General features: G+C 43.3%; 1 protein-coding gene and 1 long non-coding RNA gene across 6 annotated transcripts; one reads left to right on the top strand and one right to left on the bottom strand.

Annotated features, from left to right (window-relative positions):
* Positions 1 to 33,634: 33,634 nt before the first annotated feature.
* LOC128840009 (uncharacterized) lies at positions 33,635 to 97,210 on the bottom strand. 4 transcript variants are annotated; one of them, XR_008445587.1, is made up of 8 exons: positions 97,094 to 97,210; positions 89,071 to 89,214; positions 79,241 to 79,293; positions 74,452 to 74,695; positions 58,802 to 59,752; positions 56,760 to 57,803; positions 39,500 to 39,695; positions 33,635 to 34,124 (listed from the first exon to the last, which is right to left on the bottom strand). It is a non-coding gene; the product is annotated as an uncharacterized LOC128840009 (long non-coding RNA). The 4 variants fall into 4 exon arrangements; XR_008445586.1 differs by lacking the exon at positions 39,500 to 39,695; XR_008445585.1 differs by lacking the exons at positions 33,635 to 34,124; positions 39,500 to 39,695 and adding an exon at positions 52,069 to 53,501.
* A 7,746-nt stretch (positions 97,211 to 104,956) lies between these two features.
* On the top strand, positions 104,957 to 131,261 carry LOC128840003 (opsin-VA-like). 2 transcript variants are annotated; one of them, XM_054033424.1, is made up of 6 exons: positions 104,957 to 105,670; positions 116,030 to 116,240; positions 116,913 to 117,030; positions 128,549 to 128,788; positions 129,140 to 129,242; positions 129,637 to 131,261. In XM_054033424.1, the coding sequence occupies exons 1-6, from the start codon at positions 105,307 to 105,309 to the stop codon at positions 129,663 to 129,665; spliced, it is 1,065 nt and encodes a 354-aa protein (XP_053889399.1). In that variant the 5' UTR covers positions 104,957 to 105,306; the 3' UTR covers positions 129,666 to 131,261. The 2 variants fall into 2 exon arrangements, with proteins under 2 accessions (XP_053889399.1, XP_053889398.1); XM_054033423.1 differs by having other exon boundaries at positions 129,140 to 131,261.
* Positions 131,262 to 132,165: the final 904 nt, after the last annotated feature.

The raw sequence follows: 132,165 nt of genomic DNA, 5'->3' as shown, positions 1-132,165 counted from the left end.
GATTTTGAGATCAAATTAGTAATGCGTTAGTTTAACCCTGATTCCTAGTAAACCAACTAACAACAACAGCAAATTACAACTTCGTTAGTTTTATTTTTCTGTTGTTTTTTTTCTCTATTCAAAATATGTAGTTAAGTCATGGGAACCTAAATAGAAGTGCTAATAAAAAGTATCACACCATGGATCTGAGCATTAGAGTTGCCTTTTCCCCTTGATGCTCAGACTCCAGGCTGTTTACATTTGTCACACAGACTGTTAATTCTAACTGTTCGATACAGTCTAGGCTGTAGAAGGATCGCTCACAAATGTGCAGCGGATTGTGCCCAGCGTTCTCTTTGATATCAAATGTAGATATTATTATTATTATCTCTACAGCACCAGTGCCCCGTAGCCTAGAACGCGCTTCTTAGTTGTCAATCGTATCTGTACAAAGGTTTTAAAGAAGACCCAGACTTTTGACTAACCGAGCAAGGCTGGCATTCTGTTTGGGAGTGAAATACGCTCTTGTGGTTCTTTTGTCGTTTACAGTTTGGGCCGATTGTAACTCACGGGCAGCTATGCCGGTTCAATGTGGGCTTTTGAATGCTGTTTACCTGATGATTAGTTTTCAATGCACCACTCTCTATTTAACTGATAATTAGTTCTCTATACTCTCTAAACTGCTCAGTATATATTAGATTTGAATTCTGACAGTATTTTTAAAAGTATTATGGTTTAGGATTAAGTTTGATAGCACGTCCTGCCATCGGGGTTTAAATAGAATTCTCCACTGAAATCAGTGGGGACGTCTGCTTAAAAACTGGTGGCTGCATGTGGTCTGCTGTTCAAACTGAAAGAATGTCTCTTAAATAATAAACGTGCTTTATACGTGAACTCGCAATATTTTAAAGTGCATTTGCAGAAATATAAACCTTGTCAAAGATTGTTTCCTAATCGAAAACATTCTTAGTTGTTACGAACATGAAAGAATGAGTAGGTGCCAATGCCATATTGTTGGAAAATACATCTGGAGGGATTTTTTAAAGGGATGCTTTCTTAGTTTATTTTTGAAGGACTTTTCATGTAAGTTGTGGATACATTATTAGCAAAGGAAAATAGTGTGAACTATAGCTAACAGGAAAGTGAAACGTTCTAAAGTTTTTTAAAAGATACCTATGAATTTCCAAATGAAGCAAGTGATCATTAATATTAAATAATGAAATTTAAACATATAAATTTAAATATACATAATATTAAATGTATACTTTAATTTATTAAACGTATTAAATACAGTAATTAAATGTATGATCAGGTATATAACAGTTGAAGAGTAGTTGTTTGTCTTGAAATTGCTACCTTGATTATATTAAAATACATTTCTGGAATTAAAAACTTCGACTAGACCAATTATCTTTATTTTAGCCACTCTGACGTTGTGTTCTCACTATCTGTCCATCCTGTTATGCACACCATTGTACATAATATTTGCAAGGAGCTGAAAAAAGCAATGACATTGTTTGTTGAGGCCTCTTTAGAGTGTCATCAGCTTTGTATCCCAGGTCATATGTTTTATAAATACTATAATTAGAATTTGTATTTAAAAAGAGACGGTGAATGTCATCTTCTTTCATCTCTTTGAATTGGGTACAACTACATTTTAGGTTCAGGCTTTGCTGTTCGGTGCTTAAAGGATAGTACAGAGGAAATTTATATTCATACAGCATCATGCACTGCAAATTCATATCTAAGCTGTAAAGATTCCTAAATCCGCTTTACAATGTCCCGGGTTTGATTCCCATTGAGAATGAGTTGATCATTTTTTCCTTCCGCTGTTTGGGTATGCTAAAGAGGTTCCAGGTGAGCTAAGCCGGTTTATTATTCTTTTTGACTTTTCCGAAAAGTGACTGGTTAAGTGTTTGTCTTCTTAAAGGAGAGAATCATTTACAGTTTTCTTTTTCCCTTTACCTGTCCGGTGGGTTTCGCTCTCTCTCTCTGATATTTCTATTTGCACGTTAGATTGTTTCCCTTGTAGTGATGTGTGATTTTATCTTGTCTTCCTGTCCCTCCCTTCGCCCCCACCGCACACTAGTATTTAAATAATCATACATGTGAGAGAACAATCTGGCTTCAGTTTGCTACTCAACCATAGTGACTGCTGGATACTTTGATACTGGCAGAATTTAGCATCCCCAGGGTTTAGGTGATTTGTGGAGATGAAAGTCACTTGAGCCATTGCAGAAATATATTTCCAGTATTTAGCCGTGCAGGGGGACCTGAAATGATAGGCGAGTGGTGCTATTCGCCTGGAGTGAACCGATATTTCCCCCTCTATGAATATCGATTTTTCATTCATTGACCATTTCAGTTCCAGCAAAATATAGAAAAGCCGCCCCACGGGTGATGGGAATCGTGCTTTAATTAAAATAATAGATACAGGCAAAAAACTATAATTCCCTAGGGAGCAGAGATCACCGCCAGGTCTCCCGGGTTTATTTTAATTACACAGGACAGATTAACAAAGGAAACATCTCACTTGCTTTTCTAGTTGTTGGGGGAAAAACTGACACCTAAGTGCGCTCCAATTCCGAGTCCCTTCGCACTTTGCAGGGATCTCATCGCTTAAAGGGAAACAAGCGCTGGTGACCATCCATTCTCCCCCACCGATCTGACCCTGCCCTTTAGAACATCACCCAGGAGCTCAGCCCAGCGCAGGGGGTGTTAAGAATGTGCGCTCATGACTGGTCTTCGTGCTGAGACTCACCTGGCCTTGGCCAGTTGGCCTTCTGTTCCAGGCGCTTGGAGCAGAGCGAAGCATTTTCTTGTTAAAGTGGAAGGAAGGGGGAGAGCCCTGTTCCCATTTCCCTTTGCAATTTGCTTGCTCAACTGAAGATTCGCACTTGCTTTGTACCGTAGTTTGGATCATTCTGTTTAAAGATCACCCCCACGTCCTCGTTTATCCCAGATGATCGAAGCCCAGGGGCGTTTTGATAGGGTCCCCATATGCACTACAGAGCAGTAAATAGGGACAGAATTTTATCCCCCCCCACCGCCGGGTAGATTATAGAAAGAATTGCCGCGTTCACATTAATCCCCGCATGTTCTTTTGTATTTCTCCTCTTTACAAAGTTCCCTGGAGCATGTTTAATTCAGAGGAAGGTACAATAAAAGTGACGGGACATAGCGGGACCATTGTAGGAGGAGATGGTTGTATGGGATGCTAAGGTTATCACCGAGACCCAGCAACAGAACAGACACTAGTTTTCCGTTGTCTCTGGAGTCCTCCAGTGTTTCAGGTTGCGATTGTTGTTAAGTGTGTGAAACACTGAACTGCTCCGTGTGCCGTGTAGTCATCATTTTATTCAGAGCCTTGGCGGGCCCCACACATACATAAGTTCCCTTAAAAAAGGAAATAGTTTGCCTTCCACTAAGGGTGGGCTAGCTGCAGACTCTGTTCCCATTTTGCAACAGGCCGGGACAAACCCGCCAGCAAACAGTAATGAAGGAAAACAAAGCGCTTAATAGAGAGGGGACAGATGCTCTGACGTCTTCTGCTCTCTGTAACCCGGCCACAATTGGCCTTGTGTTGGGAAGAGCTCCCTTTAGGAGACACAGGGACATCTAGTGTCATAAAGAGCCCACATCCAGGCAGAGAGCAGGGCACCACCTCACACTCAACAAACCCAGGGACCTTTTCAGCCAGTTCTTTGTGAAGAAAGAATGGACTGACTCAGCCGGACCGTCACTTCATAGTTCCAGGCTGGGAGGTTCAGGCTTTTCACTTTATTACCCCCAGCCTACTTCCATTGCTACTGAACGCTCCCATCCTGCACACGCAGCTGCTAATGTACACAGACTAATATCGGTGACCGTGTGAAGTGTAATGACATCTAACGCACTTTACCTTTCACCACTGCTTCTAACCTTCTTCTCCCCTTTCCCCCACCCATAAATACAGAGACTCAACTGCTTTGGCAGCCTTAGATTGAAATGAAAATGTAAAGTCAGCATTTAAGCCAAAATAAACTTTGTAAATGTCCCAGGTGTAGGTTTGAATTCTGAGGTGAAATTGAGAGATCATGTATGCCTTGAAATTTCCCAGTACTGTACCACCCTTTTTGTTCTGCCCCACGGTGGTTGTGAAAAGTTTCTTCCAGCGTCTGATCACAATTGCTCCTTCTTAAACTGTCAACAAGGAAATACGTTTATTTCCAGCGATCACCAGCCTATGCACGTTTTATGGGGATGAAATTATAGTTTTTGCTAATTTTCTCTTCTCTCGCTCTCTCTTTCCTGCTCCTGTCATTTGGGTTCTTTTAAAATTCTGCCATAAATAAAACACACTCCAATATTGAGATGAGAAATCCTCCTTACAGCCCCTCGTCTTCACGCTAAAACATTGCTCTGAGCTTTGAGAATAATTTATATCCGTCATCAATGACACTTGTTACTCATTAATTGTACATTTGTCCTGTTTATTGACTTTCGTGCGATCTAATACCCCGAAGTTTTCTAGAAGGAAATATATGGCTCTTATCTCTGCAGACCCCACGGCGTGATAAAACTGCTTTTACAGTGTTTTATATCTTTTCTTTTGGCGCTTCCATGAGACAGGACACATTAAAAAGCGGCATCAGTTCAAAGTCCACAGCCTGGCAGCGCGACACCCCGGGAATAGATTGAGCTGCGCTCGGTGGACAAGCGGAAGGCTTGGTGAAGAAGTGAAGCCTTGACACTTTGCAGCCGGAGTTCAAGAGGAGCCAAAGGAGGCCCCCAAATGTCCCATGACCTTAAGCCCCCCCACCACCACCTGTGGTTGATTTCCGCTCTTACAGCTTCTATTTCATTCCCTGCAGCCGGTCACTGTGCAGTCTCAGGACACCCCAACTCCTTTCGGTGGTTTAATGCTGGAGAGAACTTCTGAGACTCATCTTTTAGGAAATTAACCTTTTCCCCTCCTCCTATGTTAAATCTTGCCTTGTCCAGCAGGCCAGAGGCAGGTAAAACTCTCATTGACTGTGAGTAAAACCAAGCAGGGACCCCACTCAGCAGCGTCCTGGGTGGCCCTGTCAATTGCGGCAGAGTTTAAACTTTCGGTTACCCCCCCCCCATTTACTCCACAAAAATGTTGGTGTCAGAGGACTCAGTTACAGTCGGATTATTCCCCCACTAATTAAACCATGGGTTCATTTTGTAGTGGACTGGGGCCCATCCGTGTCCTAATTCCATCGCTGTCTGTGCTACAGTTTTGGAGTGCGGAAGGACTGTCTCACAGTTCAGAGACAGGGGTAATCCCCTCTAAATCACCAGCTGGAACTGCCCCCCTCCCCCATGTTGTTACTATGCAGCCAGGTCCTACATTTCTAGTTTTTTTTTTTTTTTTGGCAAAGGAAAAACCTCCTGTGCCTGCAGACAGGCTGAAGCAATAACTCCAGGAGAGTTGGGAGCTAGCCCCAGGCATTTAAATTATATGTTAACCTCGATTTTTAATGGTAGCATCGTAAATATCAACATTGTCAGCTGTTTTACAGCTGATGACTGTGGTAAAACATCCACTTTATGTTCATATCCGCACCCGCTATTCCAGGCATAGACATTGGGCAAAGTTAGTATAACATATAGCCCATGCCTCTGCCAGCAGAGGGATTTCCCCTAGCTGTGTATTTCAGGGCCCGCAGCACTTTGGCCAATCGAGTTTTAAATAACTCCTGTAATGTGAATAACTCCTGTCATGTGAATTTCCCTACTCTGAGATCTCTTTATTTGTTTGCCTGATTTTTGTTTTGTTCCAGCCTATTTTTTTCTATTCTTAATTTCATCTCTGTACTCCTAGTTATACTCCTGGGTTTAACAGAGCGACTGGAGGAGAGAAGAGGGGAGTAGCAGCCCCAGATTGAGGAAGGGGATAGAAAAGAAGCCACTAGAGGATGGGGAGGGGGGTGGGAGAAGACGTGATGAAAGTTCTGCCACTTTTCCCCATTTGGAGCCTTAAACTGTAGTAAATTACTAATCAAAGAACCACATCAGGCAATCTTAGCAAACGAGGCACGTAGATTAGGTGGGCTAGAGGGGCAGTTGCAGTGGGGGGTCTGCAGTGTAGGCTTCTGCCTGTGAAGACCCCCTAGGGATGCAGGTAACAACCATCAATGTCCGGAACCCGCAGCCTTGGCGGAACAGCTGAAGTCAATCGGAATGGTGGGGGCACAAGACATTCCGACTCGGGCCCAGCGTGCGGACGGTAGGACAGCGGCTGTGTTTTGTTCTCGAGGTAGCTAGACAAGGGTTTATCGCCTAGCAAAATGACCACCAGGAGAGAACAAAGGGTGCCGGAGAACGTGACCCAGGCGAGCAACTTCGGGGCAACCCTCTCAGCCCTTTCGCTTCATGTGCCGCGGGCAAGGGGCTGCACAGAGCCGGGCTCGGTGAGAGGCGAGTACCAGCTGTCGAAGGGCTTGATCGCCCCTTGATTTTGTGACAGCGGAGTCCCATATGTGTGATGTCAACTGCCCGGTCTGGCAATCAGGATGGAGCCGGAGCGAGCCCTTAATAGAGACTCCCCGGTTGTTTGGCTTACAGGTGTCAACTGGGCGAGGAGAAAAGGCAGGTCTGGATCAGCCTCTGGCCCAGGACTAGGCGATCCGAGCCCTAAGGGAGGACCCCCTTTCCCTGGTATCGCACAGCCACAGCGCACTGTGCCCCGGAAAACTACTTTTTGTAACGCAAGTGGGTGATCTACTGTCTGTGTGCAGCCTAGAGGCCACACGCCCTGTCCCACCCAGGAGAGCCAAACAAGAGTTAACGGGACCGATCCCTCATCCCCCACCCCCGCAACTATTAAAGGAAATCTGATTTGGATTAATCCCAATGACAGGGGATACCCGCATAGGTGCTGGAAGTAGGTCATAGCCATTGACTCCAACTGTAAACCCTGCATCTCACTATACAAATGGGTCCAACGCCCCCGACACCCTGAACTCCCATTGTAGCAAATGCCTGGGTAAGGCTGTGACCCTCTCCTCTTATTGTTTGGGAGAAAAATTGATGCTGGTTAAAAATAATATGCTCAGAGACAGAAAAGCGAGATTTTCCAACATGGTGAAAGTCTCACTGATGAAAGTATGTGGGTGACTTTGTCTAAAAACCCCCCTAAAAATAAAAATTAAACTTCTTGGTGCATTATTTCGGTGTGTTTATTTCTGACAATAGGTTTAAGGTTAATTTCGGTTAAGCAAAATAAACTTCTATATTCAATCAACGGATTAATATTAATTAAAATAATAAACTGATCACAACACACTTTCTCCTTGAAGTTCAGTATGGAGTCCTTTTTGTGCAGCGCTACACGTGAGACTAAAAACTGTATAAGTGCCTCTGCTCTACCGCAGTGAATTAGAAAGAAACATTGTAAACATTTTCATTACAACGAATTGTTTTAGCAAATTAACGAAGTCGCTTGCTTTAGGCCTCAGTTAAAGAAGGAGACTCGAAATGTCACAAAATTGCACCATTTGATTTTGTTCTGAGCATGATTTTTTTTGCAATTAGTTAGGGACACAAATGTAAGAGGACCCGATGGTGGTATAAAGCATATTTGCCTGTCAACCCAGAGATCTGATATCTGGCGTGCGATTTTCAATTAAGTGGTGGGTTTTTTGGTCAAAATTAAATCTGTGGATCAACTTACCCTACGGAGCTTTCCTCACAGCTGTCCTTAGTATCCCAGGAGTATATCAACATCAAACCCAGGCTACGTGAGACGCGCTAGTAAAGACAATTGCTGGCATACATGATTAGTGCTCCTAAAATTATTTACCGTTCACACTAATTATAACTGAATAAAAGCCATCAGAGGAAAAACTTTGACCAAACTCTTATGAGATTTACGCTGTCGGTGTTTGCCAGCACATGATTTACAAAACAATCGTAACTAGGCTCCCAGTGCAGCGTCTGATGTGAAAGTGTAAAGAACAGCGTTAGAGCACCTAGCAGCTCGTGAGAGAAGCTAATGTGCATGGGACCCACCATTATTTTAGGGTGCCCAATAGTCGCCCTGTCTGTAGTCGCTGCGGTGATAGGCGATGGCTTAGCCTCACACTGGATGCCATATGACTGTCTTCAGCAAGTGGCCGCTGAGGGGAGGCTTATGGGAGGGGGGGGGAGAGGGAGTAATGAAGGGTCCCTCTTGAGACCATGCCCCATGAAGCCTCTTCCTTCTGTGTCCTCCCTTGGCAGAGCTCCTCGATCTATCTGCTGCTGTTCTACCACCCTGCCAAGCAGAACAAAGTTGGGGAAAAGGTCACTAAAGATCTGTAGATACGTTTTTTGGGGGCTGGAACTAGGTATCTTTTCCTTCCCGGCACTGATCATTGCCATACGTTGAGAGAACAATAGAGCTTTCTTCCAACTCCAACCAATGGGTTGGCTTTTGCAACTTGATTTTATTTTTTTTAATATCCGAATTCCCAGCCTGCAGTGACCTTTGAACAACATCAGGAAATATAGGTGCTGCAACTAGGGGTGCTGGGGGTGGTGCTGCACCCCCTGGCTTGAAGTGGTTGTCATTATATCCAGGGTTTACAGTTTGGTTCAATGACTCTCAGCACCCCTCTTGTACAAATTGTTCCAGCATCCCTGTCAGGAAAAGCTCCTCACCCCTCTGCACTGGTTCGCAAAGCAGTGGGACGAGCATAAAAGTGTTCGCGTCGCCACCTAGTGATGATCTGCGGAAATGCCCTGAAAAATAAAGTCTTATAAATAACAAATATAAGGCAGCGTTGCAAAATCATGATGAGAATTTATCAGCAGAGGCACAACATTTATTCACCCACTTTTACTAAGACGATACAAAAGTAATGATATTTTACATTCCTGTCGTTTCTCCTCCCCCTCCAAGCAAATAGAATTATGCAAAGCTCAATAATACATTTCCCACCAGCACGTATGCAACGATGTATCTTTATAAGGTTATTCATAATTGATTAGTATACTATTATCTCATAATATTTTCTGCCGCTGAGCCAATCATAATGGACACCTTCAACCTGGCTGGTGTATAGTTCAGGTGGAAAAAATGGTCCTTTCGCCTACTTTGTTTTCATTTTCATGAATAAAATTGTTTTAATGTATCATTTTTTTTCTAGGATCCTCCAAGAGTCTCGACTACCGAACAGAGCCCCACAAGAGCCTTATAGTTCACACAGACTCTGAGCTGGTGACATGCTTTATTTTTAGGGCTCTAAAAAAAATCTCATCCTTCAGATTATTCCAGTAATTGTAATAAATCAAAGCACATTAGGCGGATTATACTGTTTCCTTGCATCACATTTTACCAGGTTGTGGTGATATTTTTTGTTTTTGTTTATATTTTAATCCCTGTCATCTAAAGGTAAATATGATTGCTGGAAAGCGTTTGGACCATGTTTGGACACTGATATTAAATCGAAACAGGTGTTTTTAAATAAAAGGCTTTAGAGCCTGAGAATAATAAGCAAGATAGAAGTGGATTCAGACTAGCAAAGGGATGCAAAGAAATGTCAGTGGTAACCTGCCAAAGTGTCCCATGGTGTGTAACCCTTGATTTACATGGAGTCATTTGGGAACAAAATATTATTTCATGTCCACTTTTTCCCCTTCTCGTTCTGTTAAGCAAAAATGACACTTTTTGTTGGGCTGTTCACTGATAATAAACACAGCACTTCATTACATTTAACTGTCTTTCTAGTGGAGAGATTGCTCTAACTCTGCAACTATTGAAATTAATGGGAGTATTCCCATGGGAATAGAAACAAGCCACTGGTGACATTTTGAAGTTTGCAAATAAATAACTACCTTTTCTGGACATACGTGTTACCAATCTCAGTTTTGTTTCAAAATTAATAGGGAATAAATACCTCTGCTGTTAACACATTTATCCATGTTCGTAATGTAGTGTTGTATTAAGCTTAGCCAATGTGGTTTATAGTTACCTTAGGAAAACAACAATTTTCTGTTTAATGAAGATTTTAGTGTAATGTTTCTTATGGGTCAAACTCTAATTCCTCTACATGAGCTTTTTTATTAGAAAGAAAGAAAGAAACCTGATTAACCATATGCATTTAAATGGGCAGCAAGCCAAACGCCCACTGAGGTCAGGCTTTGTATTCATTGGAGTTTGGCCTGAGAAAGGCCAGCAAGATTTGGCCCATTAAATGTTGTTTGTTTATTATGATATTTCAGTTGTATAAAAGGCTCAAGCCTGGCTGCCTTGTGCTGCAAAAGTTCCACTGACAATGCTCGTGTTTGGATTTAATTCAGTGGGCACATTTAACGTACAAAGACATCAGGCTTATGGCCAAACTACTTTTGCAGAATATGTGCCACCTTTTGTGCAAAAATGTTTGGCAAGTGTTTAGAAGATCTGCTGGACTTTTCTCTTACACAGGTGTTGAGACGACAAACTAAAACCACAGCTGCTTAGATCACATGCTTAGTCTTTCTGTGTCTGTGTTGGTTATTATATATGTATATATCTACAATACATATAGTATACAAACACATACAAAAGAAATGAAATGACTTGTGTAACAAGTGTTCTGTAGCTAAGTGATATGTCAGCAGTGATTTTTATAGTTTCTGATATGCAGTTTTATGTTAAACTAGAGTCTGTATTTTAAGGTTTCAGAGTAGCAGCCGTGTTAATCTGTATCCGCAAAAAGAACAGGATGCATATATCCGAAGAAGTGGGCTGTAGTCCACGAAAGCTTATGCTCTAATAAATTTGTTAGTCTCTAAGGTGCCACAAGTACTCCTGTTCTTTTTTCTGTATTTTAAATCACTTTAGCATATGAAGTGACTCAGATGCATAAATGTTTTCAGGATTGGGACTGTATTTGAGCAACGTATAGCAGAATGTGGTACTGGTCCTGATTTGGGCCTCTGAGTACAACATTATAAACAGTCTTATTAATAATAATACTAATATCCAAGTCTTTGGTCTGATGTTTCTTTTGTTGAATTACACATAGAAATATGAGAAGTGGAATGTGATTAGCCAAGCAACCTGGGCATGGAGAGTAAGCACTTGACACTCTTACAATAGCACAGAGAGTTTATAATTCAGACATATCAGAGGTTGCAGAGCAACATTAATGTGTTTTGATGGAGTAAAAAATATAATTCCTCTTGGTATCTAATTTAATATGTTGTGGCAAAGCACTTAGTTTTTGTCTGCGTTCAGACTGAATGCTATGTGTAACCATGGAGTATTGCATGATTTGGAATCATGCCATAAATGCATGCCCAGATCCTGTTGAGAATGGGATGTTACTTAAAGGGGTTACATAAAGGGGTGCTGAGTTTTGGATTTGGGAATCTGAAGCCAGGTGACATTTGTGCAGTTTCAGGCTTTGCATTAGCAGGCCTGCAAAGGCTGTATAAATCTTCCCTTGCCTTTTTCGGATATATATGGTCTATGATTTTGTTGTTGTTTATTGGTTCTTTAATCTAATGTCAATCATACAATAAACATAGGGAATCACTCATGCCAGGCAATTTTGCTTCCTTAACTGAACCCATATGCTTCTGCAAAAAGAACAGGAGTACTTGTGGCACCTTAGAGACTAACAAATTTGTTATTTGTTAGTCTCTAAGGTGCCACAAGTACTCCTGTTCTTTTTGCGGATACAAACTAACACGGTTGCTACTCTGAAACCTGTCCATATGCTTCTGTATCCAGCAGTTCCTCAGGAGAAAAGAAAAATAAAGTAAATATTTAGAACATCATTGAATTAACTCTGAATTTCAAGTATCTCAAAAAATCTATTCAGATTAAAGTTAATAAAGAAAATATCACTGCTGTAATGTGGATGTAATGTAAAGTAGAAACTGTAAACGATTTATGGAAAAGCGGTCTCTTTAGGACAGATTGCCACCCCTTTGCAGAAACCTACAGAAAAGAGACCATAGAGCTGGGAAAACTCCACAATGTTCCCTATAATATGCCTGTAAGAGATAGCGAGATGGTGAGCTGTGGTGTTTACAGCAAGTGAGGCCTCCCAATCCCATGAATCTTTAGGACCCATAGGGAAGGGATGCCACAGATCTGTACAGATGTCAGGGGACCAGTGAGAGGCCCTCTCCACACAGGGGACTTGTGCTTCCAGTGTAGCTCTGTGTCCCTCACAGCACATTTCCTGCTTCTTTGCAGCACAGCTCCAATGGATCCATGTTGTCATTGCTTCCACAGCCAGCAGCCACCTCTGGGTCCTATTAAATGGCAAGGGATTTCTGCCCCCAAAGGGATCCATACAAAGTGAATACATCCTAGTATTTTCTTTGTGGGGCATCTGCACAGCGTGACATATGTCCCTGCTGGCCACACTCCTACCTTCTCTGTTCCTCCCTGGCCACCCACCTCCTGTTCCTTTCCCACATGTGACACTCCTCATCCAGGGAGAGCCTTCTATGGGGGCCAGGGAGTCGGCAGGAACATAGCAATGTCGGGAACTGTCCTCTTTTGTCTACATGGGAGGGTATATCCCACGTGCGAGGATTTCAGGGTACAACAGTTCCCAGTATTAGGCTGAAAAACTGCTCTCACAGACTCCCCTACATTTGTGATTTTTGTTTCACCCTCATTTTAGAGCTTGATCCCACAGCATCCCCCTAGTTGAGGACTCATGTATAGCACACAAGACCAAGACATTAATTCCATGTGCTGCCTTAGGCTTTATTAGGTCACCGTATGGTAAGAACAAGTGTTGTAAGGAAAAGAGAGAGCAACAAATTTCCCTGCGAAGTCTTACATGTCAGGAAGAAAATGACAGAATTCCAGGCCTAGAAGGAGATGATTTAAAGAACAGTGCCCGAGGCACACCCAACTAACAGACATAAGGGCACCACCTTAAAGTTTTATAACCCTATACATTCAGTGTTAAAGGGAGATTAAAACAATTAATAAGCTAATTAATGTACTGGCAAAGTTTCTCTTAGAGACTACTGCTATCTTAACAGCTGTAGGGAGTGATTAACTGAAGGTCAGCACTAGGGTGCATAATAATAATAATAAAAAAATCCACTTGTGGTCAAAGGGTACTTGAATGCCAGAGTAAAAAGGAGAGAGGAGGAGATAGGTCAGTCAAACAGGAAGCTTATGGAGGTTGTGCTAGGGCGGCTTTAAAAGCGCAGACTAAGTTTGCTAAGGCAAAAAGAAAGTTTGTTGGTTTTGTCAGTGCTGTGTCATGCTGTTTATTTCTTAAACATTCCTTGTATGTGCCAAGTAATTGTTTCCCTGGTAGAATCTAACAATGCATTCCAAAGAGATTTTAGAACATGGGCATTCTCATTCAAGAGTTTGTGCTAAACTATTTGGTTTCTGCTGGCAATCTTTTGTAATGAAAAACTGGTTGATGGTTCTCATTCAAACCAAGTATCTCTTGTAGCTAAAAGTAGTTAAAGGGCCAGCCAGCCTAGGACAATATACCTATTAAGGGGACTCAGGGTCAGCCTGGCCTGTGAGGAACCACCTGCCCTCCCCCCTCAGCTGATCCTGATTGGCTGGGGATCAGATGGCTTGGGCCAATAATTATCAGACCAAGCTGGGAAGGAATCAGGTGATTTCCATAAGGGCTGAGAGAACTCCACTAGGGAGGGGTGAGTGATGTAGGGGAGAGGTTATCTCCTGTGACTGGCCCCAAAAGGACAGGAGGGTCCTGTGCTAGGGCCTGTAGAGGGCCAAATCTACACAGCTGTCTGGAGGTTGATGGGAATGTGGATGAGAACCAAACTGGGGAGGACTTTAGGGAGAAAGCCTTGAGGGTCAGTGGCTTGGTTATGAGCTGGGACTCCAGGGAGAAAATGTGGAGGGTCGGCACTCTGAGAGAGCGAAGTGGAAGGGTAGCCTAGGAGGGGCAGAAGACCCTTCCATGTTATGTTTCCTTTGGGATTACATACGTTTATCAGCGCCCTGCATGGGCGTGCTGAGCAAGAGATGGTAGGACACAAGTGGGTGCTGTGGACGCTGACCCTGACACATATATCTACAATATTGAGTTACAAATTTATTAAAATAAAGACAAATACGTATTTACATGTAGATTTGAGAAATGCTTGAACCAGTCCTTGGACTCCTCATTTTGTTTTCAAGGTAGAAGGAAGAATAGTCCTAAATCATTGAAAACATTTCCCTCTCGAGTAGGCCAAGAGTTACTAAAATGTAATTAATCAACTTTATTTTGCCATGTGCAGTCTTATGAATTAATAGATTGTTCCTTTGTTTAACGAGAACTCTCATAGTTTGCTCATTGCCATGATCAATGGATGGTGAGCTTGGACTCCTCTCCTGAAAAGTCTCTAGTCTTGCAGCCTGTCTCCATGATATTTGGGAATTGTCATATTCAGGGGTGCACTCCAGACCAGTGAGGGGTTGTGTTACTGCCTGCCCTGTAACCTGAGTGCCTCAAAATGCTCTGCTGCTGGGGTTCACTTGTTTGGGCACTTCTAACCAGCATACAAGCAGGCACTGAGTGTCTGTATGGTAAGCAGCTCTGATTCAACTGTTCTGATTCCAGCAGCCTGCCTACCACACAACAGCCACACGCTAGTCTCTACTACCCAACTACCAGGATTTAAATTCACAGAGATTATTTCCTGGAGTCCTCCACATCCTGACCCCCCCATCCCCGCAGGCTTCAGTTGCATGGCAGAGAGCATCGGGGCTTTAGCCCTGTGGGGGGAGGGGGAGGGGGAGGGCACCAGGGCTTGGGGCTCAGGTTATAGATTGCATTCTATGAAAAAGATTGTGAGAACAAAGAATTAAAGCCCCATAAATAGTTTGATCAAGTCAGATTAAAAACAAAACATACCCATACCCTTAAAGAGGTCACAACTCTAAACAGTTTTTCCAAATGATGGATTATGTAGACGAGGTAAACAATGCGCTCCAGAAGAGAAACTTGTGGAAGGGCTGGGACACTCAGTGAGTTTCAATTTGAAATGTTTCTTATGAATCATTCTGTCTGGGGTGGAGTTGGCCCCCACCATGGATTAAGCAGGGTGGTCCAGCCCTCCTAGAATCTGTGGGGAAATCTGTACAGAGGAAGGGCATTTACGGAGTGGACCCATGTTGCTGCCCTATGCTCCAGCCCCACCCTCAGCCTATGTCAAGATGGCTTCTTCAGGAGTTTTGGTTTCACTGGTTCCCTGCCAGGGCTATACTTCTGCCCTAAATGCACCACAGAGGGGTTGATAGTATGGAGCAGGAATCCTCAGCGTGGACATTACCTGGAACTTCTTGTAACTTTCCACTGGAAGGGAGGGGTGTGTGTGTTCAAGTTTGGAAAACAAAGGATTCCCGCCTTATGTAAATCCTATTTAAGGGTGGGGAGGAAGGCAAACAGGACTCCTCCTCTCCATGGCCTGTCTGCCCAAGAAGAAAGACTGCAAAAGCCACCTGAAGGGAAGGCAAGCGGGGGGGCGGAGTCTAGACTGAGACAGGGGTCCAGTCTGAAAAGGAATAGAACTGGAACACTGAACCACAGAAACTTTGCTACCCACCTAAAATAACATTTAGGATGAGATTTTACATTTTGTAACCTGTTGAGCTTAGCTTGCGTAGTTTGCTTGATTTGGTCAGTAATCTGCTTTGTTCTATCTGTTATCTCTTATATTCACTTAAAATTCACCTCTTGTAGTTAATAAATTTATTGCCTGTTTATAATATAACCCAGTTTATGTAATTTCTAACTCGGGGGGGACAAGAAGTTGTGCATATCTCCCTCCACTTTGAGTGAGGGGGCGAATTTCATGAAACCTTTGGGTCTGTACCCCTTAAAGGGAGTGGGCACCAGAGTGTTGGAAGAAGCCCCTAGAGCAGATCTCTGTCTCTCTGTGCAGCTGGGTGTGGCTCTGCCTGTGTGCTTGTCTGGAAGAGGCTTATGAGCCTAACCCAGCAAGGCCAGGTAAAGGGGACCCAGGCTGGCAGAATTGGCTAATTGAACAGGGGAAGCTCAGTTAAACCCCAGCACGTTAGCTGCCACCCCAAAGGGCCCAAACCCATCACAGGGCTATCCTGTGCCCTGCTGCCCTCCCTTCTTGAGCAGCCTGCCCCAAACCAGAGAGCCCTAAATGTGCAGAATTACCCATTGCTATGGTGACTTCATGCGGTATTGGTTCAAGACCCCTACCTCTGACTAAATTTGGGACATTTCAGCAGGCGTTCTGCTCTTTTTCTATTGCAAAAAATAGTTGTGAAAGATTTGTGGTTGATTAGTGATAATGATTAATGCCTTCATCAACCACGAACACTTCATAACTGTCCTTTGTTGCAATACTTTCCTTAAAGAACAAGGACAACAGAAGTTTCATATCTATAGTGTAACCCAGATCGAGGCGTTGACATTTCTGACTCAGACTGGAGTCAAGAACTGTGTTAAATATATGGTTTCAATGTGCAGTAAATATACCCAATTGCAGTACTTCATAATACACACTTTACAATATCATTTTTATGAATACAATTTGAAAAAAAAAATCTACTATTTTCATGAACTAAATACTTGATACCAAGTGTCACTATTTTTCTGCTTATGGGATTGTCTTCTGAGGTTGAGCTTTTAGCCTCAGACTGAAGAACTATTTGAAAAAAATGTATAGGTAAGTCTATTGAGCTTGACTGGTTTCTGTGTCTGTTTGATAGGTATCAGTGTAAATTTGATTATTATGTTATATTGAAGTTTTTAATTTCTTGGCCCTTTTTGGTGTAAAGACTCATTCTTCAGCTACAGATTTCAAACTCCAAGGATTTCAAAGCCCTTGGAAAATATTAATTAAGCTCACAATAGCTCTAGAAGATAGGCAACGAATCACTTCACCCACCACTTGAAATGTAGACAATTCCACTCCAAGAATATATTTTATAATATTTTATAATAACAAATGACGAATAGTCTCTGTTCCCCATGAAACTGCAGAGAGAGTTTAAGTAGGGAATATGTTATTACCAGAATAAGACTTTTGTCAAGCTAATGGCGTTAACCATCCTTCTCTTACAAAAAGTATTTTTGATGACTACATGTGATCAGGGTCTTCTTGGCTTTATGGTTCTTCCCAAACAAACAGCACATTTGGCAATACAGCTGCCCCCAAACATGCTGGGAATTGGATCAGTATTGACTCAGTGTGTCAACTGCTGAATTACCCGGGCTGCTTCCTGCAGCTCTTTGGTGCTCGTTTTGAAGTCTCCAGTCCATGGTTAGTACTTCAGCTGGAAACCCATTCCAACCTGTCTATTGCTTCACTTCTGCTAATGACCTGCATTATTGTTAGTGTTTTATAAACAGTATTTCCTTATGTCAGGCCTGGCTTGCCAGTTTCTCCCCTCACTCGACTTGATATTTTTTCTAGTTGTGTCCATTTTAATAGTTTATCCTTTTAATGAGAGGCAACTACAAGTTATTCTTTAAGTGCGATAAGCCCTTGTGTGCTCTATCTTATCTAACCAAGATGGAGAAATCGTTTGCCCTTATTTGTATTAAACAGATGTATAAACTTTGCTGCAAGTCATTAGTGCTATAAAGCGATTGCTTTCCTATTGATAGCCCAGATAGGGAATTTGGGAGTAAATTGCCAATAAATAAAGAGAATGCTTGTAAGCTCTATTGATTCCCACTGAGCCACAGAAAAGTGTTTTGTTAGTAAAACTCTTCCTGAATGTACAAGCAAGGTAAAAACATAATTAGTGAGGCTCTGACTGAAAAAGCAACTTTAGGTGACAAATTCATTTTTGCCTTGGAAAGGTCTGCTCTTCCCCAGTTCTATAGACAACGGCTAGCAATGTGACTACAGTTCTTACTTCTGCTGTCGGGGCATCCCATTGGCACAACTGAGGGAACAGCATAGTATTTTCTCTCACAGACATCACCAGTACCACAAGAGAGTCCACAAGTCACAGTGAAGGCAAATAGAATCATGAAAGTGTATGACTGGAATGGACCTTGATAGAGCATCTAGTCCAGTCCCCTGCACCGAGAGGGGTATTATATAGACCATCCCTGACAGGTGTTTGTCTAACCTGTTCTTATAAATCTCCAGTGATGCAGATTCTATAACCTCTCTAGGTAATTTATTGTAGTGCTTAACTACCTTTAAAGTTAGGAAGTTTTTCTTAATGTCTAGCCTAAAACTCCCTTGCTGAAATTTAAGCCTATTACTTCTTGTCCTGTGCTCAGTGGTTAAGGAGAACGTTTTATCACCTTCCTCTTTATAACAACCTTTTACATACTTGAAGATGTTATGATTATGTTATGTTAAGGTTATGATGTCCTTGCTCAGTTTCTCCCGACTAAAAAAAAATCATTTTTTTTCAATTTTTCCTTGTAGGTCATGTTTTCTAGACCTTTAAGCATTTTTGTTGCTTTCCTTTGGACTTGCTCCAATTTGTTCACAGCGTTCCTGAAGTGTAGTGCCCAGTACTGACCACAATACTGCAGTTGGGGGGGGGGGCCTTATCAATGCTCAATAGAGTGGAAAAATTTCTTGTTGTGGCTTGCGTACAACACCCTTGCTAATGCATCCCAGACTGGTGTTATTTTTTTTGCAAGAGCATTACACTGGTGACTCATTTTTAGTTTGTGAGTCACTATATCCCCCAAAATCCTTTTCTGCTGTACGCCTTCCTAGGCAGTCATTTCCCATTTTGTGATTGTGTATTCCTTCCAAAGTGTATAGTTTGCATTTGTCCTTATTGACTTTCATCCATTTATTTCAGACCATGTCTTCGTTTTGAATTCCAACCCTGTCTCCCAAAGTGCTTGCAACCCCTCACAGCTTGGTATCATCTGCAAACTTTCTGTGTACTCTCTATGCTATCATCCAAATCATTTATGAAGATATAGAATAGAACCAGACCCAGGACAGATCCCTGTGGTACCTCACTAGCTATGCCCTTCCAGTTTGATTGTGAACCCTTGATAACTATTCTGTAAGGTTTTCCAACCAGTTGCATGTCCATCTTCTAGTAGGTCCATACAGGCTATATGTCCCTAGTTTGTTTATGAGAAGAGACAGTATCAAAAGCTTTACTAAAGTCGAGATATATCTCATCAACTGCTTCTCCCCATTCCACAAGGTTTGTTACCCTGTCAAAGAAGGATATTAGGTTGGTTTGACATGGTTTGTTCTTGACAAATCCACATTGACTGTTATCACCTTACTATCTTCTAGGTCAGAGGTGGGCAAACTATGGCCCGTAGGCCACATCCGGCCCATGGGACCGTCCTGCCAGCCCCTGAGCTCCCGGATGGGGAGGCTAGCCCCTGGTCCCTCCCCTACTGTCCCGCCTCCCCCACAGCCTCAGATCGCCGCGCTGCCAGTGCTCTGGCCTGCTGCTCCTGCTGGGCAGAGCGGCGGCGTGGCTGCGAGCTCCTGCTGCTCTAAGCGGCATGGTAAGGGGGTGAGGAGCGGGGGGAGGAGGGGTTGGATAAGAGGCTGGGGATCCTTGGGGGCAGTCAGGGGTCAGGGAGCAGGACATTGGATGGGGCGGAGGTTCTGGGGGGCTGGTCAGGGGATGCAGAACAAGGGGGTTGGATAGGCATGGGAGTCCCAGGAGGCCTGTCAGGGGGGTAGAGGTGTGGATAGGGGTTGGGGCAGTCAGGAGACAGGAAGCGGGGGAGGGTGGGGGTTGGATAGAGCGTGGGGTCCTGGGGAGGGCGGTTAGAGATGGGGGGTCCCGAGAGGGGGTGGTCAGGGGACATGGAGCGGGAGGAGTGGGGGGTTGGATGGGTCGAGGGTCCTAGAGGGAAGTGGGAAGGGGTGGATGGGGGCGGGGGTCAGGCTGTTTGGGGATGCACAGCCTTCCCTACCCGGCCCTCCATGCAGTTTTGCAACCCCGATGTGGCCCTCGGGCCACAAAGTTTGCCCACCCCTGTTCTAGGTGTTTACAAATTAATTGTTTATTTTCTCCGTTATTTTTCTGGGTATTGAAGTTAAGCTGATTGGTCTATAATTCCCTGGGTTGTCCTTTATTCCCCTTTTTATAGATAGCTACTATCTTTGCCTTTTTTCAGTCCTCTGGGATCTCTCCTATCCTTCATGAGTTCTCAAAGATAATCGCTAATGGCTCAGATCTCTCTTCACCCAGTTCCTTAAGTATTCTAGGCTGCATTTCATTAGACCCTGCTGACTTGAAGACACCTAACTTGTCTCTTAACTTGTTCTTTTCCTATTTTAGCATCACAGCCCATCCCATTTACACTGATGTTCGTTAAGGTAGTAGTCCAGTCACTGCTAACCTTTTGTGTGAAAAGTGAATCAAAAAAGGCACAATACTTTGGCCCTTGCTGTGTTTTCTGTTATTGGCTTTCCCTCGTCAAGGAGTAATGGGCCTACCCTGTCTTTGATCTTGCTCTTGCTTCTCATGTATTTGTAAAATGTGTTCTTGTTACCCTTTATGTTCCTAGCTAGTTTAATCTCATTTTGTACTGTGACTTTTTGTCCCTACATACTTGTGTTGTTTTTTTATGTTTATTTTTTCTTAATTTGACCTACTTTCACTTTTTGTATGACTCTTTTTTTGAGTTGCAGGTTGTTGAAGATCTTCTCTTACCATACTTCCTATCTTGCCTATGTGTTGGGATCATTTGTTTATGTGCCCTTTTGACGTTATCTGATTAAAATATGAACATGTAGCTCATTGTTGCAACCACTGTTATATATTTGCAACAAATCTTGTAGAAAATGTGGTATGTAAGATGTCTATGAAAAGGTTATGATTTGCTGGTCATGATTATGCTATCTGCATGCATGAATCATTTTTGTATTTGAAGTTAGGAGTATTCGCTTTATACCTGGATTTCAAATGTTTGTCCTGAGGTAACGCCCACAAGGTAGTTAGCCAGCACATCTTGGAGGAACTATTCAAATTGAGTGGCCCATCAAAAGGACATTTAACTCACACTGGACCAAGGGAGATGCCTATCTCAATTGAATGGACTTTCCTGTGAAGTATAGGTAATGGCTTCCTGCCGTGACTAAGCAAAATTATGCATGGACATGTGATTCTCCCATGTGACTCCAAACTCCATCTTGTCACCCATAATTTTCCACTAGCTGTGCTGAGGACTTTGGCTGAAACAATGGCAGAAGCTGTAAAAGGCCCTGGAAACACCCCAATTTTGTCTCTTTCCTGCTCAAACCTCTGGACAGTGGACTTATACTAATGGGAGCATTCTAATCAAGGAACGGAGGTCCTTCCAATGAGTTGGAAGCAACCAGAGACTTAACAAGCCAGCAGTTTATTCCATCCCTGCTATAAGCCTGAACCAAGAACTTTGCAATTACTGTATGCATTTGATTCCTTTAATCAATTTTAACTCTCACCTTTCTTTCTTTTTATAAATAAACCTTTAGATTTTAGCTACTAAAAGACTGGCATCAGTGTGATTTTCCAGTAAGATCTTAGTTATATATTGACCTGGGTGTGTGGCTGGTCCCTTGGGATCAGAAGAACCTTTTATTTGAGTAGATTGGTTTTAAAGAACCACTCATCTCTAAGTCTAGTGTTTTTGATGGTGATACAAGGACTGGTATGCCTAAGGAAACTGCTTTTATGACTTCTTGTTAGCCAGTGTGGTGAAACAGAAGTTTACTTTTGTTGCTAGTTTGGTATATCTCATGGGAGAATAACCTCCACTTTTGGGGTGTTTCTGCTGCCCTATTTCTCAGCAGTTTGTCCTGAATTGGTTATTCTCAGTTGTGACTTACAAAGGCATGGTTACAACCCTTAATAATGTCTCTTTAAAAAACTGCCAACTCACCTGAACTCTTTTTTGCCTTAGACTTGCTTCCCACAGGATCTTACCTACCAATTCTCTGAGTTTGCTAAAGTCTGCCTTCTTGAAGTCTATTGTCTTTATTCTGCAGTTTTCCTTCCTACCATTCCTTAGAATCATGAACTCTATCACTTTCACCAAAGCTGCCTTCCATCTTCAAATTCACAACCAGTTCCTCCCCATTTGCCAGACATCTGGAACAGTCTCTCCTCTTGTTGCTTTCTCCATTTTATGCAATAAAAAGTTGTCTCCAATACATTCCAAAAACTTGTTGGATAATCTGTACCTTGCTGTATTATTTTCCCCAAAAGATGTCTGGGTAATTGAAGTCCCCCATCACCACCAATCCTGTGCTTTGGGTGATTTTATTAGTTGTTTTTAAAAAGCCTCATTCACCTCTTCTTCCTAGTTAGGTGGTATTTAGTAGACTCCCTACCATGACATCACCATTTTTTACCCCTTTTAGCCTTCCCCAGAGACTTTCAAGAGGTCTGCCTCCCACTTCAATCTTAACCTCAGTGCAAGTGTAGATAGCTTTGATATACAAGGTAACACCTCCTCCCTTTTTTCCCAGCCTGTCCTTCTGAACAAGCTGTACCCTTCTCTACCGAATTTCCAGTATACAGACATCTAAGATGTTCATTAGATTTCCCCTCTACATTCCCTTTGTCTTGTCTCTCCTTTGTCCCTGCTGTGATTGCCTGAGTTGTCTCCAGATTCTGACCCTTCACCCAGGTTTCTATGTTTTGAACTTACCGGTGAGCTTTTGTCTCCTGTCCCCATTGAACCTAGTTTAAAGACTGCCTCGCTAGGTTAGCCAGTCTGTATCTGAAGATACTTTCCCCTTCCATCGCTGCTTAGCAGTCCTTCTCACAACAGCATCCCATCTTGATGACACCATCTGTGCAGCTGTGCATTTACCTACAAGATATATTGGTCTCTGCCTGGGCCCCTTCCCTTGACTGGAAGGATCAATGAGCACACCAACATGCGCCCCCGACGCCCTCACCCCCCGAGCCCTGTAGTCACTACTTATCTGCTCAGGGTCATACTTTGCAGTATCATTAGTGCCCACATGGTTGAGCAGCATGGGGTAGTATGGATGGCCTCGGCAATCCTTCCGTAATGTGTCAGATATTGGTCCCTGCCAAGGCAGCACATCTCCTGGGATACCCTGTCTGGTCGGTAGATGGATGCCTCCGTCCTACTTAGAAGTGAGTCACCAACCAATCCCCTGCCCTTCATTCCATCTTGGGAGTGGTGTGGTCATGATTCTCCCAGCCTTGTGAGAACATGGCTTCTCCTGCTCCACCTTTGGGTGACGATAGTTTATATAAAGAGTGGAAGTCAGCCTGATGGGGATCAAGGAGAATGTACCTGTAGGGGAAATCTGGCAGTGTGAGTAAAGAGGCCTTTCCCCCAATGAGCCAATGACTGCTCTTTCCTGAGTATGACCTCTCTTTCCATCAGCTGGGCAAGTGGCTGGAGCATTCTGTGTTTTGATCCCCCAGACTATGGAGGAGCCAATGGGTAGCTGCTCTAGGCTGTTGTTGAGGCTGCGTTAACTTATTCCAGGGGCTAGACTAGTCTCCAGAGCAGCCCAGAATGTGTGAAATACAAACATGGCACAAAGCCACCTCTGACTCCACCCTTCCTCCCCACTCCAAGGCTGGGCCTTGTGTACCCTCTCAGAAGGGGTAGCACAGAACTGGGTTCTGTATCCTTTCCCATAGCTTTATCTCCCATGTGTATGAATGCTGTTAAGAGCTGATATAATGGGCTATACAAAATAACCCTTTTTCAGTGCACAATAACAGTATGTAATGGCCCTACTAAGCCAAGGAACTATGCTACTCATTCTTGAGTGCCACCTACTGTCATCAACTATATATATGTGGCCAGAGCCACCTCTGTAACACAAATTATTTCCAGAGCTACGTCTAGAGACCCTTCCTCCTCCCTACTGATCATCATCAGTAACCGTCACAACCTACCCCTCCAAGAAATCATGGCCTGTGACATATTGTACTGTGTTTGTTTGCTCCGTCTTATTGAGATTTACCTCCCCTTCTTTAGGGAAGGACCATTTCTTATCTATGTTTGTAAAGTGCTGTGAAAATGTATCCCACACTATAAAATATTTTTGACACCACAGTGAGATTAACAAGAAAAAATAACAATACATTCTAGTAGGGCTATGCTGCTTGACTTTTAAAAAGTAATTATAATTAATTAAGCAAATGTGCAGGAGCAGGGGATATAGTTCCCTTATCTGGGAGCTGGGGCAGCAGGAGCATGTGCAGGGTGAGCATGTCCCTGTGTGTATGCGCTTGCATGGAGGGAGGGAGAAGAATTCAGGGCTATGACCTGTGGAGTCCCCCACTGCATGTATAGGAGCCAGCATCAGGATGACTTGAATGGCCAGACCAATGCTTACTAGGACTGGGATGCTCGCCCTGAGAACTAGCACCATCGTCAAAGCGAAGCCCGACCCAAACGCTGTGGTGAGACCTCTAGATTCTGTGACATGCTGGTGCAGCAGACTGGGTTTCACTTTCACTGTATCCCAATGGGGTAATAGTGTCCACTACATTAAACAGTCCTTGATAGACCTTTGACTATGGTTGATTCCACAGACAATTCTCCTTCAATATAATGGACCCCTCACATTTTGAGCTCTGTGTAGCTTGAAAGCTTGTCTGTCGCACCCACAGAAGTTCATCCAATAAAATATATCACCTCACCCACCTTGTCTTTCTAATAGTCTGGGACTCACACTGCTACATCAACACTGCATACTCTCTTATTAAGGAAGGCATAAAGCATATTCTAAATGCTGGAGATGTACTGATTCAGTGATACATATTCCCTGGAACTACTGTAAAGTGAAAGGTTTTTGGAGAGACGTGCAAGATTAAAAGTTTAATTTGCTAAAAGGAATAGCCACAGTTAAAATAAAATTAATTTAGACTGGACTAATGCAAATAGAGGCCTTATAAACCCTTGAAATCTTTGTGCTTCACTTCACTTGCAAAAGTGAAAATGCCGTTCATCTCCAAAGAGTAAAGCCTGGTATAATAACATCAGCAGTGGAAGCCTTTGAAAGATTCCTATACAAATGATGATAAGAACTCAAAAAGCTTCAGGACATATTTAGTTACAGATTAATCATTTGCTTGCTTTATTTAATCCTGAGAGTTTGTATTTTATGTATAAACGTGGCTGAGAAATGATTCACCAACTGGATATTTTTCTAACACTTCTTTCTTTTTCTCTAATCCTCCTGCTTCTGGTTCTGAGACGGGATCCCTCTCCCCCCACCCCCTCCCCCCAACATTCTCTTCTTTTCTAGATCTTTCTCTTTCTATCCATCGTTGTACCTACAATATTATTGATAATGTACTATAATGATCCTTTGAGTGATTTGTTTGTATTCCCTCCCTATCTTCTGTAGACTTTTTAAACAAATACAGATTTAATTAAAAAAAATCAAGCCTCGAACAATCTAGGAAACAAATGGTGCTTATATTTTGATTTAGTGTGGTGTGTGTGTGCCCGCTTGCGCTTGTGTGTAGCTAAAATACTTAGCTTTCTTCTTGCCTCCGCATATGCAGTGATGGAAAATTACATGGCACTGGTGAGAGCAGATGCTTTCAGGATAACAGCCAATCGGATAGAATTTAACTTACACCACCTGAGGGCACTATTTCACCGCATTTTCTAATGACTCGTGAACAGAGAGTGTGTCTGAAATATTTCAGTGCACTGCATACTTGCTAATTAAGGGAGAGGGGACATGAGAATCAAATCCTGCTCACCTTGCTGAGGCGAGAGGGCCCACTGAAGTTAATAGGACTCACCTCAATAATACATCTATTTGTTGTACAGTTAAAGGCAAGCAGGGACATTATTTCCCCAACACGTTTTCCTTTGTGCACAATTTTGGGAGATACAATCATTTTAAATTATATGTTACTATATGTCATTGATATATTATGGCTTGGCTGTACCAAAGTAACAGTAGCTCAGGATTGCTGAGTTTTCTTTTTTGTTGTTTAGACAATCTCTAAGTTAGCCCCTCTTCTCGCTTACTCTCGCCAAGTTTCCCTTCTCTCGCACACTCTTCCTGACCCTTCCCTATTTGTTCTCTCTCTCCTTCCCTCTTCAGTTTCTTCCCCTTTCTCTCCTCCCAACCATGTCCCCCTTGTTCCCACCATGTCATTCACTCCCCTTTTTTCTCTTTTCCCTACTCCCGCCTCAGTGCATAGTTGCTAACGTGAAAAATGTTGCGAGGAACAGTCCTGCTAAGAAGGGGGGCAGCTCTGTGGCCCTTTTGGTGAGTTTTTAGGTTATTTTCTCTGAAGGTGATGGGAAAAAAACCATAGCAAACTCACCCTGAATCCCCCAGAGTACAGACAAAACTCCTCGATGCCCCCCCAAACCCTCTAATGTGGTGACGACACAGGAAAGGAAATAGAACACCAGGTTTCTGGTAGCTAGAGAGCTTCGAAAGCCTCAAGCAAAAAGCCTCCCAGAAAAAACTTTCCTGGGGTTTTTATTTCTCTCCTTACTTTGTTTACAACACTTCTTAGTGGTTACATTCCTGCGCATAGAAAAGCCAGGCAGTATACGTGCACATAAGATAACGAACCCATCTCTTGAGCGCGTGAACACCAGCTGCGAGGAAACAATCAAATCAGCCAAATAAGTTTCCCAAACACAAACGCTGGATTGAAGGTCACTCCTGCCTCGTTGCCATGGGGGCAGTTTGCCGCGCCCGTGGGCTGGCGATTCGGGAGCTATGCATTCCTACATCCCCCCCCGTTTTATTTTATAGATGCAGTGTTTAAACAAAGCACTCTCGCAGGGTAGCATACACAATGTCACTAGATTGGGTATACACTAAACGAAACAGCAAAATAAAACATCAAGAATCAAAACTAAGACCCCATACTATAAAAGGGTCTTTATCCACTCTAAGGGTGGCTATAACTAGATATAATCCCACCAAGGAGGAAAAACGTCCTGGCGGATAGCTTAAGCATAACATTTCAGCATATCAATTTGCTATTGCATACAATTGCTATTATCAGTAAGCTTAAAACAACACATTTCTTTCACTGTCTCACACCCCAGATGTTGCTGGGTGGTTTGCAGACAGGAACAAGGCAAGTACTTAACAGACCTTGCATTTTCGGGGCAACGGCCAGGCAGAAATCAGATTGATTCAATACTTGTGCCAGGTGGACCCAAATGTTAAACTGCAGCCGCTGCTCTATCTGGGGCTCGCTTTGTCAACCAGGGGCCAACAAAAAACTCCCCAATACACACAAAATAAAAAGTGAGTTAGCATTAAGGCAAGCTAACAATGTCACAAAGTACAATACATTATACTTAACTCTATCTGCAGGCCAGTAATTGCCTGCAGTGGTAGTGAGATTAAAATGCATATCTTGTAATGTGGTGTCATTAACATACACACAGCTGTCATTAACTTGAAAAAGTAAGTGTCCTGTCAGGTGTAATCCCAGGAGCACTGACTAAAATTAACTGGGCATACTAGGTAGTTTAATTTCCCAGATGTTTTGGTGAATTACCCAATCCCACATGCATCCTCCCCATGGACCCGGCAGGATTTGGTATGTGGGAGGCCACACCCCCTTTACCAGTCCATATGCTTGGAAGGAGCATTGAGAACGTTTGCACTTCCACCCAGAAAGTCTCCAAGTATGTCTCCAGGGCCACAGATCAGATGGTACTCCTGATGTGTCTGTAAGGGCAGTGGGCCAAGCCTGAACATGCTAGATCCCACTGCAATGCCTTCCCAACCTCAGTGATATTCAATACCATCTCTGTCAGCAACTTCTGGGTCATTGTCTGTATTTGGATGTATTACAGGGGTAATAGTGTAATAGAGGAAATGGCAGGGGCAATGGCAACAAGGTGCCTTTGGTACTTATCATTTAAAATCCAATTAGGGAGGGCAATACATGCTGAAAGTCTTATCCAAAACACAGGGCGCAGCCTGTAGAATAAACCTTAAAATCTAATCAATACCACGTTCCCAAGAATGGGTTCCACAAATTTCTTCCTGCTAGTGTATAATTCTTTGTTTCTTCACCAGGGTCAGTTCTTAATGTCTCTTGTAGTCAGGAATCCCTGGACTTTGTGGTTTCAATGAAGCAAGTGTTCCTTCTTCTCTTTTCCTGAAACAGTCATGGTTCAGCATCATACAGGGGAGAGGTTACTAGCACATTACCCTGTAATGGTTTTGTGTCTTTTAGAAAAATTCAAAGCAACAGTAGGTCTGTCAGTGGACAAGGGAGAGGTTACTAGCACTTCACCTTGTCTTTTTTTCCTTTTTCCTGCTGTCCAGACGGCACAGCAGAACTAGAAGGAGAAATAGGCTTATCATTAGTCAAAAGGTCCTCCCGAGGTGGAGGGGTCTTTTTGCAGTGAAAAGCGTGGGTCCAGGCAGTCAGCCACCAACACTGCTGTGAAGTGCCAAGGACTAACAGGACTTGGAAAGGGCCTTTCCAGCATGGAGCCAAAGCAGTCTTTCGTTGATGGACTTTACATAGACTCAGTCTCCTGGTTTCAATGAATGGCAGGGGTGCTAGGATCTTTGGATAACACTTTTCTACCTGTGAGAAAAGAAACCTAACACATTTTATTAATGCCTGGCAGTGTTTTGCAAATTTCATTGTTGCTCGGGCACATTTAAGCCCCCCCCCTTGTCTTGGGGGTCAGCCAAGTTTTGGCTGTGGCCTTGGATGAGCCTGCAAGCTGTATTTTTCTCTCAGTTAACTCATTCTGTGCTTTTTCCTCTTCTCCCTTTCTCGGCTTCTTTTAACCTACAAAGGAAACTCTTCACTCATACACCTTTTCCCAACAATGAACACATACACATTGCCATTATACAGTACATTAGTCTTATTATTCAATGTATGCCATGTACACCCTTCCAGTAAAATAACTTTATTACAGAGCTTTGAAGCAACAAACCGGGACAAACGCACCCACTTTTGAGGAGTTCACTCGGTACAACCTCAGGTGTCTAATTGCTTTCCTCCCTCCCCAGCCCTCTGGCTAGAAATCTGAGGTAGCCAGAAGGATCCCATGGGCAATATGGGGAGTGGGTTAACCTTCCATGTCCTTGCTTCCAAAGACTGTTGGTATGCAATTCTTAACAACTATTTTTGCCATAAAACACAAAAATAATCCCTATTGTGCCAGTAAATGCATGGTGCATTGAATGCTGTTCAACTGGCATCCGTTTTCTCTGATGATCTGAAAAACAAAAGAACAGAGGTCTACCCCTTCTGGGTAGTCAGTCATTGCTTTTAAACACACAGTGATCTGAAAAAGATAACACAACCTATATTGGTAGGTTTGCATTTCCTTTACCTCTGCTACAATATACACTGCACATATTCTGGGAAAAATGCACACCCTATCCACGATTCAATTTCCACAACACTAGCCACATCAATTTCTATACAAGGTGTAACTATTTCTTTTGTGCTTACAAACACGGGGGTATTAAAGGGGCTAGTGGACTCCTCCAAATGCCCTGCCTGCAGCTGGTCATTAACCAAGTGCTGGAGGGCCTCCAGCTTTTCTAAAGGAAGCGGCCACTGCGCAACCCATACGGGCTCGTCAGTGAGCCAACGAAGGGGGAGGGCCGTACACCTAATCATCAATATGGATGGTGGCAGTGAACTGTGTTAATAAATCACGGCCCCACAGGTTGAGGTGGACGGGGAGAATGATAGGCCGGATACGGGCGCGGCGGGTGCCTTGGGGCGCCCTAACCTCCAACCATCGGGCTCTTCATTGTGAGCCCTGCGCCCCGCCCACACCCCAAACCGCCGGAGCCTGCTCTGTGGGCCAATGGGCGGGCCACTGCGCGGCGGCGATGACGGTGATGTCTGCCCCAAAGTCGATAACACCCTCGAACGGCTGATCATTGAGGCAATAAATGCGTTTGGGTTGGGGTGCTTCAATGTCTTTAACGACTGCTGCCACTTGTGGGTGAATAGTGCGCTGGTCGGTGGACCCGAAGCCTCCGGTTCGGGGAACGTTTCTTCCCCCTGCCGGAAGGGAGTAGGGCACAAGTATGAGTTGCGCCCAGGCATCTCCCTGAAACAGCTGTTTCGGGAGATGACTCCACAGTTGAACATGGATAATTCCACCATAGTCCGAATCCACCACCCCAGGCACCACAAACAGGCCCTGTTTGCTGGCGGACGAGCAGGGTAGGACAAGGCCCACCATGCCCTCCGGCAGCGGGCCCTGAATCTGGGACGGCATGAGGAGGACCTCCCCAGGGAGAGTGATATCCATATTTTCCTGATTAACAAGGTCAATCCCCGCACTGCCCCTTGTGGCGGCGGGTGCGTCGTGCACGGAGAGGGGCGCGGCCTTGGGTCTCGGGCTGGTCGCAGGCCCGCCTACTAGTTTCCCAGGGGGTTGTCTCGGTTAGCAGCCAAGACCCGGCTGTCACCCCCGGCCAAGCGACACTGCGCAGCCCAATGGTAGCCCTTTTTGCATTTCGGACACAGCGTGCGGGGCCTCTGGTCTGTCCGGGGCTTGGGTTTGTTTTTACACACGCCCCCCCCAGGGGCCCGACACTCCCGCCAAAAATGTCCGGGCTTCTGGCAGTTAAAGCAGTTCCCCTGAGACTTCTGCCCCTTGTGCAGGGCAGCTGCCAGCAGGGCCATCTGATGGGTCTGAGTGCCTACGTCAGCACACGCCTGCAGCAATTCTGCCAGGGTATACCCGGGGCGCCCGACCACTGCCTGCATGGCACGGCGGCAATCTGCATTGGCATTTTCATAAGCCAATTTTATCATTAGTTCAGTCTGGGCTTGCGGGTTATCAATCTGCCTCTGGACTGCCTCTTGGAGGCGGTCAATAAACTGGTGGAACGGTTCGGCGGCACCCTGCCGAGTAACCGCAAAGGACTTATAGGACTCGCCCGCAGCGGGGACCCTGCGGAACGCTCGACGGACACACTGGCCAATGATGGGAAAAGCTACCTGGGGCGTGCCCACCGCCTGCTCGGGGATGCTCGAAAACTGCCCTGTGCCATATAACTGCTCAGCGAGATAGGCCCCCCCACCTTGTGCTGCTGCTGCAAGCGCCTCTCGCTGGTACTCGCTATCCCACACAACGTATTGCGCGGGAGACAGCACCATGCGACACATGTCTTTCCAATCTTGGGGGAGCAAGAAGTAACCATTTGACACACCTTCCAAGATCCCCAGGGTGAAAGTGGACCGCACCCCGGTCTCACGAACCGCCTTGCGGAGCTCGCGCAGAACCGAGTAGGGGAGAGCCTCCCAGTCCACTATCTGCCCCCCATTTCCATTATCCCGCCAAGAGACGGGAAACGCCTCGAACCCACACTTGGATTCCTCGTCGGTCAAGAGACCGGCCTCACGCGCTCGCCACACCGCCGCGGCAACAGCGCCCCCCCGCCCGACCGGTAGGCAGGGGGGCGCCGCCATGGGCGGCGGCGCAGGGAGGGTCAGCTGCGGGCAGGAGGGGGGTGGCCCATCACCTGGGGGCAAAAGGGGGACCGGCTTGAGGCCGTCTGGGCCGAACCCCTCCAGCGCCTCCTTACAACGCTGCCAGAGCAGCAGGTGCTGAACTGGGGCACGGGGTTCACTATACAAGGCGATCCCAATCCGTATCCAATCAAAAAGCTGTAAAGACCCGCAGTCAGGATACCAGGGGCACTGGCGATCTATTTCCCTTAGAAGGTCCTCAATATGAGCGACCGAGACAACGACACATGATCGCTGCCTTATAATCTTTTGTAACTCTCTTGCGTGCTCCTTCTGGGCACTGGAAAGTCTCCCCCCCATACTCACGAATAAGGGGCGGCAAACGGCCGCGGGGTGCACTCGGCGTATCCAGCCGGTGAGTAGAGGGGTATCACGTCGGGGTCACCAGCTGTGGTGACGACACAGGAAAGGAAATAGAACACCAGGTTTCTGGTAGCTAGAGAGCTTCGAAAGCCTCAAGCAAAAAGCCTCCCAGGAAAAACTTTCCTGGGGTTTTTATTTCTCTCCTTACTTTGTTTACAACACTTCTTAGTGGTTACATTCCTGCGCATAGAAAAGCCAGGCAGTATACGTGCACATAAGATAACGAACCCATCTCTTGAGCACGTGAACACCAGCTGCGAGGGTACAATCAAATCAGCCAAATAAGTTTCCCAAACACAAACGCTGGATTGAAGGTCACTCCTGCCTCGTTGCCATGGGGGCAGTTTGCCGCGCCCGTGGGCTGGCGATTCGGGAGCTATGCATTCCTACACTCTAGCCAATTTGAAAAAATCACCCCTGAAAATAAAGTTGCTCTCTTTCTATTCCTTTAGCTTTCTCTTCTTCCCTGTGGGATTTTTCCCATGGCTTCCCTGAGCTTCCTGTGGCCCTTGGTGTTTTATTGTCGGCATAAGGAGCAATTTTTTCTTCTTTTCCTTCCCTGTAGCTGGGCCCAGCTCCAGCCCCCTTGCTAAGTTGAGCACAGCTCTGGAGTTAGCTGCAGGGAGCCAAAAACTGGGAGCCACCTTACCTGTCTGATGCTAAGCGAAGCAGCACATGCACTGCAACACAGTCCCAGGCAGCGTTTCCCTGCAGCGGAGTGTCAGAGTCAGAGGCTGTTCCAGCCAAACCTATGGGGGATGGTGGTTTCTTATCTCTACCACCCCTGCGCTTACCAGAGGGATCCATGTAAGATATCGGGGTGGGGTGGGGGGCAGCATCACTGAATGCTTTTGTGCCCCCCATATGCTCCTCCAAGTGCATGAAACAAAGCCAGGCAGGCAGCTTAGCAGGGGCTTCTCTCTGCCCCTCATCTTCACGGCTAGTGAGTGCTTCTACAGTAGGGATGTGGTGCCAGAAAATGCCTCCTGTTAACATTTTTCTGACACCCCAAGGGGGCAGGAGACTGGCAGTTTCCTTACTCCACTTGCCACTGTCGTTCCTCTTCTCCAGTCTCTACTGACCTCCCTGGACACCACATCCCTTTTCGGGCTATTCAGAGATTGGGGCAGGGAAAGGGGTCAGCTCCTGGAATTCAGAGCCTCCTCCCTCCCTCCCTTCCCCCACTCGTGCTGCATGGCATCAGTGGGCATGTGCAGTTAGAACTGCCATGCCAAGCCCAGGAGAGAGCTCAGGCTACCCTTCTTAGTGTGCAGGTTAAATATCTTCTGCTTATTTGTCATTATTTAATTTAAAAATAATCCATGTCCCTTCAGGGAGTAAAGCCGGCACTCTCTTGTGAGGTCAGCCAACTCCACTGGCTCATGCCAGGGTGCGGGCCCAGTCTCTTCCCCATCCCTTTGCTTGACTAGGGCCAACAGGGCCACAGGCAGGAAGCAGTCCTTGCTCTTAGGTGAGCTCCAGGTTTACAGTTATGGTTAGTCCTTGAACAGGGAGTCAATAACTGAGACTCCTTGTACTCTCCTCCCAGCACACACCCCTCTTTCCTTTTTGATCTGGCCTGATTTGTCTGCTGGCTTAAGTCAATGGAGCCGGAACGAGGAGGGCAGGGGTTGGCATTGTCCCCCCAAACTGCAAGCCTAGGGCAGGTGCAGAGCAGTGCTGGCATGGGCTGTGCTTCGCGGTGGGGGAGCTGATCACCATAATCAGCTGCCCCACGGTGAAGCACAGCCCCTGCTGGTGCCACTCCCTGCCCCCCAAACTATGCCTGTGTTAAAAATATGGGGGGCATGGCCCCCTGGGTCTCCCCTGGTTCTGGCACAGGTGGCTCCCCCACTTCTACAAAGGTTCCAGGAACCTCGGTTTAGGTGCCTACAAAAATATGTTATACAATAGCTGTGGTCAGATCATGTTCTGGCATGTTTATTTTTTTTCTGTTTGTGTAAGCAGCAGGGCCGGCTCCAGCATTTCTGCCGCCCCAAGCAAAAAAAACAAACAAAAAAGATCGTGATCGGCAGCGGCAATTGGAAAAAAAAAAAGCTGCGATTGGCGGCGGCAGTTCAGCGGTAGGTCCTTCGCTCCTAGAGGGAGTGAGGGACCTGCCGCCCCCGAACTGCCGCAGGTGCTGCTCCTCTCCTTTGGCCGCCCCAAGCACCTGCTTGTTAAGCTGGTGCCTGGAGCCGGCCCTGGTAGGCAGAGATGACAAATGAAATGAGTTAACTGTGTCACAATCCACACAAGCTGGCATCCTTGATGGTGCGTTCAGCAGCAAAGAGGCCAAGGACCAAACAGGCACAGAGACTGAAATAGCTACTCATCACTCAGAGGGATCCCTCTAGAAAGTGGTGTTGCAATACATTGTTGACCTGATGTGGGGAAGCTTCCACTGCTTCTGAGGATAAATAGAAGATGTATTATCCATGTTTTCAAACACCATCTACAAGCATTACAGTCATCTTAAAGGGAAAAAACCCAGACATTTGTAATCCATAGATCTATGTGTGTTATGTCCTGCTCTCTGCCCCTTCCCCCCAGGGCTGGTGCTACCATTTAGGCCAACTAGGTGGTTGCCTAGGGCGCCAAGATTTGGGGGCGCCAAAAAGCGGTGCCCCCATTTTTTTTTTACAGCGGCCGCTGCACTGGGAGGGAGAGGGAGTCTGAGCTGCCAGTAGGCAGCCCAGGGGTTCCCTGGGTCAGCGCGCTGCAGCCCAGGGGTTCCCCTGGGTCAGAGCTGCCGCATGGATCCCTGGGCCAGGGGATGGGGAGCTGCCATGGGGGGGGGTGCCTCAGGGCGGGGGGGGAGCTGGCGCATGGCTCCCTGGGCCGGGGGGGGGGAGCTGCTGTCGGGGGGGGGCACCTCAGGGCAGGAGGGGGAGCTGCTGTGGGGGGGGGGGTACGTCAGGATGGAGGGAGGGCGGGGAGCTGCCCGTGTCAGGGCTGGGGGCGGGGGCGCGCAAGGTGGAAGTTTCGCCTAGGGTGCGAAACTTCCTTGCACCGGCCCTGCTTCCCCCACTTGCTTACAGCCCCTGCCTTCATAGGCTGGCTTTTTAGCTCAAGCTAAGTGACGATAGAAGCTAGGCTTTCAGCCCTGAAAAGCCTTGGTTTATTCCTCAGTATGTTAGCTAAGATATCAGCTGCCATACAAGTGCGTGGTAGATGCATTTATTTAAACCTATACAAACTGCTTTTTTCAGAGTAATTTGATGCTTTTGTAATAAGCTCAGTTTCTAAGCCACACATGATTCTTAGGTGAAAACAAATCTACTTTGAATTTATGCTTAGTTTTGGATTGCTATAACTGTACTCATTTGCAGTCTGTTGCACTACTAAAGGACTCACTTTTAAATAATCATGTGGTGTTCCCTTCTGTAAGGGATTGTGATAAGATATTTAAATTAGAAACCCATGACATGAGCAGTCACTGTATTCTTTTTAATTTGCTTGGATGTTTTAGTGACCCAAGAGTAAGTCAGAAACCATTTTTAGACATAGCTAATTGTTCTGCTGCCATGAGCTAGCTAGATTAGCCAAACTCATGCTTGTAAATTGCATCCACTGATTACATAAGAATTCTCCCGTTTCTCCTGTATTTGATGATAGAAATGCATTGGATGAATCGGTTTTCCATAATAGGATTTCTGGCGAGTGCTAATGGAAAATAAAAGTCATGTTAAATAAAGCTGTTTTAAAAAATACCCCTGGAGTGACTTATTATCCAGGAATTATCATTGTACTAGGAAAAACAAGAAAAATGAAAGGAGAAAAAGAAAGTTGGATTTATAAATAAAACTACTTATAATGGTCATAAGGTGAACCGTGTATTTGGGACAAAAAATACCTTTGGTTATCATGGAATAAAACTCTGGTTTTGTAGGCCTAAAGAATGCTGTGATCTCCCAGAGTCCATTGCACTGCAAACTATAATATGACAAGCTTATCAGAAGGCAAAGCAGAAATATTTGTTGAAACTATTCAGAGCACTGTAATAGATCAATAGCATTGACTTCAATGGAGTTCTGACCCTAAGACGTGGGAGGTGGGCGTTCAGGATTTTTGCAGCATTGTAGGAAACCCTATGAAAATGGATAGAGCTGTTTTTTTGAAGTAGTTAGGAAAAGATGAGTCTTTCTCTCTCCCAATTAGGCATCACTTAACTGAGCATGGAAAAGGGGAGGAGGGGAACAGTTAGGTAAAGAAAGATAAAGATTTCATACTTCCACCCAAAGAGGAGTCATTTTATTGCAAGACTAGTAGGTACTTGAGACTGAGGATGGAGAATGCTGACCATACCAACGTTCAGCAGAATGAGATTGTTTGGCTGTGGAGAGTCATGGAAGTATCCCATCTAACACTTTTACTTGACATGTATTAAAGAGATGGTGGGTCTGAGGTTTCTAGAACACTCAGCTATACTTTTGGCTATGACTCTTCAGTAAGAATAATATGGGCCCTATCTCAGCAAGGTACTTTTGTACATGCACAATTTTAAGCATCTAAGTAGTCCCATTGACTCTCATGTTTAAATTAATGGACATACTTAACTACCTTGCTGAACTGGGGTGATAAATACTGAGAGTCTTACAGATGATATCTTTCCTTTAACTGGGAAAAGCCCAATTGGATTCCTTCTGTAATAAGGTCATCCATATAAAGAGCATTTATTTTATGTTTCCTAAAGCTGACTAAAAAGTGTGATTTGCCAGAGTGAAAGGTTGGAGTATTTCAAAGAGGGGCATTGGGAAAAGACATGAAAGAGCATTTTGAGATGGCACAGAGAATTTGAGGATAGCTCAAGAGAGGATGGAAAAAAGGATTTCTCCTCAGAGAAATGTGGACTAAGGTTGGTTGATAAAGTACAATAACATGGTCCGTTTCAGTAAGAAGCTGCAAGGGCGTATAGGAATTTAGGGTTAGATCCTCAAAGGGACTTTTGCATTGCACTCCTTGACTTTTAGATGTCACCGAGATCCTCAACAAGTCTGCTCAGGTGCTGCCTAACATCCCTCACTGCCTAAATTTTCACTGTAAAAGTCCTTAGGAGGCCTCTGTTTTGATTGCTGGGCATACACACAGCTGTCTCAGTCCTGCCTCGCCCAGCAGCTTGGCCCCTATAACACACCTAAGCACCACTGAGATTATCAAATTAAGTGTTGCCCAGCCAATCTTGCCTCAGGGGCCCAATCCCCTAGGTGTGCTCAGATCATGCCTAACTCATACAAAATTATTTTGGGAGGAGGAGGACTGGAACTCCCTTATAATACCTACTACAGTAGTGAGGATGCTCATCCACAATGTGGGACACCACAGTACAATTCCCTTTGCACTTAATGCAGGGAAGAGATTTGAACTAGGTTTGCCTGTCTTTCGGGTGAGTGATCAAACTACTTGACTATAGGCTATTCTTGTGTGGGTTTCTCTCAGTCTCTACTGTTGAAGCTGTTTCCCAGGGTATAACACACTTAACTAATTAAATAGGCATTAGTTCACACCAACAAGGAATGCATGTATAGTCTAGTGGTAAGGGCACTCATCTGAGAGCCAGGAAACCGAAGTTCAAATCCTTCCTTCATGTCAGGCAGAGGAGGGATTTGAGCCTGGGCCTCCCACATGCTGGATGAGTGCTCTAATCACTGGGCTAAAGGTTAGAAGGCAAAATGCCTGTTGACTCAATGGGTTTTGACTGAGCTTGAACTTCAGGACTGGTTTTCTACACTAAGTTCTAGAGAGTGATAGTTGTGAGTGGAGAAACAAAGGGAAGCATCTCCAACGGGCTCCCCAAAAAAGGGTGTTAAGAGCAAAAATACCTTATGCTGTAGCAAGTGGATGTGGTGTAAAAATGATTGCAACTTTATACCTACCAAATATTTTCCTGTGTGGCATATAGGTGTTTGCTATCTTCTGAATGCTGAGATATTATACTACCCTGGAAGAGATTTTTGAGAGAGACATGTGGTCTCTGTATGTGTAAAGCAACTACTTACCCATGTTTTGTTACCCACACACTTTCTCTTCTGTTTCAAGCCAAATGACTGGTACATTATTTTTCCTTGCTGACATTAATTTTTGACTATTAGACATCCAATTTGGCAAATTAATGATGACACTAATCCTTAAAAGTCTTTTCAATGTGTTTTGTTATGTTGCCTCTCTTCATTCCAGATTATGTAGTCTCAGGTTACCTTTTTCACTTTCCTGACTTTTTTCCCAAAGAGTTGAAAGACTGGATTTGTTTATACTTGTTAAATTAATGCCAGATAGTATTACATTCAGTTTAATCAACTATGAAAACTGTAAACGTTAAATATAGCCTGCCTGCTGCTTAGATCAGGACATGTCTCTCAATGGATGATAACGTAGAAAAATTCAATGTGAACTCAAACTTCCAAGTCTCCAGGGAAGAGACCAGAAAATTTCAGACCCAAATAAAATGAAATCCTCTGCAGAAGAAAAGGAATGTAAAAAGATCCAGAATGCAATAGTCTTAAGAGATGTCAAATAGGATTTCTCCTCAGAGAAACAAGGAAATGTGGCTATGTTATTTTAATATGTGATATTTTCTTTTCAAATGCTAATATTTATGAAAGGGCAATATCAGCATGAAGAAAATGAAATGAAATTAAAATGAAAAATCAAAGTTGTCTGTAAAAATGAGGACCAGTGAATCTTTTAAGGCAGTTCAGAGGGAAAAACCAGATGTTATAGTCTATAATTTTAAAAAAATAAAATAAAGACAATTTCAAGGTGCCAAACTCAGAGCCCAGGAGAGCAACCTCCCAGGTTACCCACAGCAGCTGCACTGATGTATATAGATGCTTCCTACATTGATGGGAAGGGGTTTTTCTGTCAATGTTGATCATCCACCTCTCTGAGAGGTAGTACATAGGCCGCTGGATGAATTCTTTCATTGACTTAGCTGCCTCTACAGTGGGGGTTAGGTTGACCTAACTAGCTCGAACAGATTGTGCCATTTTTCACAGCCCTGATATAGCTAAGCAGATCTACGTTTTAGGTGTAGACCAGGCCTAAACTTCCCCAAACTGTTGCACAAATATGCTGCAAGCTTAAATGCCAAAATTTGATGGTTCCCTTTGAAAAGGTAAGATATTCGGATGGTAAAGCTAAAACTTTACAGGGTCCCTTTTCCTCCCGTTTGGCTCCTCCACCATTCCCACTAAAGGCTCCCAGGAACTTGCAGACATCTTCAGTTGATACTATTACTCACTTGCAGACAAAACTCAGCAACCTATTGCCTTCCAATGTCTATAATCCTTTCTTCATCCTGAACACACACCTTGCAACCTCCCTTTCTCCGATTCCCAACACCCCATGACACTGACTTCCTAGGCCCTTCCAATAGGTTCCTTCCTACTGACCCCCAAGTAAGCTGAGAACTTTTGGACTTTAATCTTATGAGCCTGGAGCTTTTACTGTCAGGAATGCTGCACATTTCACTCCCCAACTTTCTTAAAGAACCTTGGAGAAAAGAGGCATTTTATTTATCCAAACCTTCAGAAAAGTATGTCCAAAGATCAAGGATTGATCTGAGTTTTTATTCCTGCCAATCTGCTTTCCTCTTCTGAGACTTGGGAACAGTAGTTGTGAGTTATAAGATTATACACTGTAGGTATTATCTTTGAGATGAAATGTAAAATCAGGACACAGACCATTAGTATTCAGGACAGATTTTGTCTCTCATTTTGTAAGAGGAGGGGTGTTAACGTCAGTCCCATGGCCAAATTCTAATGCAGGTAATTAAATTCTGCTTACCTAAATTCCTTCTGCAGTTTCAGTTTGATTTGGAGTGCTTTCATTGCCTGTCTCTAAACGTTGTGTTGTGTTACTGTGCATTATTAAACGACCGCCTGTTTCACCTCAGAGGTGACTACATTTCATTGATGATATGATGATCATTTCAATGTAGTTTGCACAGAGCATAAGTTCCTGAAGCAATTTGGTTTCCTCTCTTAAGAAAGAAACCCACAATAAGTTATTTTATTAACAACAGGTGGGTATGAGAGATATTTTTGAAAATGGCAAAGTGTACTTCGCTTTCCTTTCACTTATAACTAAAGTACAAATTAAGAAAAAAAAAGCAAATATTTTGGTATTTACAATTAACTTGTTTTTCTTAAACTGGCTACTTTTACTTCGATAGTGTGAGAAAGTGTTTTAATACATTAGTTACATTTAATGTTAATGCTTTAAAGTATTTTTCTCTTTTGCATATTTTACTATATGCTATCCTTTACTCAGTGTATGTGATAAAGGTAAGATATAGGTGTTTGGCTCAAGGTAAAAACTGCTAAACCCCCAAAATATATTATATTAGGCTTTGTTGACACACTCTGTCTATCTATATTTGGGATTTTGGATGCTCATGTGTGACCTAGGGAGCAAACTAGCTAGATTACATTGGCTGCTTTATCAGTGTTTCTAATGTACTATGTTTTTTCCTTAAATGGGAGTATCAACTACATCCCATCTTCTGCTCATAAATTTCCAGTAATTTTTTTTCTCATCTCATCAAACTACAAAAATATCTAATTATTTAACAGCCAAAACCTAATTCACAAGGACAAGAGAGTACTTGAGTATGTGGATGAAAGGATTGTATGGTGCCAGAGAATTCAATCCTAGGTAATTATAAAGCTAAATGGAAGACTGGAAAATGAACTGTGATTGCCTAATTCTCTGGAAATATCTGGTTCAGCTAAATGGGTGCTATAATACAGAGTTGAGTGATTTCAGAGCACAAAATGGTTAAGGCAAGTGGGAATGCCCTATCCCCACCTAAGCTGTAATCTGCTTTATATAACAGTATTTGTGTGTAATATATAAATTCTATATATCAATGTCACTCACTCATTAATCCCTTGCCAACTACATTGTTTTTTTGTAAAACCCTAATGGCTTTGGCAAGAGACTAATGAGTGGGTGGAGTTCATAGATGGAGCTATTTATAATTATACGTGGTGCTTGTACTGCTGCCTATAGTTAAGATTACCTCTCACTTCCCATTAGAAGACCCTGTTTTGACTTGCTTATAATTTTGCCAAATGTTAACCATTTGGGCTTAAATTTCTATACAAGGTCTTTCCCTCAGGCTGAATTTTTTTTTTTTTTTGAATATTTAAGCTAAAAATAGTTCAGCTTGGCATCCCCGTTTTCCTAACTGGGAAAGGGACTTTCATTAGATTTGTGATGCTTGATCCTTAGATTTATAACAGTCCTTTTTGTGGCCAATTTGTCACAGTAGTAGCATTTAACTGAATTGCTTCCCTTTATTTTTGCAAACAATTTCCCTTGTTTTAGAATTATCACTTTTTCTAATTGTTTAAAAATGTTATGAACCAGATTAGAATCCCCTTTTCCTTTGTACATATTAGACCCAGATCTGTATTTGTACGCTTCCCTCTTCCTGAATAGCGGCTGCTTCCTCTTCCAGCGCACTGCTGCAAGGAAAGAGTCAAGTTCCGTGGCAAATTCCATAACCTCTTGGACCATCTTTGGCTTCCTTTTGCTGATTTAGATCTGCAAGTCCAAGCCCAGCTAAGCATCTATAAATCAATCAGTCCATGGCCAATTTATCCTTGAAGTCCTCACTGGTCTCAGTGTATACCAGGAGCACAAGCCGCTGCAGGTTCTCTGCTTTTTCAGATAAAGTCTCTTCTTTCCCTCTTTTTCTTGCTTTGAGTTATGCTCTGGCCAGCTCAGATTGAGGGCTGGCCCCAAATATATCAAGGGCTTGTACTAGATAAGCAGAACCAAAAGTGGCCACTCAAGTTAGCTGCTAGAACTGCCATCCTTTTGTTCACCTCCCCAGCCATTCATTTAGTCTATGAGGTTGAATAGAGCCAAATAAACCTCCCAGTGAATATTCCCTTCAAAGAGAGTAGGTTTATGCATTATCTAGTGAAGGCCATCAACCCGCGCCTGGGAGAGATCACTGTCAACCGCGCCGTCCCCGGCACCGACAGTCCGCTGCGCCCAGACATCGTCGTCACGGACGAGGTGGGAAAAAAGATCATCCTGGTCGACGTAGCGATTCCGTTCGAGAACAGGACCCTGGCTTTCCGCGAAGCCCGAGCCCGCAAGCTCGACAAATACTCCCCCCTGGCTGACACCCTGCGGACTAAGGGCTACGAGGTGCACGTCGACGCTCTGCTCGTTGGGGCCCTGGGTGCCTGGGACCCGTGTAACGAACGCGTGCTGAGGACCTGTGGGGTGGGCCGTCATTACGCACGGCTCATGAGACGCCTAATGGTCTCGGACACTATCCGTTGGTCCCGGGACATCTACATCGAGCACATCACCGGCCACCGCCAATACCGAGAGTGAGCCGGGGAGACCTCGTGCACCCACACCCCCCCCCGCTGGACCCTATCCCCTGAGCCCTAAACCCACCAAACCTAGTTGAATCCCGCCACGTGAGGGTCACCCCATCCCCATTACCCAGCCCGCTTACTTATACCCATGACTGTCTCTACTTCCCGTATGGGTGTTAGACCCTCACCGCTTATCGACTGTTTCCTGATCCCACCCACCGGTTACCCACCCCTCATTGGGGACATTGCAGTGTGTATATACTATGTGTGCTGCCCAGCCCCAAAACACCAACATACCCCTATACTCTGTATGTTACCCCCAATGACCAATAACTAACGCTTCAAATTTTCTGTATCGTTTATTTTTTGAGCTGGGACAACCCAAAGTCTCCAGTCTTACTCAAGTCCTCTGGCTGACCCAATTCCACATCCAGGTGACTGCCTTACACTGTGGTCTGTGACCTTTTGATTTCCTTGTCAAGGTGATTTCTCAGCTCCCATCTGGGCTAACTTTCAATGGTCCCTGCTCTGTTATGCAGCACTGCCCCTGGGGCTCCCTTGCTGGTGACTCTTCACTCTGTAGTGAGCCTTATTGACACCAGCTGAGCCACTAGTTCAGTTCAATCCCCTTCCAGGGGTAACAAGGGTCAATTAAATGCTGACTCTCTTTGGGGTCTTCTGCTCCCTTCTCTGGGCCTGGTTAAACTCCCTTCTCTGGGCTTTGGCCACTCTTCAATGTGGCAGGTGAGGGTCGTGGGGAGAGAACCAGGTCTGCTCACTACTCCATGTTCCAACCCAGTGACACTGTAAGTAGCAGCTGCTTGATGCTTCGCTTTAGCTACTTGCTGCTGCATTTCTCTTGACCACTTCCCTTCTTAGCCCTGGCACCTTCAGTTTCACCCTTACACCTCAGGGATAAGTCTTGCTTGAGTACCAATAATCAGCCACGAGCACTGTCCTTGGTCCTCTGGCTCTAACCAGCAACTGCTCTGTCTAGGTACTGAAGCTCCTGCACTTAGCCATGAGCACCTTCCTTGCTCCCTTGGCTCCAGTCAGCAACTGATCCGTTCTGTCCAGCAGCTCCCTTTATATGAGCCTGCTGGGCTCTGATTGGCTACTTCCCTGCAGCCTCTCTAGGTAGCCTGGAGGACCCATCTTTACTGCTCTTTCCTGGGGCAGGACTGCAAGACTTCCAGCAGGGGATACACACCATCACATGCTCCTGCATTTCCTTAGCCAAAGCCAAATTTTATCCACTACTCCTTCTACTGGGGTCCCTTCACCAGTATGGCAGTTTAAATCACCACCAATCTCTCAGAAGGTGTCAAGTATCAAAGGGGTAGCCGTGTTAGTCTGGATCTGTAAAAGCAGCAAAGAGTCCTGTGGCACCTTATAGACTAACAGACATATAGGAGCATGAGCTTTCGTGGGTAAATACTGCTGCTTTTACACTCACAAGGTGTTACTCTCAACCATAACCACCAACTCAGCCAGCTCATTTCTAAAGCTCACCTTTTCTTCCATAGGTCAACCTTGTTGCCGAGCATGTGCTGACATTACACAAATAATCCTACTCTCTATCATTAACCATGCTGCTATCAGTTAGTCTCTTCTTTGATGATAGCAGCCCCATTCATTTTTTCCTTCAAGCCAAATAATTTTAAATCCATCTCTCAAGATTTTACTTTTGCCTCCACAACATCTAGTTTCCTGCAGACAGTATATGGATTTTCCTTTTAGTCATTCCCGCAACCATCTCTCCTAACCTACCTGTAAGTGAATTTCCAGGTTGAAAATTCTCAGATCTTTGCCAATTTGTCACTATTGTCCAGAAATGGGTGCATTGGTTACCTCCAGTGTGGTAGCATGTTTTAAATGACTAGAGCACAAAAAAATCCATAATACACAAAGGAGCTAAATTGCCTGCTGGTGCTGCCCCACTTTGCTAACCCTGTGGCTGTTTTCATTTGGAGTTTACTTTCTCCTAGATCAGCTCCATCCAAAGGTTCCAAGCCTGAACCATCTGAAGCTGAGAGTCATTTCCTGCTCTCAGGGCAAAAGCTGCCCTACATCTAAATGCTCCACCCAGTTAGCCATTGGCCCTTTTTGGGATTGATTGCTTACACCAGGCACACAGAGTCGTATTTGCCACTCATTGAGTGTTACCACCCTCTACCACGTGGAGTTTGTGGTTGGGATGCCTATATTTGTAACCCACACATCTCTTGGGTGTGGTATTCTGTCCCATCTAGTGGCACCAAGACCACTGAGAGAGAAACAGGTTCATGAATCTGCTCTACAGCCTTAGCTAACAAGCTGTTGGCTTTTAGCTCATGTGTTAGCGGTGGTTGCACAAGCTCCAGAGGCCCCAGGTTCAATCCCGTCTGCCGACGACCACGGTCTGTCAGTGTTACATATTTCAAATGATTTCCTTGATTTTAATACATGGTAACAAAGCACCCAACATAGAGAAACTTTCCCCATAACACCTCACCAGAGAAAAGTCTAGCACAAAGTATACAGATATCTCACTCGCTAACCTGTTCACAAATTCCATTTTGATAATTACATTCTGCCTAACCTAAATTCATCCCGTACTTTAATTGGATATGGTAATCTTAATCACTTGGTGTCCTAAATTGTTCTTGGGGCCAAGTTTTATCCCCGAGGTGCCTGCACTTCCAGCAGGAGATGCAGTGATTCTTGTATCTATGCAGTTTATAAAATACTTTGGGGTTGTGTGGGGTGAAAAGCACTAAGTAAATGTAAGTTATTATAATTGTTTTTTTATTCATAACACACTAGGAGAGTTTTAGCCTTTTATATAACATTAGATAGTTGCAGCTGTGCCAAATGTAAAGTAAAACACTTGAGAATGCCATTAATAAAGACAAGAGAAGCATACATTTACATATGTGTCAGTGAGATGAACCTTACAATGCTGTCCAAGGGCACGAATAATATGAATGACTAGAGAAGAATATAAGCTCCTGGAGAGTAACAACAAGAAAATGACAGCTGCTTCACTAGTACTTTCAATGCAGCTCATTTGACATATTAATTTATAGACTGTCAAAACTTGAAAAAAAAACCTGCATGGTGAGCAGGTTTTATTTCACTTAAAATAAAATAATCAAAAACCTGCCAGACACCTGAGTGCATAAAACTGAAGATAAAACAAAAATCAAGTCTCTTATCACTACTGCAAAGAGAAAATGTGGGGTTGGGGAAATTGGAAGCTTAACAAGAATGTACAGGCAGGCTTGTGTTTGTATGTGTGTGTGTGGGGGGGGCAGAGGCGGCTCTAGCTGTTTGCCGCCCCAAGCACGGCAGGCAGGCTGCCTTTGGCGGCATGCCTGTGGAAGGTCCCCGGTCCCGCAGATTCAGCGGCATGCCTGCGGAAGGTCTGCCGGTCCCGCGGCTTCGGCGTACCCGCCGCTGAATTGCTGCAGAATCCGTGGGACTGGCGGACCTCCCACAGGCGATTCGCCGAAGGCTGCCTGACTGCCGCCCTCGCAGGGCACCCCCCTTGGCTTGCTGCCCCAGGCACACGCTTGGAGCGCTGGTGCTGGGAGCCGCCGCTGTGGGGAGGGGAGGGAATGGTAGCAAAAACTAAAACAGAATGAGTTAATGTTAACTAAAGGGATTTAGGAGATAAGAAGGACTTTTACTAATATATCATGGGCAAGAGAAGCAGCGGGTAGAAGGCTGGTTCATTAATAAATGAGCTAGAGGAATGGAATTGGTATGGCTTTTTTGCCTCTCATCAGGGCCCCAATCCTGCAATAAACTCAGGTGTAGGGGATCCATCCCATAGAGCTCATTACCATATTGGGCTCTTAGGGCCAGATTCTGAAAGATATTTAAACGCATGCAGATGGGTGCATTCTTTTAAGCAACTAAATTGACTTTATTGAGATTACTCCTGATTCATAAGTGAGAGGAAAATCAGGTCCACTAATTCAACAAAGTTACAGTGATCTATCATTAACAAGAAAAATAAGGAAAGGTTTGCACTATTACCAAATATAATAAATCAGCCCCTTTTTTCAATCCCCTCCCAAATGAGCTTTTCAAAATAATAGATTTTTGGATGTTTTTTATTTGCCATCAGGCTTTAAAGTTCACATTTTCAAGCTTGTCTCTGTAACTATGAAGGCTTGAAACTTACTTTTTTACTCCCCAGAGCTGGGGCTTGAAGAAAAACACCAAACACCACGAGACTCATGATAAAATCCTGAGTTGGCAAGATTGAGTTCAGACAATTATCTATTAAATTAATTTATTTACATTTATAAAGCAGCACCTGCTGGTTGCTGTTATACTTGGTCATATCTTCCGTGATTATCTTAAGGAAGAGGTAAATAGGATATTTACAAAATTCACAGTTTATACTAAACTGTGAGGAATTGTAAACACCAGTCCTGTTCTACACTGAAGAGTGACTAGTAAAAATGGCACGTTCTTACTCACCATATCTGATCCATGATTTTATTCAGTCTAGTGATTAAAATGTGCTCTTATCCCTTTTTACCCCAGTTTAGCATTACCAAGCCAGCAGAGCTGAGAGTGAGTGAGTGAGCTGGCTTCTATTCTTTCCTGTGCCTCATGAACAAAATGAGGTAAAAAGGCCCTTAGTCTACAGACTTCTCCAGGTGGGCGTAACGATTTTCCCATATGAAGCAGTTTGCCAGATCAGGGCCTATGTGCTAATCAGCTATAATTGTGAAAACCTAGTGAAAGCAATGAGATTTCACAGTTGTCAATGAGTGCAATGTTTGGCCTGCAGAACTTTTATTACTGGTGGCGATGCATGAGAAGTAAAGACTCCATCTTAGCTTTCAGATTCCACATAGATTTTGCAGTGCTGGCAGGTAGAAAGACACATTTTGACATTAATCCCCACAATGGTTATGCAGTACCACTCGTTAGAATAGAACCACATTTTGAACCATATAAGATCAGATCAGGGTCAGTTCCTAAATCTTTACTAAGGTGTAACTCTTCATGACTTCTTAGTTTTCTTGCTTCTACAAATCTATACTTGTTTAATCAATATGGCCTGATTCTGTGAGGTGGTGAGTGCTCTATTCCCACTAACATCAGTTGGAGCTGCAAACACATGACGTGTCTGGGACACACTCAGCAACATATATGCTACTCTTTTTCATTGGCTCACCTACTGTAAGCAATAATCCTGCGGGACCAAGATGCCACTGGCTGTGGGAAGATACCATAATGAAGATTTTACCTGCCATTGTAATTAATTTAATTCTAGTCATGAATTCCATAAGGCTGTTTAATAAAGTCTAACAAAACAATCCCCTTAAACTTTTAATTAATGTAATTAATTGAAGCAAAATTAATCTGAGCAAAAGTTAATAATTGAGAATGTAATGCATAGAAGATTTTTTTACAGTGACAAAGCCAATATATTATCTATAGTTATCATTCTGAGTCATTAGGAGAAGCAAGAAAAATTACAGCATATGTATTTGCATTAATGAATCACTCTGCTTCCTTTATTTCTAAAAATATTATACTTTTTGCTTGCTGCATAAACACACCCAGATTTTTTTTAGTACTGGGTGTCACCAGAATTATTATTATTTCTTTCTCAGAGCCAAATTCTTGTCTAGATCTGGTAATACATAAATAGAATTTCCCTATATTTAGAAAAAGTGTGCAATTTACAGTCCTCAATACTCACATGAGGAAATCTAAGTACTTTACTGCAAAGTATGAATTTTAAAATGCACTTTTCACAATCATGAAAGTGCTGTACAACACCATGACATGAAGGCACAAAAGAACTGCATATGCTTCAAGCCTGCAGTGTGCAAAACTTCACTGGAGTTCCATGGATGAAGGACCTGTAGGATTGAACCTGATGTTACAAGATACTAACACCCTCACCATACTTTCATTAGATAGTAAATTATGCAAATCTGGTAAAGAACTCTACGTGAATTAAAAAGCGCTCACAGATTTGGCAAAAATGCGGATATTAAAAGCAAACCAGAAGTTGAACAAAAATTCTGATTGGGTCTATATACAGAAACCAAACTAGACAGGTAAAAGGGAAAACAGGAGTGAAAGACCTTAAAGCACCTAGAGACAATTTCAGTAGGAGTTCAGTGCTTAGCAGAATCAGGTCCTAAATGCCCAGGTTCTGTGTAAGAACCTTAAACTATATACAAAGAGAAACATGATGCCAATGAAGGAGCTTAATGAAAGGAATCACATAAGAAAAATGAAAACAGTAAAAGGTGACATGATTTTCAACAGGTTGGAAGTTGAATAGGATACATGCCAGCAGACCAGTAAAGAGTCTAGTCCAACAGTAACAGAATCAGGGCATGTAGGAAGATATCAGTTATAGCAGTTTTCAATGTGAAATAGTGACAAGTCTTGACTACAGACTCTTTTCCCATAATGCATGCCCCAGTTAAGAGGATTATTCTATATTACTATTAAGAGGAAGAGTTACAATAGCATAATTAATCAGCGTAACTGATGTTTAGAGAAAAAGGTTTTAAAGGATTTTCCTTCCCATACAAAATCAGTACTGAAGAAGATTACAAAATGCTTCCTGTTTTATACTCTCTTTTCCTTAGTGAAATCCAGGAGCCCGAGGGCTTGTCTATACAGTGATTTAGTGAGCAAGAAACTGGGATGTAAATCTACAGTGTATCAGTCTGCCATTGCATGAAGTGACCATGTGTATCCCGCTGCTGTGCTCTAAAAGCTCCATTGTGCATTTTGACGCACTCCTGTTTAGAGTAAAGCACTCTGTGGAACTCAGTGCACGGTAGCAGGGTCCATATGGCCACTTAGTATGCCGCAGGTAAGAGTGCTGTAGATTTACACCATAGCTTGCCATGCACTATTTAGCCTTAAATATAAGCCGTAAGTCCCCTTTGCAACTTGGGTATTTATTCATTTCCACCTGTGCAAAACGCAATGGTGAGTATGCATACATTCTGTGCAGCTGTAAATACCATGCGAGGTGCAGGCAGTGGAGAATCAGGCCTTGTCTGTTTTGAATTACCAGTGTCCAGCCTACTATCTCCCATCAGACCCTTAGAAGGGAGGTCTGTAAAGAATTGTTAGTACTATATACTATCATCAAACACATTTTGATTTTAAAATAAAAATCTATGTCTTCAAGTCCATGAAGACAGACATCTTTCTAACATCACTATGAGGCTTTCAAGATGTGTCTGTGCTAATAATGTGTATGCCAAGGCTTATTAAAAAAATATAATCAGCTAAAACCAGGCATGCAGAAAATGTCTGTTTCACATGATTGCATACCCAAGCTTAATCCTATCATAAATATCTGAAGAAGTTACTAACTACTTAACAACGTATGAAAAGAATATCTCCAAATATTCAGGGGATACTCATAGGCCTGGTCTACACTATGACTTTAATTCGGATTTAGCAGCGTTAAATCGAATTAACCCTACACCCGTCCACACAACGAAGCCATTTATTTTGAAATAAAGGGCTCTTAAAATCGATTTCTGTACTCCACCCCGACGAGCAGAGTTGTGCCAAAATCGATATTGTCATTTCAAATTAGGGTTAGTGTGGCCGCAATTTGATGGTATTGGCCTCCGGGAGCTATCCCACAGTGCACCATTGTGACCGCTCTGGGCAGCAATCTGAACTTGGATGCACTGGCCAGGTAGACAGGAAAAGCTCCACAAACATTTGAATTTTATTTCCTGTTTGCCCAGCGTGGAGAGCACAGGTGACCACAGAGAGCTCATCAGCACAGGTAACCATGCAGGCCGATAATCGAAAAAACCCACCAGCATGGACCGTACGGGAGGTACTGGATCTGATCACTATATGGGGAGAGGATTCAGTGCTAGCAGAACTTCGTTTGAAAAGACGAAATGCCAAAACTTTTGAAAAAATCTCCAAGGGCATGATGGAGAGAGGCCACAATAGGGACTCAGAAGAGTGCCGTGTGAAAGTCAAGGAGCTCAGACAAGCCTATCAGAAAACAAAGGAGGCAAACAGTCACTCTGGGTCAGAGCCACAGACATGCCGCTTCTACGCTGAGCTGCATGCAATTCTAGGGGTGGCCACCACCACTACCCCACCTCTGACCGTGGATTCTGAGGCGGGGATAATCTCATCAGCTACACCTGAGGATTCTGCGGACGGGGAAGAGGAGGAGAAGGAGGAGGAGGAGGAGGACAAACTTGCGGAGAGCACCCAGGACTCTGTTCTCCCCAACAGCCAGGAACTTTTTCTCAGCCTGACTGAAGTACCCTCCCAACCCTCCCAAGCCAGTATCCAAGACCATGACCCCATGGAAGGGACCTCAGGTGAGTTTACCTTTTAAAATATAAAACTTGTTTTAAAAGCAAGTGTTTTTTAATGATTACTTTGCCCTGAGGACTTGGGATGCATTCACAGCCAGTACAGCTATTGGAAAAGTCTGTTAACGTGTCTGGGGATGGAGCGGAAATCCTCCAGGGACATCTCCATGAAGCTCTCCTGGAGGTACTCCAAAAGCCTTGCCACAAGGTTTCTGGGCAGTGCAGCTTTATTCCGTCCTCCATGGTAGGACACTTGACCATGCCATGCTTGTAGCAAGTAATCTGGTATCATTGCATGACAAAGCCTGGCAGCGCATGGTCCGGTGTTTGCTGGCATTCAAGCAACATCCGTTCTTTATCTCGCTGTGTAATCCTCAGGAGAGTGATATCGCTCATGGTAACCTGGTTGAAATACGGGAATTTAATTAAGGGGACAGAGGTGGCCGTTCCTACTGGGCTGTTTGCCTGTGGCTGAAAAGAAATCCTTCCCTGCAGATAGCCAAGCTCAGGGGGGGTGGGGAATTGGCCCAGAGCTTTTCGCGTTTGGCTAGCAGGGATCTTCCCTGATACCAGCCACGCGGTGGGGGAGGGATAAAGCGATCATCCCAGAGAATTCATGGCGGGGTGGGGGGTGTTAGTTTGGTTCCTGCAGGGATCTTCCCTGATACCAGCCATGCAGTGCGGGGAGGGATAAAACGATCATCCAGAGAATTGGATGGGGAGGGGGCTTAGTTTGTTTTCTGCTGCTGAAGGTTAACAGGAAAACCGCAGCACTCAATGGGCTTTGCTTGGTATGTGGGAAAGGAGGGTGCAGAAGCCGAAAGACAATGGCTTACCATGGCCGCATGCAAGCCGAATTCTGTTGCCCGGACCTGCGTCTGTGACCTCTAGCAGCAAAGCCACAGGCACTCAATATTAAGAGGCAAAATGCGACCTTGCACAGAAATCACATGTGCTATGTAATGTGAATAGTGTTGGTCACCGTGAAAGAGTATAAGCATTGTTCTGCAAAATGTATCTTTTTAAAAAATTCTCTCCTTTTTTCCCTCCCTCCAGCAGCTGCAAATTTTTCAAGCCTCCCTCCTCCGTCCCGAAGGCTATCTCAGATAAGGCATCGGAAAAAGAAGACGCGAGTCGAGATGTTCGCAGAAATCATGGAATCCACCCACAGTGAAAGAGCTCATCTGAATGAGTGAAAGGACACGGTTTCAAAGTATAGGAAAGAAGCCAGTGAACGTGAGGACAGGAGGGACCAACGTGAGGACATGAGGGTCCAACGTGAAGAGAGGAGAGACACTCGAGATGAGAGGTGGCGGCAGGAAGATTAGAGGAGGCAGGATGCAATGCTGGGGCTGCTGCGTGAGCAAACAGACATGCTCTGGCGTCTGGTGGAGCTTCAGGAACGGCAGCAGGATAACAGAGTGCCGCTACAGCCCCTGTATAACCCCCTCCCCCCTCACCATGTTCCATAGCCTCCTCACCCAGACGTGTAAGAACGCGGGGGGGGGGGGGAAGGCTCCGTACACCCTCCCATTCCACCCCAGTGGACAGCCCAAGCAAAAGGCTGTCATTTTTAAACCTTTTTTTAGTGGCCTTTTCATTCCCACTGATCCTCCTCCCAAACCCCACCCGGGTTCTCTCCCTCTTTTTTAATCAATTAATAAAGAATAAATGATTTTTAAACGATAGTGACTTTATTTCCTTTGAAAGCAAGCTGGGGGAAAGGGGAGGGTGGGTTCCTTACAGAGAATGAGTCAATAAAGGGGGCGGGTTTTCACGAAGGAGAAACAAACAGAAATTTCACACTGTAGCCTGGCCAGTCATGAAACTGGTTTTCAAAGCTTCTCTGATGCACAGCGCTTCCTGGTGTGCTCTTCTAATCGCCCTGGTGTCTGGCTGCGTGTAATCAGCAGCCAGGTGATTTGCCTCAGCCTCCCACCCCGCCATAAAGGTCTCCCCCTTACTTTCACAGAGATTGTGGAGCACACAGCAAGCAGAAATAACAATGGGGATATTGAGGTCTGAGCGAGTCAGTAACGATCACCAGCGACCTTTTAAATGGCCAAATGCACATTCTACTACCATTCTGCACTTGCTCAGCCTGTAGTTGAACAGCTCCTGACTCCTGTCCAGGCTGCCTGTGTATGGCTTCATGAGCCATGGCATTAAGGGGTAGGCTGGGTCCCCAAGAATAACTATTGGCATTTCAACATCCCCAACGGTTATTTTCTGGTCCGGGAAGTAAGTGCCTTGCTGCAGCCGTTTAAACAGAGTAGTGTTCCTGAAGACGCGAGCATCATGAACCCTTCCCGGCCAGCCCACGTTGATGTTGGTGAAACGTCCCTTGTGATCCACAAGTGGTTGCAGCACCATTGAAAAGTACCCCTTGCGGCTTATGTACTGGGTACCCTGGTGCTCCGGTGCCAAGATAGGGATATAGGTTCCATCTATCGCCCCACCACATTTAGGGAATCCCATTGCAACAAAGCCATCCACTATGACCTGCACATTTCCCAGAGTCACTACCTTTCGTAGCAGCACCTCAGTGATTGCTTTGGCTACTTGCATCACAGCAGCCCCCACAGTAGATTTGCCCATTCCAAATTGATTCCCGACTGACCAGTAGCTGTCTGGTGTCACAAGCTTCCACAGGGCTATCGCCACTCACTTCTCAACTGTGAGGGCTGCTCTCCTCTTGGTATTCTGGCGTTTCAGTGCAGAGGACAGCAAGTCACAAAGTTCCATGAAAGTGCCCTTACACATGCGAAAGTTTTGCAGTCACTGGGAATCGTCCCACACCTGCAACACTAGGCGGTCCCACCAGTCTGTGCTTGTTTCCCGGGCCCAGAATCGGCGTTCCACGGATAGAACCTGCCCCATTAACAACATGATCTCCAAAGCACGGGGCCCACGGTTTGAAAGAATTCTGTGTCCATGTCCATGTCCTCATCACGCTTGTCGCTGTGCTGCCATCGCCGCCGCTTCCTCGCCTCGTTTTTCTGGTCCTGGCTCAGCATAAACTGCATAAGAATGCGCGAGGTGTTTACAATGTTCATGACTGCTGTCTTGAGCTGAGCGAGCTCCATGCTTGCCGTGGTATGGAGTCTGCAGTGTTCACCCAGGAAAAAAGGCGCAAAATTATTGTCTGCCATTGCTTTCATGGAGGGAGGGGTGAGGCTGTACCCAGAACCATCTGCGACAATGTTTTTTGCCCCATCAGGCACTGGGATCTCAACCCAGAATTCCAATGGGCGGGGGAGACTGCGGGAACTATGGGATAGCTATGGGATAGCTACCCACAGTGCAATGCTCCGGAAATCGACGCTAGCCCCGGTACATGGACGCACACCACCGAATTAATGTGCTTAGTGTGGCCGCATACATTCGACTTTATACAATCTGTTTCCAAAATTCGAATTATATAAATTCGGATTAATCCTGTAGTGTAGACATACCCTTAGATGGCTGAGGGCTTGGAAGAAACGTACAATACATGCTACTGACCTCTCTCTCCTTGCTTATCAAAAATGACCTTCCATATTAATTTTCCACATAAGAAACCTATCTGTAAAGTATGGTGTTGACAACTCTATTGCACAACTGTAACAAAGTATCGATATTTAACTACAAGAACCAAAGGAAGAAAAATGATCTTTGAACTAAAATGTTCTGTAGTGCTTATTGAGTTTAAATATGTTTACTTCAGTACAGTTTACAAAAAACATTACAGAAAAGAACAGCCTGCATTTTATTTATAGACGTCTTGAACCTGACAATATTAAACAATAGTGTTTTTATGACCGTAGTCAAGAGTCTGCAGGATACTTGGAGAATATTTACTTGTGAATGTGAGTGGAAAAATTATTTTGCATTAATAATCATTCCACTTAGTTTCTCTACACTAGTCTCAATATTGGGATGGCCCAATTCAAGGATTATATGACATATAATTCAAGGTATGGTACAGTGCAATACAAATGCCACCAAATGATGCAATCCCGTTTTTGTGTGCATATCAATTTTCAGTTGATAATTCATTGGTTACTTGCTGGTGAGTTTAAAAGGGCTGGTACCTCAAGATGCTTAGCATCCTCAATGTACTTTGAAATCACAGGGAATTGAGGGTGCTGCATATAACAAGAGGTGCTTACTGTGTCAGAGCATCAGGCTATAAGAAACTATAGTAGTTTCTAAACAAACTAAATGAGAACACCCAGTTCCTCTAAAAGTGAGAGATCATTATCTCAAGCTATTGTGAGACTCAGTATGGACATTGGTGGCACCTTAAAGACTAACAGATTTATTTTGGGCATAAGCTTTCGTGAGTAAAAACCTCACTTCTTCGGATGCATGGGGAAGTGAGGTTTTTACTCACAAAAGCTTATGCCCAAAATAAATCTGTTAGTCTTTAAGGTGCCACCAGACTCCTTGTTGTTTTTGTAGATATAGACTAACACGGCTACCCCCTGATACTTGACAGTATGGACATTGTTATTTTGTTTTAACTCTGCCGGTGTATCTAATAATTGTGTTAAGTTTGTAATTATTTCTCACACCAAGCCCTTGCTATCTCCAGTTAGATATTATTAATTATTTTTAAAAAATCACAATTAATATCAAACAACAACACTGGAGAATGTGTATTGTACAGCAGAAGCAAATTTATCTGAATGAAGTTTACAAAAATGTATTTTTAGCTTCTTTTCACCTGCTATCTATGGTCTGAGCAAATGCCATTGCATATAGCTACCTACCCCATAAAGTGCTGAGTGCCTCTCAAGAGCCACTGAGTGCCCTAAACGCCTACTGAAGTCAATCGGAGTTGAAAGGATGTGGATTTCTGCATTATTTTTCTCACCTAGGCTCCAGTCCTGCAAACATTTAGACACATGGTTAATTTTACTATTATGAGTAGTCTCATTGCAGTCCATAGGACTACTTGTAGTAGTAAAGTTAAGCATGCATCTCAGTGTTTGCAGGATCAGGGCCATAGGCCCTGATCCAAATACCATTGAAATCAGTGGGAGTCTTTCTACTTACTTCAGTGGGCTTTGGTTCAGGCCTGTGGGATTTCATCCCACAAACCATTATTCACATCATACGAGTCCTTGCCTACACAAATAATTTCATTGGCTTCAATGAAATTTTTCTCACGAGTAAGAATTACTCTTATGAGGAAGCATTTGAAACATAGGGGCCAACCTTGTGCAGTGCTGCACACCCTCACCATGTCAATGGAAGCTGAGGGTGCTCAGTACCTTGCAAGAAAGGTATCAATGTAAGAAGCAGCTACCACACGTAACTATTGTATCCCCATTAAAATGTGTGCTATTGAAACAAATTAGATAGAGAGACATGGAGCTGAATGAACAAATTATATTGTCAAACACTAAATAGCTTTTATATGCAAATGTATTACTTAAGAGATGCACAATATATTACCAACATGATAGCTGATAGATACCAGATGGGTATCTTTTAGAACTTTTGTTTTAAGCACAGAGTAAATACAACAGAATGGCAAGCAGAAACCATTGATGTGAGGGATCACATAGGATAGCCTATATATTCTTCTTCCTCCCCTTTACCCATCTAGCTGGGATCAGGTCGCTGGACCAATTTTTTCCAAGCTTCCCAGTCCAATACTTTCTCCGTATCTACTTTGTCCCCCCATACATAGTCTATCCACTGTTTTCTTGGCTGTCCTCTTGTTCTCTGCCTGCAAATTCTAGTCTCAAATGCCTTCCTAACAAGATTCCCTGCACCCATCTTTCGAACTTGCCCATAGCATTTCAGCCTCCTCTCTTGCAGCTTCTCTCTGATACTGCAGCTCTTGATCTCACTCTTGATGACATCATTCCGCATGTGGCCCAGCAACGTCACCCCTCATTGGTTACTTCTACACATCCCATGGTAGCCTGCAGCAGTGAGCCTCCCAGCCCAGATCGACAGACATGGGCTTGTGGGGCTCACACAAGCACTCTGAAAATAGCTGTATAGACAGCACCTTAAGCTGCAGGTTGGGCTGAAGCTCAGACTCTGAAGTCCACCCCTCACCTAGGCTTCAGAGCTCAAGCGCCAGCCCAAGTTGCAACTTCAAAGTGCTGTCTACACAGCTAATTTTAGAGAGCTTGCATGAGCTCTGTGAGCCCGAGTTTGTCAATCTGGGTTGGGATGCTTGCTGCCACATCTAAATGTACTCTCATTGTGCTCAAACATCTCATTTCAATGGCTTCGAGTCTTCTCAAGTGCCTCTCTTTAGTTGCCCATATCTCTGAGCTGTACGAAAATGCTGCTCTTACTATGGTTTTATATAGTTATCACTTAAGTAGTCTGAGCATGTTTATAAGTAACTTCACTCACCTTGTGTTATTCTTCCTTCATGCTCAACAGTCTTGCTTGCAATTCTCTGTCGATTTCTCCATTTACCACTAATCCATCTCCAAGATACTTAAATGCAGAAAGCGTGTGTAGGTGCTGGCCCTCGATGTTGATGTTCACTTATCTTGGTTCTGCATGGGTCACCCACATGACTTCTGTCTTTTCTTTACTCATTTTGAGGCCATAGTTTGTTAGTTCCCTATTCCAGGAATCAATTGCTGGGACCAAATCTTCCTCAGTATCCACCATTAGCACAATTTCATCTGCATAGCTCAACTTCATACGACCATCCATTTGGATTTGCTTACTTATGAAGTCCACCACAATTATGAATAGTAATAGACTAAGTGCAGATTCTTGGGGGACTCCAATGTTCATCTTGAAGCCCTCCATTACACCAAAGGTTGTTCACTTTTGTTATGGAACCATTATACAAACTCATCACCATCTGGAGAAGGTCCTCTGGTATCCCACAGACAGGGCCGGCTCCAGGCACAAGCTAAAGAAGCAGGTGCTTGGGGCGGCCAATACCAAGGGGCAGCACTCCGGCCACTATTGGGGCGGCACGTCCGCTTTGGTGGCAGGTCCTTCAGTCCCGCTCGGAGCGAAGGACCTGCCACCAAATTGCTGCTGAAGAGTGGAATGGCGCGATTGTGCTGCTGCAGCTTTTGTTTTTTATTTTTTGCTGCTTGGGGCGGCAGAAAACCTGGAGCCAGCCCTGCCCACAGAATTGTAGCAGAGGCCTCAGAAGTAGCCTAGGTACTTTGTCAGGTGCTTTCTGCAAATCAAGGAATGCCCCTCTGTGCCCGACGTTTCCCTCCAGGTTCTTTTCCACCAATTGTCTGTACCATGAATGTACCATCTGTCGTAGGATTGGCTGTATATATTACTCCTAAATGATGGGTAAAATTTCAGCTGTTTAATTACTTGGGGCCTGATCCTGATTAAGTGTAGAGTGTCACTGACTGCAATGGTATCTACGCGTGCTCAGCACCTCTTGGAATCAGGCTCTTGATCCAGTAACTTCTGGGAATAAGAAAAGAAGAAATTGTGCTGGTAAGAGACAGGAGTAAATTTAAGGGAGGATTAGAATGGATAAACAGAAGCAGAGTTAGTGAACTAAACAAGTGGATTTTTTTAAAATGTGAAAAAATGTTTTATAGTACACCTTCGTAACTGAGAAAACAGCTCCTCACCCCCTCATCCAGGGCCGGCGCCAGGCACCAGTCGAGCAAGCTCGTGCTTGGGGCGGCAGATTCTACGGGGCGGCATTCTGCCCAATCCTAGGGCGGCACGGCCGCTTTTTGTTTGTTTGTTTTGTTTTGTTCGCTGATCCGGCTGCCCTGTAGGGGGCGGCGGCGCGGAGGAGGGGAGTGCCCTGCTGGGAGCGGGCTGCACGCTCCGTCTGCCCCAGCTAGTGCCAGGTCTGTAGCAAGCCCGGCAGGGCAGCCCACATCCATCCCTCCCCGCCAACCGGAGCAGCGCGGAGCCCTCCCGGCAGGCAGTGCAGCGGTTGGGGCCATGTGGCGAGTGCCCTGCTGTAGCCCTGGCTGTCCCCCTTCTCTCTCTCCCCCCACTTCCTCCCCCTCCGCCCTTTTTTTTTTTTTGCTTTGCTGTTCTGGCCGCCCCAATTTTTTTTTTTTTTTTGCTTGGGGCTGCAAAAAAGCCAGAGCTGGCCCTGCCCTCATCCACCACTCCTCCAAAAAAGTGACAGCTTCTCGTATAAGTACCAATAATTACCAAGGGTCCCCGTTCTGTACTTGACATTGCTGGTCCTGAATGCCATGATTCAAGTTGTAATGCCCAATCCTATGAGGTGCTGAATAACTGCTGTAAGATGCTCCCATGTAAACCAATGGAGATAAAAGATACCCTGTACTTTCTTGGATACACCCCTCCCTTGTGTGGCTGAATTCCTAATCATTAATGGCCTGATCCTGCGAGGCTGATGAGTGCCTTCATTCCCCAGTGAAGTCACTAAGGGAGTTCATCAATTCACAATAGGGGTTAAAGTTGTGCAGTACCTCTGTCCCCAGCAGATTTCACGTGAAGGCCTCATAATATACAATATAATTACTTCACACTGACACTTCTACTGAATTTGATTAGAAACTCTTCTCTCCACCATCTGGAATATGCTTTCTCTTTTATATAACTATTTTGCCTTGTTCTTCTGCTCTTTTTCTCTTGGTGCGTATATCTGAAAAGGAGGAAACATTCACAAAAGGAGTCATAAAAAGAACAAAAAGTATTTGAGTGTGTCTAAATTTAACTAATCCTTTGGCTTTCTGGGTGAAGTAGAAGCAGCAAAAGAGGAGGATGGAGATGAGAAGGTATGTGAGGATTAATTGGACTGAGACTGACTTTGTGCAGCTACTCTGTGGCGTGCCAAGTCTTGCTGCTCGGGGATGTTGTTACTAAAGAGTAGCTTGTACATTTTGTCCCAGATGATGATCCGTGTTAAGAGTCATTCCCACCATAGTCTGAATGGTAATGCTTTGTGCAAGGAGCATCAGACACTATTATTTTCAAATAACAGCATTGAACCAAAATGTTTTCTCTTTTGAGCTAGTTATATTTTCTCCCCTTCTCAGTCCATAATATAATATTGCTTGTCATGCAGTAATTGTACATGTCCACTGCTAAGCTTTTAAAGTGAGCCCTCCTCCCCCAGTGATTTCAGTGTAATAGCAAGACATGCTTTAATAACACAGATCAAGAGGGCCATAGCGCAAGAGCAATGCAGCATTGTAGTATGAATAGTTTGGGGCTCAAGATTTACAAAAGTGATTAGCAACTATGGATGTCTCAGTTTTTGGGTGTTCAACTTGAGACACACACACAAAAGATCTTAATAATTCTCCAGTAATTAAGCATGAGTAAAAATACTTCCTCTTTTCACACGAAAACATATCAGGATCCAAACTTCTAGGGCCTTTTGTCCTTAGAAAATATTTTCCAAATATCAGTCATTCCTTTAATAAAGAGAAAAAGAGAAAAACTCTGTAATATTCTTTTTTTCAGGTACATTTGTTACTTCACCCTAATAAATTATTGTATTTACCAGCCTACTGATATCAGCCTACATCCTTCATTTGGGTGCTTCAGGTCTTCATTTTAACATTTCCCCGGAAGTTTAGACCAAACTTCCAGCAAGGGTTAAATCATCAAACTGTCAGTTCACTAACAAAGATAATAATTTCCAATCAGGCTAGAGCAAAACTTTAACTAGAGAGGTTACCATAAAATGAAAAGAATCACAAAAATTCAAATTATATTTTAAAATGAATAGAAATCCAATACTGCAGATTTTCACTGAAACAAGTTCTTATCCAGTTCTTAGTTCAGCCCTAAGTGATCTGATTAGATTAGATAGCAGTTCAAAATGGTGGAAACTTTTCCTCCTCTCTCTCTCTTTCTGAGTTTTAGACTGCTCATCACATGGAATAAAGGCAAAAGCTATGCCTCTACTATCCTAAGAGAATGGGATGATGATGGAGCCTCATGTTCATGTTGACATACGAGGGTTCAACAAACACTGTAGGTGAACATATATAGGAGATCAGATCAATGCAAGAATCACAAACAATCCCATGTGGGATAGACAAGATTGTCCATGGCCATTGCAGGCTGTCGTATCTTTGTCTTGCGCTGTTATGCTTCTCACATAAGGTGCTAATGTGCCTTGCTTCAAAGTGTTTAATAGTAACATGACAGATATGTCATTTAGGAATATGGGCCTACATTGGGCTGAAGTAAATTATGATTTTAAGTTAAGTTTGAATGTTCACATGATCAATAAGCTCAAAGTGTGAGACCAAAAAGAATAAAATAATGAGAAAGAAAAATTGTGTTAAATTTGTAGTGACCCTGGAAATACCAGCATCATTTTATGTAAGGCTTATGAAATAAGTTAATTGCAACTGATTAATTGGAAACCAGGTGCAGGTGTAGCCCTAATACTCCCTTTTTTATTTTTGGCTAAGGTTCAATAATGTCACTTGTTTGTTATAATATATTAAAAGCAAGGATTGTGGAAGTTTGTTTTGTCAGAGCTTTTTTCCTTACCCCTTTGGAGTTATATCCTGATGGGACAGAATCTCCTGTGTTGTGAGTATTTTGGCCAATGTTTACAAGTGTATTGCTGTTAGGATATACAATACAAGTGTGTATATGTATATATTGATATTTTGGATGTAATCAATACCAAGTGACAGTTGAACTAATAAAGTGATGCTTGTATGGAAACTGAGTCATGGTAAACCTTAATAAACTTAAAAGGGAAATTATTTCCAGCATGCCGCCACATTGCTCTGTCATAGTCTGTTGCTTCCCAATTGCTGGGGTCAACCTGACATGCCTTCAAGTTTGACTTCAGAGTGTCTTTATATCGTTTGTTCTGGCCACCAGAGGCACAGGTGCCTCATGTTAGCTTACCATAAAATATGGCCTCGTGTATTCTTGAGTCGTCCATACGAACGAGATGCCCAGACCAGTGCAGCTAAGCTTTCATGAGCATGCTTTGAATCCAGACATCCAGCAAAGGTTAAGGATTTTGATAGAGGGACTCTTGTCCCAACATAAGATGCTTCAAAGAGACCAAAGACAGCACATATGGAACTGATAACATTTACTAATGTGGCAGTGATATGTTGTCCATGTCTCACAACCATATAGAAGCATTGTAAGCATGACTTCCTGATAAATATTTAGCTCAGTGTTTATTTTTATGCCCCTATGATTCCAAAGGCAGTGTGATAACATTCCAAATGCAGAGCTGGCCTTGGCTACACAACGGATAATCTTATCATCAGTTGTGGCATTCTGTGACAGAATACTCCCCAGGTAGCAGAACTTCTTTCCAGACTTGAGAGGAGCCTTGTTGATCTTAATAATTGGGTAGACATGCATGGCCCCGGCACAGGTTGGTACAGTGTTTCAGTTTTCTTTAGGTTGATTGTGAAACCAAAATGATTGACTGCAGAAGTGAGGGGATCAGTTACAAATTGAATGTCATCAATCAAGTGAGCTATCCATGCAGTCATCAGCAAATAGAAGCTCCTTAATGAGTAAATCTGCCACTTACATGAGAGCATGGAAGCGTTGCATATTGAACAACTTCTCATCAGTGCCAAACTGGATAAATACTCCTTTGTCAATGTCATGAAATGCATCCATAAGGATAGCTGAAAAAAGGATAGAAAGAGTGTGGGAGCCAGCATACAACCTTGTTTGGTGCCGTTGATGACTTACCATTTTCCAACGCTCTGGACCACTATTCTGTCCTGAAAGGACTGAATGACAGAAATAACCTTCACAGGACATGCAAAGATTAACAAAAGTTTCCAAAGTCCCTTATTACTTACAGAATCAAAAGCTTTAGCGAAGTTGATGATCACTATATAAAGACCACGGTTTTGATCTCAGCATTTTTCCTGAAGCTGGAGGGCTGTGAAGATCATGTGTATCCTTCCTCTTCCAGACTGAAATCCACATTGAGACTCAGAAGAATAAGAAGAAGGTAAGAAGGGAGGATGGTTTCCACTAGGTAGGTGTTAAGTCTATTTAACATGACCTGTGAAAGAATTTCCCCAGCAACAAAGAGTAGGGAAATGCCATGATGATTATCAGTTTGTACTTTCACCTTTGCCCTGATAGAGGTGGACAGTGTTGGCACACCTGAAATCCTGTGGAACTGACTGTTGCTCCCAGAGAATGTGGAAGAGCCATGTGAGGTTCCTTGCACTGCGATAGCCACCCTGCTTATAGATCTCTGCTGGAGTGCCATCCAGTCCAGGTGCTTTCCCTTGTGACATCCGCTTGATTGCTGTTATGGTCTTATATAAGGTGGGGGCTAGTGTAAGTTATTTTAACAGGTGTTGTGGAAAAACATTACCTGTAATTGCTTCCTTGAAAATGTTGGAAGGGTGATTAAGAAGCAAACTGAAATGTTTCATCCATTGGTCAAGTATTTCTTTTTGGTCAGCTAAAAGTTGATTGCCGTTCAGTGTGCATATAGGTGTGATCCTGTGCACCTAGGGCCATTCACAGCCTGAAAGCCAGAAAAAGAGCTTTGGTATCTTTGCGGTCTGCTGTCAATTGTAACTGCCATTTTCTTTTCCAATCTGTGCTCTTTCATTTGCAGAAGTCTGGTCTGAAGAATCTATTTTGCTTGAAGACATGTAGCTTTCCTAGCTGCCGAAACTTTGTCCGCTATGTAGGCTCTATGGGTGGCATGCAGTGAGTTCAAGAGCCTATATATTTCGGGGCCATTGTCATCAAGCCTGTCTTGATGTTTCCTCTTAATGGACCCAAGAACTTCAGCAGCCATATTATGTCAAGTAAACAAACATGTAAACTGGGTCCAATACTCACTATTCACAGTTGATTCTTCCTGAAAATTATTATAAATTTGTGCCCTAATAATGAATCTAAAAATCTACTTCATAAAGCAGACATAAAATATAACTTGTCCAATGGCAAAATATAACAGTGCAATGCTAAAGTGGGCACTTAAACTTGAAAATAATAAGGTGTCATAAAAAAAAGAATGATAAGCTATCTGGGGAGCTTATTATTTTTCTTTCCTACAAAGTTCACACATCCCAAAGGACTTGTTAGTGGATACTAACTCCCTATAAGATTATATAGATCTAGAGATGTTTTAAGACTTGAGAATCTTTTTGGATATTTCTGTTTGTATTAAAAAAAATGTAAACATAAAGGATATAGCATTTGAACCTGCAAGAAACTTTCTATTTTTATTCACTGCATGTGGAATATAAAATGTATAGTAATGGTTATAACAACATCTTCAAATTATTTATGCTTATTTTCATATTCTGGGGAATCTTATTTTAAGATTATAACTAAGTTCTGTAAGGATGCAAATGTTTTACCAGGATGGTTATATATGTGTAGAAAATATTTTGATGTATTTTAACTAAAAATATTTTTATTTTGTAATGTTTGTAAACCGTGCTGAATGGAAAGCCCTGGAGAGTGGAGTGGAGTGTTTATCATCACAGGGTCTGATCCTCAAACAGGGCGTGAGGCATGACTAGAGATGGGGCAATGGTGGCTTTAAGATCTTCATGCTTCCTCAATCCATGGGCCAGCCAGGGACAGCTGATCCCCAGTAAAAGTTAGAGCAAGCCGAAGACTATGCTTATGTCTCGGTGTTTGTTCTCAAGAGCCTGTTTTGGCATCTAGGGGCTTGTCTTCACTGCAGTGTTAGCAGTAACTTTAGTGTTGCCCCAACTTGACTATTGTCAACACACAAAAATCTCTAGCTGGTGTTAAGCTGACCCATGAGGGAATGTGGGTTGAAGCTTGAGTACTGCTGACCCTCGAGCTAGTAATGCAATGGGAATGCAGCTGTTCTGTGCTGCTAATCCGATCACACTATACTAATCAAGTGCTGCTTTCCAGTGCAGTTGCTCTCACTTGAGCTAGGCTAATACAAGAGATGTTAACTCAAGCGGTGATAACTTGAGCTAACTCTGCAATGACCTGGGGCACTGTCAGGATATAGGGTCGTTCTGGCTGTCACCCTTTTCTTGTTCATACCCCTGCATCAGTGGAGAAGCTCTGACCACCCCCGGTTATCCCAATATAATGGAAATAGTTAGGTGGGACTGATCTCCTGGGTTTATGGTTTAGCAGTGCAAAGCAGCTGGAGTGGACACAGAATCAGGCCAACAGAGGTACAACGTAAGCAGCTTTCAGAGTAACAGCCGTGTTAGTCTGTATCCGCAAAAAGAAGAACAGGAGTACTTGTGGCACCTTAGAGACTAACAAATTTATTAGAGCATAAGCTTTCGTGGACTACAGCCCACTTCTTCATCTGAAGAAGTGGGCTGTAGTCCACGAAAGCTTATGCTCTAATAAATTTGTTAGTCTCTAAGGTGCCACAAGTACTCCTGTTCTTCTTTTAACGTAAGCAGCGGCAGTGAATGTTGCTCCAGTAATGTGCTTCTGTCCTGACCTGGAGTGACCACCTCTTTCAACCCTTGGACTCTTTTCGGAGATTGCCAGTTGTGGTGGTGGTTTTGTGGTGTGGCACCTCTTCACTAGGAAGTGTACTGAGTAGGATTCCATTTAGTTTGTGTTGTGATCTGGCAGATCTTTCAGGATTGTGAAAAGTATAACATTTGTGGTAAGCATAGCTGTTAGCTTGCACTATGTAACAGCAAATAACTGAGTATGTGAGATGCATTTTAATTCAGCATGCCATAGTGTTGTAATTTTTTGAGCAAACTGCTGCAACAGATATTGATCAGATTTATTATATTGGTGGGCTGGAGTCTGATTTTATGGATTCATTTTTGTCATATTTAGGATATGAGATTTGGAGGACAAAAGTTGTTTACTGTATTTTAGGAGATGTTGGCTTAGTTAGTCCTTTGTATATGGCAATTTCAGCTAAAAGTGTTTATTCATCATATAATACTAATCGCAGTTACTAGAATGGTCTGTTATGTCCACATAAGATATGCCTATAAAGCAGAGAGGGACCAGATCAGAGCCAAATTTCTGCAAATTGCTGAGATCAAACCAAAATCCTGGAAAATATCTCCCCACCCCCACAATTTTGGGAGGCAGAGGTGTCTTGATGCAGTTCTAAATATTGCCACTTGGGCCATTACTTGTTATTAATTTTTGAATTTTGACTAGAATTTCTTAATTTCTATATACTACTTCTATACATACAATAATTAATTTGCATTACAAAGTTTATCACATGTTCAATAAATGCATCATCTGTGCTCAGAGTCTATATTTCATATTAAATATAGCTAGACTGAGCTGTTCTTACTTCTAAAAGTGCTAGACTATTTCTCCAACTGATACCACAGTGTTAGCTGTGTGTGTCAAGTCAGATAAGAAAAATTAATAAAAAAGGGCAAAATAAAAGCTCTCTCTGGCAGACATATTCATAAATATAGAAGACTGCTCTACCTAATATGCCATCAAAAACAGACATCAAATTCTTTCTTAGTCAGTGAAGTGATGAAGGCATCCAGAGAGATTAAGGCTTCCACAGATAGTGTCTAGAAGCAAATCACAAGCTAGGAAAAATTAGCAAATTGGGACAAAGTTAACTTTTTGATACAGAGCCAAATATATTTGATACAAATTAAAACCTCCAATTTCTTTGTATTTTAATAAGCAATCCAATTACACTTAGGTGACAAAAAGATTTCTATGACCCAGTTTCTATAACATAAATTAATGGGTAAATTGCCTTGCCACTAAGTTATCATATCAAGGCTCAATTTCCTTCTTTTGCTTTGGATTTAATAATTTATAACAACAAACTGTGTTAAAAGTTCTTCCTTCTTATTCCTTTGCTTTACAAGTACAGGTCTGTCTCATCTTACGCTGGGGTTACGTTCCATGGTCAGCGCGTAAAGCGAAAACCGCGTATAGTCAAAATTACATTGAGTGTAATGGCGGGCGGAATCGCCCGCACTACAGGAACAGTATTTAAATTATTTTTCTCTTTTTTTTTTGCTTTTTTTACCAACCGCGTAAAGCTGAATTCGCGCATGTTAAATGTGTGTAAGATGTGACAGACCTGTAAAAAGCCTGCTTGGATTCCAATTCTAACTTATATTACATGACTGAAAACCCGTAAAACTACCATAATATGACCAACGTTAGTTTAGGCAGAAGAGAAAGCAGTAGAACCACATTAATGACTCTGTGCAATAATTGTTTTAATTAGGGTGTTGATTAATTACAGTTAACTCACATGATTAACTCAAAAAAATTTATCACGATTAAAATAATTGTGATTAATCACAGTTTTAATCGGACCGTTAAACAACAGAATACCAATTTAAATGTATTAAGTATTTTGGATGTTTTTCTACATGTTCATATATATTGTATTATGTGTTGTAATTGAAATCAAAGTGTATATTATTTTTGATTACAAATATTTGCACTGTAAAAATGATAAACAAAAGAAATAGAATTTTTCAATTTGCAATCTCTTTATCATGAAATTGCAACTTACAAATGTAGATTTTTTTGTTACATAACTGCACTCAAAAACAAAACAATGTGAAACTTCAGAGCCTATAAGTCCATTCAGTCCTACTTCTTGTTCAGCCAATCGCTAAGAGAAACAAGTTTGTTCACATTTACAGGAGTTAATGCCCTCTTCTTATTTACAATGTCACTAGAAAGTGAGAACAGGCATTTTCATGGCACTTTTGTAGCCGTCATTGCAAGGTATTTACATGCCAGATATGCTAAACATTTGTATGCCGCTTCATGCTTTGGCCACCATTCCACCCGTGCAATTAGCTATCAATTAGAAGAAGAATATTAAAAGATAGTAGACTCCACAGTATAATTTTGTATGCATTTGGGAGATTATCTATCTGTGCATGAGTCTAGATTAGATATATTTAAATATAGACCAATAAATACAAGCTAAATAAATACTTAAATCTCATTTGGATTCTATGGCATCACCTACATTAAGAATTAAGTGATATCTCTGGATAGCTACATTTCTCCCAAAGATTTCTTTGATAAGAAATTAGTCGGTACTTCAAGAAAATAATTTAAATTAGCAGTATGGCAATTAGGTTCAACTATTTACTCAGCTTCATATGTCAGGGCACTGCAGAATAGATTTTACATTTGTTAGCTGATCTAAAGATGTTCTTACATTATCCCAGACATGTTTGAAAGACATTATCCCTAATTCAGATGTAGAATTTCTTATGTGATTTTTCAGAAGCCACAATTAGACCAGATGATAATGATCTGCCAACAAAAGCAGGCTGACCCCGTGAGGGGCAGAGTTGGGGGAGGGACTGGGGGGGGCTATAGTCACCCCAAAATTTGATTTAACCCCCCGGTGGCCACCCCCCAGTGCAAAGATCAGATGTTACACAGAAGTAAGGGTGGCACGGTATGGTATGGCCATCCCTACTTCTCCACTGCTGCCGGCAGCGGTGGCACTGCTATCAGAGCTGGACAGAAGTAGGAAGTTTGCAGCCATGATCACAGGGCTATGAACCTTTCTGGTGCATGGAGGCTGGGTGTCATCTCACCTCTGCTGCTCCCATCATCAGTCCCTAGGGGTGGAGGTTCCTAGGCTGTAGCCTGGTGTCTGGTTCACACAGAGGCACCTTGCTCAGGGATTTGTGGAGCATCCAGAGGAAGAGCAATTGACAGGGGAGCTAGTGGGATCCTCATGGTAAAACACTCACACAGCTGCACTGCCCAGCTCTGTTTCGTCTCCTTCACAGTTCAGTCACGACTGCGGGGCTTGTGCTTCTCCCCCAATCTGTCCCCCAGCAGCCTCCCACCCAGTTTTCTGTCTAGCCCCCATCAGTCCCCCCCACCAATCGAGAAGAGACTGGCACTACTCCTGTACCCCACCAAAGACCAGGTCATTTGGCAAAGGGTTAGATTCCATTCTTAAAGATATTACAGAAAGCAAAGTCTCTCCTCCATCATAAATTAGATTAATAGTGCCCATTAAAAACCAAATGCCAACATTTAAAAACCCAGTTAGGCTTCTAGAACTATATTTTGGTGCGTCAATATATTTTTAGGTGCCCAGCATGATACACATTGAATTTAGGCCACAGATTTTTTTTTTCTCATCCCGTTATAACAAAGTTACGAATTCAAGCCAAATTGCAGTATAACCACATTGTCACTTTTGTCCTTGTAGGTACACACCAAACTCCTAACAAACAAGTGAAAAATGGAAGGGTAAATGTACAAAAAAATCAGCAGTCTGGCTGGTTTGTCACTACAAGGAAATAGGACATTTCTCATCTGGGAAGCCTGGAGAGCAGTAACATCAGACAGGTGGATTCAGCTTTAGAACCTGGATATTTAAAAGAATTATTGGATTCTTTTGATTTTAAACAATTGATTATTATGGAATTCATTCTCTCCTCCTAATATGATAATTTGGGAACTTCCCCTAAATATGAAAAGAAGGATCAATAAATCACTTGATAACTATGAGTGAGGTGCTAGAGGTCATCTCAGAAATCAGGTTCCTGGGAGTTTATGTTTGCTATTTTATAGTTCCCCAAAAGGCAGGCAATACTATAAAAATGGCTCTTTAATCTCTTGTAGCTGAAGGGCATCTAAGTTTTCCAAACTGAAACCCTAAATTTCATATTGCCATAGAACAAATGCCAGAGCCCCTTTCCAGGAGATAAATTTAACAGACATTTATCTTCAAAGTCCCATAACAATAACATCAGAAGTTTCTTATGTTTGCAGTTGAAGATCAGTATTTTCAATATGTTTCCCTAAGGCATTTCCCATTGACTTAGCAAACTGTACCAATGACTGTCACAAAAATAAAGGCAGCCATACCACATTATTGAAACCAGGGTATAACGATATGGCCAAACTTATAAAATCTCAAGTCACTGAAAAGTCTCAAAAGGGCAGTATAAAAGTTTAGGCCTGACTTTCATCTCACTTTGGTGTAAATAAGAAATAATTCCACTAGAATCAATGGTGTTGCATCAGTATAAACCCACCATGAGAGAGTTCAGAATCAGGCTCACTAGCTTCTATTTATCTTTAGATTTAATAAATCAGCAAAAAAAAAAGCTCCTAAGTTGCTTCTTAAACAATTCATGGATTCTTTCAAGAGCAGTCATAAATCCATCAAACTACAGTAAATAAAATATATAAGAAATTTAGAATAAGTGGGGGCAAGGCAGTTTAGACTCATTGACAAGTGGGAGAATGGGGTTATAGTATTTTTGTTTTAGGGTAGGAAGGGTTCATTAAAGTGAAAGGAGAAGGGGAAGGAAATGGGGGTAGAGAGAGGGAAGACTTCTTTCAGGGTCACATTCATTGAGTCTAGTTAAAACAAATGATAGAAACCAACACTAATCATTTTTACCATTCACAGTCAAGGGCTGTGCCTGCAAGATTTTGAATTCTCTCAGCTCCCTTTGACTTCAGTAGAGGAGCTGCGACTGCTGAACACCTTCTGGAATTTGGCTCATAGGTATTAAGTAATGTAAATGAAACACTAGCTGTGGTAAATGATGGATGGAAGGTATTAAGATTAGTCCCTGAGGGGTGTTTAATGCTAATCTTAGGGTACTAAAAAGTCCCATGTTTAACAACTGAGGTTTAAGAACAACAAGAGCTTTTAATTAGAGTCTGATTTTACAGTTAACTTTTTAATTGACACTAGAGATCTTCCACATGCTAATTAATAACTCCCAACAGTGCAAAGATTTTAATTTCCTTTCTCTTAGGTCAGTTGTTGAAAATGACTGAAATTATTGTGGTTGCTCCTGCTCTATAGAGTTCTGCTGCCTGCTACCAAAGTCAGTTTAATATGATGAAACCTGTCAGCAAAAGTAACTCTTTGCTTTTATTGACCCTAAAACCAGCTATACTAAATCATGTATAATAAGGGCCAGATCTTGCACTGGCCAAAAAAGTAAAGAGCTACATGTAGAAAAGTCTTGGACCTTGCATACACTGGGTTTCTAGCCACTATTTTAGCTGCACTGGTCCAAACCCCTAGAGTAGACACAATTTACACCAGTGCAGGTTATGAAAGTTTCCAACACAGTGTATATGCAAAATGTGCAGTTGGATATATCTAAATATGCTCTCTCTTTTCTGGAATGCCTTGCTATTATATTGTATTCTTCTCTTACAAAAAGAGCAATAGCAATTAATTCCTTTTCAATCTTTACATACATGGTCAACTTGCTGATAAAAAAAAGGGAATTTGTTAGTAAATTCAATGAGGAATCATAACTTTTGGAAATAAAAAGCAAGAAGTATGGAATGGTGACACAAAAGAACACTTTAGGACAATTTAAATCCCTTCTTGGAGGTCATTTTAATCAGTTTTGGCTTATTTTTGTCTATCTATATTATATGCTTAGGGTATTCTTTATTGCTTTTCCATTAGCTCCCATTGACAGAACAGCAAGTGACTAATAAAGCATTCTGTGGAATTCTCCATTCCTTCTTTCTATATATACCCCTCAATCTATGATTTGTACAAACAAGGGCACTTGTCTTTAACATCATGAATAATTCTAGAGAGACTACCTCACTTTAATGTCTTGTCAAAGGATCTTGTGGAAAGGTCACTCAATCTTATCCATATGCAAAAATCTTCATAAATTAATATAAAATAAGGCAATAAACCCTTTAAAATAATTAGATTTATTATACACTGTAACTAATTCTGAAGTGGTTTCACTGTATGCATACTGCTATCTACTCAACTCCAATGACAACTTTTCCTGTCCCTCCCATTTGATATATAAGCAGATTTGGCAGAACAAATGATTATACAGATCAAAAGAATTTTAAATTTTCAAGGGATTTAATTTTAGCACTTTTGACAGCAGGGAGTAAATGTCTAGACAATAGAAGAAATCCCACTGCAAATTTTCAACAATGGGACAATCCACAGAACTTTCCAGATAATCTCAGTGGGGAACATACAGGAAAACATATCTTCCATTTAGTGATGTCATACATAAAATGACTTGGATATTTATTTAAAATGTTATAAAACTGGCCTCCTTCTGTGATACTTCAGTTACAATAAAGGATGAATTTTTCAGGGAGATACAGTTGGCAATTGCTTGACTATTTGGGCACATGATTGCACTTGCTCATGCTTTAATGTTTTCCACATATGGCACCTACGAGCCTAAAAGCTACTGTGTAGCACATATTCATTATAGTCAGGCCTAATTGGGCAGCTGCTATTAGATGATGTATAGGGTTTGCACATGACTGATTATTTAAAATTTCTCTGCTTATAATGCTTTGCTGTCTAATACTTCCAAATAAAGGACCTGAGCATGAACTCTATCTTTACTAAATTAAAAATACTTTAAAATAACCTGTGTTACAATGTTGGAAAAATAAAACAAATACACGTTAGAGCAGCAGAAAAAAACACACCTATGGAAATACCTCTGTTGTGTATCTTACAAAAGCTTTGGGAGGCTTGAATCCCATGTTTTTCCAAACTCTTTTTTTTTTTCTTGGTGCAGGTTATATATTTTGAAGCATCATGTCAGGATGTCACAGACTTTACTAAACTTCATGGGGACATACTGCAGAATGACCGGACACAAACCAACATAACACTAAAAATGATACTAATAAATCATGTCTACTTATATTCACAGTCCAGGATCCATTTTAAATAATTATTTTTATAGCTTATATAGGACAATGTATAAACCAATTCAGTTGAGAAGATTAGCAACCACAGATGCTACTCAAACGTCATAGGCTAGCTATGAGACATATGGCGCTACGTGTTCAGCCATTGCCAATTTGGTCAAGTTTCAAATAGAAAGTTTTAAAAGGGAAGCTCTTCTGCCTTTAAAACCTAATTCATAGAGCTGCACTAATTAGTTTATTGGAACATTAGAACTGTGCTTCACTAAATTGGAACCCTGATGGTGGTGCTCTCTCCCAAATTATATTTTGCCCTGGTAGAAATATAATAAAACCAATATTAATAGCAATATGCAATAATTTTATTTATAAAATTGTCACTCCACTGACATGCTCATGGAGCTGTACAAACAATTCAAGGGGAGATTTTTTTAAAGGTATAAAGGGCAGTTAGGCACCCAACTATCACTGGCTTTCACTGGGGACAGGGCCCCAGATCCTTAGAGGTATTTAGGCACCTAACTCCTATTGATTTGAAAAGGAGTTAGGGGCCTAAATACTTTTGAGGATCTGAACCTGGATGCCTAGCTGCCCGTTGGGTCTTTGAAAATACATTTAAGTAAAAGGCTACTGTGCTAAGCTTTTCAAAACCAGTCAGGGAGGTAGGTATGCAAAAGGAGACAAACAGAAGGATCAGGGAGATAATATAGAAGTGGGCCATCACTTGTCAAATTGAAATACACCTTTAAGTGGAAAAGTTTTAAGCTTACACTTTTTAAAAAAAAAGTTGGGGAGAAGTGAACCGAAATAGGTGTCAGGAAAGTGCAGGTTTCACACCATAGGACATATCATAAAACAGACGCGATCTCTGCCAGTTTAAGATGTGATGGTGGGAACATAAATCAGTGGACTGTGACAGTGCAACTTCCCATCGGATTTGGGCTCAAACCCAGCTAGTTTCAATAATAGCCAGCATTTAGACAAAAATAAAAAGATGATTGAAGAGGATGGGAAACAGAGATTAAGGCCTAAGCCTGCTGTCCTTATTCAGGCAACACATCAATTGAAATTGAGGGAATTTGCCCTGCAGCATCAGGGGGCCCTTATTATGAGATACATGGGCATCTGGGACCCTCCTTGATGTTAAAGAAGTAGTTCCTGAGGTAAGCAGTTCCCTAACTCTAGCAAACACACAATGAGTTAAGGTAAATGTTCTACTCTGGATAGAAGTGAGAGCTGGAAGGAATATACAATCCTAGAAACACTCGCTTGAGAAGCTGAACAGAATTTAGCTACAATAAGACTGAAACAGTCACACTAACTTCTAATGTCTCCTTAACTTCCACGGGCAGAGATCTTCTTTTTGTACTGAGCGATTCCAGACTTTTTGTGATTGTCCAGCAGTTTACCCAATACAGGGGAAGCGTCTCCCAGGAATGTTGGAGCACCTAGTCATCTCCAAACACTTTCATTGGCTCCTGGATGTCACTTCCTTTTTTTTTTTTTCCTTCCTGAGTTAGCTTTTTTGCCCACTACCACTCTAAAACTTCTCAGAGCGCTGCTGCCACAGAGAACAGCTGCCCCCAGTGGTCCAATTTGGAACCACACTTCCCATTTCAACTTTCCTTTCAACAAAAGAATCAATTTAACAGTTTTGAACATGCATTTAGGATATGAATATTAGTGCAATGTGTATCAATTTAGACCAATACCTTAACTATGACCTTATTCTTCTATGGCCCTACATAGGCTTACTTTGTTTTTGCAATTTATTGATTATACTCATGTCCGGCTGACTTCAGTGGGTGTTGAGTGAGCTTTACATATCATCACATGGTGCTCATCTTCTAGTAATACCTGGTGCATGTTTTGCTTCATATAAAGCAATTCCATTCTGCTAAATAAGATGGTGTCTTAAAAATATTTCTAGCACAACAAAACAAATTGCTAGATCAGCAGAAGAACACATACTTTTTCAGTCAGTTGAATGCATAATTTGTTTTACGTACTCTTATTTTTTGCAAAAGGTCTCATCGTGATCCTCGATCACTTGGGTTTATAGGAAAATGTTTGCTTTGTACTGAAAAGCTGTAACATCATTTTAAAATATTTATGACAGCAGAATTATCTCATACAATTTGTTTATATGCTTTTGTGGTTAGTCTGTTGTCATCACAGGATCATAAAATGTTAAGGGCCGTTTTTTCACATTTAGAAATAAACTAATGCTTAAAATTAAGAAAAGATTTCATACTTATAAATACTTGTATTAAACTGTGGATTAATTTTCTCCATTATATATTACAATGAAATACAGTATAAAAAATTAGGGAACAATACAAACCATACCTATCTAAAGCCCTGATCAGGCACAGACTTACTCAAATATTTATTAAGGTGAGTAATCCCATTGAGTTCATGGGAGTAAAGTTAAGCATGTATGCAGGGCCGGCTTTAGCAAGTGCGGGGCCCGATTCATGGGGCTTGTACTCACCGGGTGGCACTCCGAGTCTTCAGTGGCACTTCGGATTGCCACGCTCCGGCCGGGGTTGCGGTGCCGCGGGACTTGCAGGGCTCTGGCCGGCGCTCTGGCCGGGGGAGCGGGTCCACAGGGCTTGCTGCACTCCAGCCAGGGGAGTGGGGCTGCGGGGCTTGCTGTGCTCCGGCTGGGGGAGCGGGACCCTCTTAGGCGCGGTGCCCAGTTCTGGGGAATTAGCGGAATCGGCCTTAAGCTGGCCCTGCAGGTATGTAAGTGTTTGTGAGATCAGATTCAGGGCCAAATGATAGTGAAGTGAAGCATGTGCATAAATGATTGCAGGACTGGGGGCTAAGTGAGGTAACGTCACACAATTCATAGAGAATGGTTGCATGATGAGCTGGATAAACAAGAATCTCAAACAGGTGATTAAGAGAAAGCAGGAAGCCTAGAAGGGATGGAAGATGGGAAGGATCAGAAAGGAAAGCTGCTCTCTTGGAGGTCAGAAAGTGTAGGGATAAAGTGACAACTGCCAAAAAGCCAAGCAGAGTTGGACTTTGCAAAGGAAATTAAAACTAATAGTAAGGGTAATGAAGAGTGTAGGGGTAGTTGCAGGGTGGCTAGAGGGAATGAGGATATGGAAGTAGAAATGACCACATCTGAGGTGAAAGTCAAACTCAAATGGGACCCAATCAGAGGGGTCCAGATAATCTCCACCCAAGAATATTAAAGGAACTGGCACATGGAATTGCAAGCCCAATAGCAAGGATTTTTAATGACTCGGGGTCATACCCTATGACTGGAGAATTGCTAATATAGTAGTGCCTAATTTTAAGGAGGAGAAAAAGTGATCCAAGAAACTGCAGGCTTGCTAGTTTGACCTCAATTGTATGCAAGGTCTTGGAACAAATTTTGAAAGGGAAAGTAGTTAAATACGTACAGGCAAATGGTAATTGGGATAAAATACAACATGGTTTTACAAAAGGTAAATGTGCTAGACCAACCTGATCTCCTTCTTTGAGAAGATACCTGATTTTTCAGACAAAGGAAATGCAGTAGATCTAATCTACCTGGATTTCAGTAAGGCATTTGATATAGTTCCACATGGGAAATTATTAGTTAAATTGGAGAAGATGGGGATTAATTCAAGAATTGAAACATGGCTAAGGAACTGAGTAAAGAGGAGACTACAACTGGTCATACTGAAAGCTGAACTGTCAGGCTGGAGGAAGTTTATTAGTGGAGTTCCTCAGGGATTGGTCTTGGGACCAATCTTATTTAACATGTTTATTAATGATCATGGCACAAAAGAATAATAAAGCAAATTTGGGAGATATTACCAATACGGAGAAGGACTGGAATATAATACAAGAAGATCTGAATGATCTTGAAACCTAGAATAATAGAAATAGGACACAATTTAATAGTGCAAAGTCATGTACTTAGGGACTAATAACAAGAATTTTTGCTATAAATTGGGGGATTATCAGTTGTAACTAACAGAAGAGGAGAAAGACCTGGGTGTATTTGTTGATCACAGGATGACTATGAGCTACCAATGTGATGTGGCCATGAAAAAGGCTAATGCAGTACTAGGATACAGTCAATCTAGTCTATTTAAAAAGAAATTACAAGTTGTTTCAGGTGACCTGTCCCTTAGTCTTCCTACCATGTGTTCCTATCTTTAAAATGTTTCTCTTTCTTCTGTTGCTGTGAAACACACACACAAAGTTTAAATATTATTTTTGTTCACAATATCCCTTTAACATCTTGGTGGGTCAGGTTAACATCTGTACAATGGGTGTAATAATCATAGCAAGTCAAAACATTTTGTAAAAACATTATTTTGACAAAAATGGCTTTTTGATCAAAATGAAAATTTGAAAATTAGTAAAAAATTTCCAGTTTTTCAACCAAACCTGGTAACATTTCTTTTCTGATAAACATTTTTAATTTGGTAAAAATAATCATTTTTGGTTTGGTTTTAGCCTCAAAATTTTGAAGTTTGGTTTTGAAAAATCAAAAATGTTTCTAAACCAAACATTTTTAACTAAAAAGAAAATATTTTACTGAAAATGTTTTTCAAAATCCCTCCCCCCCCAGTCTTTTCCCCTCCCCCTGTGGTTGAAAACAAAACCATGGGAAATTGTGAAAACAATTATTTAAATTTTTTTGCCATGAAAACAAATTAGTATTTTTTAACTACCTCTGGTAATAAAACTTAATCATTAACATCTCTAAAACATTATTAGATCCTTGGATGAAATTTTAAAGTATAAATTATTATTTAGTTATAGTGCAATTTCTTAAAGAAGTTGGTTTTGTACTCTTATACTCATTCAGATAGAAGGTCTTCCTGAATGTTTATTTAAACACTTTATAAAGGTTCAGGAGGTAAGAGGAGAGCAAAACTTGTTAATATTTTGACTAAGGTTTTTCTCAGAACATTGCAGAGCTATAAAAAAAACAATGCAATTGATAGCCAGCCAATGTGATCATAGAGACAGCTTTCTGAAACAAACATACTCTTCTTCTGTGGAAGGTAGTTAGTAAATTACCTAACAACTAAATTATTCTCATCTCATATAGCAATGACATGGGCAAATAAAATAAAATAAAATAAGTTTTCTGGCAAATATACAATTCAAAACTCCAACCAGAATAAATATCAAAAGGTATGGCCTGATGTATTTAAAATTAAGACAGAAGACATTGTGGACATCTCAAAACATGAACTCCAGTACTGAAAGTGAGATCAAATTCTTTCATAAGTTAATAAAGCAGAAAGATTGCCAAACAATAAGGTGGATCAAAAGGTCCAAAGACTAGTAATATACTCTAGTGATTCTCAAATGCTCAGTGAAAATATCATTACATAGCAAGATGAAAAGACATCCCCCTGGTGCAAAAATGAAAATCTCTGATATTTAACTATTTCCTTCATTTCACAGTTAGATGGAATGCAGCTTCTATTAAAAGTTTCTTGGCTGCACAGGATTCTTTCATGTAGAAACAAAGAGAAGGAGATACCATAGTCTAATAGATGCTCATTCTCAGTGAAGCTTAGTAGAGGTTGGGGTTTCTCCTTATTCATATCTGACTTTTAGAAATGAATGAATGAAGTATCTGCCAGCACCTCAGGTATAATGGCATAGATCATAAAAATCTACCAAAACTCATACCATGTTTTTTGTGCCCATGCCTCCAATAAATCTTAATCCACCTCTGACACAAACAAACAAGCGTGTTACCCCATTTGATCCCTCAGACTAGGGTCACAGGCAGGGCCGGCTCTGGCTTTTTGGCCGCCCCAAGCAAAAAAAAAAAAAAAAAAAACGGGGTGGCCAGAATGGCTAAGCAAAAACCAACCAAACAAAAAAAAACTGCGGCGCAGCCGGAGCACGGGTGCAGGGGGACCGGCTGGGGGGGTGGGAGGGGGAGGGAGCGGGCGCAGGGCCGGCTCCAGGGTTTTGGCCGCCCCAAGCAGCCAAAACCAAAAAAAAAAAAAAAAAAAAGTCGCGACCGCGATCTAAAAAAAGCTGCGATCGCGATCTGCGTCGGCAATTCGGCGGGAGGTCCTTCACTCCCAGGCGGAGTGAGGGACCGTCCGCCGAATTGCCGCCGAATACCTGGAACTGCCGCTCCTGTCCGGAACGGCCGCCCCAAGCACCTGCTTGAGAAGCTGGTGCCTGGAGCCGGCCCTGAGCGGGCGGGAGAGAGAGAGAAGGGGGCGGCCAGGGCTACAGCAGGGGCGCTGCCACGCGGCCCCTCCCGCTGAGCCGCCTCCTGCTGCCTGCCGCGAGGGCTCCGCTCTGGTCGGCAGGGAGGGAAGGAAGAGGACTGCCCTGCAGGGCACTCTCGTTCTCCGCGCCGCCGCCCCCTACAGGGCAGCCGTAGCGGAACAAGAACAAGAACAAAAACAAACAAACAAAAAAAAAGTGGCTGTGCTGCCCTAGGATTGGGCAGAATGCCGCCTTGAACAATCTGCCGCCCCAAGCACCAGCTTGCTCAGCTGGTGCCTGGAGCCAGCCCTGGTCACAGGTATCACAGCAGCAGTAGGTCTTGAGGAGGGATTTGCAGGAGCAGAGAGAAGCACCTTCCAGCTTTCTGTACTGATTTCAGGAATAGGCTTCTGTGAGCTCAGTGGCTCAACACCTGGGTGTCAAGGTCATTTGCTGCTCCTCCTTCAGATTTGTTCTCACCACTTCCTTTTACTGTGATGCCTACAAGGCGTCAGCATCTTCGTTTATACTCATTTATTTAAGGGCTGAATTGTGGCCCAACCCTCGTAGGGTTCCCTTTCATGGCCTCCCTGCATCTCCACTGCAGGCATGGAGCGGTAATCTGGGGCTGCACACCTAGTACTCCCATCCAGCTGAACAGGGATTGCTAATGCAGGATAGGGAATGGGCACAGCATTGAATCACCGCCTCCACTAGGCTGGCCAGCATAACTGAACCAGTGCAAGGGTTAGTAGCCTGGTACTGCTAGGGCCTAGCGTTAATTACTAATTCTAGGGAGCAAGGGGAGAACAGGGAAAGAATTGTGCCTCTGTGGGTACTTCCTGGGCTCCTGCTGGGGCTATGAGCTACCCTTTTACCTAGGCTTGTGCCTAAAAAATGTATTTCTATTAAAAAACTCCCATGCTTTTTAATGGTAAGTTATGCAATGACATTGTGCACACTTCCATTGTGAGCTGGTTATTGTTACCCTTGTCCTCCCTTGCTGCTCCTCATCTATTTGTCACACCTGTTTAATCTTTTTTTAAATTACTCTCTAAGAGCTTAGAGACATCAACTATTTTTACCTTTGTGTTTCTGCAATGCCTGGAATAATGGGGGCCTGATCATAATTTAGGCTCTGAAATACAAACACAATAAAAATGATAAATAAATACAATAATACCAATCAAATATTACCATACCACACCCATCATGTTAGGTTCAAGCCATGAAATTCAGATCTGGAGCCAAATCTCCCCATAGTTCAGTCATATTTGGGTCAGAGTTTGTGGTTACAATTCATCTTTATTAGGAACTATTTTTTAAATACTGATATGAGAGAGAGAGAGGCCCTGAACCAAAACCCTTGATCCAAACAGCCCTGAACTTTGGGGATGGAGATATCCCATCTCCTAGAACTGGAAGGGACCTTGAAAGGTCATCAAGTCCAGCCCCCTGCCTTCACTAGCAGGATCAATTTTTTTTATTCTGCCCCAGATCCCTAAGTGGCCCCCTCAAGGATTGAGCTCATAACCCTGGGTTTAGCAGACCAATGCTCAAACCACTGAGCTATCCCTCCCCTCAATGTTTGGCTGTTTGGCTCTGGAGCTGACCTTCATGACTCAGGCCCATTTCCAACTGAATTAGACACAAATTGACTCCCCTGTGCAGGCATGTGGTCCAAATTACAATGTAGCCCTGAATACTTCTGCTGCTCTGAGCCTTCACATTTGCTTCTACCATCGTCACTAATATATTATTATGAGATTATTGGGACCTTTCTGTATGGAGGTGGTGTGGCTGTATTGGTTCTGATGTATGAAGCAGCTTGAATTTCATGGGGGCTTGATAATGAGTTTCTTGACACATTTTAAGTCTGGATTAAAAAATGAGTTCAGTGAGTGAATGACAGATTGTTTGAGTTTTGTTTGGAGGCTTTTTATTCACTCTTTATTGTGAGCCTAACAGACTAATGAGCTTGAGAACTAAAAGCTTGTGAACCCAGAGGGACTTGTTTGCTAGGTCTTGGCTTGTGATATAGAGCCAGCTGTAGATCTCACATATAAATCTCCATGAATCCAGTTTTAAAAACACATATCTTTGATTGTTCCCCCTTGAACAAGTAATAATAAACTGAGATGAATGTGTCTATTTACAGACGCCTACATCTGTAAAATAAAAAAGTGTTGTCTCTACTGTGCCAAGAAAGCAAATTCTGCTTTGTGAGAGACTGCTGTTTCAAGCAGAGTCTGATCATGAAAAAATCTGACTTTGTTACAAAAGTCAATTAAAGTTACAGGTGCATCTTGGAGAAAGAGCTTGTGATAATTACAGGCGAGACAGTGGAATAATTGTTTTTCTCCATATTTTGTCCTGGTGGCTGATAGCAGATTAATCACTGCCCACTGCCTCTTCCTCTGCAAAGTTTTAGTCACATAAATTGCTGAGTAGCCAGTTGCTATCGCATTAAATATAGTCAGTAACTCCTGTTTGTACTTTGAAGATGATAAAGACAGTCCTGTTTAACCATTGACTTTTAAACTCTGATCAAGATGGACATGGTTGAGAGGTAAATTTCTTCATCATATATTTTCACTGTAGGTAAATATGATGAAAAATGCAACGCCCTGATTTGTACTCTGACTTTCACTTCTTCATAGTTTTGGTTTCAATAGAATGCCAAGATTTAGTGCAAATACCACATGCAATCCTTAGAGAATGTGAAATATAAAGCAATGTTTGAAGTATTTGCAAAGGATTGGAGATATCTAATGTCAAATTAAACACAGATAGTCTTTTTCTTTTTAAACACAACGAGGAACACGGCTAAGGATTAGATTCTACAACCCTTAGTCTTATGGAATCATACTGAACTCGTGCATGTGATCTCACTGAAGTCAGTGGAACTTCTTGAATGAGTAGGAATTACCTAGAGAGAGCGAGAATTCCAAAATCAGGCCTTAAAAAAGATCGTGGTATAAGTTTTGGAACTATATCTTAAATGAAAAACACCACATGAGTAAAGAGACATTTCTTTACAGTTCAACCATTAAAAAGTAAATATAATTGATATGAACTCTTTCTGATCTTTTGGTGTTCTCTGTGTGTATGCTCTATGTCCTAATTCTTGCCTGCAATTTGATATGCACTATCAATTCTATCATATTTTGGGATCTTATTGATAAATCAAACATAATGCTGGGAACTGCAAAGTATCTACCTATGGGATTTATTCTCTATCTGATAGTACATGATCTCAGGCTAGATTCAGAGCTCTTGAAAATGTGCCATGTGAGGCAAAGACCTGGATTACAGGAAGCACCCTTTCACTTTGTTAGCCATCTATTCTTTGCTTATCTTTAATAGCAGATAAATGGATTTTAACTGTATAACATGGACATCTGAATCCTCACAGAACATGAATCCAGGACAATGAGATCAGACATCAACAAGATGTGTACATGAGAATGCTCAGACAACCTGATGCAGCTGATGCAGCATTAGAGACAAACTGGGCTTTGAAAAAAAATCAGTTTCCAATCCAATGATGCACATTTTCAAGTTTTGCCAGGAGTCAGAAGGTTGAGAGTTGTCATGATACAGAAGACTGGCCACCGGCCTAGAAGCTGCTGAGTTCCAACCGAGCTCCAGTGTTGCCTGGCAGCATGGCCTTTGGTAAGTCGCTTAGGCCTTACACTACACAGTTTTGTCAACAAAAGTCAGCTTTCATCGACAAAACAGTGGAGGTGTACACACTGAAATGCTCCTCCTTCCGACGTGACTCCCCTGCTATGCTGACAGAATAAAGCGATCTCGATAAGAGACGTAGGACTTATGTCGGTGTAGTTAGGGCAACACAGTGTCTGTGTAGACATCGCATTCCTTACATCAGCTGTTGGCGGTCATTCTGGAGCTGGAGCCATGAAATGGACAAGAAGGCCAACTCCTGGCTCCCCAGCCAGTCTGCTGCTGGGTCTCCACTCCAAGCTGGGCTGCCACCCAGCCTGCCAGCTTGGGATGCCGCCCAGCTCCCCACTGGAAGCCCTGCAGCCTCCCAGGGTCCCGGCTCCCCACTGAGAACATGGCAGCTGACCGGACTCTGAGTGTGGATCTCCCTGCTGGAGGCAAGAAGCTCCCACTGGCTGACCCCCGCACCCATCTACCAGCGGAGAGCTGCACCGAGCTGAGAGCCCTGACTCTGAGTCTCCCACACTGCCCCTCTTCAGTTGGTGGAAGGGCTCCTAGTGGGGATGCACACCACTGATGGAAGAAGGGTGGTGTGGACATCAGCCACCGCAGTAATTAATTGACAGATCACAGCATTGGCTGTTGCTTGGGCTCTCTCCGGTTGGGTAGAAATGTACGTGAGAGTAAGTTAAAATTTATAATCCAAACAAGACTGTTTCCTTGTAACTGAATTTGTGGTCACTGTATTCGTTCTTTGGGTGTGTCACACTGGGTCAGGAGTGGCTCATGACTGTGAGTGCCTACCAAAGGGCAAACTGTCAAAAACATTGCATACACCCCAAACTGGTGATAAGTTTTATAATTAGATTTCACCAAGCCAGTGACAAATGTGAACTTCTGGATCATTATATCAGTCTCACCATGGAATCACAGACAATCCCCTTAGACTCTCCAGTCTATCTTGCCAGCCAGGCAAGCTAGACTTAGTAAAAAATGGTCACTTACAACAAAAATCATACAATATTCTAGTTTCTTCCAGTCCCAAGAGACCAGTCACTTAACCCAAATCAATTTGTACCCTATATCTTACATCAAAGACGATGCCAAGCCTGTAATAAACTATCTAAAGGTTTATTAACTAGGAAAAGAAATGAGAATTATTTACAGGTTAAAGTAAGTAAACATATAATAAATGAATTGCAATCTAAATCCTAAAAGTGACAGAGTTGTAGTGATCTGTCAATTCAAAGTGTCTTTCAGGGCAGATTCTGGATATAACCCCTGGAGAACTCTGGCTTCAGTTTAGTGTCTCTGGTCCGTGAGAGTTCAAATAGCAAAGAGATGGAAAATTTTATTATGTTTTTGTTTTATTTCCTTTATTCCTCTCCAAATCCATAGGATACGCTTCCTTGCGCATAGCATTTCCAACATGCAATATGGCCATTAACTAATCCTTTGTACAGCAATGTTCCTTGATGGCCAATCTGATTTTGATAGGCAGAGGGAAAACACTCTTCCCATCCGAGTTCACAAGTTTAGAACAAAAGTTTTCAAAGTTATAAAGCAAAACTGACATATTTCCTTATATCATGGAATACAGACATGGAATACAGACATTACAAATGAGATTAATGCATGCAACAACTTACAAACATTCTATAGAGTGAAACACTAAATACATTCTTATAAGACTAAAACCTATTTTGAGCAACACTAACACAAGTGCAATGGTCTGGGCTCCTGCTATGAATTTGTCCATTCTTAGCTAACATCTGAGGCCTTAGCAAAAGCTGACACTTGGCCTGCCAGCATCACAGTGTGCTCCTAAGAGTCTCCCAATCTAAGAGAACTGTAAAGGGTAATTTTCATCCTATTGATTTGGAAACTGTAGCAACAGGAGTTGAACCCATTGTTGGTTAACACAGAATCATTAAATCAGTTCAAATAAAGAAAGGCTACACCTTCATGCAGACCAACTGCAGACAACTTTCTCCTCAGCAACACAACTCGGGAAGAAACAGTGATAACAGAGAGTGACTGTTTATGTGCTCCTCCTCAAAAACTGCAGAGCTCCCAAGGAGTGAGACAGTGCCCTGGAGAAGGCACTCCTTGCCTCCATGTCCCAAGGAGGAGTGCCACCTGTGTTAAGTTGCCTCTAGTTGCATAAAAGCAAAGGAGGTGATCTGGGCCCATGTGAGTTCAGTGTGCATTGATCAAGGATGAATTTAATCCACAGAACGTCAGACTACATTTTAATAGGTGCAGATTGCTTTTTAGAAGCATAAAAGCATTAGCATTATTATATTTTAATTCCATTCTGTCCTTTAACCTTCACATAGGCTCTTTATATATTTGTAGTTTATAAATATTTCCAGGACATTAGAACCGGTCTTTAAATGTTCTCTCTGAGGATTCTGGGAGGGGAATGTAACAAAGATTCCAAATTCATAAATAAGATAACGAGAAGAGCTGCTATTCACTCCAAAACCATGCTTGAGGACTGTGAAGCTACACAAGTGCATTCATCAGGGAAAACAAACCACTGAACACAAAAAGCATAGTGCTCAGCTGCAGTTCTGCTTAGCAGAGCAGACGTACTCTTCACCTGTTCATTATAATGACATTTTCAGTGTAGGCTGACTCTCTGCCATTGATCTTTGTTAAAACAGCTGCATTGCCCTTACTGGAGTTTTCAGACATTTATAGGGTGAAGAAACACGCTGGTGAAAAGCTGCTAAAGCTTTGTAGATTTTTAGAGTCGCAGTTAGTTAAGTTACATCAGAATCTGTAGAACTCTAAAAGCAGCACCTTTTACTTAACTTTCTTTTACTGACCTAGGGACAATGGGGTTGGCCATGTTTGAAAATGACATTAAACAAAGCCTCTTTAGCTACTCAGGGTTAGCCCAGAACTGCAAGACACTGTTAATACATCTTAAATAATCAGCCTGGAGGTGCAAGCAAAAAATTCCCTTTTCTGAGGTTTGCTATGCATTTTTTTATTTGAATGAGAGACTTCATTTTTTGCTTAGTTTGCAGTTTCGCTATAGCTCTTGGTCAAGACTCCTATAATCATGCCCATATATATTTCAATGCAGAACTCCTCCTGCCTCCCCCGTTAACATAAACACAAAAATACTTGTCTTTATCTTTATGCACAAGGAGCCTCTACTCGCCCTCTAAATAAGCAAAAGGGCAAGATCCCTCCCCATCACTCAAGAGAATGTTAGGAGTGAACCTAGTTCTATGATGGCTGAGGCATCGTTTTCCATAAGGTTGTGCTAAGCCATCTTTGATGGATACAGTGAACCCCTCAGCTGGCTGGTGTGCATTCTGCAGTGGATCAAATGAGGCCAAATGTAAAGATATACATCTAGGAACAAAGACTGTAGGACATACTTCAATGGTGGGGATCTCTATCCGAGGAAACAGTGACTCTGAAAAAGACTAGGGGTTCATGGGTAGTGATCAATGGCTCAATGTCTAGTTGGCAGCCCGTATCAAACGGAGTGCCCAGGGGTTGGTCCTGGGGCCGGTTTTGTTCAACATCTTCATTAATGATCTGGATGATGGGATGGATTGCACTCTCAGCAAGTTTGCAGATGACACTAAGCTGGGGGGAGAGGCAGACACGCTGGAGGGTAGGGATAGGGTCCAGAGCGACCTAGACAAATTGAAGGATTGGGCCAAAAGAAATCTGATGAGGTTCAACAAGGACAAGCGCGGGTCCTGCATTTAGGATTGAAGAATCCCATGCACTGCTACAGGCTGGGGACCGACTGGCTAAGCGGCAGTTCTGCAGAAAAGGACATGGGGATTATAGTGGATGAGAAGCTGGATATGAGTCAACAGTCTGCCCTTGTTGCCAAGAAGGCTAATGGCATATTGGGCTGCATTAGTAGGAGCATTGCCAGCAGATCGAGGGAAGTGATTATTCCCCTCTATTTGGCACTGGTGAGGCCACATCTGGAGAATTGCATCCAGTTTTGGGCCCCCCACTACAGAAAGGATGTGGACAAATTGGAGACAGTGTAGAAGAGAAGAGTGGGGGGGATTTGATAGAAGCCTTCAACTACCAGAAGGGGGTTTCCAAAGAGGATAGAGCTAGGATGTTCTCAGTGGTGGCAGATGACAGAACAAAAAGCTATGGTCTAAAGTTGCAGTGGGGGAGGTCTAGGTTGGATATTAGGAAAAACTATTTAACTAGGAGGGTGGTGAAGCACTGGAATGGGTTACCTAGGGAGGTGGTGGAATCTCCACCCTTAGAGGTTTTTAAGACCTGGCTTGACAAATTTCAAGCTTACACAGAGCTCTTCTTCAGGTCTGGGCTTGTTTAGCATAAGTAGTTAACACACATTTCAAGGGACCATTCAAGGTGAAGTGGTTTAACACCTTCAGTCTTAGGGGGGAAAGAAAGGTGGTGGAAGACACCTGGATGTGGGGGGTTATTAGTGAGTTATAGCCATAAATCCAGTGTCTCTATTCAGTCTATGATTTTTAGTTATGAATGAAAGGTCCCAGGCTCATCTTTTGAAAGTATTGTGCTGGTTTCCTTTGAGGATTAGGGGTGTTAACCAGCAATTTCACCTTGAATGGTCCCTTGAAATATGCGTCAACTACTTATGCTAAACCAGGGGTTGGCAACGTTTGGCACACGGCTCACCAGGGTAAGCACCCTAGCGGGCCAGGTCAGTTTATTTACCTGCTGACACGACAGGTTCGGCTGATCGCGGCCCCCACTAGCCGCGGTTCGCCGTCCCGGGCCAATGGGGGCAGTGGGAAGCCACGGCCAGCACATCCCTCGCCCGTGCCGCTTCCCGCCGCCCCCATTGGCCCGGGACGGCGAACCGCGGCCAGTGGGGGCCGCGATCGGCTGAACCTGCCGCGTCAGCAGGTAAATAAACTGGCCCGGCCCGCTAGGGTGCTTACCCTGGCGAGCCGCGTGCCGAACGTTGCCAACCCCTGTGCTAAACTGTCTGTTCCACCTTCTATTTAGCTGGGACACTGAGCACCTTTCTCAGACCCGAAGAAAAGCTCTGTGTAACCTCGAAAGTTTGTCTCTCTCACCAACAGAAGTTGGTCAAATAAAAGATATTATCTCACCCACCTTGTCTCCCTTGTAGGTATAAACAGGGGAATATTGAGTAGGAATAAAGAGGCTGTATTATCTCTGTATTTGGAACTGGTATGACTGCTACTGAAATACTGTGTACAGTTCTGGTGTCCACAATTAACAAAGGATGGTGATAAATTGGAGAGGGTTCAGAGAAGAGCTACAATAATAATTAAAGGATTGGAAAACATGCCATATAGCGATAGACTTAAAGAGCTCAATTTGTTTATCATAACAAAGAGAAGATTAAGGGGTGACTTAGATCACAGTCTACATGTATCTAGTTGGGGAACAGAAATTTGATATTATTCGTTCTAGCAGACAAAGATATAACAAGATCCAATGACTAGAAGTTGAAGATGGACAAATTCAGCCTGGAAATAAAGATGCAAATTTTTAACAGTTAGAATAATTAACTATTGGAAAAACATTCTACATCACAGGCAATTTTAAAATTAAGATTATATGTTATTCTAAAAGATATGCTGTACTTTGAACAAGAACTAATTCAGGGAAGTCTTATGCTTTTTTCCATTGATTCTAATGGAAGCTTTGCCCATGCAGGTTAAGTACTGCAGGACAACATTTTAGGAATGGGAAAAAGCTATCAAGACAAACAAAATTATCTTTTTATTTTTTCATTATTTTAGTTACATCTTCCTGCTTGTTCATAATTTTAGGACATAGCATGGTCATGTTTTCTGCCATTGTAGAGTTTTATCAAACACAAATACAGTAACTGGATTGATTAATCCATGGAACAATGATACTGACTCAATGGATTTACATGAGGGTAAATTTATTCTTTGGTTGAACCAACTCTAAAAACATCATATTGCTGACCTTATGGAAACTGCTTGTATGTCAGTTGTATTTAGGCTACTATAAACAGAACAATCGGTAATATTTTTCTGGTGAGATTACATATTTTATTTTAATGAAGAAATAGAGGGAAAAGAAAACAAATGGAAGCGTGGACAAGAGGAAGGAGGAATATACCCAATATCAAACAAACTGCTGCAAATACCAGTTAAAAAACTGATCAAGTGAAAACACTGTAACATCTCAAAGAAAGATGAATTTAAATATGCATTATTGGGTATCTAGCTGGGCATATACTTCCAGAAACAATGCTCTTTCCTCTTCAAATACGATGGACAAGATACATCAATAGAGGCCAGTGCAACCTAGGTTGCAGTCCTCTGGGCTAGTAAATACAACTGGAGTAAGACAGCAGTTATTATAAATATGTATTTGTATTACTGTAATGTCTAGGAGCTTTTTGTCATGGACCAGACCCATTGTGCTTGGTGCTGTACAAACACAGAACAAAAAGATGGTCTTTGCCCCAAGGAGTTAACAATCTAAGCGGTGGCCAATCAATACATAACCTCTATTCTGCCAGGCACATGCCCCAAAAGTGAGTAGGTCTGGCTCAGGAGTGGGTAGGGCCAGACTTATCAGACAAGGACCTGATTTAGCAAGATTCCCAGGCAGCCTCTGCCAGCAGATTTTATAGTTGCCCTTCTTCATGGGTGAATCCTTTCTTTGCTAAAGCTACTTCTCCATGCACAAATAGGCAAAATTTGGGACTGTGGGGTAAATGTGGTTTTATAACTTTCCCCTTTGCATAATGTAAAATAGGGTCTAACCCTCAGCTGTTGTAAATCAGAATAACTCCAATGAAGTCAATCGATGTATGTTTATTTACATCAGCTGAAGATCAGGGCAAGGTTTCAAGACTTGCAAAGTAATTTATAACAATCTCAATCCAGAAAACACCACTGTTTCTGCTATTAGATGCATAAATAGCTTCCCTTTGTGGATGCATTTGAGTGCAGACATTAACTTTACAGCTGCAGACATAATAAGATGTAGCCCCACTCTCTGCATTTCTTTAAAAATCTTCCTGAATATTCTCTCTGTGAAGTATATTGCTGTTTTCACACCAGGGATGCATGGTAGGGAATGACATTATCAACATACCCTTCTAGAAATTCATCATAAATATAATTATGTCAAACTCATTCATATTTCTTCCTTGATGCTTCTTCATATTGATATAAATGGTGGTGTTTTATTTAACAATAACTCAATTAGTAAGGTTGATTTTTACCTGAGATGTTTAGTAGAACTACATTTTGGCTCTCAGTGGAAGGTTCCCCTTTGTGCTTGAGTGTTTTTTATCAATCTTCCCCTTGTCCCTTTGATCTCGTCCTCTTTTTTGTCCTTCTGAGGTGGAAGCATCCATTCTGAGTAGCTAATACAAAAAAAAAAAAAAAATTCTGGAATGTAGAGTCCTCTTCACTTAACAATCATTTGAAGGGATTCAGAGACTGTAATCTGTTATTCTGTTTAGAATACTACTTTGCTGTTCCTTCTGTGGGTTATTATACCAATCCCAGAGAAAAATTTGGGGCTTCCCCATAGACTTCATTATCTCTTCCCTTCTCCCCTCCCCAATTCCTTTTTTATTTTTATTTTTCTCTACACGATAGACTCATGGAAATTAGAGATAAAAAAGCCCGGTTATAGTGTATACTTTGCTCCCTGCCAACAGTTTCCTATAGGGTATTGTCAAGTGCTTTTCCCAGTGAGGTTTCCATGTCTCTTAGGAAATAGGTCCACGTTTTGGTTCCAAACTTCTGTTTTTAATCGGATTACGTGTTTTACTTCATCTTTTTCACTTAATTCTTTACACAACATGTTTCTTAGTAACGGTAAGTCCAAGAACATTTGCGCAGCTCTTTTCCTCAATTGCCATATGTTTTGATTTAACAAAAGTAAAAGCCACAGTTGAATGTTCTTACACTCTCAATCCTCTTGAGAAAACTGTTCTCAGAAGAGATGAACTGTGACAAGTCAAATTTAAGGCCCCTCTTTGTTTGGCCTTATGTCAATGTATCTTGTATTTATGGTCCCCTATACTGATTAGTGGATGAACCCTTGGTCCAGTCCCCTTCAGTCTTAAGGAGGATGAGCATTCCAGTGGTTGCAGAAAATCTAGGAGGAGAATGGATGTTATTATTTTGCTGAGTCATTGTCCCTCAGTTAGGGTTACCATACGTCCGGATTTTCCCGGACATGTCCGGCTTTTGGGGGTTCAAATCCCCGTCCGGGGGGAAATCCCCAAAAGCCGGGCATGTCCGGGAAAATCGGGAGAGAGGGATGGAGGGCTCGGGCGGGGCCTCTTTGGCCGGGCCTGTGCGGGGCCGGGCCGGGGTCGCGGGGCCGGGGGCATGGTGCCGGGCCAGGCGCGGGGCCGGGCGGGGAGCCGGGGGCGCGGTGCCGGGCCGGGAGCCGGGCGGTGCGCCGGGCCGCGGGCCGGGGTAGCGGGGGGGTGCGCGGGGCCGCGAGCCGGGCCGGGGTAGCGGGGGGGGTGCGCCGGGCCGCGGGGCCGGGCGGGGAGCTGGTCCGGGGTAGCGGGGGGGTGCGCGGGGCCGCGAGCTGGTCCGGGGTAGCGGGGGGGTGCGCCGGGCCGCGGGGCCGGGCGGGGAGCCAGTCCAGGGTAGCGGGGGGGGTGCGCCGGGCCGCGGGGCCGGGCGGGGAGCCGGTCCAGGGTAGCGGGGGGGTGCGCCTGGCCGCGGGGCCGGGCGGGGAGCCGGTCCGGGGTAGCGGGGGGTGCGCCGGGCCGCGGGGCCGGGCGGGGAGCCGGTCCGGGGTAGCGGGGGGGTGCGCCGGGCCGCGGGGCTGGGCGGGGAGCCGGGGGTGCGCGGGGCCGCGGGCCGGTCCGGGGTCGCGGGGCCGGGCCGCCGGGGGGTGCGCTGGGCCGCGGGGCCGGGAGCCAGTCCGGGATAGCGGGGGGGGGTGCGCTGGGCCGCCGGGGGCCGGCAGTGCTGGGCGGGCTGGGGGTGGTCGGCCGGGGCTGGCACCCCAGGGCCCGAGCCGACCCAGGCTGGCGCTGCCGGGGGGCCAGCCTGGGCCACGCCTGCTCCCCCCACACCCCCCCTTACCAGCTTCAGGCTTCCCGCGAATTTAATATTCGCGGGAAGCAGGGGAGGGGGCGGAGACTTTGGGGAGGGGGCGGAGTTGGGGAGGGGGCGTGGGCGGGGCTGGGGGCGGGGCCGAGGCCCCGTGGAGTGTCCTCCATTTGGAGGCACAAAATATGGTAACCCTACCCTCAGTAAGACCCAAGACTCCTTCTGCCTCCATACCGCAGCAGATAGAAAACAAGTTCTGCAGCATTTCTTTGTAAACCAGGTACTGCATCTAGAATGAGTTTCCCTGGGTTAATAATTTGCTGTTTTATTTCCAGACTAATCTTCTTACCGCACAAGACGGTTAAGCTTTAATGTCACTATTTTTCATATTCTACTTTAGATAATGAAAAGCAAAGTCATGCTTGTGATCGTTCTCAGGGTACCCAGGTCTGCGAGTCACTTTTGTTACCCCTTCCTCCAGACTGAGGGAGTCTTGCTTGTCATAACGGAATGTTAGCTCCCTAACACCAGTAGCCTTTCAGCCACTCAGGCCCTCTCCTCCAAACTATGCCAGCACTGTCATTGCTTGACAAGTTAACAAGAGGTGCACTCCAGTCCCTGACACCCTTGAATTGTTCCCCTATGATATCTAGCTGCTGCACTGGCTACTCACAGAAATCCCAGCTCCTCTGCCTCCAAAGGAGCAGTGTATCCCAGTTTACCAGTTTTACCTTAAAACCACGGCTCCGGTATAAGCACACAGCAATTGTAATGAAACAAAAGAAGGAATAGAGATTCCCTTAGAAACAAGAGAGAGTGATGGAAACAAACGCTTACAATACAAAACAAAATAATAAAATGCAAACTAGGGCCTGTACTTATTAATAGTTAACTTTCCTACCTAATAAAGTAGGGTTTCTCTCCAAAGTTCAGTCCATTGTAGAGCTGGCAGGCTTCATAGGAGCTAGGATCCAATCTTCCTTGAAAAACACTTTGCTCAACAAAATAGCTCCTCAGTAAATGAATCCAGAGTGCTCTGTAATACTGAGACAGTCTTATCTTTTTCCATAGGCAGGGTGATCACTCTCTATTATAATGGTTCTTTTTTAAAAAAAACAACCACCCTCCAATAGGTTTAAATTGTTTGCAGTTGTCTTTGGTGGTTTTCCATTAACCATGAGGCAGCAACTCCTCCTGCACAACAAGCCATCACCAAGGAGCATCACTCCTTGGTGATTCCTTTTAACCTTAAGGCCATAAGGCAGTGGTGGGTAAACTACAGCCCGTGGGCCGGATCTGGCCTGTGAGATTGCCACTCCCATGGTGCCGTGGGCCCGCGCCGCTCCTGGAAGTGGCCGGCACCACACCTCTGTGGCCCCTGGGAGGAGTGGGGGGGGGCACTGCCCCCTGCAGCTCCCATTGGCTGTGTCTGGCTTGACTCCTCAGATTATAAATCAGTTAGACAGCTGATGATAAACTAACCCCGCTGATGAAGTGGGCAGTAGCCCACAAAAGCTTATGCTCAGATAAATTTGTTAGTCTCTAAGGTGCCACAAGTACTCCTGTTCTTTTAACCCCGCCTTGAATGCCTAACGATCATGTACCCTGAAACTTACCACCTTATTAAAACCCCGGGACAATGAGTAAGCATTGCAGAACATCCAAAAATTGCACAATTTCAGGCTATTGAAGACTCAGGTGGGCAATGACAGAATGGAGCATCCCTTATGGAAGTGGCCTGCCCACCAGGGAGCTGGTACCTTAAGCTCCTCCATTAAATACAACTGAGACATCATAGCACAAGGAGACAAGTGCTCTCTAAAAGAGGCAGGTCCCAAACCTTTTGCATTGTTGTAACTAAAATCAACATCCTAAACTACACCCAGAAACTAACAGGCAGCCAGTATAGAGCCAGAGTACAGGTATAATGTATTCTAGAGCAGAAACTTTACTTAACAGGCAGGGAGCCACATTCTGCATTAGCTTGAGTTTACCAATGGTCTGATGATACAGGACCAGGTAGAGAGCATTCCAGAGTGTAACTTTAATTTGGAAAGGCAAAGATAATTGTAGTGAGGTCTACATCCAAAAGAAAGGGTCACACCAGTCTCAACAAGCAAAGATGGAAAAAAGGCAGTCTTGAGCGCATTTGCTAATTGATCTTCTAGCAGAGCTCCAAGTTGTGAACTTGTATTAATCTTGACATGAAAGTAGTGCCCTGATTGTTCAGCATCACACTGGGGATGCCTACCTGAGCAAACATTTTTAGCAACTCATTAGCAACTACCTGGGATGACATTGACCATGGGGAAATGGTTCCAGGGTACCAGGTGGCACAATCCACAATGTCGATAACATTGTAGCTCCCCATAAGTAGCTATGTCCTTCTGTGCTCATTTCACCAGTTATGCTTCATGGTCCGTAGGACCCCTGGAGTGGCCAAAGGCAGTGGTGTCTGGGAGTCTGACCTTTGCCAGGGGTATCTCCAGAGGGTCCGAGCCACATTGGGTAGCAGTGGATCTATGGGACCATCTTCCAATGCCCTTGCATGTCATCAGAGCTCAATTCCAGGCAAGGTGACATTCCTTTTGTGTTTTCCAGGATAGACTGGTAGGGCCAAAGAGCTCAGGGAGGTAAAAGGGAGTGAGGGACCTGCCACTCCCGAATTACCGCACGTGCCGCCCCTCTCCCTTGGCCGCCCCAAACACCTGCTTGTTAAGCTGGTGCTTGGAGCCGGCCCTGCTGGTAATGGGTTAGGATCGGAAACCCCCATGGATACATCTTATCAGCAACATTCCCCCAGTCCTTGAGAAGTCAGCACCCAGTAGTTGCTCATGTATAAGTGTTTGGCCACAGCCAGAGTCAACCAGGCCCTGGAGTTCCATTGATCATAATGGGGAAAACTAGAGTACTGGCCTTTCCAAGGAATGCTGCTGTTCTGGAGGAGCAGGGTACAGAATAGTCACATTCCATACTAGGGCAGGAGTGGTAGCTCTGGCCCTCCTGCCTGCAGGTGAAGCAGATCAGGCCTCTTCTTGGCCCTAGGGTTGTACTAGCCCCCACCTGGTCAGTATTGGTTTTCAGCAGGGCAGCAGTTTCTGCTTCTGCAGCCCCCTTTCTCTCACAGACCCTTTCGATCCCCACCCAACTAAACTTCTTGGGGACTGATGCCCCAGAGGGGGGTCTGGCCTTAGGTGGGGAACTTCTACAGTTGTCATGACCGAGTCATGGGCAGTCAGACCTAGTAGTCAGAACCAGAGTCCACAGTCATGAGACAAGAATTGGCTGCATCAGGACACTGGGAGGTCAGAAGCAGGAGACAACTTGAGAGCAGAACCACAAGTTGGGAACCAGAGTCAGGATAGCAGGGATCAGAGGCAGGAGACAAACTGGAGGTCAAGAACCACAGTCAGATGCCAGCTGGGTCAGAAGCCAGGAAATCAAGCCAGGGAAGCAGGAGTGGGTAGCGGGAATGGGTAGCAGGAGTGGCATGCAGTTCAGAGCAGGGCGGAGCCCAGTTGTTCAGACAGCATTTTGTCACTGCTGCTGGCTTAAGTAAGGTCAGAGGGCCAATCAGCCGCTCCGAGACTCTGGCCCTGAGGTCCAATTGACGGAGTCCCACATTGGTGGTGGGCGTTGTGGTTCCCAGGTAAGCTATTGCCAGCAGGCTGCCAAGGAGGTGGGTTGGAACATGGCTGCTCCTATTAATCTTGCGAGCCTAGGTTCATGACCCTAGGGTCATGACACCAGTCCACAGAATGGCCTTCCCATGGCCATCTACGCCCTCCCCCTCAACATTGTCCCTACTTCTGTGAATCCAAAGCCTGGCAGGAGAAGGCCAACAGACCCACTTCTCCTGGTTCAGGGTGGGAGGTTGCCCTATAGTCTAGTTCAACCTCCAAGATGTTCTTGACCAAACATACTGCGGTCTCTCAGTTGTCTGTCTGGTGTCGGTAAACACCAGAACTGTTCAAATGCCACCAGTTCAATGATTTACCCTCAGGACTTGGATTCTGGCCTCAGCCACCAGCAGCAAGAGTCCCAGAGATATTGCAACACAGTGTAAGTGTTTTGGTCCAGAACAGTCAGCAGTAACTCTTTTTTGTAAGGGCTGGGTAGTCCAAAATAGCAGCCTTAAGGGATCAATAATCCTCACCAGAGGTGCAGTCTAGTTACCCTATATGCTGCCTGAGACTCCCTGGTCAGATAGGGGACCAGCTTGAATGCCCTCTGCTCCTGGAGCCACTGGCACATCAGGGCAAGTCACTCAAATGTCTCCAGGTACACCTCCAGGCCCATCTTGGTCAGGCACCCTCTCCCACCCAGGATCACCGGGGCAACCTCTGCTACTTGGGCTCCAGAGGGTTCCTGGTTTACTAGGCAGAGGAGGATCTGCTGCTGCTGCTCCACAAGCCATTTCAAAAGGGCTCTTTCAAAATGAGCATTACAAAAGCTCTTCCATCCTGGCATAGCTGACTCTCAGTCTTAGGCCCGATCAGTTGCCCACTTTCTCCATCACATGTGGGCTGGTGCACTGATTTCCCACCCCAAAAAAATAAAACAGTCAGACAACTATCAGTCAGCTGGGGTCCCTTTTCTGGGAAATTACAGAACAAAAACTGTAGTAGCAAAACAAAGGCAGCAACTACAATCAACAAACTCCACAGACATACAGACCTAAGGGCTCCAGCTCACAATCAGCTGCCCTGCCCCCTGCCTCCCAGGTAGCCTTTCCCCTGCTCCCTTGAGTAAATCAGGGTTAGTTAGCTGCTGCCTTAACCCTTTAGGGTCTGGGCTAGGGAATGTCCTTGTACCCTGTCTCAGGAAGGTTCAACACATATCATCCAGTGTTCCCTCTAATTTTCCCCTCCCATTTGAGGAATGGAGTTTGTTATGTGCACCAACACATCACCTTCATATCGGTGCACATAACTGACCCTGCCAGCAGGTAGGGGATCCTGGGGGACAACTACTGCACTGGTGGGGTGCAAAATAAACTTTATTAAGAAAATGCAAAAACAGGGAAAATTCAATAGTGAGGGGTACGGGGTTTGTTAAGGTAGACAATTGGGGAGGGGTTTCTTTTAGTAAATAGGATAGGGGGTTTCAATAGTGGGGTACAATACAGTGGGGTCCAGTACAGATGGTAACCAATTAACACTGAAGTATAAATGTAACAGATAGCTAACAGTTCCTATGTAAAGGGTGTGTCACAGCAGCATATAACCAACTAACAGTTATGGGTAAAATGTGTTAAATAGCCAACAACTCTAGGTAAAAATATGTCACAGTGGTGTAAATGTAAAATGTGAGGTGTGTTAGAGAGAAAAAGGGTAACCAATGGGGTTTTATGCTAGACTTCAGTAATACCATTGAGGTTTGGCAGCAGCAGGAGCGGGGTGAGCACGTGGGGGAAGGGATTAAAAGAGAGAGAGAGAGAGAGAAAGGCAGTGGTAGAGGAGTGAGGTTAGGGGATGGGGGAAGAGGAGCACGTGGTGGAGCAGAGATCAAAGGCAGAGGCGCTGCGGAGGGAGATTTAAACTCAGGGAGACACAGAGAGCAGACAGGCTGCAAGTTTAAACAGCAGAGAGACTGCAACGAGTGACTGGGGAGCTCAGGGGGAGACACGGGCAAGCTCGGGGTGGGGGGGGGTTAGGGCAGCGGGAAGACAGACTTAATCACAATTATACAGAACACAGTAAAATCTTATCTATGATCTAACTTAACCAAGACTACGCAAATTAGCAAGTAACAGAACACAATGCAACAATTTTTTTAAACCTAACTTACAGAGCACAATACAACAATTCTTTAAACCTAACTTAACCACAGCTATGCAAAATGAAATTACAACCCTGATTCTAATAGGCGTACCTTACACTATGCCGCTTCTTTGATCGGGAGGGGGAGCAGTTCCTGAGGGCAGAGTGGTGTGTGCCCAGGGTACAGCCCCGGGGGGGGGGGGGGGGGGGGGACGAGGGCGGGAGGGGGGGTTAACTAGTGGTGGCTGCAGCGGTGGGGTGGCTGCAAGCCGGCAGCCCAGGATACAGTCCAGGAAGGCACAGCCTAGCAGCGGCACAGGCTTATTTCCAGCAGCAAAGGTGCTGCGGAGCAAGAAACAGATTACAGATACAGACCAAGGAGTTAGCTTGGGTCTGTCTGCTGTGGAAACAAGGCCAGCAGCTAGGACAGGGGGAGTTTGCAAGAGGGAGTTCTTACCAAACCCCAGGACAGCAGCAAGCACAGAGACAGGAACGGCAGTAGCATCGGAAGATGGAGAGAGGACTCAATTTGCTTACAATAATCAGGAGATCTTTGTTGTTCGTGGGAGGGGAGTTCAAAAACGGGGGTACGCTCAAAAACAAATGAGAGCGGGGAGAGGGCCCCCCCAAAGACCCCTAGCTGATCAGACCAGGTGGTAAAGCAAGGACCTTCTCTGAGGTCTGATTAGAAAATGTCCAGCTTTAAAGGCAAACTCAGGCAGTTTCCCACCAGTACTTTTGATTGGCTCCTCTTGATACAGGGGAGGAGAGAAGGCAGGGAAAGGCTGCAGGTAAGCATAGGCATGCTTGGGCATGTTCTGAGCCACAGGTATGACTCATATGCTTAATTAGTTGGCCACTTCAGGTCTTGCATTTCTGGGCAGCGCCCCCCACACTGAGCCCGGGTCTGAACAAAGGAACCAAACAAAGAAGCAAGAAGCCCCCTCCCTAGCCAGAGCAATGGCTCCAGTTAGGCTGTACAAGCCATTCCTATGAATAGGGCTGTGACTTTAGTTAGCACAATGGCCGGGAGGGACAGCCACACAGGACAAACAGAAAGGAGAGGGGAAAAAGGAATGCAGCAGGGGGACAGCTGTAACAGACAATAACAAAATACATGTGGTGGGGGTGGGGCCAAGGGGTTTGGAGTAAGGGAGGGGGCTCAAGGCTGGGGCAGAGAGTTAGGTTGCAGGGGTATAAGGGCTCTGGCTGGGGGTGTGGGCTCTGGGGTGAGGATGAGGGATTTGGGGTGCAGGAGGGTGCTAAGGGGCTATGGCGGGGAGAGACATGGGCTGGAGGGAGAGATGCCTCTCCCCGCCTTGAGAGCTCTGGGGTTGGGGCTGCAGGATAGGCACCCCTCCCCCTGCCCCAGCAGGTCCAGATTGGGGGAGGGCTGCCCTGGCTGTACCTGGGGCCAGGCCACTCCGGCTGCACTGCCCCAGCAGGTCTTGGCTCCCCAGCCATGGCTGGGGCCAGGCCGGGCCGGGCCGCTTTGGCCGTGGCTGGGGCCGGGCCAGACTGTGCCACGCCGCCCCAACTGTGGCTGGGCCCAATCTGGCCGTGCCTCCCCAGCAGGTCCGGGTGAACCATCCATGGCTAGGCCCGGGTTGCTCCGGCCGCGCTTGGGTCCGGCCTGGGCCGCACCACAGCAGAGTTGGGGCCATGGGAGAGGCACTAAATAAGCTGCTGCACTGCTGCATAGCTTATAGGGAACTTAGCCCAGGAGTATTAATAACTTGTACATTTGTTTGGACATTTGTTCAGTTTCACAAGAGAATACAGTTAAATTGCTCATGTTAAACATTCCCATTCCTTATGTACTGCTAAATCAGGGGTGGGCAAACTATGGCCCGCGGGCCGGATCTGGCCTGCCAGGGCTTTGGATCTGGCCCGCAGGATTGCCACCCCCGTGGTGCCGTGGGCCCTGTGCTGCTGCTGGAAGCAGCTGGCACCACGTCCCTGCGGCCCCTAGCGGGGGGGCAGAGGGCTCCGTGCGCTGCCCTCTCCTGCAGGCAACGCCCTCAGCAGTTCCCATTGGCTGGGAATGGGGAACCACAGCCAATGGGAGCTTTGGGGGAGGTACCCACAGGCGAGGGCAGCACGCGGAGCCCTCTCTCCCCTTCCCCAGGGGCCACAGGGATGTGGTGCCGGCTGCTTCCAGGAGCAGCGCAGGGCCAGGGCAGGCAGGGAGCCTGTCTTAGCCCCGCTGTGCGCTGCTGCCACCCCGGAGCCGCTCCAGGTAAGCAGCGCCGGGCCGGAGCCTGCACCCCTGCCCACTGCTGCATCCCTCCTGCACCCCACCCCCTTCCCTGAGCCCCCTCCCGCACTCCACACCCCCTCCTGCACCCCAACCCTCTGCCCTGAGCCCCCTGCCACACTCCACACCCCTCCTGAACCCCAACCCCCTGCCCTGAGCCCCCTTGTACACCCCACATCCCAACCCCTTGACCTGAGCCCCTTCTTGCACACCTCACCCCATCCCACACCCTTCACTCCCTCCCGCACCCCGACCCCCTGTTCCAGCCCGACATTCATGACCCTGCATACAATTTCCCCACCCAGATGTGGCCCTCAGGCCAAAAAGTTTGCCCACCCCTGTGCTAAACTATCAAGGAGCAACGTGGTACAACAGGCATATAACCTTAGGAATCTGAATTATATGACGATCCTGATAAAATATGTCAGACAAGTGACAGGAGACTATGGAGTTTAATGATGATCTGATAATCCATGACACTCTCTCTACAAACCCCTCTATTAAATCTGGGGCAATGTTTGTGTCTCTGTTTGCCTTGTTGAACAACCCCTGAATGTTCATGAGCAGTGTGATCATAAGCTTTGCACTATTAATTCCTCAGGGCTGTTTCACCCTCTTTACCTACTTGACAATTAAGTGTACACAGGCTCTAACGGTCTTTTCCTGCAGGCTGTGGAAATGACATAAGAAATTACAGCTGGCATGTTATACAGTAAAATAATATAATAGCAATTTAAATGTTTTTTTCTCAGAGCTGCTTTAATTCTTGGTTGCAAGAAGTAAATACATAATAACTCTGATACTCACCCCCCCCCCAGGTCCAAAAATACTATGAAACCCAATTGTACACAACAAATCAGGATTGACAGTTTCACCTGAGCTGTTATAAATAATGTTTTCTCTACAAACATAAACTGTTCTACTGCCAAACAACACTGAGATTGGATCCCATTAGCTTTCACAAGAGAATCAGGACAAGCTGGGTCTTGTCCTTCTGGCCAGATTCCCCATGGCCCTGCTATAGTTGTGTGGGGCTGAGGGAGGGTGCAAGTAGCCATTCCCAACTTCAGTTTCCTGCACAAGGGCCAGGGACATCACAATTCCTGTACTTGTTGTGGGAGTATAGAGACTGCTATCTCCAGACTTCCCCAAAGCCACAAATCACCCAGTGGGGGTGGGGAAGAGAAGAGGCAAGGCTCTGTCTACTAGTTCTGCACAGGCCCACGTGGCTGGCTAGGTGTACAGGAGAGGAGGCCAGATGGCACAGAGGGATGGTGCTGCCCACGTGCTTCCCATGTGTGCTGGGGAGCGTGGGGGGAGATTGTACACCTACGGTGGAATTACACTGGCTGTACAAGGGGGCCTCCACATCCAGGGAGATGAAGAGTGAATTAGCCCCCTGGTGAAGCTTTGAAAATAAAAATTAACTAATGGGGTGGTGAGGGCATTTACTGACATGGTTAAGCATCACCAACATTGTAAGTAGTTTGTTCCTATCAAAAGTTAATTCCTCCACTTTTTCCAGATTTACACAGAACCTCAGCAGAACTAAGAGCCCCACCTGCTTTCATAAACACTTGATTGGACAAAGCAAATACTTCACAGCCACTTGTGTGAGTGAAGGCCATGGCTGTTTACAGAGTAGTATCCTGTGGGACTGACTTTCACAGACTCAGTTTTAGCGTACTGAAGTAATTCAAGGATACCATTACTAGTATCACATTGATTTAATATCCAATTTCCTTCTCTAGGTTTCCTGGGACTGGTAAATTCAGCCCAAGTTCACAAACTGCCATGTACAATTCCAGACATCGGACTTGATCTCAGTTAGCACAGTTCTTATCACCCTGAATTTGTCTTACAGTTGGAATTACTGAGCACATTTTACACAAATGTTATTTACATCCACTCCTTACCTCTGACCTTATGTTACCTGCTCAAATCAACAGCGATTTAGCCACAGACTGAAGGTCTTTTCCTGCCTGCAATCTCCCCTCTTTGTTTACTTTATATAAGTAGTAGTAGTCACCAGGGTCTTTGGTAAAGAAACAAGTCAGTCCCTAGCACTTATTCCAAGTAAAGCAAAGACTGCAGGAACGCGCTAAAAATCTGGGACATGATAAATTTTTACATGACAGGACAGTTCACATTAATGTTAACAGTTTATGTACACAGCAAAAGAAAAGACTCGTGAACGGCCAGGAAGAGAAGACTGACCACTAATGGAAGTGGAAAAACCTAACATCAGGAGAAACGATTAAGGATATTTGTTTTATAAAATGAACTAAAAAATCTTGTATACTTCCTGGTTGTGAAAATGTAAGAAAATAGCTGCAGAACTGTCTCTTTAAATGACAACAATGAAGAACAGCCACCGGCTGACCAGTGTTCTTAAAGCATTGCTTTGGTTTTTTAAATTTAATCATTATTAATTTTCAAGAAATATAGTGTCACAAAAACACCCAACAACAGAAAAATCACATATGGCTGTATTATTTGGATGAAAGAGTGATCTGCAAAATAAGAACTGTAACTAGAGCTGGATAAAATAATTTTATGAAAACTTTTAAAGCGGAAAATGCAGACTTGGCAACACCAAATAGTTCTATGGATTTGTGTTGATCTTGCTGAATTGTTTTGGTAAAAACTAACCAACCAATAAACAAAACAAAACAAAAAACCTCTAAAACAAAATCTAAAATTCAAAATGTTACATTTTCTAAACAGCATGTTTTGCTTTTTCAATTCAAAACTACTTATTGCTTAGAAATTTTATTTTAAAAAATTTAAAATGCTCAAAAGTGCTCAAAATTGAAATGAAGTGTTTCATTTTAAGTCAAACAAAACATTTTGCTGAAAATTTAAAAAAAAAATATTTTCAATTCTATCTGAAACTGTTTTTTCCACCCTAGAATTTCCAGTGACCAAAAATAAAATAAAATAAAATAATTTTTAAAAATCCAATATTTGTTCATCTCTAGCTGTAACACACCAAGACAGGAGAACAATTCCAGGATACAGCAAGTATGTGCTGTAAAAAATAATAAAAATACACATCATGGGGAATCATATTCAATCATAAAGTAGACCTACCAAAGAAGAAGAACAAGTCAAACAAAATATAGGTAACCAAGACAATGAGACATGTGAAACCAATTTCTGAGAATGTTAAACAGAAAAGGTAGCACAATATCAAGACAGAAGGGAATAAATGTAAACTGTAGCTAAAGTTACCAGTGATACAAATTAGCAGTACAATACAGCAACAGTATAAAAATGCCCAAACAGCAACGATCAACATATAGTCAAGGGATTTGTAACTGTCATGTAACTCTAGCTATGAACTAATCTCCTCCAATGTAAGCTAAATCCCATTTACAAAAATTACGTTTCAGGATAACAACTCACTCAGTATGAGGAACAGCATGCAGTGTGTGAAAAAGAGCTAAAAGGACAGCGTCAGGGTTTGGTTTCATTCTCACAGCTAATAGCATTTAAAGTGATGTTACCTCATTTTAAATAATATGCTAATATTAAACATTAATTATAAATTCCCAGGCCAGATCTTCAACTGTCATGAACTGGCATAGTCACTGGAGCTCTGGTGATTTACACCAGCTGAGCACCTGGATCGTCAATTTTAACCAGTGTATTTTGTTTTGTAATAATGCCACTTTTTGCTTTTTAATATTTTAGTTAGCTTTAAATTATGTATGATGTTTGCGCTATTAGATTCAATCTGTTTGTGTATTGCCCAACCACTTCCACTGAGTGTATGCTGATGCTTTGTCAATAAAAATATTATTATTTTGAATGATGGAAGATGGGTTTGGTACTTTTGAGTTGAAAAATATTTTAGTACCTTCCCCACCATCTTTCCATTATCATGTCCAGAAATTCTTATAATTCTCTCTCTCTTAAAAAAACCCAACAGTTCTGTTTGTTTTAGTTAACAATATACAAAAATCCCACTGTGATCAGTAATGCCACATATGAAAATGCTATGAAAAAAGTGAATGGAAAAATGAAATGAAGTTACATAACTATCTCTGTGTCTTCTTCTGAGGAAAAGGCATAGAGAACCTTTTCCCTGCATTATCTACAGGGAAGACTGTTTCCAGCACTTGCCAGTAGAGATGGCTGACCCTTTTATCATGTCCCCACGGGGCTTAAACCCTCATATTCCTGTGACTACTGACACCACTAACCTATGCAGATGCATTTTTATATTACTTTGTCCTTACTGTCCCCTAAACCTTGCCATTTATTCACCTGTTGTACAGAGTCAAAATCCTACACTGTGAGCTCTTTAAGAAGAACTGTCTTTGCTTTTGGGTTTGTACAGAGACTGGTACATTGGTGCTCTGATTCCTGATTGGGATCTTTAGGCACTATCTCAGTAGAAACACTAATAGATAAATAATCTCCATATTCTCAGGCTGTTCAGGGGTGTCCCGACCTGTGATATAATTTAGAGCAGCTTCAGAGTACCCATCCCTCTGGCATCAGAGCACTGGCTTGAAATGGGGAACTGAGCAGGCCAGCTTGGAAAGAGTAACATAACTAATAAATAATCATAATGGTGATGAATAAAGATGAGTTAGAGACTGGGCATCTGATCATCTTTTTTAGAGGTATATGGCTGATTTTTAGGGTTCCTCTATATCATGGGTGACCAACCTAAGCCTGATAAGGAGCCAGAATTTACCAATGTACATTGCCAAAGAGCCACAGTAATAAGTCAGCAGCCCACCATCAGCTCCCCTACCCCGCTCCCAGTGCCTCCCACCCACCGGCAGCCCCGCCAATCAGCACCTCCCCCTCCCTTCCGATCAGCTGTTCGTGGCATGCAGGAGGCTCTGGGGGATGGAGAGTGGAGGAGCCAGGGCACTGCAGGCTCAGGGGAGGGGGCGGGAAGGGGTGGAGTGGGGGCAGGGCCTGTGGCAGCGCCAGGGGTTGAGCACTGAGCATCCCCCCGGCACATTGGAAAGTTGGCGCCTGTAGCTCCAGCTCCAGAGTTGGTGCCTATACTAGGAGCCGCATCTTAATGTCTGAAGAGCCGCATGCAGCTCCGGAGACACAGGTTGGCCTCCCCTGTGCTATATGCTGCTAATCAGTGGTCAAGACATATCGATTTCATTTGCTCAAGTGTGTATGTAAATTCTGTATTTGCAGTTACTAATGTGTGTACAGTATCTGAGATTTGCTGTTTCTTTTTGCATATTGTGCCAGAGCTTGAACTGGTATAAACTGACGTAGCTGCAGTGCCTCAGAGGAACTATACCAATTCACAACAGTTGAGGATCTGATCCATAGAATATGGTGATTATGTCAAGTTATTTTTCCCCATAGTTTACATAGTTAATGATTTTAAGCAATTAAATCATAAGCGTGTGACACACACAAGACATCCTGGTGCCACTTGCTAAAAATATCTGGGAAAAACAGATATTCTTCTTGAGGAATAGAGTCTGCCACCCTTATTCCTGCTGAGTAGTAGCCTTACTTGTCAGGTAGCCTCAATGGGTGGCAGGAGTATATTACTCAAGAAGTAAGATGCAACTCAGTATGAGTAAAGGAGCAGAATTTGACCCTTAATTAGTATATGCTGGTTTGGTGTTGAAAATATAACTCTTTGTATGTTTTTGTTACAAAATCAGTAAAAAACCCTTACTGAAAAGAAATGTGTACAGTACAGTGGAAAATGACTAAGGAAATTATGATGAATACTATGGGTAACTAGTCTTCTGTCGCTTCAGTTTTAGGGAATGTAAGTTAGCAATCAGAGTAGCTTAGATTTGGACAATTTTACACTGCAGTATCATTGCCACATTTTACGCCTGCTCTGGCATGCCACCTAATGTTGTCAGGTCTGCCCTCTCTCAAGCAGAGGGAAGTAAGAAAGGAGGCTCCACTCTGTTGTGCTTCCAGCAGAGAGAGACATGAGGAAGATTGCCCCTCCCTCCCTAACAAAGGGAGTGTTTCATTTTTACAAGGCTGGTTGGCAGAGAGGGATTCCAGCCACAGCCTCATCTTCCCCCACAGAAGAGGGATGATCAGAGGTGTGTTTCTGTATTGCTGTTGGCTGTGTCAGAAGGAGAAATCCTGCTGCTCCTGTAGTTGGGCTTTATTGCAGACGTGTTTACAGTAACAGCGGCAGTGAAAAGAAGACTACATTTCTTGTCAGAGATCCCCCTGCTTGGACTTGTTCCCACTTCCCATGCACAGCACTAAACTTTCCTCTAGCCAAAACTTTTATTTCCTAGACTTCATTTGGAAAGGAAGATTCATGGAGCTTTTGTTTAAACGTCTGTTGGGGATGGCAAATTCTTCCTTTTAACCTGAATATCTACCCCTTATACAATCAAATACTATCTGAGATCCTTCCCGTCTCGGGCGAAGGAGAGAAAGAAATGGATGTGTTCAGAGCACCTGAAAATGAGTCTCTGCTCTCTGGTCCCACTGCAAGCTCCACACCTTGGGATCCCTTCCACCACCCCCTGGAATTCATCCAGCCCTGGAACTTCCAGCTTCTAGCTGCATTAATGTTCTTGGTGACATCTCTGTCACTCGCTGAGAATTTTGCTATCATATTGGTGACTTTTAAGTTCAAACAGTTGAGACAACCTGTCAATTATGTCATAGTAAACCTGGCTGTAGCTGATTTTCTGGTCTCATTGATTGGTGGCACGATCAGCTTTTTTACCAATATAAAAGGCTATTTTTATATGGGACATTGGGCTTGTGTACTGGAGGGATTTGCCATCACATTCTTTGGTAAGCCTAACTTTGTTTATATTTGCATCTTCATTTGTCTTAATAGAGGCCTTAAGGAAAGAAGTTTCCCTCAGGCTCAGGTCTGTGTTGTGTAGGTTTAGAATCAAACAGGAACATCAACGTGGTTGTGTACACTGCAACTTTATAAAGTCACTGACTTTACATGCAAATGATTTCACTGGCTCTTTCCCATAAATTATGTTCTGTAGTTGCTCTGGCTTGCTAAGTGCATGTTGCTCATTGAATGTCCATATAGCAGGTCAGTATCTTTAACATATGCTCAATTATATTTTTCTGTAAAACAATTGTAGTAAAATATTTTAACAACAACATTTAACAATTTTCGTGGTGCGTATGTGTGAGACAGAGTGACAGCTAGCATGCACCTGCTGTTCACAAAGTATGAAAAAATGTTTTGATAGTGAAACTCCTCTTATTTTATGAGTATCTTCCTATAGATACTCAGATGAGGAGATACAGGATTACTATGGCCTGCACTACAACTTTAAAATTTTTTTTCCTTATATCTTTGGGCATAAAGTTCTTCCTATAGTTTGGGCAGGACTGTGATACTGCTGCAATAGTAATGTCTGACATACTATAAACAAAGATCAGAAACTAATTTTGACAGTATGTATTTCAAATCAGTCATTTTTCATGACCCTTTCTTGTTGTGTTACTTTACTAAATATAAGAAGTATATTAAAAACTGAAAAAGAATAGTAAACCTAGCAAGCTATAGCTTTTCTCCCTAAACACATCCCCTCACCTCCCAGGTCTTCAGCCCAGATAGGAAATTAAACTGAGGCATCCCATACAAAAAATAAATCAATTCCTGCATTCTAATTGGCTCTTTCTCTCTTTGCTGTCTTATAGCTGGGTATCATTTTTTTGAAGTCACATAGCAGTGGTAATCTCCTTATCAGGTCAGCTCTTGTACTCAAGGGCAGTGCTAGAGAGTGAAGTCAGAAATATTGGTGTGTAGCCGTAACCATCCATACTGATGGATGAGAGCAGCCTGCAGTGAGTGACCCATAAGGAAGGTCCCTTGCCCTCCACTGACAGCTCGTCCATTCTAGAGGTTGCCGTATAGCATAAGGGAGACTGGGAATAGCTGAACCTGCCAACTTTCTTAAATTATTCTGAAATATCAAGTACCTCAAAGTGTGAAAATTATACAGTTAGGGGATTGTATTTGTTTCTGGCAACTGTATTTTGCCAAATAGAATAAGTCCAAACTACACAAGATCACTTACAAGCCCTTAATAGGTAATTAGTACTATTATTTAGCTCTTCTGTAATTTTTTTCTTCTTCCTCAAAGTGCTTTACAAAAATTGACTAATTAAACCTTTCCACATACCTCCCTATGAGGTATTATCTCAGATGGGATAACGGGACAAGGAATGTCATTGCAGAGCAAACGTCATTAACTCAGGAGTTGTTGGCTCCAGGTCTTGAGCTCAGATGAGGAGATACAGGATTACTATGGCCTGCACTACAACTTTAAAATTTTTTTTCCTTATATCTTTGGGCATAAAGTTCTGCTAATGTAATTGGCGTGTGGGGAGAGTCAAAAGCTTTTGGGAAGGATTGCTGTGAATGTACAGGGTCAGACCTGTAGAGATGTGTTTGTGCAAAATTACAATTTAGAGAGGCTCACTCTTAAGAGACAGTATTATGAATATAGGAATTTTGAGATGTGCCCTGGAAGGAGATTTGAGGACACAGTGTAATTGTGTACAGCAGTTCACCACAGACACACTAGTTTTTTTAAATAAAAGTTGCATACCTTTCTCATTCACTGCTTTGTTGTTTAATGAACCTCAAGATCATTACATGTGTCCCAACTGCTGACTGAGAAAGAGACTGCAGTAATTTTGAGGTTAACTCCTGTGTTTGAAACAAAAGCGGAGGAAAGGGGAGCACATGGAGAAGTAAACAGAGAAGAACAAAGGCTTTTGGATGTATTTTATGAGCACAATTGTAGTTTGTCTAGTTTAAGAAGAGAAGAAAGCCAAATATGGGTGTGTTGCAACCTTCACCCAATCTGCAATTATCAGGCAATATTGCAGAGAACTGGAATAAATTCTGACAGAGATTTGAATTGTATTTGTCTTCCATAGGAGAAGATGAAAAAAAAAGATAAAGTGAAATCAATCTTTTTGCATGTTGTTATGGAAGAAGCACTGGATATTTATAACAACTTTAAGTTTGAAGAAGGTAAAAGCATGAAGTAAAATATTTACTACATTTGTGGAACATTGCATGCCAGAAAGGAATGAGACATTTAAAGAGAGAAATTTTTGACCTGCATGCAAAAACCTAATGACACCATAGAGCAATATGTCACAGAATTAAGGAAACTCAGTAAAACTTGTGTCTTTGGTGAGTTCACAGAGTTGCTGCTTAGAGAAAGAATCATTTGTGGCACTAAAGACAATGTGTTAAGAGACAGACTGCTCCGTGAAGGATTTAACGTGAAAAAAAGCTCTACAGATATTCCGGGGGGGGGGGGGGGGGGGGGGGGCAGAAATTGTGAAAGCACAAACCAAAGAGCTGAATTCATCAAAGGGGGTTATCCACATACTGAGTACAAAAGAATATAGTCAGAAAGGGTCAAATTAAAAAGTGGAACTTCCAGCTATGAAAACCACTGATAGCAGGGAGACTGGGTACAGGCGGTTATGTGATAGATTTGGATCTCAGTAAAGCCCCAAACATTGTTTTGCCTTTGGGAAACTCTGGCATAAGTGTGAAAAAAAATAATCATTTTACAAAATGCTGCAAATCGCAGAAAAGTCAAGTGCATGTAGTTGAAAACAACCTGATTGAGGAGTTTCACATAGATGTGCTGGAATCAAGCAAAACTGATGAGATGGACCAGATGCTGCCAATGAGAGTGAATGAAGCAATTATTCCATTCATACTGGACCCGGGAGCTCAGGTTAATAGTCTGTCTGAACAAAATTATGAAGGACTGAAAATAGACCAAAACTAGGACCAACAAATATAAATATAATTGGTTATGCTGGAACAAATATATCAGTAAAGTGGAGGCGCATCACTAGCATCAAATATAAAAGCACCACATACAGGCTCCCGTTCCTTATAGTATCAAAGCAGGTGACACCAATTTTAGGCCTGGGTGCCTGTGAAAAACTCAATCTGGTAAAATGGGGGCTCTCACAACAAGATCATACTGAACCTGGCTATGAGGCACTCATTCGGGAATATCATGATTTGTTTCAAGGATTGCTTGCTTGCAGGGTGAACATACAATCAAGATAAACAAGCTGATCCCTCCAGTTATCCATCCATGTAGAAAGGTGCCATTTGAACACTGTGATAAACTTAAGGCAGAACTCATAAGAATGGAAGCAATGCACATAATACGAAAAATTGAGGAGCCAACAGAATGGGTGAGCTTCCTAGTCACTGTGGAGAAAAACAACAGCCCGCTACACATAGGCTTAGAGCTGAGACCACAACAAAGCTATAAAAGGAGAACATATCAAACTGCCAGCCAGACAGGAGATTATTGCTCAATTTGAGAATGCACAATATTTCAGTAAATTGGATTCCTCCTCACAATTTTGGCAGGAACAATTAATGGAAGAAAGCTCAAAATTATGCATATTTAATATCTCATTTGGAAGATACAGATTCTTATGCCTACCCTCAGCATAGCTTCAGCACCAGAAGTGTACCACAAAACCATACCTATGATATATGAACATATTGAATGTCTCAACACGTCAATGGATGATATAATCTGGGGGTTCAACTAACGAAGAGTGTTATTGTAGACTTCAGGAAGTTTTGGATGCAGCTAGAGTTGCAAACTTGAAACTAAGTAGGGAGAGATGTGTTTTAAGGGTTCCAGAACTGACTTTTGTTGGAGATACTATTTCCAACAAAGGTGTAAAACCTGACAAGAGGAATGTTGCAGCCACAGAAATGATGCTGTGTACCCAGTCAAAGAAAGATGTCCAACGGTTTCTGGGAATGTTAATTATCTTGGAAAATTCACATCTGATCTATCTACAAAAGCAGCAGCTTTGGAGAAACTTCTAGAAATTAAAAATGAATGGTACTGGGCTGCAGAACAGGAGGAATTATAGAGAAGGTTTGAAACAACAGCTCATACAAGAGCCAGTGTTGAAGTTCTCTGCACCAAGCAGGCCTATTAAAATTTCAGCAGATGCTTCACAGTCTGGGTTAGGTGCAGTGATTTTACAGAAAGACAATGATTGTTTGCAACCAGCGACGTACAACATCCAAGTCACTGATTGATGTGGAAACCAGATATACCCAGATTGAGAATGAGCTTTTAGGAATATTGTTTGCCTGTGAGAGATTCAAGCAATATATTTATGGCCAGACAGTGGATGTTGAAACAGACAGCAAGCCTCTCATAGCATTATTTGGCAAACTGCTAAATGACTGTATCTGAAGTATTCAAAGAATGATGATAAAGCAGCAAAAGTATGATTTAGTTGTGTCCTAATACCCAGAAAATTCATGTTTACTGTGATGCACTTTCCTGAGTGGTGACTCTTATTATGAAGCCAGAGAAGACCTTAGAGATAGAGATGCAGGCCTATATAGATCTGATTGTAAAGTCAATTCCTGTAGCTAACAAAAAACTGCAACAAAGAAGAGGGGAAACGGCGAAAGATGAATCATTGGAGATCCTTAATGTGATAATTAAAGGATGGCTTGAAGAAATATGCAGTTGCTGTCCAAATATAAGAAACTATTGGTAGAGCCCTGCATGGATACAAATTTATACTCATAGATGCGGATATCCACAGATATAAATCGGTATCCGCGGAACCGCAGAGCTCTCGCGGGAACCACAGCGGTGAAAAGAGCAGAACGTGAGACCACCGCTCTCAGGAACCATCGCTCTGCACTGGCAGCTCCTCCAGCGTGGCTGTACTGCCCTCAACCCTGCCCACTGGGGCGGGCAGCAGGCCTGGTCACGCTAGAGTGTGCAAGCGGTGCAAATGTCCCCAGACAGGAGATGCAAACGGCAGCGTGTAAGGGACGGGGGCAAGGGTACAGCCTAGGGTGACCAGACAGCAAGTGTGAAAAATCAGGACAGAGGGTGGGGGGGTAATAGGCACCCATGTAAGAAAAAGCCCCAAATATAGGGACCATCCCTATAAAATCGGGACATCTGGTCACCCTAGACAGCCGCACTGGAGGAGCTGCTGGCGTGGAGTGCTAGCTCCTGGGAGCGGCGGCTCCACATTCTGCTCCTTTCACCGCTGCGGTTCCCGGGAGAGCCCTGCAGTTCCGATTTATATCCGCAGATATCCGCATCCGTGGGTATAAATTTGTATCCACACAGGACTCTAAATATTGGAACTGCAAACATGGACTTACTGTGATAGACTGAGTGATTTTCAAAGGCAGCAAGATTGTAATACCAATACATCTCCAGAAAGAAATGCTATAGAAGATCCACAAGGGTCATTTAGGAATTGAGAAGTGCAACCAATGGGCATGAGAGGCAATGTTCTGTCTAATTTTTTTCATCCAGGTGCGGAATAAATTTTGCTATGTGCACCGAGGTAAAGTGTGCATGTGCGCCACCAGTAGAAACAAAAAACCTAGATACAATATAGATTTTTAAGACAAGATAATTACTCCAGCCAGGACAGGTTAGGCATTTTAGAACTCACTACTCTAAGAACTAAATTTAAGTGTAAGAGAGAAATAAAAATTATGAATTGCATAGACGAGTCAAAAAACTAAAATAACAGCACTTTGAAAGAATAAAATTACAGAGAATATATGTGCATTGCAGGAACTACCAAATAACAACAAACAACAATAACACAAGTATGTGTTGGGAGGTGAGTGTGTGTGTGTGTGTATAGACAGAGACACACACAGACTCTCTCTGTCTCTGTGTGTGTATGTGAGTGCGAGAGAGAGAGAGAGAGAGAGGGAGAGAGACAGATAGTCAGAGATTGTGTGTGCTAGGGGAAGTCTGTGAGAGACCGTGTGCTGTCTCTTTAAGGTAAAGGCACTCACTCACCGCCCAGTGTTCAGACCTCAGACCCTCTCTTGCTCGGAGTCCTGGGTGAGGCTGTCCTGTCTCCCCTGCTGGGGTGCAGGGGCGGGTGGAGGGGAACACTCTGACATCACCACTCCCAGTGCCCCCCTGCTCTGCACAGCTAGCAGGAGGGTCCCAGAAACAGCAGGGGCTCCAAGACAGAGGGCAGGAGCAACGTGAATCACAGAGGGGAGGGGTACCTGAATACATGCTGCAGGCTGAATGTGAGCGGCTCTGTTAATCAACTGCGTGGCACTTCAAACATTCCTGGGCGGCCACCCCAGTGCGCAGCTTAGAGGGAACATAGATGAGAGCTGATGTATTAACTGCGGATCAAGCATGAGATTACTAATGCAGTAGGAAACTGCTTTTTCTGCTTGAACTAAAAGCCATGCCAACAGGCAGAGCTACTGAGACTTCGCACAGTGCCACATGAGAAAGTAGGCACTGATTTATTTACCTAGCAAATCAAAGAATGATTTAATAGTCACAGATTATTATTCTCTGTATCCAGATCAGGGCTGGTGCAAGGATGTTTCGTGCCCTAGGCGAAACTTCCACCTTGTGCCCTCCCCCCTCCCCGAGCCCTGCGGCAGCTCCCCCCCCCAGCCTGAGGCGCCCCCTCCGTGGCAGCTCCCTCCCCACCCAGGGAGCCATGCGGCAGCTCCCCACCCCAGCTCTCCTCTGCTCCACCTCCTCCCCGAGCACACCATCACTGCTCCACTTCTCCCGCCTCCCAGGCTTGTGGCACCAATCAGCTGTTTGGCCCCGCAAGCCTAGGAGGGAGAGAAGCAGAGTGGGGCGGCGTGCTCAGGGGAGAAGGCGGAGCAGAGGTGAGCTGGGGTGGGGAGCGGTTCCTCTGCATGCCGCCCCCCCATTACTTGCTGCAGGCAGCCCTTCCTGCGCCCCTCTGCCCCAGCTCCCTCCGCCGAAATGCCGCCGACGACTGGGGCGGCCGAAGATCTGGCCTCCGCGTTCGCCGCCGAAGAAAATGCCGCCCCCCCAAATGCTAGCACCCTAGGTGACCGCCTAATGGGTTGCACCGGCCCTGATCCAGATGTTTGCACACGGCACAGTACTAGTAATAAGTCAGTGATAGCCAGCATGAAGGGAATATTTTCAAGACACGTCATTCCAGATGAAGTATTTAGCAATAATGGGCTGCAATTTTCCAGTGCAGATTTTAGTTAATTTGCCACAAATTGGAATTTTCATCACAAAACATCAAATTCAAATGACCCCCAATGAAATGGACTTGTGCAAAGGTCTATATGGACAGTAATGAACCTTATGAAAAAAGACTTTTGATAGTGGGGGCATTTGAATAGCTCTTCTTCAGCTCAGCTGTTAACGGGAAGGATCAGATCTAATTTACCAATCTCTGGTAACTTGCCGAAATCTCCTGACAATACGGAAGATGAATGAAAATCAGAAGTGGAAGCAGAAATATTTTGAGAAAAAAAGCCCATGATCGCCCATCTCTGAACCTAGGTAGTAGAGTGTGCCGGAGGAATTACACCTCTAATATTTGGAGCCAAATGGATACCATTAAAGAACTGCTACATCCAAGGTCTTTCATAGTCTACACAGACTAAGGGGACACATTTTGGACTAATCAAAAGGATCTAAGATTAATTGCAGAAGTTTCCAAAACAGTGACAGTGGATGTGGATTCTGGCATTTACTAACTGACTGATAGTTTATCATCAATGGACAAAGGATAAACTGGCAATCAACAAGAGAACTCAGACCCTAATGAAAGGCTGATACTGAGATGATTAGAGAGCGAGATCAAACATCCTGAAAGGCTCATAGAGATTTGCTAACCTGGCTGGAGAAGGGGTTGTGACAGTCTGTACCATTATCATCACCCTTTTTACCAGAGTATGATAAATTTTGTACAAGATATGCCTTGTGAGGTTTCATTTGATAATTCATAATCTGCTGAACATTATTGTCCTGGTAAAATGTGTGTGGCAACATTGTATGTAAAGTTACAAGATTTTATTGTATAACATTGCTGTAATATGCCCCAAGATTAAGATAATCAGGCCCAAACCAGTTTTTCAGAGACAAAGACACACTAGTGCCCCATCCAAATAACAGCATAATCAGATGAACTATTATAGACTATCACCAGTTAAGCATCTGTTCTGTAGCAGGAAGAAGGGTGTGAGTGAGAACTTTACATCTTGACAATGGAACAGCTGGGAGCAGGGCTTAAATTCAGCTGGAGCCATCTGGAGCAGAGCTTCGGTAAATATTTTCAAACCCACAGGAGCCTCGGTGCCTCCCACTGGGCTGACACCTGAGCCCTGGTGCCCCCTCCCCCCCACAGGGCTGAAGCCCTGAGCCACAGCTCCCCCCCGCTAAAGCCCCAAGAGACCCCCCCTCCCGGAGCTGAAACCCCGAGCCCCGAATCGGAAGGGATGTGGGGGGCTCCGGGAAATAGTCTCCGAGAATCTAAGTCCTGGCTGGGATCTTCCATGTAAACTGACTGCCAGCCACGTGAACCCCAGCTGCAGATAATCCTCAAAGAGCAGAGAATGGTATAAGAATGGAGAACACTCACAACACAAATTACCTCTTTCCACCATCTCTACTCACAGCAGCTACTATGCTTGAAAGACAAAGGGAACATCCTGGCTGGGAGGCTTTTCAGCCAATACAGACTGCTGTAAGCATATGGTGAGATTAAAACCTTTGCTTTGAATCCATTTAGCTTACTAAATTAGGTATTAGTTTGCATATTATCTTTTAATTTCTTTGTAACCAATTCTGATTTTATACCTCATTACTTGTAGGCACTTAAAATCTTTCTTTCTATAGTTAATAAACATCTTTTATTGTTTTACCTAAACCAGTGTGTGTTGGGATTGAAGTGTTTGGGACCCTTCACTTGAGATAACAAGTCTGATCCATATCATTTTCCATTAATGAAATGACAGACATTCTATGAGCTTGTATTGTCCAGAAGGAGAGAGATGGGCAGTACAAGATGCACATTTCTGGGGACAAGTCTGGGACTGGGAGTTTGCTGGTGTTGCCCTGTATGTAATTCATGAGTGGCTGGCCAGAGCATTCATGTAATTCAGCTGGGAGTGATTTTGCATGCTAGAGGCTGTGTGTGAGCAGGACCAGGAGTGGTTTGTTCTCCCAGCAAAGCAGTGTAAAAAGCACCCGAGGTTGGACACTTAAGGGGACACTGCTGTTCAGCATTCCAGATTTTAGCCTGGGTAATGTCACAGGGGTATTTGAGGAAAGTGAGTGGTAAAGAGTCATGTCAGAGTGATATGCAGGTAACCCCTCCTCTCTAGATAGACGATACATTTTGTATATGGATTATAGTTTATGGAAACATATTAGTTGGGTCAAATTTAATGTATGGGTTATTAGATATTTCTTATATATAGAAGAACTAAGAGCTAATTTTCTTTTAGGAGGGAAGATGTAGAAATAAATTTGTGCAACATCATAATTTAGAGAAGCTCCCTCATAAGGGACAGTATTATGAAATAGGAATTCTGAGATGTGCCCTGGAAGCAGGTGGTCTGAGAAAATAGTACAGCTCTCTACAGCAGTTCACCACAGATACTCTCTAGTTTTGTTAATAAAAGTTTTATTCCTTTCTCATTCACTGGTTTGTGACTTACTGAATCCCAAGATCACCACAAGACCCTCAGCCCCACCACAACTGGTTTAACTGGCAAGCATGCGGGGAAGCTCTGCATGGTCTAGGTGTCCCATGACCGCTCCTACCCTCACTGCTCTGGGTCCTTGGTGCATGAGGTACATGTCTGGGGGAAAAGGAGTATCTACAATCCATGGGTAGTAGAATGGTTCCTTGAGGCAGCAGACAGCCGCGTGTAAGACAGAGTTGCATAATACTTGAATTACTCTGTTTCAGACTTTTGAAAAGTCAGCTTTTTAAGACAGATCTTACCCAATTATTCTTACAAGCCACCCCTGGCTTCCCTTGAACTCTGATAAGAAAATCTTTCTGTGGCACACAAGGAACAAGAGGAGAAATCCGATGCAATTAAAACAATCGACACTGTGGGTTGGGTTTCTAAATCAGTGTACAGCAGGCCAAAGCTGTAGTCTAGTCTAAGAGCTTTTGCACACTTTAAAATGAAACTCAAATAGGGGGTAATGGTGCTTTTCCACATCCAACCTCCACTTGAACTAATAGCAAAGGGTTGTGATGTAGGATGGAGTTTGCTTTTTGATCTACTGCTAAGATGGTATTGTAATGTCCTCTTTTTGACCGAGTTGTGCATTTTCATTACAGGAATCGTTGGTCTCTGGTCTCTTGCTCTGCTGGCTTTTGAGCGGTACATTGTGATCTGTCGCCCACTGGGAAATATGCGCCTGAGGGGGAAGCATGCAGCCTTGGGCATTATCTTCGTGTGGATCTTCTCCTTTATCTGGACCATCCCTCCGACCATGGGCTGGAGCAGCTACACCACCAGCAAGATTGGAACTACCTGTGAACCCAACTGGTAAGTTAACTCCCATAGCACATCAGTGAAAAAACAAAAATAGAGGCTACACTAACTGAGAGCCTGAAAATACACAGAAGAGATTGTGTGCCTAATTATGTGCGCCTTGTTTGTGCTCATACAAATTCCAATATGTGCACAAGCCCTGATTTGTGCATGCACAGAGGTATTTGTCCACAATATTCATAGAAATTTTTATGCATCAGCAAAAAAGCATGTGTACCCTTTGAAAATTTAGACCAGAATATGCAACAGGTAGGTGGCTTGAACCATCTATAATAAAATGTTACATTTCTATAGATCCCTGCATCTCAAATATTTTATGATTATATTCTGTTTATAAAATATATCTGTATGTGAGAGATACTGATACTGCCACTAAGTGTCTTGTTGTTAGACTATACTGATCTCCAAAAGCATCAGCCTTACAGCACAACATATAAGGTTTGCTTTATAATCAAGTAAACTCTCTCTCTCTCTCTCTCTCTCTCTCTCTCTCTCTCACACACACACACACACACACACACACACACACACACACACACACACACACACTCAGAGCACCCACGATATCACTGGAGAACATGAAAGGATTCTTTTCCTCTCTACAAAACAAAATGAAGACATAATAATGTAATATTAAAAATATAATACATGTTGTGTTTTATACAGGTATTCAGGAGCCTATAATGATCACACCTACATTATTACATTCTTCACCACCTGTTTCATACTGCCATTACTTGTGATTTTGGTATCCTACGGAAAATTGATGAGGAAACTAAGAAAGGTAGGTACAAACACTACAAAGTAAACAAACAAAAAGGCATAATTACACAGTTGTTTGGAATTTTCAGCACATAAGCACTGTTCCAAGACCCCCAAACTGTGAGCAGATCGAATTTCCAGACATAGCGCATAGTCAGCAGATTTATCATGGCTTGTTAAATAACCATTCTTCCACAGAGAAATTCATTCACTGATTAGCAATCACTCTTCAAAAGTCTGACGTTTGAATCATTTATCAGTACATCCTGTAAGTTAAATATCAGAGGAGTGAAAGAACATGCTGCACTATGAAAACAAACAAAGAAATGGAACAAGCCAATATAGCTTTATTTACAGTTTTACTTCCAGTCAGTGGAGTTTCTTCAGATTTAAACCAGAGTAAGTCAGAATATGCTCAAAATTTCCAGTTTTTGGAACTGTTAATAGCTGTGTTGTGGAATATGACACTAATGCTTAAAAACAACACTACTTAACACTCTGACACAAGATATTTACATGAGCTTGTAGAAACCGTAAATTAAAGAATACTGTTCAGTACATAGCGCAGAAGCAAGTAAACTGAATCCAGAAGGTTCTCCAGGGACATTGGGACCTGAAAAGGATAATAGTCTTGAAAAATGTTTTTGGCTATGACTTAAAAATGATGCCAACTTTCTCAAAATAGTACACACACAAAAAAGGAATGCTCACAAATTTGCTTAAAGTGTGTTAATAAGCTACTCACTATGTTTTCCACCTAAGAAGAGAATATTATTACCTTTGTTTCATCAACAATGCAGCACCATCATAATACTTCATCTAAGATTTAAAGAAAGGAGGCTACATTGTACTGGGATTTTTTATTTAGTGTTTGTTTGTTCAAATGTCTGCTTTTATTTATTCTGCATGTCAAAGCACGTCCTGTGTGTAAAACAAGACAGAAGAGAAAAGTGAAGGAAATGAGTACCTGAGCTTTCATCCCAAAGACAAGTTTTAATTGTCTACTGGGATAAGTTGGATAGGAAACTACATGTTGTGGGTGAAATCCTAGCCTTATTGAAGTCAATGGGAGTTTTTCCATTGACTTCAGTGGGCCAGGATGTCATCTTGTATATATTCAGGGGAGGCTAGCTGGAATAGCTGCACAAAGATTCATGTAGGTCTTAAACAAAAAGTGTTCTCAAACTTGGGCGTTAACTGCAGAAGAACACTCTGATGTGGAAGTGAACCCTTTCAGCAAAAGAGAGAAATAAATTGCAATGTACTGGAACCCACAAAGCATTTATGCCTGTGTTGACTTCAAAACAACCCAAACTCTCTAAACATTGTTGATAAAGATGATGAACCTTTATTTCCAAAATCCATTACTTGTGGTTCCCCAAACAGTTTTTTTATGCGGCTGCTCCAATGGGGTTGCCTTCCTTGGTGTAGTCAAAGCTGATTGCAGGACCAAGAGAATTTTTTTTTGACATAAAGAAAAGAAAATTAAAATGTGGAGAGAAAGATGGGTTTCCTTCAGCACATGCCGCAGCTTTGATCACCTGCTCTTCCTCAGGAAGCAGTGGAATGCAAAAGGATGGCCACTCAGATAGGCATTTATCCATAGAAAAGGGGTTTTCCTGTAAACTCCAGAAGGCAAAAAGAGAAATGGGAAAGAGGAGATATAAGATAGGAAAGGAAAATGACTTATTAACGAAGGGATGATAACAGGAACCTAAGACACACATTGCAGGTGCTGTTCAGGATTTAGCCGAAGCCAGTGATGTTCCCTCTCTTTGACTCGGTCTAGTCAGGAAATCTTTTACTACCAGGACAATTAAGACCCAACAGCATCATGATGGATTCTGGGGTTCCAGGAATTATCTTCTAATAATCAATGTCCAAATCTTTGACTTTACTAGGAGCCTTTAAGACCCCTTAGGATAGTTCTTTTAGTGAAGCCATTCAGTTTGTACTAATCTTTGTCCACAACTTTTGCTGACTTTTACCAACAATTTTATATACCGGACTGAGTTGGGGTTTCATTACCTTTGACAGGGTAAAGTACAGGCCTCTGCACAACAGTATGTTGATACTGGTTTCTTGAGCAGGAAGCTCTGTAATTGCCATTAGATTGTACTAAATACAGCAATTAAATAAAGTAGAGAGGGACGCAAGCCTCAAAATTTGGATCCTGAATGGTCCTAAATGCAGATGTTTCCATCTAGCGATTTTGTCTGGGGCCATCTCTGTTTGGAAACATGCTGCTCTGGGGTCTCATCAGTTTCTTTCCAAACAGAGCCACTGGCCGCAGCACTCCCATCTCTCGATATTCGTGTCTCTACAGCTCCAACAGAAGGTTTAAAAACCAGTTTGAAAGTTACTAAAGGACTGAACAATTTAAGGAAAGTTTTTAATTAGTGGTTTAAAACAGAGATAAAGCCCTTATGCTGCATTCCTTCATTTGTCAGATAAAGCACCACTTCAGGGCTCCTTATCAATTAATTGGTCCAGGATTTAGGAGGAATACATCAATTGTCATCTGTGACAAGCCAGAGTTAGAAGGGACAGGCTAATGTGAGACAAGTAGAGATGGAGCAGAGTCAAAATACTATCTAAACAAAGTACCAGAAAAATACATGCTAGTTGCCATTTACACGGGCACAAGTGTGGGGTAAGCCACAACATCTCCATTAGGATTAATGGGAAGGAGTGCATGTGTGGAAACACAGAGTTTATAGCTACTGTCAAGACTGCATCTCTGTTTAGACACTTCGCATCATATGCACATCTGTGGCTGAGAAACACTTTGCATAGCTGACGGGAGAATGAGGCAAAAAGAGGTTCCTTTTGCATTGTCCCAGTCCTGGCGACACTGCACTGTGCTAGTCTTTTGGCCCAGGTGAGAGTACCCTTTCGCCTTCAGCCTGCTCTCATCTGTGCCAGCTACCAACAGCTCAAAGGGGACATTCCGGCCGCTAGGGATTGCAGCGACACACCTCAATCATGCCATCAATGGCAGCTCTATGCCATCTGAAAAATTTACTTAGGTGAGAACCTCTGAGAACTGGATCTGCTAGGTTTATTGTCAGTTTGTGCCAGTAGAACAGTACAAAGCACCTGGAGCATGGCCCAGAATCCAGGCCTCTATTTATATACTGCGATACTGCCAATCCCCAAAGTTCAAAAAATCATGAGATTGGCCCAAAAATCAAAAGATTTTTAAAAAATTTGAATCATGTTTTCAATCCTTCTTTTGTTTTCTGAACTCCCCTGTACCTGCCCTGCAATGTGGGATAATCCAGTGTTGCCAACTTTCACAAATTGAGAGTCAGAGAGGTGATTTTGCCCGCTACCCCCAGCAGGAGCTCTCACTGCAATCCCCAGTTGAGTTTGGGGCCACATTGTGTGATGTGCCGTACAAACACAGAGTAAGGGAAAGTCCTGAAGAGTTTACAACCTAGTGCAAAGCAGAGGGGTGAGTTAGTGGTGTGGGAACTGGAACTGGGATTCGCTAAACTTATCGCATATAGGGGGTCATCCAGCTTCCCTTAGATAGGAACAAGATCTAATCCCTGTTGAGTTAAGCAAGATACAAATGGGTGACCTACAAGTGAAAGGCTCTAGAGCTCATTGGCAATACCCTGAGGCACTCACTCCCCATAAGCACTAAAGTTACACATTCAAGAGTGGGGCTGACTTTCTGGAAGGATAAGTTCATCTGAAATCAAGTTCTGACTTTTATGGAGTTTACACAGGCAGGATCTTCTGCTTTCTGGGAACACAGGCAAAATCTTCCAAACTAAACAGGAACAAGGGACTCTTAAGAGTGTTCACACATGGAGTTAATCAGGAGTAACTCCAGGTGTAGCCAAACCCTTTACAATCTCAAATACATTCTAAATCTGCCACACCATTCTTAAAGGGACAGCTCCCATTAACCAAAATAAAAACACTAAACATACAACCATAAAACCAACATTAACACAACATCCAAATTCACTTTTAAATACATCCCACAAGTCACTCCGTGGACTAACTATTACTCAGACGTGTATAGATTTTTCACCTCCACACACACATCATCATTGTTTGAACCCACAACTGTCAGCAACATAGCACCAAGCTCACCCACTTAAGTTAGAGGGATAATTAATAGCGGGAGAGTATGCTATTTGTATCTGGGTGGGCCATGCCATATATGGAAAAATACCACATATATGGAGAGTGGGTTATACAAGTATTTGAGAGACAGCAGTGGGATACTGAGAGAGCAGGCTTTGGCTTGCCTCTTCCCTTTATAGCTAATACTGCCCTTCTTATCTGAGAGCTACAGGATTCACCCTTCCTCCAGTTCTCTCTCCTAGCATCTGTTCATCTGTTTTCTCTGCATTTCTCTCACCCCATTTCTCTGAGCATCCGCCTCTCCACTTTTTCCTGCATCTGCTTTCTCTGTCCCTTTCTGCCCCCTCCTTTTTTTCAGTTCACAGAAATGTTGGGGATTGTAACAGGGAAATGGGATGGAGAAGGAAAGAGAAGAATGGACAGGAAGGGAGATGTGATTTAGGATTGCTGTCAGAGTTGTTGATGGAGTTGGTTTGTGAAAGGACTGCCACTGCGTGGAGAAAGTGTTTGTGCCTTGCACATTGTGTCACAAGCATCACCAGACCATTACACAGCCAGTCAAACATACTGTATTTTCCCTCTGCTTCTATTCTCCCTTGCAAGAATCACCACATGAAAAAAATAGGACTGGCTTCTCCAACCTGCACCTCTGGGGTAGGTTCCCAGAGCTGAAGGCTCTTTTTCATTGGCTTCTTCCCCACGCAGCTTGTTCCGCAGTGTAAGCATGACCACCTATGCTCCAGGAAGTACAGACTTCTCTTGGTTGGCATCACATGATGATGCTGTCACATGACACACTATGTGATACCTGTCTGCTGAACTCAAATCTGTCATGATTCAAAGAAGGACTTTGGAAATGCATTTGCAAATATCCCCAAAGTGTTTGTTTTGTCCTAGTAGACACCATAGTCAGAATGTATTAGCTCTGCCTTGGAATCAGGTGAACAATTTTTGGTACTGGAGATGGGCCTTACTTGCAAATTTCAGGGGATGGTTGGATGCTTCCCAAAATTTAGTGGTGTTTGGAACTGAGGTTTTGGAATGAGTCCCTATTTTGTATTATTAGGAAATAATTAAAAGGAGACTGAAAACTGCCCAGTACGGCATAAGAAAAATGCCAAATATCTTTGAGCTCCTGTGGGCTGGCTTATATGCAGCTGAGACATCTTAGGTGTGTGGGGACAGCTGGTAGATGTTTGTGGAGCCTATAAAACATGTTACAGATTCATTTTCCTTTGGTTTTGTGCTGAACTCCATTCTCTGTCTCTGTCTGGTTAGTCAGTACATTCAACACATACACTTCTCATAATGCAGCTCCATTCTAAACATACAGTTCATCTGTCAGAGGAAGACTCAATCCTTGAAAAACAAACAAAACAACCCCCCCCATCTCAATAGAGAAAAAAAATCAGTACATCTCCTAAAACAAAGTCTTCTCTGAAGGCTTGACTACTTAACCTTATTTAATTTGGCATTACTGATCCAATCTGGCTAGAAAACAAACCCCTTTAGTAAAAGACAGTATATGACTATTTCATTTAGGGATTTAGGTTTTCAGTTTAAAACTAAAAATAGCTGATAAAACAACATTGATTGTAACTGTTCAAGAATCTGTTTTCTTAAGAAATAAACTACTGAAAACAACTAACAAATAGAAAGAGGCAAGGTTTCTCACTAGGTACTTTGCTGATTTCACCCCTTAGTACATCCAGTTCTTACTCTCTGTATCAGAGGGGTAGCCGTGTTAGTCTGGCATCGAGGTTTGTTGCATGGATTGGTTCCTGAGTTAGAGTTACTATGGTGCAGTGTGTTATTGGTGGTGTAGTTATTGGTGAGATTATGCTTCAGGTTGGTGGGTTGTCTGTGGGTGAGGACTGGCCTGCCACCCAAGGCCTCTGAAAGTGAGGGATCGTTGTCCAGGATGGGTTGTAGATCACTGATGATGCGTTAGAGAGGTTTTAGCTGGGGACTGTATGTAATGGCCAGTGGAGTTCTGTTGGTTTCTTTCTTGGGCTTGTCTTGCAGTAGGAGGCTTCTGGGTACACGTGTGGTTCTGTTGATCTGTTTCCTTATTTCCTCGTGCGGGTATCATAGTTTTGAGAATGCTTGGTGAAGTTTTTGTAGGTGTTGGTCTCTGTCTGAAGGGTTGGAGCAGATACGGTTGTATCTCAGTGCTTGGCTGTAGTCAATGGATCGTGTGGTGTGTCCAGGATGAAAGCTGGAGGCATGAAGGTAGGCATAACGGTCAGTGGGTTTTCGGTATAGGGTTGTGTTAACGTGACCGTCACTTATTTGCACCGTGGTGTCTAGGAAGTGGACCGCCCGTGTAGATTGGTCCAGGCTGAGGTTGATGGTGGGGTGGAACCTGTTGAAATCGTGGTGGAATTTTTCCAGAGTCTCCTTCCCATGGGTCCAGATGATGAAGATGTCATTAATGTAGCATAGGTAGAGAAGAGGTGCGAGCGGACAAGAGCTGAGGAAGCTTTGTTCCACGTCAGCCATAAAAATGTTGGCATATTGTGGGGCCATGCGGGGGCCCATAGTGGTGCCACTGGTCTGGAGGTATATATTGTCATCAAATTTAAAATAGTTGTGTGTGAGGGCAACAAACCTCGATGCCAACTCTGCTCACATATCTAAACCAGCGACACCATCACAGGACCTAACCAGATCAGCCACACCATCACCAGTTCATTCACCTGCACATCCACCAATGTAATATACTCCATCATATGCCAGCAATGCCCCCCTGCTATGTACATCGGCCAAACTGGACAGTCCCTACATAAAAAGATAAATGGACACAAATCAGATATTAGGAATGGCAATATACAAAAACCTGTAGGAGAACACTTCAATCTCCCTGGACACACAATAGCAGATTTAAAGGTAGCCATCCTGCAGCAAAAAAACTTCAGGACCCAACTTCAAAGAGAAACTGTTGAGCTTCAGTTCATCTGCAAATTTGACACCATCAGCTCAGGATTAAACAAAGACTGTGAATGGCTAGCCAACTACAAAAGCATTTCTCCTCCCTTGGTGTTCACACCTCAACTGCTAGAAGAGGGCCTCATCCTCCCTGATTGAACTAACCTCGTTATCTCTAGCCTGACTCACTCTTGCTTGCATATTTATACCGCCTCGGGAAATTTCCACTACGTGCATCCGACGAAGTGGGTATTCACCCATGAAAGCTCATGCTCCAATACGTCTGTTAGTCTATAAGGTGCCACAGGACTCTTTGCTGCTTTTACTCTCTGTAGTTCACTTCTTGGTAATGTATAATAGCAATGTGGAAGCTCGGTGCATGGGTGTGTAGGTGTGGTTACACACAGTTTACAGCACACAATACAAACAATAAATGATCGCTTTTATGATTATTTGTAAAAGTGCTACATCTTTCTAATTACACAAATGATAGTTGCTCAGATGCAGGCTATCACAGTTCAAATAAAACCATAAAAATTGATTTCTCTAGGAAGTTATAAGGCATTAAAATAGCTAAAATAAATAGAAATGAGTAAAAATAGAAACTGAGAACCCGAATTCCTAATTCCTTCTAGAAATCTGACTTGTTTGGGAAGCGGTGCAGGAATTTAAAGAAGTTAATCCTTTAATCATCTGTTTTAAATGTGTATATTACTCTCCTTCACCACCTTTCCTAAACCGTTACTATCAGTTAAACAACTCTAGTGTTCCTCTCCAGAAGTGACTGTATTTCAAATATGGGTGAAGTGATTCCTAAGTATATGTAACCTGTGCCTGCTGGATGTGGCACTCTGTCCCCCTTAGTGGCACCCAGACCAGCTAGAGATTGATGAGCCTTCTATAGCTTTGGCTAAGAGACATGTGTCTTTTTGCTCATGCAGTAGAGGCTCTAGCTTTAAGCTCCAGGGGTCCTAGATTTTATCCCTGCTGACAACGACTGTTATCTGTCAACGTTACATAGGTACATATGAAAAGCACCATATAAATGTCCTGGGCTCTTCGGGGCAGGGCCCGTCTTTTTGTTCTGTGTTGTACAGTGCCTTGCACTGGTCCATGACTGGGGCTCCTACACACTAGCACAACATAAATACATTATTATTATTTGAGATGTATCATCATTACCATTAAGTACTCTTAATTGCTATAGTTTTAACTCATCTCACTCTTTGTTTCTATATTTGACTGCAAACAGCCATCCCTTCAAACACGTCAGTTATCACAGACTGCCTCTATTCCTGCTAACTCTGGGGTTCCAAATTCACTACTGAGACTTTTCAACTTTAGGACTAAATAATTTGGAGTCTTATGCAAAATCATAATGCCAAAGAGCCACTTTTTTTTTTTAAGGAAAATACATTATTGTAATCAAGCACTCAGTTTCAAGTACGTATTCCAATGAAAGGGGTAACAGCAATAAACCAATCTCTTTTCATACTAGATTTTATAATCAAAACAAAATCATCCCTGCTAAATCAAGACCAAATGCAATCAAACCAGGTGGGAAAACGTATAGTGCAAAACTTAAAGCATTCCCCATTGGGAGTTAGGTGCCTAGGTGCTTTAAAAAATGCCATTAGGTGCCATCTGCAACGTTTGGAGCCTAAATACCTTTAAAACTCTGCCCCTAAATGCCAAAGGAACAGTGAAAAATGTGGGGCTGTAACAGTTCAGCTGAATCTACTTTGTCACGTGCCATCATTTCCCTTTCCTCAGGTTGCCCAGCATGAGACTTGGTAAGCAAAGATATTAGCACCTAATAAAGTAGAAGTTCTTTCATTTATTATTCACTAGGCTCCAAGGTTTCTAATGCCACTCAGTGTTAGCACACTTCCCATATTAATTATTTAACAACTCACAAGTTCAGTACGATACTCTAGAAAAAGCAATGAAACAGCCCAGAGAATATATGTATAAAGTTATCCTCTCAAGCTCTTTTTATTCCAACTCACTCAGACTGTACATTGTGGAATATCCCTCAACATCCTATGTCAAATAAATACCTCTAAGCTTCCCAAGTGCTCTTTGCAGGAAGACAACTTCCTCCTAAGTACCATATATGCTGTCTTAATCCTGCTGTACTCAGTTCATAGTGCTTCTTCCCTACTCTCTGGCGGTGAAGCGCATGCAGCAGCAGAATGTCTGATACACACTTCTGGCATCTCTGCTCTAACGATCACTCATGGTAAATGGGTAGGCACATGTACAACTGTAATAAGGATAATTCCTGTTAACATTACTATCACACTTCTATCTGTCTCCAAAGCACTCTGAAAAATTAGCACATAATCAGGCGCTGCATATCTGTTATTTGACTCATCATGAACTCCTTTTTTCCAGGTGCAAGCTAAACAGGGTGCAAGTCAGGCTTAAACCGGTTTAAGTGTCCATGTGCAAAGTTGCACTGGTTTAACTAATTCAGTGTAACATCACACCTTTAGTTAAACTGGCACAACTTCTGTGTTTAGACCTATAGGCAGGGTCAGAATCATAAAAGCGAGGACAAAGAAGTTTAAAATTGATGAAGCTGGTGAAGGAACTCGTAAGGAGAGGTGCTTGGTTGGACTGATAGACAAAGAAGATGATTTTGTAGACAAGATCATAGCTTTAAGATTGGTTGAATCCAAGGGGGGGGGGGAGGGAGGTGTTGCATTTACCTTTGTTTGTCATGGAATTGTGTTTGCATTTGTAGTTTGCTGCCTACTGGTAAAGAAAAAGGTGCTGCTTAAAAGATTAGAGATTTGAGAAGGACAGGATACTGCTTCCAATGATGTTGATAAGAATATACCAAATCGAAAGTCAGTTGAGTCTGAAGCTGTAAGAGACTTTGAACCAGATCCTCAGTTGAGGTAAACTGATGTATCTCTGTTGAAGTCAACGGAGCTATGCCGACTTATACCACCTGAGGGTGTGCCCCCTGTGTCTATTTCATACCTTTAAATTAATCTGTTTTATAAATTATACATGACAGTTTTAGCCACTTGAATTTATGCTACCAGGTCTCAACTGAGCTTCAGAAGTATGTGGTCCTGCATTCTGAACAGAGGGCCAAATCCTGTGCACTTTGCACATAACTAAAGTCAATAGGATTAAGTATTCCGCGGGGATTGTGTTTGAGTAAGGCACGAAGAATTTGGCTATGAGATTGTAAAATGCAAGAATTAGTGCTACTTCTTTGTAATCAAAGCTATTGTCCTTTAAAACCCCAAAACTTTAATAATGATACTACTTGTAATTCACATAAGTCCTCAGTGAACCTCACATGTTATGATCTAGTACAGGGGTTGGCAACCTTTCAGAAGTGGTGTGCCGTGTCTTCATTTATTCACTCTAATTTAAGGTTTTGCGTGCCAGTAATAAATTTTAACGTTTTTAGAAGGTCTCTTTCTATAAGTATATAATATATAACTAAACTATTGTTGCATGTAAAGTAAATAAGGTTTTAAAAATGTTTAAGAAGCTTTATTTAAAATTAAATTAAAATGCAGAGCCCCTCGGACCGGTGGCCAGGGCCCGGGCAGTGTGAGTGCCACTGAAAATCAGCTCGCCTGCCACCTTCGGCACATGTGCCATAGGTTGCTTACCCCTGATCTAGTAACAACAACCTCACAGGTTGTCTTCAAAAAAGCAGCTAGTCTTCTTACTAGATTTACTGATCCATGTCCCTGTTTCTTATTGTTAACTAAGATATGCTGGCTAGCATAAGTATATATTACACTGATAATACTACCCGCAATATATAGTCCAAACATTTAAGTCTACACATTACTAAGCATTAGTATAGCAGTTATTTAGCCCAAATTGGCCTGTATCTTTGTTATAATCCTGTACACTTAGGCTAAGTACCCCATAACAATTTGCATGAGCTGAAGCAAGCCTTGACTTGAGTAGCTAGGAAAACTGTCAGTATCAGGACATATGATTATTTCCTCATGGCGACAGGAAAGGAGTTACCCACACAAAGCTATGAGGTGTTTTGAGGCCCCTTGGTACCTGGAATGCATGTGCTCAGAACAAAGATAAGGGTATATCATGACCTGGAATGCAGGGGTTCAGAACAAAAGATAAAGGGGTACCCTCATGGTACCAGAAACAAACCAGGTAAAAAGCTGATTAATTGAATCCAGTTTCAGGTTACATATATAGTACCTGTTACTGGTAAATCGGTAGGGTATAAAAAGATGGCTTTGGGGAGGTAACTTCAGGAAGCACACCTTCTGCATAAGGTGAATGTAACATCACTGCACGGGACTGCTCTTCTGAGACTGCTATCGTATAGATCCTTTTTCCTGTACTATATTAATAAATCTGACAGACACTGGTTATTTCGTCTGTTGAGTATATTTCATAACAAAATAACAAACCAAAGTGTGGTCAAGCAACTGACTATATAATTCATCAATATTATTTTCTACCAAATTTTCTTGAACCTTATATGTTTTTCTTTAAAGGTGTCAGATACTCAAGGCCGATTAGGGACTACAAGGAAACCTGAAAGACAAGTCACTCGAATGGTTATTATTATGATCCTTGCATTTCTAATCTGCTGGTCTCCATATGCAGCCTTTTCCATTCTTGTCACCGCATGGCCTTCCATTGATCTGGATCCTCGTCTGGCCGCAATCCCAGCTTTCTTTTCCAAAACAGCTACAGTTTATAATCCGATTATTTATGTCTTTATGAACAAACAGGTACTGTATGCCTTCAATACTCATATTTTGATATTTTGTTTGACTCATTCCTGAGTGAATGGCGTTGTTTCAATAATTAATTTTATCTACCTACATGTTAATTCATTTAGATAAATATTGCTCCACTTATATTACACATCATTCTGAATTAAAATAACCCAATATTTATATCCATCTACTGTATACTATGTATTGTAGACTGAAATTTTAGGGCAGGGACCCTGAACTGGCTGGTCTCTAAGCATTGCTGCAATATAAATGTTAAATAATAAATAATAATTACTGAGATATTTTAAGCTTCATATAAGTTTTTAAAAAAATAATTTAATCTCCTTTATTTTATAATTTTAGTTCAGGAGGTGTTTCATTCAGCTGTTCGGATGCAGTGACAGAGAGACTGCAACGTCCAATATGAACCCAACTTTGGAGAGAGCGGTGCTAACCCAGGACAAAGGTGGGGGTGAAATGTTCACAATAGCAGCACACAACACCATTTCAAACAGGAGAAATGAGGATGAACAGAGGAGCTGCCATTCTTTTGCTCAGTTGACAGTTTTAGAAAACAAAGTCCGTCCGATGTAAACAGAACAAATTTCGAGATCAGAAATGCAGCACTATAGACTGTTCCCTTATTACCAGCTGTTCATACAAACGGTTGTCAGCAAGACTGTTAGGGCTCACAGACTGGCAGAAATTTGCCGCTGGGGTTGCTGAGCCACAGAAACGCTGAGAGCCTCTAAGCTCTGAAGCTGTAGAGTATTCCTTGTATTCAGAGGGCAAAGGATCAGCATTCTAAGTGACAGTGGAATGCCCCACTATTAACTGATTCCACACTATCCCTTTTCCAGGCCATCCACCCTCCTGTTCCTGGGAATGACTTCAGGAGACTCCAGTGAACATATACCAGGACTCATTCAACTGACTGAACATTGTGACTTGGAAGAAAACAAACGATCCCATGGCTCCAAATTACTAAAGATAAATAAATAATACTTAGCACTTGGCTGACTGGAGCTCAAATAGGTAGAGCTAGGAAAGGATTCTGAGACCTAATGACTTCAAAAAAAGAAGACAATGCAGAGTGCCCTGTACTCATTTACGATCTGTGGTAGGGTTCCTTTCTCAAGCCATAACACTCTATGGCAATCAGGAGATGCCTCCAGATTCCCAGCCATTGTTTCATTAATACAAACCCAGTCAGGGAGACTTCCCTAGAGCCCTTCAAGCCTCTCCTCCCCCGCCCCCATCCTTGCCATACAAGAAAGTCCCTAGAACCCTCTGAGGTGGATTTATAACAGCTGACAATGATTGTGGTGGGGCGAGAGAATAAGGCTAGGATGTTGTGCAACAAGGAAAGTGTCACACCCCAGTACTGTGCAAGTGACCTTTCTGAGGAGAAGTTCTGTAGCTGGTTGATCTTCCCCTATAGAAGTCTGCCTGATGCAGAGGTAGGATCAATTACGTTCCAGAGACCCCATGGCTTGGGAGGCTACTGCTATTAATGATTTTGGGGTTTCTTAGTGAATGTCATTTGTAAAAGTCAGCCCCTGGGGGAGAGTATGGTTAAAAGGCTCAGCTCCAACAAAACTTTAGGCAGACTCTGTGTGTCCATATGCCCCAAATTAATTCTTTCCCTCATCCCATACCTGGGTCATGATGTGCCTCTCAAACAAGGCAGCACAGCCCTATGCCAACCAGCAGCTGGTGGCAATCAGTTGTGAGCTCACCATCTTCACTGCTCAGCCTCTAACCAGCAGCTAAGTCTACATCTCTGACCCTGGATTCCAGATATCATGGATCCTGCCGGCATCAGGCCCCATCTTTTCACTGACAGAACATTCCTGAGCCAAACACTTCAAACCATTATCTTATCTAAGCTTGGATGTCAGGAGCAGGGAGTGCAATGTAAATACAATTTCCATAAACAGTGAGAACTAAACTTACTAGTTTTGATCCTATGTATGTTTGCATGTCAAATACTTAATGTTATTTACTAATAATGCAGTAATAAAATCTGCTTCCCCTGGACAGCATACACGCTCACCCCCAAAAACCAGGCTAGCACTTGAATGCAATAAGTAATTTAGTTTTGATGCAATCTTTGGTGTACATTGTATGAAATATTACTAAGGATCAGGTACAGTAGATTGTTCTTTTGTAACTGAGTGGAACTAGAATGATGTCAAATCAACAGGCAGCAGCCGGCAGTGTTCATGGCAGTAAGGTGTTGTGAAGCAATATATCCTTAATGTGGAAAACCATTATTTCTTGAATCAAGTGTTTATAAAATGCTACTAGAAGACAGCAATTATTTCATTGCATCCACGCTAGCCATATTATATACTAGCCATAGCAATGCCAAAGTGATAACAAAACCAGTCACCAAAACCCAGAGTTTTCATTTGTTTTGTTTTACTTCAGAGCAAAATAAGAATAAAATTCCTTCACTGTAAATAAATCAGTGTTGTTTCTAGCAGATTTTTCCTCTCCTTTGTCTGTAAAACATCAAATTACAAGGAACACCGTATGATAGAACCCTGAACAGTGAATGGATGTGTGACCGACACCAGCGTGGCTAGCATATTGGGGATTGAATTAGGGACTTCCAGAAAGAAAAGCATGAATCTCTTCAGCTTGAGCTAAAGTGCCAGTTTCTGTGACAGATCTGTACCTTTGGCAGGTATAATATAACTGTACCTATAACTCAAAGTTCATCTCACAGCAGTCCTAGACAAGCCTCCAATTATGTGATCACCATACCAGGGACTGAACCACAGAACCAAAAGCTTGAGTTGCCACAGCTTGAGTGAGAGTGCCAGACTCTCTAGCACTGGGATCCTCTGTGGACTGGGCATTGAGGGCAACACATCACATATGCTGACCAGAGGGTACAGATGCATTGATTTTTCTTTCATGATTTAAACATCAACATCTTTATAGAATAATTTACCACCCCCAAAGCTGCTGACATACATTCTGCACTAACTTCACCAAGCCAGTGGGTGTTAGCTCATAAAGAAATACATAGCCAAAAGGTGGGAAAATGCATCATCTCTTCCTCATCTGTCTCTCTTTTCACCATGACCTTCTTGTCTGAAACTTCATGTTGTTGGATTTACAATGTACATTCTCAGAATGCAGGGTCTACAGAACCAATGGGATGCTGTGGGTGCCCTCTAGTGGTCAATATAACACATGACCATTAAAAGAATATATTACATGGATTTTGCTGGACAATTATCTCAGCTTGCTTATTTATTTATTTATTTTAAACCTTGCTGCTGGTGTTTTTTATTAAAAAGGTCATGGTTCCTGGTCCAGATTCTGCCCTCAGTGACTTCTGTGCAGTCTTCAGTGATGATGCATAGGTGTCTCTG

This window comes from Malaclemys terrapin, chromosome 7 (genome assembly GCF_027887155.1).
Source record: "Malaclemys terrapin pileata isolate rMalTer1 chromosome 7, rMalTer1.hap1, whole genome shotgun sequence".
NCBI classification, from domain to species: Eukaryota; Metazoa; Chordata; order Testudines; family Emydidae; genus Malaclemys; species Malaclemys terrapin.
Note: the sequence above shows the minus strand (reverse complement) of the source record. Positions and strands in the feature narration are given on the sequence as shown.

Coding starts and splice junctions, on each gene's coding strand:
- LOC128840003 (XM_054033423.1), top strand. CDS start 105,307: ATGGATGTGTTCAGAGCACCTGAAAATGAGTCTCTGCTCTCTGGTCCC. Junction 105,671..116,029: donor ATTTGCCATCACATTCTTTG/GTAAGCCTAACT, acceptor TTTTCATTACAG/GAATCGTTGGTCTCTGGTCT. Junction 128,789..129,139: donor ATGTCTTTATGAACAAACAG/GTACTGTATGCC, acceptor TTATAATTTTAG/TTCAGGAGGTGTTTCATTCA.